The 103,330-nt window shown below is 37.9% G+C and overlaps 3 protein-coding genes across 5 annotated transcripts in view; 1 reads left to right on the plus strand and 2 right to left on the minus strand.

Moving 5' to 3' along the window:
- The window catches only part of pstpip1a (proline-serine-threonine phosphatase interacting protein 1a), a 29,535-nt gene extending 6,922 nt beyond the window's left edge, over positions 1–22,613 (minus strand). Inside the window, exons 1-13 of the mRNA XM_079825023.1 lie at positions 22,436–22,613; positions 19,188–19,288; positions 19,007–19,081; positions 18,837–18,871; positions 14,456–14,562; positions 14,218–14,280; positions 10,062–10,166; positions 7,598–7,643; positions 7,322–7,401; positions 6,685–6,783; positions 1,092–1,188; positions 839–926; positions 277–359 (exon numbers count right to left, since the gene is read on the minus strand). Coding sequence (XP_079681149.1) covers positions 277–359; positions 839–926; positions 1,092–1,188; positions 6,685–6,783; positions 7,322–7,401; positions 7,598–7,643; positions 10,062–10,166; positions 14,218–14,280; positions 14,456–14,562; positions 18,837–18,871; positions 19,007–19,081; positions 19,188–19,288; positions 22,436–22,468 — 1,012 coding nt within the window. The 5' untranslated portion in view covers positions 22,469–22,613. The remainder of the gene's footprint in view (positions 1–276; positions 360–838; positions 927–1,091; positions 1,189–6,684; positions 6,784–7,321; positions 7,402–7,597; positions 7,644–10,061; positions 10,167–14,217; positions 14,281–14,455; positions 14,563–18,836; positions 18,872–19,006; positions 19,082–19,187; positions 19,289–22,435) is intronic.
- rcn2 (reticulocalbin 2) lies at positions 22,258–35,703 on the minus strand. The gene is made up of 8 exons (XM_079825025.1): positions 35,590–35,703; positions 33,274–33,404; positions 33,086–33,188; positions 29,185–29,381; positions 28,980–29,093; positions 28,792–28,885; positions 23,315–23,457; positions 22,258–23,198 (listed from the first exon to the last, which is right to left on the minus strand). Exons 1-8 carry the CDS (start codon positions 35,633–35,635, stop codon positions 23,055–23,057), a joined length of 972 nt encoding a protein of 323 aa, XP_079681151.1. The 5' UTR covers positions 35,636–35,703; the 3' UTR covers positions 22,258–23,054.
- A 4,586-nt stretch (positions 35,704–40,289) lies between these two features.
- Positions 40,290–100,853, plus strand: pik3c2a (phosphatidylinositol-4-phosphate 3-kinase, catalytic subunit type 2 alpha). Of its 3 annotated transcripts, none has more exons than XM_079824999.1 (33): positions 40,290–40,358; positions 48,870–50,010; positions 60,115–60,215; positions 60,651–60,811; positions 64,809–64,929; positions 69,711–69,822; positions 69,935–70,014; positions 70,134–70,197; positions 70,293–70,439; positions 71,394–71,433; positions 72,058–72,277; positions 74,915–75,037; positions 75,161–75,328; positions 78,294–78,402; positions 78,485–78,627; positions 79,776–79,964; positions 80,201–80,294; positions 81,729–81,823; positions 83,080–83,260; positions 87,358–87,462; positions 87,876–87,968; positions 88,335–88,464; positions 89,758–89,894; positions 89,976–90,145; positions 90,235–90,391; positions 90,541–90,650; positions 95,553–95,760; positions 95,900–96,024; positions 96,105–96,222; positions 99,938–100,019; positions 100,122–100,231; positions 100,319–100,444; positions 100,528–100,853. In XM_079824999.1, the coding sequence occupies exons 2-33, from the start codon at positions 48,934–48,936 to the stop codon at positions 100,708–100,710; spliced, it is 5,079 nt and encodes a 1,692-aa protein (XP_079681125.1). In that variant the 5' UTR covers positions 40,290–40,358; positions 48,870–48,933; the 3' UTR covers positions 100,711–100,853. The 3 variants fall into 3 exon arrangements, with proteins under 3 accessions (XP_079681125.1, XP_079681126.1, XP_079681127.1); XM_079825000.1 differs by having other exon boundaries at positions 40,329–40,444; XM_079825001.1 differs by lacking the exon at positions 40,290–40,358 and adding an exon at positions 40,395–40,439.
- Positions 100,854–103,330: the final 2,477 nt, after the last annotated feature.

Genomic DNA, 103,330 nt, shown 5'->3' on the forward strand with positions numbered 1-103,330 from the left:
AGAAGATATTTTGAAGAATGTTGGTAACCAGACAGTTGACGGTAGCCATTGACTTCCATAGTATGGAAAAAATGTTTGGTTCCCCATATTCTTTAAAATATCTTCTTTTGTGTTCAGCAGAAGAAAAAAACTCATACAGGTTTGGAACAACATGAGGAACATCAACAGAATGTTCTTTTTTGGGGTGAACTATCCCTTTTACTAAAGTGAAGATGGCTAGAATTTTAAAAACATGTAATGTGCATTTGAAGTTGTAATAATAATTGTAATATGTACCTGATGGAGGTGCTGATGGCTGAATACAGTCATTACTAGTCTTTGAGCCAACGGCGCAGTTGCCTTGCAAGAGATTTGAAAACCTTTCAAAAAGAAAATGGTCACAGCGTAAAAATGTGTAAACAGGACATTAACATTTGATGCAAGATAATCCAGATAAGAATCATTGGCAACACTTTATTTTACAGTGTGTTTGTTACATGTTACATGTAGTAATAACTATAAATTATGTATAATTACATGCAACTAAACCAAACCCTAATCCTCCTAACCCTATAGTAAGTACATGTAGTTCCTTAAATGTATAACTACAGTGTAACAAAGACAAGGGCAGATTTAGATCATGTATTCACTGATAACCACAAACACATTAAACAATTAGTTTGTGCACTTTTATCTGTTATTGCACAGAGCTCAGCCTTGTGTGACACATCTGCTAGCAGCTTTACGTCTTATTTATCTCTAAAAATAGTAGTTTCCATTGATTTCCTCTTTGTCAGCATGGCAAATACACGTGTAGTTTTTACACATTGACATACGGACCCAGCAGTGGAAAACACACCTCTTTATCACACCTCCTCCGAAGCGCGCGATGCCATTGCTGTCCATTGTTTGTTCTCTGTCATAATAGTTCTCAAACACAATGGGCGCTACGGACACAGATGGCAAGTTTCATTAAGCAAACCCTCCTCAGAATTTCTTCCGAACTATATCATCAAAACATACGGTTACTGGACTGCACCGCGTCATGATGACTGATGATTTGGGAAGTTTAACACAATAACCCGGTGGAAACAATAGAGAAAAGCACTGACCTGAAGGAGTGGTGCCGGTACTTTTCGTCTTGATGAAACTGTTTATGTCTTCCGTGATGTCACACATTTCTAGAGCGGTCCTCACCTCCTCATAACACTGAATACAAATTACCAATAATTATTACAGACATTTCATGGTTGATGATGGTGAAAAAAATATATTTGTGTGACAGTATTTCTGATTTATGGAGTAATTTCTTACTGATTTATACCCCTCTGTATAACCTTTAACACTTATATACAGTATGTCAACAAAAAATTTGAACCTGGCTTTATCCAATGTTCCGATTTCTGCTCTGGAAATTTATGCAAATTCATGCATATTTAATCCGTGATGTCACACATTTCTAGAACGGTCCTCACCTCCTCATAACACTTGAATAAAAATGACCAATAATTTAACAATATGGCCAGCACTTTATTTTACAATTACAGAGAGGTCTAAAAATCTGAGACCGCAGGTGAAATGCTTCTAATTAGCATTTTTATTATTTAATGCCACATTTTTATTACGAAATATTGCCCTTTTGCTTTAATGACAGCAACCTAATGATGTCATCCAGCATGATTTGTTTACATTTAACTAATATAAAGAATAATACATATTTCCTACTCATTTTACATCAGAGCATTTCGTTATTTTAAGGCAAGAATCACAGGTAAATAAGGTCATTTTTTTAGATATATATCACTATAAACCGTATGTAGCCCCGCCCCTTTTCAGCACTGCTCGTTGTGTTCTGTCTTCCGGTTTGTATTTCCACAGAATGAAGGTAAGATCTTACGGATTTATGAATGAACCGCTCGTTTTAAAATCTTCCTGGGTCTACAGACATTCATTATGACATCTGCTTTAAACATTACAATGCTCATGTCACCCCCTTTTTTGAGAATACAGATGAAAATGCACTATCCAAACTTAAAGGTGAACTATGTAGGATTTTTGCAGTAAAATATCCAGAAACTACTAGGCCAGTGTTATATATTTTGTTCAGTTGAGTACTTAGAATATCCCAAATGTTTTCAACTATTTGTAAATCGTGAGAAAATTGCTATTTTAACCAAGGAACCGGGACGTGTGAGCTATGCGTTTGAGGGAGTCGCCTGTCGATTGCGTCATATCTGCGTCACCCTCGGTTTCCGGTTTTATTCAGTGAAACACTTTACTCTCACTGCATTGTGAACAAGTGTCATAGCAGCCGCCGAGCGAACGTCATAACTTCCTTTTCAACACACTCAGATATATCTAATACGATAAATAGAGCTGCGTTACCTCATATACTCATGACTGGAAAAGAGGAAGTGGCGCCAGCAACCGTGTCATAATAAAAGTCCCGCCGGCGACTATGCCATAATAACAGTCCCGCTCTTCAATCGCTCCTGCGGCCTTGCTCAGCTCCACAACACTCGCTCCTGCTCTGCTTCACTACAGTAATGTTAATAATCGCATCCATCAACATGATTTCTGCCCGAGTCCTATCCTGACTGTTTTCCACCGGCTGTGAGGTGAAGATCACATGTCCCAAGATTCTGCGCTCAAACGTGGCGTCATCAAACTACGCCTTTGTTTTGAACAGGCGACCTCTAGTGGACGGAAAAGTTACATAGTGTAGCTTTAAAGGGGTGTAATTCAAGAATGCTTTGGAATATAGACCAAAGTTTGGTCTCGTTTTAAAGCAGACACTGCAGATTATTGCAATTCAAAATATGAAAGTATTGAAAAGTTATGGAAGTTTAAATTTACTGTAAATGAAAAATACTGTGCTAAATATTTTTTGTTTCATATAAAATATGTATTTTACAAAAAAAAATTTACTCTAAAATTACTCTAAAATCAAAGCCATATGTCTGTGGGATTACAAATTTAAGAAAGTACATTGTATTTAGCATTTAAGGCATAGATAATAATTCTGGTGTTTTTCCAGCAGGAGATTCCTGCCGGACCTGTTTTCAGACTCTCACCGTCGTTGCCTCTATGCGTTTGAATAGTTATGCTGATTAGGAGTAGGATTGGTGATACTCTGTCTGGGTGGGTTTTCCCAAAACCTTTAAATTTAATTTACATGCTTTGTTCAACCTCAATGTAAATCCCTCCCCCTTTGGAATGTATATAACCTATCAGGTATGCTGTTTGAGTTGGACTGTTTTCGGACGACCTGCAGCACAGAGAGTTCTCATTAAAAGAATAACTTCGGTTTGATCCCGAAGTCTCCTGGTCTTCATCTTCTGAGTTTCCTACACTTTAGAAGATAAAAGTTCACAACATGTCTAACCAAGTTGTGTTCCAAATTTGAAGTTGATATCACAAAAATTTAAGTTTAGGCGCTATACCAAAAATAGCCAGTGGGTGTCATTCAAATTCCATTTATTGTTTTTTTAATGCATTTTCCTGTAAATTTCTGTCCAAATATCACTTCCATCACAAAACAGTCACCAAATATGGACCCTTGAGACTCAGACCTTTCTGACAATATGTGTTTTGTCAAGATTAGAAAAGATTTTGATTATAAAGTAGTTAAAATAATTGTTGTAATATGAAACATGACACCGCCCACTAGGGGAGGAGCTCGCTAGAATGATTTAGAGTAACGTTTCCATGGTAGCACAATGACGATTTCAAAACGGTTTTCACAGGATTCACTTTGAGTTTGTAAGCTTTCAAATGATACCTAATTTATGATAATTACTTACATATATGATACGAAAAAAAGGCAATCAAAAAAAGAGCACCAGGCGTGCCACCTATGGGACGCTGACAGTTAAGGGGTAGGGTTACTTCAGTGATTTAGCATTAAGCTTTGTATCAGTAGAAACCTCGTAGTATATTCAAATTATGGTACTTTCCCCCCTCATGTCCCCCTGAGACGAGATAATTTTGCATTTTATTTCTGGAAAAAATCCTCTGATGATGCAAATATCGTCATTTTGCGTCATCTGAGGATTTTTGGCCTGATGCTAGAGACTACAGCCAGTAGTAGGCGCTAGTTCTGCATGTTTTCAATCCGCCCACAGGGGAGGGATCTCACTCACAGAATGTAAATGCGCTCATCAGGGTATCTGCAGGTTTCACCAAGTCAAATTTAAGACTTTTTAAGACCTTTTTAAGACCATTATGAATTAAATTTAAGACCTATATACCATTTATCTGAAATAGAAATAAAAAAAAGATTTTTGAAGGATTATGTGACTCTAAAGTCTGGAGTAATGATGCTGAAAATTCAGCTTTGAATCACAGAAATAAATTGCATTTTAAAATATATTCAAATATAAAAAAAGTTATTTTAAATTGTAAAAACAATCACAATAGTGTTTTTGGTGTATGTTGGATCAAATAAATGTAGCCTTGGTGAGCAGAAGAGACTTCTTTAAAAACATTTGAAAAATCTTACCGTTCACAAACTTTTGACTGGTAGGGAGTGTGTGTGTGTGTGTGTGTGTGTGTGTGTGTGTGTGTGTGTGTGTGTGTGTGTGTGTGTGTGTGTGTGTGTGTGTGTGTGTGTGTGTGTGTGTGTGTGTGTGTGTGTGTGTGTGTGTGTGTGTGTGTGTGTGTGTGTGTGTGTGTGTGTGTGTGTGTGTGTGTGTGTGTGTGTGTGTGTGTGTGTGTGTATATGTATGTATATATGCATGTATGTATGTATATATGTATATATAATTTTTTGTGAGATCAAAATTACTGATTTTGTGGTGGTCATTTTCAGAAATTTGCATGTTTTTTTTTCTTTCATAATTAGGATGCCACATTTACCATATTATGTTAGATGCACAATAGTCACACATGGCAATAAAACAAACAAAATGTTTGACAATAGGACAATTAAATACAACTTAAATATACAGATACAAACAGTGCTTTAAGTTTAGGTAGGCTACTGTTTGTTTTTCCCTGTTGTTGTTGTTTGATTATTATTAACGACACAGACAGGAGTGGGTATATTGGGTTGCTTTCACTTTAAGACCTACAGAAATGCGCCTAGAAATAGAACACATTCAGTGCACTGCACAGAATCCGCAGCCAGTCTGACATCTGTCCGTGTGTCAGTAGCGAATCAGTTCGGGGTTTACACCGCTTTTTTTAGTGCTATCGGGCATATCATACTTTTATTTGGTCATTATGCAAGATCGCAGGAGAGAAAGATTTGCCTTCGCTTTCACAATCACGCGAACTGGAAGAACTGAAGATGAAGAATAAAATATGTTTGATGTGTCTGTGGTACAATCCGAAAGAGCCTCGCGCCAATAACACGAAAGCTGATTGGCTGCAATATAAGATGCATGTTGGTCTCATTTGTAGTTGTAATACAGCAAACTATAGTTGGACTAGCGAAAGAACGAACTACAACACACACACACACACACACACACACTAAAGCGCTGCATGAGCATTTCATTGAGCAAGAGGTAGCGTTACATGGACGTAGGAAAAATTAAGACCCGTTTAAAATTATTTACCTAGAACTCAATACTTCAGCGAATTTAAGACTTTTTAAGGCCTAAAATTTTGATTTTTAAATTTAAAGATATTTAAGACTTTTTAAGATCCCCCGGGTACCCTGGCTCATAACGGAGCGGTACGGAGCAAAGTGAGTGTTTCAACTTTTCAATGAATTCCTATGAAAGTTACGCTTCCATAGGCATGAACTGATAACGCGCCAGACTGGACACGCGTCGAGAATGATGACGCGCTTACCTCAGCTCTTCTCGTGATGAATGAAATCTGACTCCTGCTGCGTCTGTGCCGTGACTTTCGTTCGGCTCACTCACACTTTATTGAAAAGACACGTTCTGTTTTTAATTGTAGTGTCTGTTCTCTAACTGAACTAAATTATTTTATTACTATGAAAATCAAAACGACGGTGGGGCGGTGCCGCGGTGGGCAAGTGATAACCAGTGGCTTTGGGAGTGGCCTCGTAGGGCAGCAAAGCAAGTGCATTCTGGGAGTTGTTGTCTTTCATCCACATGAGACAAGAATACATTTTCTGTCTTTTCTCAGTCTAGAAGGCACCAAATTCAAAAATAATTTCACATTTCTACTACATAAATGACCCATTTTAAATACACATTCATCTTCCCAGCGCTGAAGTGCCCCTTTAACTCTACAATAAGTAAATCCACTTCACCAGCTAAATACTCTTCGACAGCGATGCCATAGAAATATACAGAGCTACCGCAAAAACAGAAGTTCAAACACACAAAAAAAGAAGTTGAAGTGTGCGTGCTTGTTTATCTGACACATAAGGTCTACACTTCCCCACTTGATTAATCACAGTACATTTATAAAATAATTGTGTATTACAGGTTATCAGAAATGGTATGTTTAAATATGCAAATGAGGCATTATCTAATTAAATGTGCACTCATTTGCATATATTTCCAGAGCGGAAATCTGAACATTTGATAAAGCCAGGTTACATTTTTTGTTGACATTGTATATAAGTGTTAAAGGTTATATATAGGGGTATAAAGCCAAAATCTCAAAACTGACCAGTGAATTAAAAAAAAGTCGAAAATCTATATTTTGAATTCGCCTGTATGTAATCATGTCTGTAATTATTATCAGTGTTATCTTTGAAAAGCTTCATTAAGTAATACTGACCTCATCATCTTTGACACATTGCATGGAAAAATGGTTACAGTGGACCCAAATAGCATTTCTCAAAATATTAATACGATCATCTTCCTGCTGCTGGAAGACCTGGAGAAACACACAGAATTCAGCTTAACATCATGATGTAAATACGTCTGTGTGCTCAGAAGGAAAATGACACAGACTGAGCCAACCTACCATACAAGGCATTAAAGGGACAGTTCACCCAAAAATGAACATTTTCTCATAAGTTGTTCCAAACTTGTATGCGTTGGGGTCAATGAGGTAAATCAACTGTCTGGTTACAGACATTCTTCAAAATATCTTCTTTTTGTGTTCAACGGAAGAAACTCATACAGGTTTAGAACAACTATTGCTTTAAGTAGTAAATGTTGATTTAGCCTTTTCCAAACTGTCAGTGGGACACATGATGATCAGAATTGGTGTTATATATATACTTATTTTCTCTTATATGTCTCTTTTGCAGTTTAGTTTAGTATTTGTGGTTTGTGGTACATAGTTGGTAAAACACAGAGAAAAGGGAAGTTCATTTTTAGTATCTGATGTCCTATGTGGTTCACAGCTTAAGCAGAAAGATATTTCTGAAGGACAGCAAACAGATAGACGAGAGAATGTTTCTCTTTACCTCACATGTGCATTCATGCGTGGTTTCCCATTCCTGACGAATCTTATCCATCTGCTCTATGTTTGACATGTACTGTTTCTCTGTCAATCGGGAACAAGCATCAGCCTCGTTGCATTTCCAGCAATTGAAATCTTGTTTGAAATTATTTGAATTGTGCATCTTAGACGTTACCAGCGTCACTGAATGTGTTTCCGGTTCAGATGTACTAATTGATCATTTTTGTATTGCATGCAGATGTTGCGATGTGTGAAAGCAAAAGTGAATTTCCATTCTCACCTGCATCCGCGGCTGCATCCCTGCACTGTTTTGCTTTGTTTTGCGTCTGTTATGGCATAGAGCACAACATTGGTTCAAATATATCTACACTCTACAAATGTACTCAGTGTAATAAAAAAAATGGCATCAAACAATATCACTAGCCTTTTTAGCAAAATGTAAAATGTTTACAATTATAAGAATTTGGGGTCATTAATGTTTTTCAAATAAGTTTTTTTGTTTAGTAACATTATGGGCCCTATCATACACCCGGTGCAATGCAACGCCAGGCGCATCGCAGTTGTTCTTTGATAGTTTCAGCGCAATGCAGTTATCATTTTCACATCCAGCGTCACGTTGTTTAAAAAGCAAATGCACTCGTGCCCATCTGTTTCGGCCATGGGCATGCTGGTCTGAAAACATCAGGCGCATAGTTGGCGCGTAGCTATTTTGAGGCAACTGAAAACGACTGAATTTGCAGTATTTTTAGTGTTATTTAAAGGGCACGTTAGTAATATGCGCCTATAACGCGCGTACACTCTGTTTATTACACACACAGGGATGCGCAGCAGCACACATACATTTTTAAATGTTAAAAATAAAAGGATTCCAGAAGCGTTCAGTTTTTCCGCTCGCAAATTCCGGCATGTAAATAGCAAATCCGCCATGGTGCAAGTGCAACTGGGCCCGTATTCATAAAGATTCTAAGAGTCCTCTCAGAAAACTCCTAACTTAGCTTAAAAACTTTTACGTAGGAGTCTTAACTTAAGAGCTATTCGGGACCGATCTGAGAGCAACTCTGAGCAAGGAAAATACAAAAACTTTTATCTTAGTGAAGAGGCGGGGCTGACCCCGTTGCTACTTATTACACAGTCTTTTGAAGACTGTGATTGGTTGGTTGTCCAAAAAGGGGAAAAAAGGAGTGCTTTTAAGTATAGGGTCTATTCTAAGCCTTCACTTTGAAATTACAAGCGCAAATTGTTCTATTTTACCGTTCTCTCTTACTCTCTCTCTCACACACACACACACACACACATGTTGGGTTTTCATGTTTTATGGGGACTTTCCATAGGCGTAATGGTTTTTATACCGTACATACTGTATATTCTATCCCCCTACATTGCCCCTGCCCCTAAACCTACCCATCACAGGAGACATTCTGCATTTTTACATTTTCAAAAAACATCACTTAGTCTGATTTATAAGATGTTTTCCTCATGGGGACCTAAAAATGTCCCCACAAGGACGAGGATTTCGGATATTGCCATCTTTGTGGGGGCATTTTACCATAACGTAGGGATTACCAGTCCACACATACACACACACACACACACACACACACACACACACACACACACACACACACACACACACACACACACACACACACACACACACACACACACACACACACACACACACACACACATTATATATGTATATAAATCCTTTTATTATTTACCATGCTGTTAATTTCCTATAAGGTATTTGATTGGCTTAAAATTATAAACATTGTTCCACTCTTTCCAATTACACTGATTGCTGGCATGTCTATTTAATTGGTGGATTGAAAATTGGGTTTAATGCAACAAACATGATCCCTGCACAATCTAATCTATAGCGTCTTATTAAGTCACTGTCATCCATTGTCTGCAACACATTTCTTCTCCCTCTTCGTCTTTCTGCCATATTCTCCGCTGCTAAAGAAACTCTTAAGCCTCTTAAAAGTACTCGTCCGTGCTCCTAACAAATTTGACCTTAAGACCTCTTTTAAGGGTTAAGACGCTTTCTGAATAACTTGTTTCTTTACTAGGATTTTTTAGTTAATTTTAAGAGTAAACGCCCACATTTCTGAGAAATTTCTTAGAATTTTGTCACTAGGAGCTACTCTTTGCATTAAGATTCTTTATGAATACGGGCCCTGGTCTTTAAAGGGAATGGGAGATGAGACTCTGATTGGTTTATTGCATGTTACACCCAAAACACACCAATTACTCATTAAAGGGGTGATGAATTGAGAAATCAACTTTCCTTTGAGCCTTTGGTATATAAAAGTTCATCGTGATATAAGAATATTCTGTAAGTTTCAGAGCTTAAAATGTCCCTGTTAGTCAAAGAAAAGCTTTTATAGACACCAGGTCCAGAAAACGAGAGCTCTCAGAATATGTCGACCACTGACATAGTAGGACACAGAAGCACCGCCTCAAGCCCGCCCACCGACTCGTGAAGCTAAATGGGTCGAGCAATAAACAGGCGTTTACTTCCAAGTCTTCAGTGCGTTTTCAGAGAGTCTCAAAACCAGTGCAGAAAATAGCCTATTACCTATGTAAGAATGCAAAAACCACGCAAACGTCATTAGTTGACCTCAGACAACAGTATAAAAAAAAAAAAAAAAAGCCAGTTCATGACACTTTCTCTTGTCTAAGTTGTAATATTTGAAGACGCCACAGAAATTCTGGCCATAATAATCTCATAATAATTTTACCTTTTCAGATTGTTTAGGGGTGACAGTGGGTGTACTGTTGAGCTTCTCGGCAGCCTGTTCAGCTTCATCAGCCTCTTTACACCTCTGTTCATACGTCCTTTTAGACTGGGAGAAGCAGAGAGGTACACGGTTATTATGGCACTGCTCACCTAGACTTAAATCTTGACTCTAAGCTGATGATTCTCACTCTATGTCATGAAAAGTCACATAAAATGTGAGTATAAACGACTTAAAAATGGCTATTTTCATGTAATCTGACTCAACTGCTTTCACTGACATGTACAATCTGTTTCAAATTAATGGACTGATAAATTATGAATTAATTCAATGTACAACCACCATGAAGCAACAGGAGGACAAGACACAGGAAACTAATGGAAAACTAAACTTCCTTTTATATAATTAATTTTGCTGAGATCACATCACATATTTATACTTCCTCCAAATACTGATTCTTCTGGCTATTTAAAAAAACACTATAATATCATAATCTCCATCATTTTTATGTGATCAGACATGACATCAGATTCCCAGTATTGCTAAATAGAAGAATGCAGAATTTCAGTTGATTTTGTCTTTAAGATGGTATGATAGTTCTGAATTGATCTCATATTTATTGAAGCTTGTTTCCACCACTGAATACAAAATATAAGAGGTAATTGATACTTTTCTCAGAATTGCGTGATGTAAGCTCGCAATTCCGAGTTACAAAGCCAGAATTGCGAAATTCAGAAAAATCTTGTTTTTCTCAGAATTGGACTTTTAACATGCAATTGAAAATGTATATCTCATTATATGCAAGTTTACATCTATAAACTTGCAATTGTGAGAAAAAAAGTCAGAACTGCAATTGCAACTTACAATTACCTTTTCCTTTTTTTTATTCCGTGGAGGAAACAGGCTTCCATACATATTTAATATACAAGTAACATATCAGAAAATCAGCTTCCCAATCTTATTAAAGGGATAGTTCACCCAAAAAGAAATGTACTGATTGACTCACCCTCGAGCCATCCTAGGTGTATAAGACTTTCTTCTTTCAGCCAAACACAAACAGTTATATTAAAAAATGTCCCAGCTCTTCCAAGCTTTATAATGGGAATGAATGGCTGTCCTGATTTTGAAGTCCAAAAAAGTGCATCCATCCATCATAAAAGTAATTCACATGGCTCCAGGGGGTTAATAAAGGCCTTCTGAAGCGAAACGATGCGTTTGGGTAAAAAAAATATCCATATTTAAAACTTCATACACTAAAATATCTAGCTTCCGGCAGACGGCCTACGTAAGTTGACTTGCGTACAATTAATCCGACATATGACGACGTAGGATGTGGGAGTAGCGTAAGATTTGACGCCTCTAGCGGGTCAAACAAATAGGCCTGGGCAACAAACTTTTCTCAGACATTTCTCTTTAAAAATTCTCATTTAAGACTTCTAATTCATGATTGGTGTTTTGTTTTGCTCTATCCTCTGCTCTTCTGCATTTGTATATATACGTCATACATCGCTTCAGGGGTTACTCTTTCGCTGTAAATAGATGCGTACGGCCATCTGTCGGAAGCTAGATATTTTAGTTTATAAAGTTTCAAATATATTTAGCTTCAGAAGGTGCACTGTGTAAGTTTTAGCGGCATCTAGTGGTGAGGTTGTGAATTGCATCACCCACCGCTCACCCCTCCCTTTCGAAGCACATAGAAAAGCTACGGTGGCCGACACAGGACAAAGATGTCATCGTCGGAGACAGCAGAGAGTAGCTAGCGCAATGTAGAGCAGTTTGTCCGTTTAGGGCTACTGTAGAAACATGGCGGCGCAAAATGGTGACTTCGTTGTAAGGGGACCCGCGGTGAATGTAGATAGAAATGGCTCATTCTAAGTTATTAAAAACATAACGGTTCATTATGTAAGGTCTTTATACACCACTGAAAACATAGTGATGTATATTATATTGCATTTCTGTCAATAGATCCTCATAAATATTACATACTGCACCGTTAACCCCCTGGAGTCGTATGGATTACTTTTATGATGCACTTTTTTGGACTTCAAAATCGGGACCGCCATTCACTCCCATTATAAAGCTTGGAAGAACAATTATATTTTTTAACTCCAATTGTGTTAGTCTGAAAGAAGATAGTCATATACACCTATGATGGCTTGAGGTTAGTAAAGGTCCTTTCACACTGGACGCGATTTAGATGCGCAAATAATTTGCGCGATGGTTTAAATTTTTTATCAGCTGTTTGTGTAATGAAAGCTTCCACACCGAACGCGAATGTGCTGCGGCGAAAAAACAATGTTTTTTTTTTTCCCGTTTCGATGCCGATTTTTTAACACTCGCAGCGACAGAAAAGGCTTAAACCAATCACATACAAGGAAACAAAGGTAACGAAATGTCCAGTTGATGTCATTAGCTACTCAATCAACATTAACCTTTGCCAGGTATCACATTTCTCACGAGATTACAGCTGTACAGCTGCAGCTGTGTTTGCCCACTGTAGGCTACAGACAACGATATCATAGCCTTTTTTTTTTTTTTGCTTTTATTTTGTTCAGTTTAGGATTAACAAATAATAGTTACAATGGAAAAATAATATATACACACATATATAGTAATATATACACATACATATGCATACATACACACAATGATATTTACCAATAAAATAAAATATATATAAAAAAATATCAGGCATACATAAAAAATACACTAGATGCACTAAAGAAGGATAAACAAAACAGAAAGAAGGGAAAATAATAATAATAATAAATAATAATAAAAAATAAAAAAAAAGGCAAAGATATCATCAAAGATATGTTTTCTCAGCTGTCGCCGCAAATGTTTTGGAATGTTTGAGCTCTGAAACGTCACAGACGTCACAAACTCGCGTCGCGGCTGATGTGAATGGTTTTGACACAAACTATTCGCACACGAAATATTTGTTTTTCCGCTTCGCTTTTTCGTTACGCATCTGGTGTGAAAGGGCCTTAAACCGTGCAATAATTTTGGGTGAACTATCCCTTTAAGAAAATTAGGACATGAACCGGTGCCTTAAAAAAACCTTGTTGGAAAAATTATAATAATAATAATAATTTAGCTGGTTCTATATATGAAGCACTGGCAGAAGGTTCTATATAGGACCTTTTTTCCCCTAAGAGTGCAGGGACAGTCAACCTTGTGCTTTTGTTATGCTTTTGAACAATGGTGGAAACTCATGAACCAAAGTAACTACCTTTAATTTAGTGGTAATAATAACCCTCATGTTTAACCACTAAGTCAGACAACCACCTTGACAGTTCCTGAATGAAACAGATCCCCTTTCACTCGTTTGTTTATCAAATCAAACTGGTTTTTACAATGCAATATGTTAAAGGGTAACTTCAGTGTTTTAGCATTAGGCTTTGTATCAGTAGAAACCCGGTAGTATATTCAAATTATGGTACTTTCCCCCCTCATATCCCGAGAGAATTATGAATTAGAATTATTTTATTTCTGGAAAAAATCCTCTGATGACACAAATATTGTCATTTTGCTTAAATGACCCAGTTTAAATACAAAGCTTAATGAACTGACAAAATGTAAAATGTGTACCTTGAATGCAATGTAAGTCGCTTTGGATAAAAGCGTCTGCCAAATGTATAAAAATGTAAATGTAAATGTAATGCTAAATCACTGAAGTAACCCTTTAATACTGAGTAACTTCACCCTTCAATGTCTTCTCAGTGCTAACATACGCCTTTGCTTTCTGCATTTGTCTGATGCACCAAGACAAACGGAAATGCATCTTTTTGTCTTGACAACAGCAGTCTGTTTCAGGAAATTGCAAATATATGAGGAACAGAGAAACCCAACATTGATTAAACAGAGCCTGTGTTGATTGGAGTGAACAGAAGTGCGCAAGTGAGAAAGAAGACACTTCTAGTAGAGAAGTGAGACTTCCTGAGGTGACAGTTACAACATTTTGAAGGCCCATCCCCCTCCCTGCCCTGCACACTAGCTGCAAAGAAGTTAGCACAAGCACTAATGATTTAAATCACTCTCATTTCTCCCTTCCTCTTCCTGATATTCTGCTTTCAGCCTTTATTAGGCAAATATAGAATTCACTGAGTAGCCAATAAAACTGAAGTCACTTCAATGACTTAAAGCAAGTTAGACTCACCTCCATGGTTTTCTTATATAATGATACTTTGATCTTCTGAACCTTTTCCATGACCCCTTCAAACTGCAAAAAGAGGAAGAAATCATCCAAATTCTGCTTGTGCTTTATAGGTAGCACCTATTTTAATCAAGCAAGTGCGTCAAGAAGCATCTTGGTTTAAGCACAAATACCGTTACTATTTATTTGCCGCTGTTAGAAAGTAGTTTGCGGTTCTGCAAATTCAGATTAATTATAGCACCTTTTTTCGCTGCTCCTTCTGTCGCTCTCTGAACTGCTCCATTCGTTTCACCTCTTCTCGTAACATCCCAGAAAGCTGAACGTGCAAATTTCCAATGTTCTCCATTTCTAGCAGAGAAAACAGCATATTAATCAGTGATGTTGAAGGTATGGGTTTAGTAATATTTACTAGTATAAACTAGTAGCTGATTAAATTTAATCTGGATTATGTAATCAGATTTCAAAAATTATATACTTGTAACTAGATTATATTATACTTTAAAATACTCATACTCAGACTACAGTTACATTTTTATTGATAACATAACTACTTAATATTCACAAAATGGCAGTAAATTATTCATCATTTATTGATTCTCACTAATCCTTTAAACTGTCCTCTCTAAAACAGCATATTGCTTATTTATGTTAAGTAAGTCAGAGGCCACACAGCATACTAAATAAAATATTCAAATAATCAATAAAAAGTTTTATTTTGATTGTTTTTATTTACAAAATGTAACATTCATATGGTTTAATTTGTTAATACCATTTCATAAACGTTCAAACCTTCTGCAGTTCCTTCACAAACCCTTTTAACAATCTAAGTTCATGGTCTGAAGCTCATGGTGCAGGTGCACTTAGGGCGTGTCTGAATCCACTTTTGCTAGTTTAACGACGAAAAAAAACGGTCCTACAGGGTTGTACCTAGTCTCTTAATGAGTCATGGGTGTGTTTTGGGTGTAACGTGCAATAAACCAATCAGAGTCTCATCTCCAGTTCCCTTTGAAAGCCAGTTGCGCTTAGCCTGACAAGCCAGACCCACAACAAGATGTTGGGTCTGGGAACACACCAGTGGCAGGGCTCAATCCGAGGGGCGGAATAAACGCTTGTCTTTCAAATTCCCTCTGCACGCAATAGGATAGCGCCACAACCAACCAGAGCAACAAAGAAGGTGAAGCGGAGCTAGTTGATAGATTAAACTTTCGCCGTATCCGGTCGGCATAACTCTGAACACATCTTCCTTTCTTAAAGGGTTAGTTCACCCAAAAATGAAAATTCTGTCATTAATTACTTACCCTCATGTCGTTCGACACCCGTCAGACCTCCGTTCATCTTCGGAACACAAATGAAGATATTTTAGTTGGCTCTGAAAGGCCTACATTGGCACAATTGGCACGTTATGAATCAGTGAGTCGAATCATGATTCGGATCGCGTGTCAAACCGCCAAACTGCTGACTTTGGCGATCCAAACCGCTGAATCGACTCACTGATTCATAACGCTTCGAAGCTTCATGATGCCGTGTTTTGAAATCGTCATCACTATATAAGTCGTTATAAGACGTCTTTAGTACCTTTTAAGGGTCTTGAGAGTGTAAAGTGCATTGTGCCAATGGAGGCGTTTCAGTGCCATCAGATTTCAACTAAAGATCTTCATTTGTGTTCCGAAGATGAACAGAGGTCTTACGGGTGTCGAACGACATGAGGGTAAGTAATTAATGACAGAATTTAAATTTTTGGGTGAACTAACCCTTTAAGAATGACTTCAGTGCCGTTATTTGTTCTTTTCTCAAAGAAAAGCTTAACTCCAAGTCTTCCAGAGTCACGGCCTAAGCCGATTGGAAAGACCGCTGTTCGCCAGCTTCTTTGTTTTCAAGGAGCACGCGGAACCGCCACAACTCTGCCGTCATTATGTTAAGCCCGCCCACCGACTCTATACACGATGTGATTGGCATGACTAGAGTTTGGTTTTTCCAGCTCGCAAGCCAACGGAGAGTTGCTAGACGACCTGGCTGCAAATTAGATTTGCTGCCGCTAGGGTGCGTCTAGAGTGTATGCGCGTTGTGCACCCGTCTATAGGCACATATTACTAACGCGCCCTTTAAATAACACAAAAAATACTGCACTATTGACTTTAGACCAGGTTTTTTGTTGGTCAATGGTGCAGTCGTTTTCATTTGCCTCAAAATAGCAGCATGCCAACAATGCACCTGAACACACCTTGTTTTCAGACCAGCACACCCATGGGCGAACAGATGGGCGCGAGTGCATTTGCTATTTAAACAACGTGAAGCTGGACGTGAAAATGTTAAACTGCATTGGGCTGAAACTGGCAAAAAACACCTGCGTCACATTGAGCCGGGTGTATGATAGGGCCCGTGATGTTTAATGCACTTCATGTTGTTGATGACTAATTTTCAAAAAAAATGTATCTTTGTATTTTATATCACTATAGTATGGTGGCCCAGTAGTACAAAAAACAACGAAATATAAAAAGCAAACATAAGTTCACAACACAACGAAAACAAGCCACAACACAACGGAAAAGCCACAACACATAAATCAAGCCACAACACAACGGAAACAAACCACAACACAATGGAAACCAGTGTTTCCCACAGATTAGAAACCAATTTGTGGTGGCGGGCGGGTGGGCGGGGGCATGGGGCGGGTGGAGAGGATGGGTTCAGTGATTGCCACAAATATTGATTTCGATCTTGATTCAGTCTCAATTCATATTTATATAGCCTACTGTACATATAAGGAAAAATAAGTTTAACTATTTTAAACTTTTTTTAAATTATATTTGCTCACATTCAAATAATATTCACTGTTGTGTGCTTATATAAGTATTATTCAAAATATTAGGATGTAAGTTATTAACTTTTTAAAATTTCACATTTAAAGAAATCTAGTGTTTGATAATGTATAAAAATGTATTCAAATGCAACACCTAAAAATAAGTAAGAAGATATGATCTGCAATACTTTGAGCAATTAGATACATATTATTTATTAGTACTGTATATTTATTAAAGAGCCATACAGGCCTCTTTGCATTGGAATTCTTTATTTTAACCTTAATTACTACACTAATTGTAATATAAATAATACAAAATATTTTAAGTGGTCATTAATGAACCACAATTATTGCACAAAATAGTAGGCCTATTTAGTACCAAAAGATATCCTCAAAATATAAATGATCCTGTAAATGTGGTTGACGTAGTAATCAATGCACACTATGCTGTACTGTACCAAAACCTGCTGCAAACACCTGTACAGTAAAACTGTTGTGTATCCGCGGCTTAAGCTATTCAAATGTATTGACAGCGCGGGTTTGTTTATACTATATATTTATCTATATTGAACCACGTGACAGCGCGCGTGCCGGGAGATGAGAGCAGGTCGTAACCTATTTTTTTACAGTCTATGGTCGTAACTCTGTTTTTCAACGCCTCTGGCTTTAACTGTTACACATTAGCACCAAAACGCTAAATGCGCGGTAAAGTTGCCCCTGTTCTATAGAAACGGTAATCTTACAAAGATATCAATACCACTATTAGTTTTAACAGTATGTAGGCTAACCATTGTTCATCGATATGAAATATTATTTTAAAATCACCTACATGCATTATAGCTGCATATTTATGCTCGAGTAATGGAACGTCTGCCAATTCCACCAATTGGTTGAAACGTATAATTTGTATGAATTAAAATAGCTTTTAACATTTAAAAACAGACATGTTAAAATTCCACAGCATAATTGTATTGGTAAAACTGACTTAATAATGCACAACACAACATTGGTTAATTTAATTCATACAAATTATATGTTTCAACTTGGTGGAATTTTCAGACGCTCCCTTAGCGCAGTGGCAGCGGGTCAAAGCGTTCTCGAGTATAAATATGCAGCTATTATGTACGTAGGTGATTTTGATTTGATATTTCATGTCGATATACAACTGCACACTTAAAACTGATCGTAGTGTTTAAATATTTGTAAGATTGGCGAATCTATAGAACAATGCAAGGAAAACTAACTTTACAGCACGCAGAGAGTCCCCTAGTGGTCGGGAGCATTTCCGTTGTGTTGTGGCTATTTTGTTGTGTTGTGGCTTGATTTCGTTGTGTTGTGGCTTGATTTTGTTGTGTTGTGGCTTTATTTTGTTGTGTTGTGGATTTATTTCGTTGTGTTGTGAACTTATGTATGCTTTTTAAATTTCGTTGTGTTGTGCACTACTGGGCCACCGTACTATAGTACAGGATTAACCTATTCAAATCTATGTGAACTAGTTAAGGCTAAAAGTTTAGTTAAAAGTAATCAAGTAGTCAGATTATATTACTTAAAATGTGTAATGTAATAATTTATATTACTAACTTCCTTTTTGATTGTGTAACTTGTATTCGGTAATGGACAACAATTTGTTGTAATCTACCCAGCACTGTAGTATATTTAGTATGTTTTATAAATGTATATTCTATGTGTGTTGTTGTTTAAACTTGTTTGACTAAACTTAAAATTTTAAGTTGTGTGTGTGTGTGTGTGAACACTTGGCGAATAAGGCTCATTGTGATTTTTAAAGCTAACTAAGCAAATTATCATTGGGGGTGGTACTTACGGACTTTTAGTTGGTCAAATGATGCCTTCAAAGTGCTGCAAGACCAAATCAACAAAATTAAGATAAGATTGATAGATTTATGCTCAAAAATATTGATTAGTATGCAACATATTAAATCCAGATGACAATGTATATATAAATAAATATTAAACAATACAATCTTTGCTTACCCAATTTCACTTTGCCCCCCTGTCTTGCGTGCAATAGTAATCAATTCCTTGCCGTATCTTTCCTCTGCCATCGCCCTATGAGCAGAGGGATGTATTACGTTAACTAATACAGCTTTACCAGACCAATGCTAATCAGCATACCTTGTAGAAAAGAATTGAAATATGCAGTTTCTAGTGTTACCTCATTTTTAAGAGCTCTTCCATATCTTTGCAAGCACGTCGCCCATCACATAGCCTCTGGATAAGAACATCATATCCAGTGTTGCTGGTGAATTCTGGGCCCTGGAACCAAGATGATTAGATTTATCCAGTAGCATAAAACAGCAACAAGATTTAGGTTATGTGGGACTGTGCATTCATTAATCCTGAATCCCGGGAAAGTTTCTGGCCTCTACTTGTAGTTCATAAAAATGAGACCTTATTAGCAGTGGTGGACGAAGTACACAAATTAAGTACTTGAGTAAAAGTACAGAAACCCTAAAAAGTACTCCTTAGTATTAAAAGTAAAAAGTACTGTACTAGACACACAGATAGAGTTTAAATAGGATACATAATGTGGATTACATGCGTACCAGATGTGGGCCGGATCTGGGCCGACACTATGTTGCTGTCTGGGTTATTAGTATGGTTGAAGTAGATCATCGAAGATCAGCAGCGAAGAAATTGGTGAAAACAGTGTGATTACATACATAAAGTATATTTGTGTAAATCATTTTTTTTTTTTTGCATTTTACTGTGTTTATTAATTTTGAGTAATAATGAATAAGTTTTTTTTTTGCAAGTGACGAGTAAAGGCCTGCTCACAGTTAGTAAAACTAAAGTAACCATCATGTTCACACATCGCACACACTTAACACATCTGTTCACATGTGTGCACTTACTGTATGATATCTCTCAACATGGGGACAGGAGAGCTGTCAGTCAATGATTAGAAAAAGTAACATGCATTACTTATTTGAAAAAGTAATCTGATTATGTAACTCACATTACTTGTAAAGTGTTACTCCCAACAGTTTATTAAGATTATGCAGACAATTAGATCAAGTATCTTGATCATTTTTATTACCAAAACTTGTCTTTACAACTAGCTACTACTCATAATTACTGATAATTCAATTGTGGAATTTTTTTTATTTATATATATATATATATATATATATATATATATATATATATATATATATATATATATATATATATATATATATATATATATATATATATATATATATATATATAAACCAGGAAAAACAACACATGTGCTTGTGTTGACAATAAACACAGCCTACAATAAAACGTCACATAGAGCAAAATGTGCAAACGGGAGTAAACATATAGTTTTATATTATTTGAAATTGCTACGGCAGTGGGGCATTAATTTGCATTATTTTAACGTTATGTTTAGTTTTACATAATACCTACCCAATTCAGACGGTGATACACGAATGCGGACATGTTCACACATTCAAGCATTTCGTATTTGACAGTCATGACCTGAATGTGATCCTCAATTACAATAATAAATCCTAAAATTTGGCATTAGTAACTTCCTTTTTGTGCGTCTCCCGGATCTTTACTCATATTGAGTCAGTCAATTCAGTAAATCGCTAACTGGAGACTCGCTCTGACCGGATCATTTGAATCAGTGAGTTGTTGACTCGAGAACAGATGCAATAGAACTGGTCCAATTCATGACGAATCGTTCAGTGTGATTTTGCGAACCGATTCAGAAAAGAATCAGCTCGTTCACGAATCGGACACCGCTATCGAGTCTCGGAGCGATTTCTTCAGTTCAAATTCAAAACAATGAAAAAAAAAAAAAGTATGGAATGTAGTTAAGTAAAAGTTTCCCCAAAATAAAAAATACTCGATAAAGTACATCAAATACTTCGTGTCTTCCAATGCTTATTTGAAGAGTTGGTATCTATGCAAAACAATAATATGTGAGAGCCTGTCTGAGATGGTTAAACAGTTTAATAATTGACTCTGTGATAATATTATCAGGGAATGCTAATAAAAATGAACCCTATTTTCTTATATTTGCAACTAAAAGTAAACGACAGTAGAATTTTGACTCAAGCTGGATGCACCCCTAACACTGAATAGCACTCGCGTGGCTTTACATGCAAATCAACCCAGAAGTTGCCTTGTAGATAGATCCTCTGACAACAAAGATCAAAGCTAAAAAAAAAAGGGTAGAGTGGGCACACAGTCAGTCGTTCAACAGGAAGCACACAGATGATCATATCCATGACACGACGACAGAATGTCTATATATAAACACTACACCTCAGGATGTAGAAAATCATTTTGAGAAAGGCCTTTCTTAAAAAAAATGTTTGTATCCAAATCTTACAAAACATTCTTCATTGTAGAGAACATTTAAGTACTGTCAGTACAAATCTAACTTAAACATGTTAAGAAATGGAAACAAGTACAGATTATTAGGGGTGTATATCGTGTCACAATATATCGAAATACAAAAATGCAACAGTATGTATCGTGGATAGTGAGTGACGATGTGTTGTGCATAGTTCACACAAAAATGAAAATTCAAGTTTACAGAGTTTGTGTCAGTACTACATTACACTTCTCCATAATGTTGAATATAATGTATAATAATGCAATGAGGTAATATTTGTAGGTCCTGAAAATGCCAAATGTCTAATGTTACCACCAGTAAAAAGTGGCCTGAATTATTTTAAATAGTGACAGAGTGCAAGCATATTCGTCTAAATTAATTATGTATTTTCAGTTTCAGAATCATGCATATTTTTATTCTTATGTCACTGTTGCCCTGTGCATTGTGTTGCCAGCACCAAGTCCAAGCCTATTAATTTCCACCCCCAATGTAATTCCAAACCTAGCATGTTAATCAACAGTACATTTTTTGTGGTGTTGTAGATTTTACCAAAAGGTTGTCACCTTTTACCAAATGTCTTGGAGTATCACAATAATATCGAATCTTGATATGTAGCGAATCGTGACATGAGGGTATCATTACACCCCTACAGATTAATAGTAAACATTTTCTAATATACAGATGCAATAATTCCAGTAGCACTTTATTTAACAGTCCTGTTTCGCATACTGTGACACTAACTAGGTACTACTAACCCTGAACCTTAACGTAACCCATGTAGTTACTTTACACTACTCAGTACTTTAGTGGGTAAGTACATTGAAAGTGCATGTGCTGTAAAATAAAGTGCAACCCTAATTCCTGATACAAATGAATAGAAATGAGAGTTCACCAAAAATACTTTGATTTAATAAGTGGTCCAATGCATTCATTAGGCGAGGTTTATACACATTATTATTCCACGCTGTCAATCATCATATGCAATATGGTTAACATCAAGCATGTCAGCCCTAACGGACAACATCATTCAATGTAATCTGTCAAAATATCTCAACTCGTTTACTTACCCAAAAAGAATCTTTGAATTGTAACGGTGTCATTCTGAAGACAGCTTACAACGGTAAGAACGATACAAAGCACACAAAAGGAAACAAAGACGGAATTAAGAAAAATGAAAGAAAGAGTTGACAATGCCACACGCAGGAAACCACCGTTTCTCAGCACTCGCTTGTGTTCAGGTTTGACTCAGATAAGGAAGTTCACTCCTGTAATGTCAATGACCACAGAGAGCCTGCCCAACAGATAATATGCATGCATTCAGCCGCCATTTGAATACTAGATGGATGACGCGTCTGAAACAGTGGGCTTTTGGAAAATGTAGAGTCAGTCTTCTAGGTGTTGAAGAGGAGCCATCTAAATCATCTTCAGTTAAGTAGTTTTAGTAAATCAAGTTAAATAAAGAAAGACGTTTGAATATCTTTTGACTCCAAGCAACAGTAACTGAGTTTCATAACTACCGATTTGCTAAAAGAAAAGTGCATGTTACACAGCTTAGTTCAAATAAAAGGCAATATCACAGGTCAAAACAGATAATGGCATTGATCAAAGTACCAGTCGCATGTCATCTAATAAAATGAACGTAGTCTTTCTTTGTGGCACCATACGAAGTATTAATAAAAGGCTCCATTACAACTCATCATGTGGCACATGGAGCTGTCTGCCGTAATCTGTCACTTCACTGTTCATGAAAGTGTCTTGGTTTTTTAAAATCTCTGCCTCTGAGAGCCTTTCATCCCCATCTTGATCCATTTCCTTGATTAGATGAATAGCCTGTATTACAATCAAGAAACAAAATATATAGAATATCTTGTTAGATGTAAAAAAATAAAATAAAATAAAAAACAGTGTATGATGCAGCTGGATGACACATTGACACACTGACTCACTTCTTCTCGTGCCGACCCATAGCTGTTCGGAGCAACCCAGCGGAGCTGTTCATCCCGGTTGAGTTTTCCGTCCTTATCCTGGTCATAGAGATCTTTAAAGCGCACTGTTTCCTCAATCTCCCACTGCGAGGGCTCGTCCTGCTCTTAAACACAGACAAGCAAACGTATGTTTCTGATATTTATCTACCACAATCCTGGACAATATCTAGTAAGTTCCCATGAATCTGATTTCAAATGATGCCAAATGTGTATGATGTACAGAAGCACAATATATCAGTTAAAGGCTGATATTCGATTTTTTTTTATGTATTAGTATTGGTCCATATTTAATTGTGCATGCTTATTTTACATATTCTAATCTTTAAAAAAAAGAAGAAGAATTTAATAACACTGTCAAATGTAAATAGAGCTGCACGATTCTGGATAAAATGAAATGTTATAGAGATCACGATACTCCAACAATTTTGAACTGACAATTAAACAAAATAACGTGATTTACTAGAGATTCTGACAAAATGTTAATTGCTGCCATCTATTTAAAAAAATAATGATGTTGGTTGTGCTCGCCGTCGGTGGGGCAGTGGCTCCAAGACCCAGAGAGTGATATATGTCCAAAAACTATAAAATTGATTAATCATTATTATTATTATTATTATTATTATTATTATTATTATTAATAATAATATTGTTATTTTTATTGCTGTTATTGTTATTATTACTACTAATACTGCTGCTGCAACTACCATTGCTACTATTATTATTACTATTATTATAACTACTTTTACTACAATTATTATTATTTGGAATGTTTTAAATTGTTTCGAAAGTGATTTCTCAGTCAGTGACCCCGTATTCATAAAAATTATTAAATAAATAAATAGTGAAGTCACTGTTTATTTTATTTTTTATATATATATTTATTTTTTCTCCCCCAAACTGTGTGTATATGTTTGTGCCTTGTCTCTCACTTTGTATAAGCAGCTGTGGTGTTAAAAAAAAATATATATAAAAAAAACGTTTGAATGAACAATTCACTTGTTTCATTAATAGATGAATCAGCTTTTTTGAACAAATCTCTTAAAGGGATAGTTCACCCAAAAATGATGTCATTAATATCATTAATAAAAGCCTAAATTGAATCTGTTGATCATATAAAGTGATCGAGTCTCTTCAGAAAATGTGGACTAAACTGTCAAACACGAGAATGAACCTCATTGGTTCTTGCTAAAGCTCAAACGTGCTGCGTAACACAAGAATGAACCTCATAGAGACAGAGCGTATTTAGGCCACGCCCACACCGGGGGGGGGAAACAATCCAACGCTCTCCATTGACTTTGCATTGCGTGAGGCTGCCTCATTGTAATTTCGGACTTATAACAAAAAACAGAACAATGTCTAAAAGCTGATATGTGACAAGGTGTACAGCAAACAAGCTAAAAAACACAGAAATAAGTTTTTATAAGCTGTCGAACCAAAAAAACGAACGTTTAAGAAGATAAAAGTGGATACAGGCAATACGAAGTGAAGCTTCAGCAGGAAGAATGGGGAAATTTTGGGATCCTGACACTCAGTATGCCTTAATATGTCGATGTGTGAAGTAAACATTTTGTCACTGTTAAGTCAAATATCCAAATGTCCGTTTTATATATTATATTTACTGTCGCTGATTACGTTCCCCTCTCGTCGTCGTAGTTCTCAGTGTAATATAACCCGCGCGCTCTGTCTCAATGGCCTGAATCCACTTTTTTGTACTTAAACGCTCGTTTTTTGGGTCAACAGCTTATAAAAACGTCTGGGTTTTTGCTTCTGGGTTTTGTTTAGCTTGTTTGCTGTACACCTTGTCACATATCAGCTTTTATACATGGTTCAGTTTTTTGTTATAAGTCCGAAATGACAAAAAGGTCGCTTCACGCAATGCAAAGTCAATGGAGACGGTTTGATTGTTCCCCCCCCCGGTGGGCGTGGTCTTCAGATTATGACGCGTGTCGCTCTGTCTCTATTGGTTATTACACGTCAAGCAAACATGATTGAGCTTCCGTTTACCACAACTGGGCTGCGTTCATCCCCGACAAAACATTGCAAAGTGTTTTTTTAGATGGAAACGGTGGAGCGTTGAACACCCTGTTCTGATGAAGCAAGAGTTGAAACTATGGCCATTGTGTTCTTTTTGAAGAATTTTCTGAGCCTGATGAAATCGATTTAAATATGTGTTTAATACTGCAAAACGCGCTCTCTGCAGTCACTGCCCTTGCCGTCCAGAATAAAAGAGAACATCCCCATCCCATTTAATTAACTTTTTTATTTCCTGGTAATCAATTCTAATTTAAATCATTTTATTTCTAGTTGTTACTTTTTAATACCATGTATTTTCTTTTTCATTTTTATGTAAAGCACTTAATTACCATTGTGTATGAAATTTGGTATATAAATAAACTTGCCTTGCAATGAAGCTAAAAATATAAACAACTACATCATCATGTTTATATGCTATATTTTTACTATAAAACTCTTACGACAATCACGTCTTTTAATATCTTCAATTGTTGCGTATACTGAGCTGCAGCGGACACAGTTTGAGCTTTGAACGTGCCCGTCTTGATAAATGTTCATTTAATATCTGTTCATCATATAAAGCGATCGTGTTTCTTCAGAAAATTTGGACTAAACCACTCCACTCATATGGATTAGTTTTATGATCTCTTTATGAACTTTTTGAAGCGTCAAAATGTCAGTTGTGTAGCTGTCAATGGAGGGACAGAAAGCTCTCAGATTTCATCAAAAACATCTTCATTTGTGTTCCGAAGATGAACGAAAGTCTTACGGGTTTGGAACGACATGAGGGTGAGTAATTAAGGACAGAATGTTCATTTTGGGGTGAACTATCCCTTTAAATTAATGATTCAATGACAAATTCATATTTTTAACAGTCACCGGTCGCCACCTGGTGGCGTGACAATGCAATTGAAGCAATCATTGAAGCGCCAAGTTACTTTCAAAAGGTGATTTGCTTTATTTTAATTTGTAGACATCAGTGTTTATATCCGAACTGTAAATTTTGATAATCGTATTATTTGTAACTCAGAAATAATGATACTGTGTGGTTAAAAAGACTGTTTGTGTCAAAGGTTTAATAGACACAGGAATCGTATAATTTAGGAATAAGGAATAAGATCACACGGGGTGTTTGAATCAAGATTGTGATCTTTTAACGATTAATCGTGCAGCTCTAAATGTAATGTTTAGAAAAATAATTTTCATATTGTACATCAAAATGTTGTGATGGCAAAGTTCACTATTAATTCACTATAAATGATTTAGACCCGGGGTTTTAATTTCTCATCCCTGTGTGAGGGACCCCTATCCTAAAATGTATAATGCATCTGTATTTATAAACACCCAATTTATACACAGAAAAAAATATTATTATAAATCTAAAATTATTTTCAGTTACATTATTATATATTTTCTTCTACCAGTGTGTACTGTTATATGTATTATTTAATTTTTGTTTATAGTTGTATTATTTAATTGTAATAATTTTTTTTATTTATTTATATTAATACATGTTTTATATTTTATTTATGTTAATCTATGTAATGTAATCTATGCAACAGATTAATAACTATTAACTACATTTATTATTTAAATCACATTATTTATTTATTTAGATATAATTTATTGCTTTACTAATTTATTTTAATCTTTTTTTCTTTTCTTTTTACAGTTTTCTCTAGTCTTTTCCTTGCAGCCCCTGGTTTGAAAAACCCATTTGAAAACCCATTATTAATATAATGTAGAAATTGGATGATTTTTCATTTGTATTACAACCCCAAATCAGAAAAAGTTGGGACAGTATGGAAAACGCAAAAAAAAGAAAAAAATAAGTGATTTCTAAATTGACTTTGACTTGTATTTCATTGCAGACAATATGAACACAAAATATTTCATGTTTTGTCTGGTCAACTTCATGTCATTTGTAAATATGCATCCTTTCCTGTCATTCAGACCTGCAACACATTTCAAAAAAAGTTGGGAGAGGAGCAATTTAGGGCTAGTAATGAGGTAAAATGGTTAAATAATGATGTGATTTGAAACAGGTGATGTCAACAGGTGATTGTAATTATGATTTGGTACAAAAGCAGCATCCAAGAAAGGTCTAATCCTTTAGGAGCAAAGATGGGCCGAGGATCGCCAGTTTGCCAACAAATACGTGAGAAAATTATTGAAATGTTTAAAAACAATGTTCCTCAAAGAAAGATAGGAAGAGATTTGGATATTTCACATTCAACAGTGCATAACATAATTAAAAGATTCAAGGAATCTGGAGGAATTTCAGTACGTAAAGGACAAGGGCACAAGCCTAAGCTGAACAACCGTGATCTCCGATCCCTCAGGCGGCACTGCATCAAGAATCGTCATTCATCTATAAGCGATATCACCACATGGGCTCAGGACTACTTTGGCAAACCTGTGTCAAGTACCACAATACGTAGTTACATCCACAAAGACAGTTAAAACTGTACTGTGCCAAAAGGAAGCCCTATGTTAACAGTGTCCAGAAGCGCCGTCGACTTCTCTGGGCTCGGAGGCATCTGGGATGGACCATCACACAGTGGAAACGTGTACTGTGGTCAGATGAATCAGTATTTCAGGTATTTTTTGGGAGGAATGGATGCCGTGTGCTCCGGACCAAAGAAGAAAAGGATCATCCAGACTGTTACCAGCAACAAGTCCAAAAGCCAGGGTCTGTCATGGTATGGGGTTGTGTCAGTGCCCTTGGCAAAGGTAACTTGCACTTCTGTGAAGGCACCATTAATGCTGAAAAGTACATAGAGATTTTGGAGCATAATATGCTGCCTTCAAGAAGACATCTTTTCCAGGGACGTCCATGCATATTTCAACAAGACAATGCAAAACCACATTCTGCACACATTACAAAGTCCTGGCTGCGGAGGAAGAGGGTACAGGTACTTGACTGGCCTGCCTGCAGTCCCGACCTGTCTCCAATAGAGAATGTGTGGCGCATTTTGAAGGGCAAAATGCAACAACGAAGACCCCGTACTGTTGCCCACCTTAAGACTTGTTTGCAGGAAGAATGGGACAAAATTACACCTGAAACACTTCATCACTTGGTGTCTTCAGTCCCTAAACGTCTTTTAAGTGTTGTGAAAAGGAATGGCAACATTACAAAGTGGTAAATGCTTTACTGTCCCAACTTTTTTTGAAATGTGTTGCAGGTCTGAATGACAGGAAATGATGCATATTTACAAATGACATGAAGTTGACCAGACAAAACATGAAATATTTTGTGTTCATATTGTCTGCAATGAAATACAAGTCAAAGTAAATGTAGAAATCACTTTTTTTTTTTTTTTTTTTTGCATTTTCCATACTGTCCCAACTTTTTCTGATTTGGGGTTGTAGTACAACATCAGTATAATTACAATATACAGTTATTTATCCCAACATAATCATACCATTTGCCTGGAGATCTCCAATGAATTCACTCATGCTGATGAATCCATCTTTATCCAAGTCATATTCAGTCAGCACATCTTCAATAGCAAAATCCTGCGGAAAATGCAATCACACAGCACATAGTCATGCATGGACGTTTAATATCGAATCATATTTCTGATTTATTGCAGCTTCATTTTACACTTACAGCCATGTGGTCCACCTCAGATGGATGAGTAAATGCAAGGAACTCTGTTAAGTTCAGGCCAGCTGTGCCATCCATATCAGCAAAATCGAAACGTCTTTTTTCCTTTGCATGGAGCTGCGAGTGGATGAAACCATTTTTAATCAATCACGCAACAGTTTCCATTGCCGTTTCATAACATGAAATGTTAATGAACCATGCAACATACAAATCTAAGAGACTCCTCCTCTGGGTCCTCAAGTACAGCACCTTCATCCACTTCCACAGTATGACCATGCATGACCGTGTTGTATTCGTCCCAAGATACCAGGCCATCATTGTTGGAGTCAAACTCAGGGAAGCGTTCCTCAGCATCATCCAGCGCATATCTCCTGTACACCCTCTGTATCCATAATGTGATTTCCTCTAGAGAAGCAACAGAGGATGCTTTTTAATTCTAACATGCACTATTGTTTAAGAGTTTGGGGTCACAAATGAATCCTTTTATTCAGCAAGGACACTTTGAGTTGATCGAAAGCGACAGTAAAGACTTTCACAATAGACCCTTTTCACAGACTGTGATGACGCATTTTAACAGTCATCAATATCGTAAATCCTGCAACGTTTTTTTGTATTTTCATTTTTTTTAAATGTATGTACATTTATAACACTAATTAGGGGCCAAGCACCGAAGGTGAAATCGTTAGCGTTCTTATTATTCTTCTTCCACTCTTGAGTCTATGGCAGCCCATAGAACCGCTTGCGGGAAAGTTATGACACAGATAGAGAATAGTCCCAACTGTCACTATATAAAATTTTGAGTCTCTAACTTAATCCCTCTAGTGCCACCACCTGTCCAAAGTTGCACTCATGTTTATGCTAATAACTTTTGAACCATACGGGCTAGAAACAAAAATTTTCCCTCAGATTCCTTAGCTCAAGACGATTCGATTTCACCCTTTTCCGTCATGAAAATGTTCCCGCCATTTTGAATTTTCCGAAAAAACCTACTTTTGCGAACTCGTCCTAGGCGGTTCGTCCGATTTGTCCACGAAAATTTAATCAGATCATCTTCAGACCATTTTGACAAAAAGTTATGGAATTCAAGTTGATTTCCTCAAACAGTTTTTCTGCAATCTCTGCAATGCTTTACTCTGCAATGCTTTACCGTATTCAAACCAAACTTGGTACATGTCATCACAAGTAACATGCCGCGTTTCGGCGCAGCGCCACCTACTGGTCCGGATATACACATTTTTTTAATATTTGCTTATAACTTCTGAACCGTTTGTCCAAAAATCAGAAAAGTGGTCTCGTTAGATTCAGGATGGCATGCCAAGTCGTCTGATATCCAATTTTACCATATCGGCCATTTTGGCTGTCAGACATTTTGAATTATGTGCTAAAATGCTGTTTTTTATGAACACATGAACGGAATGTTACGAAACTCGGAATGGGTCATCAGCACGATGCCCTGAAGGAGCCTGAGAAGTTTCAAAACAACACCACCTAGTGGAGAATTTCAATTTTCTGAATTTCAGAATTCTCAAATGTTTATAACTTTGGGTGTGGTTGACTTATTTTCACGGTAACTTTTTTCGTCTCCTGAATTCTTGCCAAGTCCAACGATACCAGACTTGCCAAGTTTCGACCTATGGTTTGTGCAGCATGGAAATTTAGCGCTTAAAAAACGTTAGCTGATATCTTCGAAACCGCTAGTCCGATCAAGACGAAACCAGCGTCAGAAGTTCGGAAACATAGGTCGATAGCTAAAAAAGCTTTTCTCCGGGGAAAAAAAGCATTTGGGGGGTAAAATATGTGTTATTTTGGCAGGGCTGGCAGCTAAGAATCGCATTCCTGGGTCTGTATATCACATAATTGGGGTCGCTTCAACCCGCAGACATGGCAACACAGTGCAGTTGAGTTCTGTTGACATTTGACAACTAAACGTTATACGTCGCTCCGTTGCTCTGATTGGTTGTAGGTCTATCCAATTGAGGTCTTTCCTGGTTCGGTTGAAACACGCCCCATAATCACAGCCCAACGGAGCAGTATCGGACTCATATTCTGACTAGAATTGAGTATGACGACGTCAGGCTAGTGTCAGTCATTTTTATGTGTTTTTTTTCTTATAAATGTCTATAACTCCAAAATGAAATTAGATATTTTCACCAAAATTGACACACACATGTATGGGCTCACTCCGAGGACAAAAAAAAAATGGTGGGATTGTGGCTCTTGGTGGCGCTATAATTAAACAAAATATGACATTGGCTCTATACAACTCAATGTTTTAATGTGGGGTTTTAACAATTTTGCTTAAAATTGTCTTCAAATATCTTCACTCATTTTTTCAGTTTGTCTGCTGCTAGCTTCCTTGTTTGCTTCTGTTGCGCTTGGCCCCGTTATTGCTGCTTGCAGCTATATTACTTTGTATTAGGGATGAAACGGTATGGAAATTTCACATCACGATTATAGTGACCCAAATTATCACGGTTATCAATATTATCACAGTTTTCTTCAAATGAGATGAGTGTTCAAAAAGAACAGATGCACACACTTAAAACATTTCAACAAGTTTTATATTTGAAAATCAAAAAACAACAAATAAATAAAGCAGCTCTAAGCACTTTTTAAAGCTAGATTGTGTGGGATTTACTTATAATGGCCGTCGTCAATAGCAACGCATAAATATAATCTCTAATATTATCTCTGTAAATATATTCTCAATTTTCTCATCAGTGTTCTATCAGTCACATTTAAATCTAGCATGTTTTGTGTAAGAGCCCAAACAATATCCTAGTGAAATAATGCATATCCATATTTCCATATGATTTGACAGTTTATTTTATTAAATATCAAAATGTGTGCATCATACCTGACACCTAGATGAACACTTTACAGTCAGTTTGATGACAAAGTCATTCTCTTCAAATGCTGAAGTTTGAAACGTGTAACGTTACCAATGTTGTGTGTAACTTTAGAGACGGTCCCTAAATTCGCCAGCGTTATGCCAGTCATATCAGATGCGCTCATGGATGCGCTGTGGTTCTGCTGTGTTTGTTTGAAATTATTCTCGCTGCTGAAATAGAACAAAAACAGTCAATCACTGTATGATGAGTGAATCTCCTGCATACATCGCACGTTCATCTCCGCTTTGGAAGCAGATTGCAGAGTGAGAGCGGCGCGCGCTCTGAACAAAACTCTAATCTGAACGCCTCTGATTATGAGACATTGCATTCATAAACTCAATAGAAACATGTGTGATTGGTTATAATGCGCAACGCGATTATAACAGATGGCTTTTGAGAGAAGACTATAATAAGTCCAACCGCCAGAGTGGCTAGTGTGCAGCCGAAATAACGTTACACCCGCAAATGGCAATTGTTAATGTCAAGCCCTGATTATTATCCCTTAATGTCGCCCTAGTCTTGTCTGAACTTGTTCGTTCGCTTCACGTTATTATTTCTCAGACGTATTTTTGGTATTGAGGTCACTTGCCTTGCATTTGCAGATTTGAAGTGTTCCCCCTATTACAGCGACTTTCTTCAAGCATGTTCTGCAGACAGGGTGACCATCTTCGATTAAGTTTCCCTCAGGACTTTTGTAAAAGCCAAAATATGACCACACCTCAGATTTGATCCTTTTAGAAGTCTGAAAAATCTCCCGAGAGCTGTCACTGCCTTCTGCCATTTCTTCTCATTCAAAAACAGCGGTGCGGTGCGCCTGAGCCAGACTGACGCTGACTGGACAGGATTTACCGCGAGGTTTCAAAATCGTGATAATCACACGCGGTTTTGATGATAATTAAATTTTAAACGATATTACTAACCGTCACTAAATTTTATCGTGGTTTATCGTGAAACCGGTAATCGTTTCATCCCTACTTTGTATTATATTACTTTTGCATCAAATTACAAAAAAACACGTTACCGCTGTTGTGAGGGTGTTTCTAATACAGCGTCTATGGGAGTGATGGTAAAAATCTTTCTATTTTTTCACTGCCGTTATCAATCTCACTATCACTATTGTGGAGTTTTTCTTTTGCTATTCAGTGTGTGTAGTGTGTAGATCAAAAACTCATGTCTCGTGTTCATGCTAATATAAATGTCAACCAAACCAGAACTAACCTGTGGTCAGATATTTATCAGAGTTGGTGTCAATCTTTTTCACTATCTCCACCAGTCGCTTCCGCTGCTCAGATGGACTTAGTTTCTGTATTTCATCCTTGTCCTGAAAAACAGTGATAGTTGGTAGAACGAAGCCGGATCACTTTAAAGACATGAAGAACTGTTATAAAGAACCACGGAGATGATACCTCAGAGCCAAGGAACATATTTGCATTATGTTCATGGTTATGTTTGACTACATGATCCTCTTGGACAATTTGGCTTCCAATAGCTCCTGATGCACAACAGGCCACCAGTAATAATAGTCTAATCTTTAAACCTGATAAACACACAAGTACAAACAAATTAGACCCCATCATTAAAGGGTCAGTTCACCCAAAAATTTTAATCATCATTAATTACATCATCATTAATTACATCTTCATTAATTACATCTTCATTAATTACTCACCCTCATGTCGCTCCAAACCTGTAAGACTCTCGTTCATATTCGGAACACAAATGAAGATGAACAGATGTAATTTAGGCTTTTATTCACATATAAACATTGATCAGCAAACATAAACAGAAGCTCAACAGAACCTGCGTTACTCGCGAAAATTAACCTCATTGGTTCTTGAGGAAGCTCAAATGTGCTGCGTAACACGAGAATGAACCTCATTGGTTCTTGAGGAAGCTCAAACGTGCTGCGTAACACAAGAATGAACCTCATTGGTTCTTGAGGAAGCTCAAACGTGCTGCGTAACACGAGAATGAACCTCATTGGTTCTTGAGGAAGCTCAAACGTGCTGCGTAACACAAGAATGAACCTCATTGGTTCTTGAGGAAGCTCAAATGTGCTGCGTAACACAAGAATGAACCTCATTGGTTCTTGCTGAAGCTCAAACGTGCTGCGTAACACGAGAATGAACCTCATTGGTTCTTGAGGAAGCTCAAACGTGATGCGTAACACGAGAATGAACCTCATTGGTTCTTGCTGAAGCTCAAACGTGCTGCGTAACACAAGAATGAACCTCATTGGTTCTTGAGGAAGCTCAAATGTGCTGCATAACACAAAAATGAACCTCATTGGTTCTTGAGGAAGCTCAAATGTGCTGCGTAACACAAGAATGAACCTCATTGGTTCTTGAGGAAGCTCAAACGTGCTGCGTAACACAAGAATGAACCTCATTGGTTCTTGCTAAAGCTCAAATGTGCTGCGTAACACAAGAATGAACCTCATTGGTTCTTGCTAAAGCTCAAATGTGCTGCGTAACAAGAATGAACCTCATTGGTTCTTGAGGAAGCTCAAATGTGCTGCGTAACACAAGAATGAACCTCATTGGTTCATGAGGAAGCTCAAATGTGCTGCGTAACACAAGAAAGAACCTCATTGGTTCTTGAGGAAGCTCAAATGTGCTGCGTAACAAGAATGAACCTCATTGGTTCTTGAGGAAGCTCAAATGTGCTGCGTAACACAAGAATGAACCTCATTGGTTCTTGCTAAAGCTCAAATGTGCTGCGTAACACAAGAATGAACCTCATTGGTTCTTGCTAAAGCTCAAATGTGCTGCGTAACACGAGAATGAACCTCATTGGTTCTTGCTAAAGCTCAAATGTGCTGCGTAACACAAGAATGAACCTCATTGGTTCTTGCTAAAGCTCAAATGTGCTGCGTAACACGAGAATGAACCTCATTGGTTCTTGCTGAAGCTCAAATGTGCTGCGTAACACAAGAATGAACCTCATTGGTTCTTGCTGAAGCTCAAATGTGCTGCGTAACACAAGAATGAACCTCATTGGTTCTTGCTAAAGCTCAAATGTGCTGCGTAACATTGGTTATTACACGTCACACAAACATGCTTGGGCTTCCGTTTACCACAACTAATGTGTGAGTTGATGAATGTTTAAATCTGAATAAAAGCCTAAATTCAATCTGTTCATCATATAAAGCGATTGTGTTTCTTCAGAAAATTTGGACTAAACCGCTCAATTCATATGGATTAGTTTTATGATCTCTTTATGAACATTTTGAAGCGTCAAAGTGTCAGTTGTGTAGCTGTCAATGGAGGAACAGAAAGCTCTCAGATTTCCATCAAAAACATCTTAATTTGTGTTCGGAAGATGAACGAAAGTTTATGAGTTTGGAACGACATGAGGGCGAGTAATTAATGACAGAATTGTTGTGTGAAATATCTCTTTAACATGATCTCGAGTGCCCTCTTGTGATGGGCTACACATTCCCATGTCAGGTAAGGAAGGAGAATAAATCGGCAAATAATAGCAGTCTGTAGCCAGAATTTAAATAAAACTATACATAATATGTATCTCCTTTTATGGTATGATGACTTTCTGATATTGAAGGCTTTTTGGTGTTCGTGTGTCGCTAACTGCGAAGAATTTTTAATGTATAAAGCAACTAGAAAACGTACAAATTCATGCCACGGCTAACACTCCGCTGTCTATTTATTTAAGGCAACCACAAGAAGAATTCACCATACATGTTTAAGAAACAAAACACTTACTTTCGAAAGGCTGGTTGCTAAAGTTTTCAGCTGAGCTTGTTGCCATGGTGCGCTCCGGTCTTCTGTACTCTCACTCGCCGTTTCCTGCATGTTCAACTCATTTGTTACAGCCACCTGCAGGGCAGGAGGACGAGCAGAGAAAGACTTTAAAGTCCCCATGAAATCAAAATGTGAAGTTTTTTTGGCTTTTAGTATGGAACTTTTAGCCTTAAGGTTATATATAAGCTGGTGTGCTCCGAAACAATGGCACAATTTAAAAGATATAAGCTTTCAAAACTTACACACTGCGTCTGAAAACCTAGGCAGCTGACTCGTTGCTGCCTTATCAAACAATGGCTTGTAAGGCAGCGTTTGTGCATGAAGGCACCTCACGAAACTCATTTCGGACAGACTTCTTAGGCAGTGTAACCGTTTAATGATCTACAGCAAAATAGAGAGAGCTTTGGTGAGAACTAAACAAATATTTAATTACTACATTAGTAATTTCTCGCTAGAAATGATATCAGAAGTAGAAAACGTTGGTAAAAAACGTACATTTACACACAAACTGACCAGCAAACGCAACTTTCGGATGCCATCTTTTTTTCCCAGCTTAAGTGTCACAGAATAGAAAGCACAGGATTGTGGGAAATCAAAGGCAGCGAAGGATACATATATGCTGCATTCAAAAATCGATCAGATGAAGGTCTCAGGAGACAGGAAGTGAAGCTAACATTAGATTCGGACATGCCTTGGTGCCTTCCTGCCTTAAAATGTGTCCTCCGAAGGCAGCATTTTCCAAGTTTCCTCCAATATGGATCAATGATTTTGATGACATCACTCCGGACCAGCTTCTCATCAGACTTTTTGTCCAATCAAATGCTCTCTAGAATCTGAAGCGTCCCGCCTCCTAAATTATAAATAGACGCTGAAGCTGCGGCTAAAATCAGTCAATCTTCACATATTCACTATTTACAATATGGTGAATGGCACATAGTGCAGGGAACAATTCAGACAGTGTAAATATGCTTTCCATTGGGGCGAATAAAGTCTGTTTTCAGGTAGGGGTGTGCACGAATAGTCGAATATTCGATCTGTAATTAATATTCGAAAAATAAAAATACCATTTGAATTTTACTATGTTGCTTTGCTGGCCGTAAATGCAGTGAATCCATGATAAATCCCACTAAAACTCGCAGTTATAACTAAATACTGTGTGGCGCTGTGGAGTGTGTTAATAAGTTAAGTGTATTTGATCACATTGAAAGGTTGCGTCCTCCAGAGGTCGCATTCGAAGGCTGCTTGCGTCATCAAGGCTGTATCATTTCAGAAAAGTAAGTAGGACACTGCGAATGCGACCTTAAAAGGTGCCCTTCTTTCACAGGAACTCGGAGTGTGCATGAGGTGTATCCTTTGCTGCTGCAGATAACCCACAATTCTTTGTGTCACCATTAACAACCGTCATGTTTTTTAAATATTATTTGAAAAAATGGCAACGCCGGCAGATATATAGGCAAGCGAAGATGTGGTGTTTAAACTTAAGTAGTTTCAAGCTTGTTTTTGTTTTTAAGCTGTATTACCTCAAATAGATAGTTGTGGTAAAGAGGATTACATGTGTTTAGTGATTTTTAAACGTTTAGAACAGTACTTTGCTGTCAAGGCAAGAAACATTTCATAGTCATTTTCAAGTTACAAATAATTTTCATTCATATAACTGGTGTGACCGACGCTCTCCATTGACTTTGCATTGCGTGAGGCTTGTCATTTCGGACTTATAACAAAAAACAGAACAATGTATAAAAGCTGCTATGTGATAAGGTGTACAGCAAACAAGCTAAAAAACACAGAAATACGTTTTTATAAGCTGTCGACCCAAAAAAGACGAGTGTGAGAGACAAAAAGTGGAGACAGGCAATAAGACGTCCCAGCTAACAATTTTAGGTTATAAGAACATTTCCCTAACGTTCCCATTAAGTTATAAAAACGCTATTTCTGAATGTTCTAGGAACGTTAAAAGCGTCCAGTTTTTTAAACGTTGTATTAACGTTCTTCTTAGGGTATTATGTATCTGAAGTTGATTTGCAGAAGAAAAACGCTGTGTAACTAATTTGTAATGACTAATAATAGTTTTAATGTAATAACGTTTTAAAACGTTCCTCTAACAATGTAAGAATAACGTTTTAAAGCTAACATTTTTAGAACGTTTATCAATAGTATATAATGTTTACACAACGTTCTAATAACGTTACTGCAAGAATGTTTTTTTGATAACTTTGAGAGAACTATCAGAGAATGTTAGCCAATGTTCTGAGAATGTTAGCTGGGGTTAAGCTTCAGCAGGAAGAATGGGTACATTTTGGGATCCTGACACTCAGTGTGTCTATGTGTGCAGTAACCATTTTGTCACTGTTAAGTCAAATATCCAAATGTCAGTTTTATATATTTTATTTCCTGTCGCTGGTTACGTTCCCCTCCAGTGGGTGCGTTCTCAGTGTAATATGTCGCGCTCATGTCTAAATTGCCTGTATCCACTTTTTTGTCCTTAAACGCTTGTTTTTTTGGGTCAACAGCTTATAAAAACATCTGGGTTTTTCGTTCTGGGTTGTTTAGCTTGTTTGTTGTACACCTTGTCAGCTTTTATACATTGTTCTGTTTTTTGTTATAAGTCAAAAATGACAAGGAGGCCGCTTCACGCAATACAAAGTCAATGGAGACGGTTTGATCCCCCCCCCCTCCTCGGTGGGCGTGGTCTTCAGATTATGACGTGTGTGTCGCTCTGTCTCTATATTACCTAATCATACACTCTAAAAAAAAAAAGGTTCTATATTGCACCAAAAATGGTTCTTGGCTCGTAATCATAGGGGAACCTTTTTTAGTGCTATATAGCACCAATTTTGGTGCTTCAGTGGTTCTTCAGCGGTTCTTCAGAGGTTCTTCAGCGGTTCTTCAGAGGTTCTTCACCGGTTCTTTGACTAAGGTGCTATATAGCACCTCTGAAGAACCGCTGAAGAACCACTGAAGCACCAAAATTGGTGCTATATAGCACTAAAAAAGGTTCCCCTATGATTACGAGCCTTTTTTTTTAGAGTGTAATTTTGTTCAGAAATGATAACAAAAACTTGATGAATAAAAAAAAAAAAGTTTTTCTCATTTTCTCAAAATAACGTCATATTCATATTCATATGAATTAATATTCGAATATTAGTTTTTTTTATGAGCCCAAATATTTGAATACAATATTTTGGAAAAATGCCCATCCCCAGTTTCAGGCTAGCCGCCACAGCGTACACATAGTCTGCTCCGGTCCAGAGACACGATAGCACAGTGCGGATCACATGCGCGAGTCGGCGCAAAACTTATCAGACCCATTTGAATTTTTTATTTTATTTTTAGAGATATGGAGAAGATTAGGAGGAAACTGCGGCTTTACTGAGCTCAACCAAAGACTTTATATATAGGCTACAGGAAGACGGTGCACTCCTATTACTCATGAATGGGAGAAAGTCCAATGCCCAATATAGCGAATAAGCCCCGCCTTTCAAATGAAAGAGCCAATCGTTGATTAGTAAAGTCATTGCGTCACTGCAGCTGCCATTAGAAGCTCCGGTTGCTATAGAAACAGACAGGCAGTGTTCTGAGTCACGTGTTTAGGATTTCAGATTAGCTTTGTCCAGGCTGAAAATTATTATTTTTTTTGTCCTATTTGAGCGTTTAGAAACAACATTTATGAGACAGCTGTTGTCAGATTTCATTGATGATTTCAATTATGAACAGTTTTGGAGAATTTGATGTTTCCCTAAAAGAGATAAGAGCTGCACTTGCTTGCCCGAGAGGCGTTTCAAAGATGGCCGCCGAGTGAAATGACTTGTGGCTGAGCTGTGATATAAACAAATCACTATTGGCTATTCTGTTTGTCTTCCTGTTTCAGTGGAAATAGCTACATCAACACATTGAATAATGCTGTGTGTTTCAAATGGCCTTGACAATAGACTTTGATACACAGTCTCTTTTGTAGAATCTTACTTCAAGTTCATTGAATATTTAATTCATTTATATAAAAATCAACTATACGAACAAATCAAAGTTTAAATGTAAAATGCAAAAATAAGTATTTTACATCAAGATAATGGAGAGACGATTTGTGGTATTCTGATTCGTAAAAACAAAACAAAGAAATAATAAACAAGCCCCATTTACAATACAATAATAATAATGCAAATTATATACATAATTGATATACATTTTTGAAATCATTTATAAAGTAGGTTAGTTTGGGGTCAGACCATTTCATTTTATGAATGTGAGACTTTCCCATTCAAATTTAAAATGAATATTTTAAAAAAATATCCTTTATCTTGATCAATTTCATGGTCAAGCAAGTTATGGAAATGAACGAAGTTGATATGCAAATATGGCATAGCATTTGAAAGACATTATTTTACATGGACAATCAAAACAAACAATAAAATACTTAAAATGGCGGCATTGTTTGGGATACAGAAGCAGGGCAGACATTTATATTCAACCCGAAACCCCGGCTTTCTGTGATAATACATGTAATGTAAAATAAATACTTAATACATTAACAGCAGGTGGCATCGATGCACTATGTTAGTTTGCTAGACAACCAAAAGAAGCGTGATGTGTTTTCTGACCTCCAGGTGTCGCTGTTTCCCCGCGATCTTTACTCTCCGATCTCCAGCAGGAACTGACGTTTGTGTCTACGACTACATGAGCAAATTTTCCAGCTGGAGGAAAATGTCCAGCGTCAAAGATCCGAGAGTCTGAAGGTGGGAATCGTCCTTTATTCACACAAATTCTTGCTATGCCGTTAAGTTTACCCGTCAGCTCTGTTCTTCTGCCTACCGGAAGTACGGTGTGTTCTGCTAGTCTGAGTATTTGTGTTGTTTGTTTTTCTTCTGCTTGTGTTTTCACTTTTGTTGGCGCGTTGAGTGCGCCGAAATTCCGAAACATTTGCACAAACATTGCGTAAAGTTTCTCAAACTACTTTCTACGAGAGATATATTGTTTAAGTGTTTAGACATGGTCTTTTGAGATGTTTTACAACATCGAGCTGTTCGTGGCAGGTCATTTACTATGCTGACAGCTATATTTGATTAGAAATATTAATCTGTATTTATTGGCAATCTAGAGACTGTTGTTATGCTAATGTGCCTATTTTTGGCGCATACTTTGCAACCTTTATCAACTTTTATTTAGTTTCTGAAATGTCTTTCAAACTGTATTAATCCTTTGTTCATTAAGGTAAGATTTCTATTTATATCACTTCTATTTGACACTTAAATTGAGCAACATTTCATCTAATATTCGTAATAAAAACCAGAACAGGTTCATGAAGTTTAGTGATGAAGCTCTAGTATCTGCTGCACCATCACTAAGTTTTTGCAACACTGGGTGAAGCCTATAGCACTTTAAAAATTTAACGTTAATTCTAATATAATAACTAATATTTAGTTACTTATTCTTTCATCTGTGTTTAAAGTTAAAATCTTGCTGACCATTTTTGTATGCAAGACAATATAATGCACTCATTTGCATATTTACTTGCATATTCCTGTGCCTTTTCTCATTTTAAACAAGCTGAAATTGAACAGTCGATATTGTGTGTAATGATTATAATATTATAATGTTTCCAATAGGAATAAATGCTCTTTTGTCTGCCGCTTTGAGTGAGTATTGTTGAGATAACTAACTGGAGAAGCAGGTTTTGTCTTGTTTTTTTTTGTGCCTTTTGCCAGGCATAACTAAAATAGGCTTGTAAAAATGTGTGGATTCAGCACGTATGGGCTTTTTAAAACTTAAACTGTAACGGTGGCATGTAAAAAGTGTTGCGTCATTGTAGTTATATGCATGAATCATGTGCCTTGGCTGTGCTAGTTGAATATGCATGCATATGCAACAAATTTAATTCAGTCGTGCAATTGTTGTCTGTCACGTAAACCGACTATATTGTGTTTACTGTAAACGGGACAGATATAATGACAGGTTTCCCACATTTATGAGTGCTGTAATGTGTCATCTATCATTCATGTACCCTTCTGAACTTTCTCACTGTCTTGGGAACTATCTGTCTTCTCTTGACTTGTTTTGCAAGTGCTTAGAAAAGCATCTGAAACCAAACTCTGTATTTCACAGTCATGCTTTGTGTCTAAAAAGTTTTAAAAGTGAGCCGATGTTTATAAACTGACGCTTTTAAAAGCCATGTGCATTATCTAGTTATTCATTTTTGTACTTTGAACTGGTGCATTGAAGCTTGATAAATCATTTTATTGTTAAGTACAAAAACATCTTTTGCTGACTTCCGTTATGATTTGACACCGTCTTTGAATCTGGGGGTTTTCAAATGTATAAATAAGTGATATTTTGCATTGTTAATACAGTGCAGTCAAGCATGGACCCACCATTCCCACAAGCTTTTGGCTGCGATGATTTGATGAAACTGAGAGCGCAGAGTATGTCACTTGCTTTTCTTTCTGACATGAAAAAAGAGGACGTTGCACACCATTGCCTGTTTTTACAGACAAGGCTTAAGCCTAGTCCCAGACTAAAATGTATGTTTTTGAGTTGCATTGCATTTACTTGCATTGACCTGCAAACTTGCATTGACATATCTTAAAGGAACACTCCGACTTTTTGGGACTTCAGCTTATTCACTGTATCCCCCAGAGTTAGAATCCATACATGCATGAAAAATAATACATAGGCTAACTTTTCGTCAACATAACCAACGTGACAACCTGCTTGCACAGAGAGCGTGCTGGGGACTATTGTCAGGCGCTGCGTAATATCATTTCGCCGCTGCACCCATGGTACAGCAGCAAAGTTCCTTGATTATTACGCAGGAATGAGAGAATAGTTCCTAGTCATATCGGCCTAGAAAATCACAACTTTTCATTTTCCGTCGGTCTTAGTACACGGTGTAAATATACACATCACAACATGTAAATCGTAAAATGTTGGCATTATTTTGTTACTTATTGAGCAGTCGGCTAGATGGAGCCATTTACCTCCAGTCTTTGTGCTAAGCTAGGCTAGCGGTGGGTGCGTCACACAGAGTTATGGCACGCACAGAGATGAGAATTGTATGTATGGACTTATCTAACTCTGGGGGATACGGTGAATAAGTTAAAGTCGTTGTGTTCCTTTAAAATATGTCATTGCCATTGTTTTGTTTCAAGATGTACACCAGTAATGTTTTTTTCTAAGGCACGTTTATAAAAGCTACTTAAATGTCCTAAGCCCTATTTGGACAGGATTAGTTTTACAAGGGTAGATGGAGTAATGTAATTTTACCACAGGACGTCTGTAATAGAGGTCGACCGATTCATCGGTTTTGCCGATTAATTGGCACCGATAGCTGATTGGTGGAACAATCGGTTATCGGCAAAAATCCACACCGATAGTTTTTTCGTGTTGCGTCCGTTGCCAGAGCGGCTGAGACGGCTGTCATTACACAGTACAAGAGCTCTGAGAAGGGTCTGCTGCCATTATATAGCATGAGAGTGGCCTCTAGAGGCCAAATAAAAACTCACTGATGCCTTGTGTTTACATTCACACGTGAGGCTGCACGGAGAGAGCTGACACATTAGATGAGCGTTTAAAACACTACAGTGAAACGGTATCAATACAGAGCACTACAGTACTTTTTTCCAAATCATTATAAAGTAATTAATTTCTTGACTAGATGCTGCATTAACAAATAAATAACAGCAGTGTGTGTGTTTGTCAGCGAGGCTGAGAGGACGCTAACATTAGCAGTACGTTACCTCAAGTAGTTAAAACAATGTGATAAAAACACACGCAAGTCCGACCCAAATGTTGCATATATAAAACTAGTGACATGAGAACACAAACTGTATCATCATGCTGCCGACAGAAACAGAAACAAAGCTGAAGCGCATTCATTTTTTATTAGATAATCTCTTTCTAAAAAAGCAGACTGGATTTGTATGAAATGGTAATGCTACAATAAGATTCCATTTGTAACATTAACTACGGTTAATAAATGCTATGGAAGTATTGTTCATTGTTAGTATGTTAATTTCAACATTAAATTGGGTTTGAATTTTTATTTGTATCTGTTAACCTTGGTTAATGCACTATGAACTAACATGAATGATCAAGGTACAATTGTATTGCTCGTATTAATACATGCTGTAAAAATGTATGCATAATGCATATAGTTCATGTAAGCTAATACATCCTTGTTGCATAGGGACTTGCATAGTGTTGCCTATGAAATGTACATGCATGTTTCTAGGTTATAGGTAAAGAAACACATTTGACCTGTAATATTTTAATGTTTAAATTATTTTCTGAAGAATTTGTTCTGTTAGAACTTCTCATTTTAATATTTCATATTTATATGTTTTTAATTTAGCACATTTTCATGGATCAGTACTGTTTTTTTATTTCTTGTTATAAAGTTCAGCACTGTTTTACTTGTTTTTTTTAAAATCCAGTATCCATTTAAAAAACTATCGGTCGATTAATCGGTTATCGGCAAGTGTGGTCCAACATAGTTATCGGTATCGGTAAAATCCACTATCGGTCGACCTCTAGTCTGTAATATTAATGGGCAATTCGCACGGGATAAGAAATCTCAGTAAAACTAACAGAAGTGGTGGAGGTAACTCGATTTAAGGACCGCCTTCACCCCCCGTCGTCATGTGTGTATTAAGTTGCTTCCTGATAGCATGTGTGCAAAACACACATAATCTAAACATAACAGTTAGGTCCGGTCGAACAATTTATTAAAATTAATAAATTCTGATTGGATTCTGTTGAGAATGGACACTTAGAAAGCTAAAAGAAATTTCGTGCCTCTGACACTTTTTTTATCTGAATGGTAAGCAGAAAACACTTGAGGGGTTGCCACAGACTTGTCCCACCGCCTATAACGCAACTGAATGTTTTTTCAAGCGCCTCAATATTTGAAAAACCGGGGAAAACAACTTTTAAACTGACGGAATATTTACATACATATTTACAGCGTGTCTATTTGCACATGATTAGTATTACCTGAGGTAATTTTTCCAAAAGGTAAAAGTCGACGTAATCTTTTCTGACATTGTCCGTAATGATGACTGAGATGGCGCATTCGGACGGGACTAAAATCACATGAGAAGCTCTGGTAATAATTACTTTACCCCACCTCTCCATGTTAAACTAATCCTGTCTCAATAGGGCTCTAATTGAACTAAATCCTGGCCTAATCTAAGCCTGGTCTGTGAAACCATCCTCCAATGTTTTAACCATTTGACCTGTTATAATGATCCTAAATATTATGTTTTGAACCAGAAAACGTATATTCAAGAACAACAAATTGCTATTTGGGTTGTCAGGCAACAAGGTTTTGCAGCACTATAAAAAGACTTATTATATATTATATAGTTGTTGTTGTTGTTGTTTTTTTTATAAGAAGTACAAAGTGTCATTGGATTTGAGCTAGGGCTGGGCGATATTTAAAAAAAATTCTATATCGATATTGTCAATTTTTACGATATTCGATATATATCTCTAAATGTTTGCAGTTCAATCAAAACAAATGGATGGTAACATTGACTTCTATGATGCTCAACACTCATAACTTAAAATCTCTGAAAATTTGGTTTAGGTTTTCATGACCCTTTAAATAATAAAAGACCATGATTTTCTTTTGCCCCCATTAAAAACAACAAAAACTATTTAGAACTAAATTAAATACAAAATATTTACGTTTAGTGCAAATTTAAGCAGCAAAATCTAGACCAAGTGATCACTTACTGCTTTTTATTAAATGAACACATGTAAATGTACCTGAAGTAGTGCACGTAGTCCATCTGCGATGATCATGTGTTCAGTCGGAAAGTAACTGGATTGCAGACAAGCGGATTTCAGCTCCCAGCCATCAATAAAATTAATGGTAAGACTGATATTGGGTTCGCAGGTTTGGCTCGTCCATAGATCGGAAGTGCATTATCTGAGAACGCTTCTGTGACAGGTGTTCGCGAACTTTAAAAAAAAAACAGTTTTGGGAGTTTCGGCACACGGCAAGAGAATGAATCGACCCGCTTTATTTGTTTAGGGACGACAGGCCTACCAGATTTTTCGTCAGATGAAGAGGTCGAGGCTAGTGATGGCTCACAGAGTTTCATGCATGGCTCGTACTGCACAGGATGCTGCTTGAGGTGATGAAAGAGATTAGTGGTGCTACCACCCCTCGTAGCTATTATCTTCTTGCACACATTGCAAATGGCAGTATTTTGATTGGTATCCGTTATCTGAAAACCAAACCACCCCCATATTGCAAGTTGTGCGTTCCTTTTGGAGACCATTTCATCATCCCCTCCCGTGTCTCTTTCCACACCTGTGTTGTTCGTCGTCTGCATTTTGCTAATGTGAAAAAAAGACCACCCCCCAACTCGGGTCTCGTGCGGGGTAATGCGTGACAAGACGAAAAGGGGGGTAATATTGGACGTTCGCCGTATTCTATGGGAAAGTATGCTTGAATTTGAAATATTCGATATTCACGATATTTTCTAATTTTACATCTTCGTCAAAATTATTGCGGTATTATCGCTAATATTCGATATATCGCCCAGCCCTAATTTGAGTTCTTAATGATTTAATAATGCAGCATACTAAATATTTGAGCATTATCATTTTGCATAATTGGATGTCTTACTGATAAGACATGCTTGGTCTCTTCTGTGGACAATGGATTGTTCCTGTCCTTGACTGTGATTGGCTGAGCCATGTTCGAAGCTGTTGTAAAACGCTCTATAAAGCATACCTCTGACCTCATTACATCAGTGGGCTTTACATCAGGACATCAGATGCAGGTCATTTAAAAAAAAAAGTTATTTTAACTTGAGCACAGCATTTTTACAATGCAGTTTCATGTGCACAATGGTCAAACAATGGAATTGTAGCGCAATGGATTGTACATTTTTTTTTTTTGCTGAAGTACTGCTTTGCTTGGCAGAAGAATTATTCATTTTCAGTAAATTATTTAAAAACTGACTGCACATCAGTTAAATTCTTTTATTAAAGCATAACGTTTTTTTAGCAACCGTAATCAACTAAACTCAGCGTTCCATTGTGCACAACACTCCTAAAATGACACATTCTTCCTTGCCTTGACTTGTTAGAGATGTATGTCTGGGTTCATTACTCCATGTTTCGTCATCACTGTCACCCTTAAATAACATAAATCAGCCCTGCTCTATTTTTGTGGGGTTTTGCACACAATCAGTGAAGTTGTGAATGAGGAGCTGAAACCCAGTTCTGTCTTGAGTTTGTACCTATTTGGTTCTGTTTCAATTGCAAGCTGGCATGTCTCAGGCCTGTAAGGCACAGGGAAATGTCTGGTATGTGCTTGTAACCGCCTGCCATTCACCCATTAAATCCGGAGTTTGACACGCCCTCAATGACCACTCACATGAACTGTATTTTCCTGCTGACGTTTTGCACATTTCGTAATCTTAAGATTTGTGAAATATATTATATATTTTTTTTCCAGATGATAAATAAATATATTTATTTATTATATATATATATATAATGATGAACTTGTTCAAAAATTTATTAAAACTATAAATGCAATTCGAATAAGATGCAATCAGGCAGAATAAGTTACCAATCAAATAAAATAGCCATATTTGAGGGCAGTGGATGATAGGGGAAAGTTTTTTATTCCTGTCCGATATACTGTAATTTCCACAAGGACCCACAAGTAACGATCTGTCCCTCACTTACTGCGTGGCTTTGCAACTTCCTGTAGAGTTTTTTTTTTTTGTAATAAGACTAATAAAATCTTGGTCGACTACACCTCTTCTCGTCAACTAACATTTAGTCGACTATTAGGGGTAGCGCTATTGTAAATAGAATCCATTGACGTAGGGATGCAACGAAATGAAAATTCTTGGCCGAAGCTGAATAATAAAACACTTGGCTGAAGGCCGAAGCCGAATACAAAACGTGTTTTTTCAATTTTTTCCCCATTTATTTTGCCAATTTTTCACCATTGCATAAATGTGCTTTTTTTTTACTATTTTGTCTTGCTTTAAAAATAAATTACAAAAAAAATGTTTTACAATACTACAATTTAAAAATATTTATTTAACACTGAACATTTTTAGCATTCCAGCAGACATTATACAAACAAAGCACTATAAAAAAAAATAAAAAAATAAAAATAAATACATATATATATATATATATATAAACTGGCGGTTTGAGCAATGAGTGGAGTCTTAAAACATATTGGCTATTGCATACAAGAGATCAACAACTATGTCAAGTTGTAAATGGATACATTTGACGTTCTACAGACACAAATATGCACTGGAGTATTTGCCAATATACAGTATCAACTGAGGGTGCTCTTGCTTGCATTTGAGGGTGCTTAGACAATTCAGCAGAGTAGTGTCTGCAAACGGCCATTTCTGCATCTTTCTCGGACACTTTAAAGCCTTCTTTAAGCCTTATGTATAGTCGATGGAGTCCGCGCGGCAAAAATGGCGTCATGGCAGAGTGCCAAGCGGTCGAGGCCTCTCTCACACACGCTGGTTGCTATACTTGATTGCGTCATCAAAAACCTCATTGTTCTATAAAATTGAGCTTATCTTTCACTTATTTGGCCAAACACCGAAAGTGCAATTTTTTCAAACACAAATATGCACTGAATCGTTTGCCCAATCTGTTTCTCTAATTTGCTATTATATTGATATATAGACAGCTGAGGGTGCACCCACTAGTACCCCCATAGATCCGGTCCTGATGGGTTCTGGGGTAAATATTTTTTCACAGTCGCACCCAGTAATTTTCAGTTGCAAATGCGACTGAAATGGTCGCACTATAGAGTCCTTTCATATGTAACAGCCTTGTGCATCTTTTTCAAGCTTCAGTTGCTGCTGAGTCAATTCCCTTTTTCCTGGTGTAAGGTGCAGGGTTGTGTTCATCCATCTTTTCATGTTTTACAAGGGCTCACATACCAAACATTTTAACAAAAGGGATCCATTTGTTTGATTCGGGACAAAATGTCATGCTGGTGTTTGTGCATAATGGATTAGCTCCATTACTGTGAGTGATAGAAGCTCATATTTGTAACCACACCATTGTGAACAGGATATTTGATTGTTAAAAATGACCCAGAGCGACTCTGTATATTAACCACTGCCTTTAAAAATAGCACTACTAGAGTGCATCATAGTTTGCACTGAACATACAATACATGTTTTGAAAGCATTGATGTACCCGACATTGAAATGTAATTTTCTCTCAATTTCCTCCCGTAGGTGCCTAAGTTCCCGTCTGAACCCAGTGGTCTCCCCATGTACAGAGCAAGGCAAAGCTGACACCATGGCCCACTTATCCAGTGGCAATGGGTTTAAGTTTGACAGGCCAGCCTCTCCGGGGGTGGTCCGGCCCAAAGGGATTGTGGGAAAGGAGGAGGCTTTACGCATGGAGGTAGAGGCCTTGGATAAAATAAAGCGTGAGAAAGGGCACACACTCCCAGTCACAGCGTCTTCTGTTAATCTCCTTCCCAAACCAACGGCGCAAACATCCACTAGCCGACAAGAGAAAGACCTCATTGTGTTCTGTGAATCAGAAACACAGAAGAAAGAACAAAAAGACACATTTAAGGACATCGATTTGGACAAGCTGACCAAGGAGGAGCTGGAAAAGCTGCTTCTGGATGACAGTTTTGGCGCAAACAAAATAACAAGACCTTCCTCTTTGCTAGGTTGCAATCTCAGTGCTTCGTTTCCTGGAGGACATGCGTTCAGCCCTTCTTCATTTCACTGGACACCCACGCCAACACATGCACAGACTCCCATTTTCCCCTCTGCTCCTTTCCTGAAGCATCCATGCTCTTTCCAGAATGGCTTTGGTCCAGCTATGTCTCCCTTTATTAGTCTGCCTGCCCAAACGACCCCCTTCCTCTCATTTACACCCATACAGCCACCTGCTGCTCTGGCCTACTCGCAGCCTGCCGTCACCCCAGAGATGGCCAAGCTGTTCGACAAAATTGCCAGCACTTCGGAATACTTGAAGAACGGCAGGTCCTCCAGCATGGAAACGGAATCGGGAAGCGCCAAGTCCTTGGAGCCAATGCCTCAGACCTCAGAACCTCCCAACATCAGCCAATTTGAGTGGCTGGACCTGGACCCGCTCAACAAGGAGGTGGAGGTCGAGGAGACTCCCACTGTATCAAGTGGTCCTTTCACGGAGAAGTCTGGGAATGCTAAAGACCCATGGGATGCGGTTCTTCAGGATGAGCCTGAAGTTGTGGATAATAGCAGTCCCTCGACACAGGTGAATAGCAAGGTGACTTTGGCAAACCAGCCGAGAAGAGCATCAACAGGGGCGGCCGTAACAAGAAGCCAGTCCCTCAATATACCGGCAACCTCAAGGGATCACAGCCCAGGCAAACAGGTAAGGGAACATGTTGGCACAGCCTTATTACCACATCCTCTTATGCAGAGTTAGGAGAACCTGCACTGGGCACCTGCAGGAGGAAGTAGAAATGATCCCAGTCAGGTGTCCTCAAATTCAAACCAGTTGTCTAATGTACATACAGTAGACAACTTAATATTACAAACAACTTACTTAACTATGAAGCAATGGAAAATAAATACAGTGGAATGTAAACCTGTTCTGTGTGAACTGCCCCTATGGCTGTAGCTGTCACGCTTTAAAAGAGATATATTTAAAGATTTTTGGGGGGGGTTTTATCAGTCAAGAAGCTAAAGCACAACATGCTAATTAAATAGCTAAAATATCAAAACAAAGCAAAATTTCCTAATTGACAAGTTAGATGATTAGTTGACCTTTGTGATCCATCCCGAATCGACAACATAGTATTTTTTTATGAGTGTCTCTCAGCATGGATGCTAGTTCTCAAAGTCCCCCTGTGGTGAAAATCACGTTTTAATTTTGTTTGCTTGCCTATGTGGTGTTTTTAATATGCTTTAAGACAAAACATGTGCAAATTCATCAGTCAACACCATTGCTGAGTATTTTCTCCTTAAATCTTCAGTGAACGCGGTTTTGAAATCGCTGGTGTTTCTTACATAACACACTACCTTGTAACAATCATGTCACCATGGGGCGGGCTTTAGCATATCATTAACTGCTCGGAAGCAGTGGAGTCTCAAGAGAAGCCAGGTTATCCCAATATGTTTTTCTGTTGATTATGAAAAATCGGGTAGATTTAGCAATATAGCGGGTGAATTATGTAGTACAATGAACTATATACCTCTCTCCACTGACATTCTAAGTTGTTCAAAGCATTTCTAAGGAGACTGGATGTTAGAAGGCAGCTGTCTGACTTTGAGGGTGCGAATGGAAACATTCTTTGTCTAACATTAGCAACACAATATTAGCTGTTTGATAAGCCAAAGGCTAATCATATTGATTACCGTTATGTATACAATGTTGTAAAGAGCGTTACCATTGTGTAGTGTTTACTTCAGTAAATTGACAGATTGGATTTCTGAGCTGGGCTGCGTTCAGCCTAGGGTGACCACCCGTCCCGCTTTGCGTTGTACCGCACAGCATTTTCACCCCTTGTCCCGCACGTCGCACATTGAGAAAATGTCCCGCATTTTCATCAGTCTGTTGGTTTTTAATTATCATATTAAGAAAACATGCAAGCGTTATTTTGCCTTTTTAAGAAAGCATTTCATTTATTCTTTTTGCGGCATCGTTTTTCACCTAGACATATTTAACAGCGCTTCGTCAGACGTAACATCCCGCCTTTCACAAATACAACAACAGCCATTTTTAAAATCCTATCCAATGGTTGAAAAGAAAAGAGTAAACACGGTCACTAGTAGGTTGTGATGGCTGTCAATCAAAATGTGGAGCGGATTCGTTCCATGTAGAAAACGAATGGATAATTCGGTAAATTGGTTATATTCTTAATATATAATATAATATATAAGACTGTCAATGAACTATTTTCATGTTGCTTTATATTTTATTCGTTCATTATTGGACTTGGTCAGATCTGATGCCTGCTGCCTTTGGGCTCAGTGATGTTGAATTTAAATGACATGTACAATGTTACATTGTGATGTAATGGTGTTTTCTGGAAGGGACTAAAGAACAAAGTATTTTTGTCATCTGAAAGGAAGAATACATATGTTTTTATTAAGTTAGATAGACATTGTGTATCAGTTTCAGGTTATGTTTTAGTGTCGGTAACATGTCCGACATTGTCCCACACAAACTTAGTAATTGTCCCACATTTGGTTTGTTTGATGGTGGTCACCCTAGTTCATCCCCGACAAAACATTGCAAAGCGTTTTTTAAACTGAAACGGTGCTGCGTTGAACACCCTGTTCTGATGACACAGGAGTTGAAACTATGGCCATTGTGTTCTTTTTGAAGAATTTTTGGAGCCTGCATGAATTTGGTATAAATACGTGTTTATTACTGCAAAACGCGCTCTCTGCAGTCACTGCCCTTGCCGTCCAGAATAAAAGAGAAAATCCCCATCCCATTTAATTAACTTTTTTTTTTTATCTCCTGGTAATCAATTCTAATTTAAATAATTTTATTTCTAGTTCTTACTTTTTTAATACCTTTATATTTTCTTTCAAAATTTATGTAAAGCACTTAATTACCATTGTGAATGAAATTTGGGATATAAATAAACTTGCCTTGCAATGAACCTAAAAATATAAACAACTACATCATCATGTTTATATGCTATATTTTTACTATAAAACTCTTACGACAATCACGTCTTCTAATATCTTCAATTGTTGCGTATACTGAGCTGCAGCGAACACATTTGTAAACAACTTTACTTGGACCCATTGTGCGAACTGTCTTTTTAATACCGTATGGTTTATTTACATGTTGCTGCTGATTGGGCTAACATATTTGACACACCCACCAAACGAGAGAAAACATATCTCAAACCCCGTTGCACACCGTTTCCAGGAAACATGTCGTTCAACCCGGAAACCGTAGCAAAGCGTTGCGCACCGGTTTGAACTTAAACGTGCCCCTGGTGTGAGTGAGTGGAGGCGGGGCTAATTTGCATATTCATGACTCGCGTATACTAAATGAAGCTAATTGTAGAGATGCATTCAAGCTTTTTTAAGGCATGAATAATTTTTTATGTCATTTTGTTCATTAAAGATGAGTTTTAAGTAGGGCTGCGCAATATATATAGAAATTATCGCAAATGTTCATATCGCAATATGCATATCATAACGGCACGCAATATCGGAATGATTTTAATAAGCTACTTCAACATTGTGAAAAGTGTACGTTTTAGGTTGACGCATATAGCAGAGAATAGACTGGACACACGACTGCTATTTATGTGACTTGCTTGACGTTAAAGAGTTATTAAACGCAATAACTTGCGAAAAACAACTCCTTGTAGTCTCGCGCTGTCTGCTCTCTGACACACACTGGAACGTGCGCACAAGCCGTTCTTTTTTTCGTGTCTTGTTACACACTCGAACTGTCAATTACACACACAGTTATGTCAAAATGGCTTGATGAGTATATAAACACAGTCGGTTATGCTTTAAGTGAACAATATCAGTTGGGGAAAGAAACCGAATGCGCGTCAATAGTATCCGTGCATTAGGTTTTAACAGCCTGCTAATACAGTAAACCTGCTAATAATACAGCAAACCTGCTAATAATACAGCAAACCTGCTAATACAGCAAACCTGCTAATAATACAGCAAACCTGCTAATAATACAGCAAACCTGCTAATACAGCAAACCTGCTAATAATACAGCAAACCTGCTAATAATACAGCAAACCTGCTAATAATACAGCAAACCTGCTAATAATACAGCAAACCTGCTAATACAGTAAACCTGCTAATAATACAGCAAACCTGCTAATAATACAGCAAACCTGCAAATACAGCAAACCTGCTAATACAGCAAACCTGCTAATAATACAGCAAACCTGCTAATACAGTAAACCTGCTAATAATACAGCAAACCTGCTAATAATACAGCAAACCTGCTAATACAGCAAACCTGCTAATACAGCAAACCTGCTAATAATACAGCAAACCTGCTAATAATACAGCAAACCTGCTAATAATACAGCAAACCTGCAAATACAGCAAACCTGCTAATACAGCAAACCTGCTAATAATACAGCAAACCTGCTAATACAGTAAACCTGCTAATAATACAGCAAACCTGCTAATAATACAGCAAACCTGCTAATAATACAGCAAACCTGCTAATACAGCAAACATGCTAATAATACAGCAAACCTGCTAATAATACAGCAAACCTGCTAATAATACAGCAAACCTGCTAATACAGCAAACCTGCAAATACAGCAAACCTGCAAATACAGCAAACCTGCTAATACAGCAAACCTGCTAATAATACAGCAAACCTGCTAATACAGTAAACCTGCTAATAATACAGCAAACCTGCTAATAATACAGCAAACCTGCTAATAATACAGCAAACCTGCTAATACAGTAAACCTGCTAATAATACAGCAAACCTGCTAATAATACAGCAAACCTGCTAATAATACAGCAAACCTGTTAATACAGTAAACCTGCTAATAATACAGCAAACCTGCTAATAATACAGCAAACCTGCTAATAATACAGCAAACCTGCTAATACAGCAAACCTGCTAATACAGCAAACCTGCTAATAATACAGCAAACCTGCTAATAATACAGCAAACCTGCTAATACAGTAAACCTGCTAATACAGCAAACCTGCTAATAATACAGCAAACCTGCTAATACAGCAAACCTGCTAATAATACAGCAAACCTGCTAATAATACAGCAAACCTGCTAATAATACAGCAAACCTGCTAATAATACAGCAAACCTGCTAATACAGTAAACCTGCTAATAATACAGCAAACCTGCTAATAATACAGCAAACCTGCTAATACAGTAAACTTGCTAATAATACAGCAAACCTGCTGCTAATAATACAGCAAACCTGCTAATACAGTAAACCTGCTAATAATACAGCAAACCTGCTAATAATACAGCAAACGTGCTAATACAGCAAACCTGCTAATACAGCAAACCTTCTAATACAGTAAACCTGCTAATAATACAGCAAACCTGCTAATACAGCAAACCTGCTAATACAGCAAACCTGCTAATAATACAGCAAACCTGCTAATACAGTAAACCTGCTAATAATACAGCAAACCTGCTAATACAGCAAACCTGCTAATACAGTAAACCTGCTAATAATACAGTAAACCTGCTAATACAGTAAACCTGCCGCTGTCTGTCAAACAACAAAAGAAAGAGAAAATCACTCAGTGCTCTTCTTGGCTGAATAACTTTTGTAGCTTTATTATGTATCAGTGTATATTTAATTCATATGAAGACTACTGTTTTTAGTTCTTATTTTTAATAACAAATATAAATTAAAATAACAAAAATAATCGTCCACCCCTAGACAGCAAACCTGCTAATACAGTAAACCTGCTAATAATACAGCAAACCTGCTAATAATACAGCAAACCTGCTAATACAGTAAACCTGCTAATAATACAGCAAACCTGCTAATACAGTAAACCTGCTAATAATACAGCAAACCTGCTAATAATACAGCAAACCTGCTAATACAGCAAACCTGCTAATACAGCAAACCTTCTAATACAGTAAACCTGCTAATAATACAGCAAACCTGCTAATACAGCAAACCTGCTAATACAGTAAACCTGCTAATAATACAGCAAACCTGCTAATAATACAGCAAACCTGCTAATACAGTAAACCTGCTAATAATACAGCAAACCTGCTGCTAATAATACAGCAAACCTGCTAATACAGTAAACCTGCTAATAATACAGCAAACCTGCTAATAATACAGCAAACCTGCTAATACAGTAAACCTGCTAATAATACAGCAAACCTGCTAATAATACAGCAAACCTGCTAATAATACAGCAAACCTGCTAATACAGTAAACCTGCTAATAATACAGCAAACCTGCTAATAATACAGCAAACCTGCTAATAATACAGCAAACCTGCTAATACAGTAAACCTGCTAATAATACAGCAAACCTGCTAATAATACAGCAAACCTGCTAATAATACAGCAAACCTGCTAATAATACAGCAAACCTGCTAATAATACAGCAAACCTGCTAATACAGCAAACCTGCTAATACAGCAAACCTGCTAATAATACAGCAAACCTGCTAATAATACAGCAAACCTGCTAATACAGTAAACCTGCTAATACAGCAAACCTGCTAATAATACAGCAAACCTGCTAATACAGCAAACCTGCTAATAATACAGCAAACCTGCTAATAATACAGCAAACCTGCTAATAATACAGCAAACCTGCTAATAATACAGCAAACCTGCTAATACAGTAAACCTGCTAATAATACAGCAAACCTGCTAATAATACAGCAAACCTGCTAATACAGTAAACCTGCTAATAATACAGCAAACCTGCTGCTAATAATACAGCAAACCTGCTAATAATACAGCAAACCTGCTGCTAATAATACAGCAAACCTGCTAATACAGTAAACCTGCTAATAATACAGCAAACCTGCTAATAATACAGCAAACCTGCTAATACAGCAAACCTTCTAATACAGTAAACCTGCTAATAATACAGCAAACCTGCTAATACAGCAAACCTGCTAATACAGCAAACCTGCTAATACAGCAAACCTGCTAATACAGCAAACCTGCTAATACAGCAAACCTGCAAATACAGCAAACCTGCTAATACAGTAAACCTGCCGCTGTCTGTCAAACAACAAAAGAAAGAGAAAATTACTGTGCTCTTCTTGGCTGAATAACTTTTGTAGCTTTATTATGTATCAGTGTATATTTAATTCATATGAAGACTACTGTTTTTAGTTCTTATTTTTAATAACAAATATAAATTAAAATAACAAAAATAATCGTCCACCCCTAGATCAGGTGTCTTGATGTTAAGTTTTAGGTTGATATTACCGGGTCAAGTCAAGAGTTTTTGGTATTTAAATATTGGCATTACATTTTTTTGTTTGTTTACACTGATGTTAAAATTATATTATTGTCAGATTTGTGACATTCATTTTTGCGATAACACTGCTGGTCAACTTTCAGAAGTTGTAGCAAGGCTTTCTTTTCCCAGAAAGAATGTGAAACACATAAATGGTATTATTCTCATTTCTTAGAGCAGCAGTGCTCTGTGATGTGACAGGATGTAGCAGTTAAAAATGTGTGTGTATGGTTTTCTAATTATTGCACCATGCATGTACGGTGAACGTCTCTGCAACATTTTAAGCTCGGTGCGATTTGCCTCTTTTATTTTGGTTTTGTTACTCATGGTTGATTTCTTATCAAACTAGGGAAGTTCAGCTAGAGCTGATTCTTTCATTTTATCACGTTTTATCTGTCTCTTTTGCTTTATCATTGGTCTTTCCTTAAAAATGTTGTCACTGATTGCCAAAATAAAGAATGACTTCCTGAGAGGAATGTGTATCGAGTGAGACTTTGATTCCTTATGGAGAGGGTGTGTAAATGTGCGTTCCCCCCCCCCCCCCCCCCCCCAAGAAATCCCACTTCCCGTTTCTTTATGTTTGCTTCTGACTAGGACAATTGGCTGTTGTCACACATTTCCCACAGAGCTTGAAGAATTTGTGTCCATAACTTCTACAACAGGATCAGCTTTTACTTAAGGATAAAATGAAGCGGTCACAGGGTCTTTACACTTCCTCATTTCAAATATTAGGAATGAATCATTACATTTCTGAATCACACATCAGGTCTAGTTCACACTTACTAGTATGCACTATGCTGCCTAGTATACTGGAGTAAATGGGTTGTTGTCTTTGTATAGTGTGGACTTCTGCTGGTCTCATTAGCACAGACAAGCCTCAGCTAGCTGTCTTTGCCCCATGGGTTCTTCCCTGACTTGCCTGCAGCGGGGCCGCTCAGCTCCCTGTTGTCATGGTAGCCCTCTTTCGGAGTGTGCGAAAGAGCGGCGAAACTAATCTGAGCTTTGGCTTTGGTGTACAGTTACTCTGCTTCACCGCACACAACACCAGATACTCTTATCACAAGCCCTGGATATTTCAGCCCTTATCAGAACACATGTCCCAAAAGACCTGTTGTTTGTTGTGTGGATGAACAGGCTTGCTGTAAGTGTAAATTCACTGTTGCCAATATTTAATGCTTGTGGTTTGTGTTACAACACATTATCAAAAGTAGTTTCTATTTTGTGTATCAACTATGGTTAAGTATTTGGGATTAGTTCAGGATTAGTGGAGTGAGTTGTTTTTAGTATATTTTTATGCTACAGCATTCATAAAGGCAAACTCAGATGAATCTATCTATATGCATTATCTAGCGGTGTAAACAAATTAAGTGCTGGTGTCAAAGGTTTGTGTTATTGAGTTGGTCTGGTTCACTGGTCCATACAAATGCAAGTGTAATGTCAAAATGACTATGCTATTTAATGTACTACTCCTTCATTTAAAGTTAATTATTAATATAAATATTAACACAATACAATTAAAAATAGCATGAAGGAAGGAAAAAGAATACAAAAATAATCATATATTTATATTATTAATACAATATATAAGTATAATATATACTTTTATATACTAGATTTTTTAAATGTTTTTTACAGAAGTATCTTATGGTCAACAAGACTACAGTAAAATTGTGAAATATAACTTTAAAAATAGTTTATATTTAATTCCTGTGTAGGCGACGGTTTCAGAAATCATTCTAATATGCTGATTTGGTGCTCGTGAAACATTTCATATTATTATCAATGTCATAAAAAAATTTGCTTATTTTGATACACATTTACCAAAACATTTCAAAAAAGGACATTTTTTCAGGACTCTTTGTTGAATAGAAAGTTCAAAAGAACAGCATTTATTTGAAAAAGAAATATTTTGTAATATACATTTCTTTGGAGTCTCTTTTAATCAATTTAATGCATCTTTGCTGAATAAAAGTATTAATTCCTTTAAAAAAAAAACAATCTTTTAAACCGTAGTGTAAATAAATAATACTGATATTATACATTAAAACTGGCTTTTCTGTTAGAGTGTATTGTAGGACCTAATGCACAGATCCAATACTTTTGACCTGTTTGAGACACATTATGTGTGCTAAATATGCCTGTGAGCATTCAGAAGCAGCCACATGTAGGTCAGACATCACTCAGGTGCTGAATTGAGTTGTTACCGATATTGTAGACTGGTATCATTTGGTGCTTTGACATCCCTAATGTATTACATCAGTCACTTAGCCTCTTCGTCCACACAGTAGCTCTTGTATTCGGACAATGAAGTTAACATTCCAACCATGTGGAGTTTTTTTGTTTTGTATTGTACGTTTGTAAATGTGTTCTGAACATCCCATCCATGTGAACCTTGAAGTTTGTTTAATGTAACTGTGAATAATTAGATCTATAAACAAATCTCTTATTCACTGTTTACTGTCAAGCACTCTGTCAACAGGGAATGAATGATAAATCATCTGACGGAAGTACGGTCATTATTTATTTAGTGGAAGTATAATCAGGTCAGTTAGAGAGTGAAGTTCCAGTTAATCCATATACCCATTCTTAGCAGCAATAATGGAGAGGAAGTTGCGGTTGCTGTAAATTCTATGATGCTTGAATTATACTTAAATCCAACCAAACACTAAGCTCATGTAAACCAACTTCCTCCATCCTCTCATTCCAGAGTGTTTTTTGAATTGTTTCTTGGCAGTTCTCTCATAAGCGTTTAACCTGAGGAAAAGGTTAGTTTAGACTGGGAGAGATTGCATATAGGGCAGCCAGAACTGTAAAACTGTAGCTCTAAGCAAAAGCGGATGAATAATTTGTGAATGTGTGTCACATGGCTTCTCATTTTTCTCTAAGGTTAGGCCTAGAGCTCTGGCCTAGTAAAAAGCTAAAGACGCCATCATCTCATCCGATTCTTGTATGTCTTACCTGCAATAAAACACATGACCTGTGTTTTTGTCCAATTTGACACACTCTTGATGTTTTATTACTTTAATTTTACTTACGATAAATGTGAGAAGCAGATTTTCTTAGCAGATGCTAAGAAAATGTCCCAAAAATGCCTAATACTCAGAATGAATTTATATAGGATGCATAATAAATGTAAACAAACAGAAAACAAATCTTCCTAGCGTTCAATTTCCTCGCATGTGAACCATTATTGAGCTGAAAGTACCTTTTATTCCTAGTTGTACTTCCATGTTGATGTGCCTTTTTGACCTATTTCCTTCCTGAAGGAAGTCTTTTTTAGCATTCCAGACATTCTTCTCATTCTCAGTATCCTCTCACCAAACAGAGAGACTGTCTTGTTCCACATTTGAACTGGGATGTTAATGTCATCAATCACTAGTGTTGGATAGCACTGTTCATAATACAGACTGTTTACAAAACACATTTAACAAATGATTTCCTATGTGATGGGCACCATTAGTGAAAGTGAATGTACAGGTCACTAGGCCAAATGTCTCCACACATCAGTATAACCATGGCATCTTGTCTGTCTCTTTACAGGTCAGTAAGGGAAGTGCAAATGTACTCTCAAAGTACTCTGTCTTACAGCAAAAGGAAGCCCAGAATCTAGAAGTCGTAGCGTTCTGTGAAGACATTTCAATGTGAGTTATGATTTTTTTTGTTTAAGGCATATTTTGTGTTGATTTGCTGTTGAAAGGAATAACCTCAGCAAAAAAGCAAGTCCTGCTACTACAGATGTGTTGTAAATCTGATATCAGATGGTCCCAGGATACCTGAATCAGCACTGTAATTATAGATTATATAGGGGAAGCAAGGCTAATATTGCCTTGAGGGACTAATTTGGGAAATGTCTCAACCTCATTGTTTTCAACAAGCTGAACAAAGCTAAAATTAGACAAGTGAAATGCAGGAAGCCTACAACAAATGAAATCTAATGACATGTTTCATAATTATATCACACAAAGAGAGCACATACAAGATGATTAGCAAAGGACCTAAGACTGAGCCTTGAGGTACACCATATTTACCTGTGTTTGGTCTTTATTTACACACAATTTTGCCCTTCCTTTTTGCAGACTGAGGTCTAAGTTCCCGCATAACGACCTGTCTTCCAATCCTGGCTATGTTCTCAGCCCTGTGATCACTCAGAGGGATGCAGGAGGAGACAATGGGGGCAGTGTGAAAGTATCCATTGAGATCTCTGATTCTCAACAGCCTGTAACTTTCACTTGTGATGGTAAGCGTTTCTTTGACTTTAGTACAATGTTTGGTTTTGACAGAGGATAACTTGCTTTTATATGAAAATTGTTATGCTAAGAGTTAAGGTAATATAAGGGATAGGTTACCCAAACATTTAAATTCAAAATCCACAGAAGAAAGCAAGTCATGGTTTTTGGAACATCGTGAGAATGTTCGTACATGGAAAGTATAGCACTAGCTTAAGCAAATGATGACATAAATGAAAATTATTTAAACTAATAATGTGAACTATTTGTCTATAATGTCACTATTTGACAATAGTAAGCTGCTCTGAATGTCTGCTATGAAGGAAGCTGACAAATGAAGAAGTCATGACATAGCGCCAGAGAGCATTTCTTGGCTGCTGCGACACATTCCCTTTTTACATAACTGTCATGGTGCGTCTGCTCAACAGATTGATACTTCAACCAGGGTTCCTGTGTTTTTAATTTTTCTGCTTGCATGTCACTAGCCAAGGTTTTACTGGGTAACCTTTCTGTGGTCCAAGCACAAAGTCTTTTTCATTGAGCTGTAGTGGCCTTGGCTCAGTTCCCTGTGAAGCGGCTGTGTTCTGAAGACGGGCCTCGTTTTTTTGTGCTGAGTCTCTGGCCACCTCACTCCTGGCAGCAAATCAAGACTGGCCTTTTGTGTTGAAGAATTTTTCTGTGTTGTTACTGCCTGAACCCCATAGCTCTTTTTGTCCAGGATAAATCCAGCATAGACTGCGGTCTTAGAAAAGGAAAAGGGGACACAGTGTCTATCAGAACCTGAAGTTGCCTCACAGACAGCTAATGTTTGAGGAGTGGCATGGTTATAACTGACTGGATGCTTATACTGTTCTAGCTAGCTTCTCCTCAAGTTAGCACTGTTTTTGCTTGTTTTTCCTCTGACCCAGTTTGTTGTATTAGATCAAGAGATTTCAGATTTTACAAAAAGCTGAGTTTGTAACAATATTCCTTCATTCTATGAACAGTTGGCAAATAGAGGTCATGTTTCACTTTCCTAATCCATAAAGAGAAACCCATACAGCTAAATGATGTGCATACCATCTCTTTGCATGTCAAGGCTGACTGTCTGAAACTTCAAAGTGGATAGAGGTTTTTGAGGTTTTCCTGGGTTTGGTTAAGTGGAGGAAAATGCTTAGCTGCGTGTAAGGTTAGTAAAGTTAGCAATTCCAGACATACTTGGCATAAAAGGCAAGGCAAATGAAACCGAGGAGGTGACTAGGGTTTGAATGTGTGGAATATGAAGGCTTTTCCAGGATAAACTCCGATTAAGTGTCTCAGTTTTCTGATCCCTAGATCAGACCTTCTCCCCTCTCTTCTTCAACTGTAGATACATACCATTTGATAAAGCTTTTAAGTAGAGAAGTCTTTTTTTAAATGTACAAATTCAGGTAATTCAGAAAAAAAGTATTCAGTATTTTCTTCAGAATTGTACGTATATGGATCTGTTCTGATTTTCTACTTTCTGCCTCTCAGCTTTTTTCCATGGCTTCCTTATGGCCTTAGAGTTCCCACCATTCCTGCCAACCGCACTCTCCTGAAATTCCAGCACCATGTGTGTTGCTGTAGTACCACGAAAAGAGGATGGCAGAGGAGAAATTTTACTGGCATCCCACAACCCTTGAAAGCAACCCCAAATCCACCACCAATTAGGCATGACCATCAGACCTTTAGGCTTGGAAAATCAGGGCAGACGTAAAGAGATCAGGCCAGGCAAGGCTGACTTACTGTAATCCAGCCCTAGGCTTGAGCTTGAAGAGAGGATCATTCCAAGAAGGGGTGTGGGGCCTGTTATTGCTGCTGCCTGGGGTGACCATGAACAATATGTTGGGTGTCAGATTTTTGCTCTGATTTAGTGAAACTTCTCATGCCAAAACCATTTCGCACCAATCTCTTAGTTTGGATTTCCATCATCCAAATAAACCTGAAGAGGTTCACATTTAGTTCTTGGGTCCTGGTCCAAATGGCACCCTCAGCCCTGTCCTCAGTCAACACTGCTGCATGAACTGTTGGGTAATAGTCCGCTGAGAAGTTCACACAGGTTGCAAGCTTGGCAAAAGAATGCATCAAATTGGCCATGTAATTTTACATTTTTGTGCAAGACGACACCTGCAGGATGGTCTTCAATGTATTTTAAATTGACAGTTTACTCACCCTCACTTTATTCCAAACCTTATGACTTCTTCTGTGCAAAATAAAAAGATATTTTGAAGAATGTTTTGTCCGTACAATGAAAGTCAGTGGAGTTCAAAACTTTAGACACCACTGACTTCTATTGCAGTGTTTCCCAACCACTGTGCCTAGGGTTTTCAGATATGCTATGGAAAATGATCAAATTCCAAAAAATAAGTCAAAATAAATGCTACAAATAAGAATATATCATCGTGCTGTCGGGCCAAAACCTTGTATATCTATATTTTGTCATTGTTTTATAAAATTAATGCTATTGGTCATCCTTTACGTCTGTATGTGGGTTTTACTAATATTTAAAGGGTTAGTTCACCCAAAAATGAAAATTCTGTCATTAATTACTTGCCCTCATGTCGTTCGACAACCGTCAGACCTCCATTCATCTTCGGAACAGAAATTAAGATATTTTAGTTGAAATCTGATGGCTCTGAAAGTCCTCCATTGGCTCAATGGCACCGTTCACTCTCAAGACCCTTAAAAGGTACTAAAGACGTCGTTACAAAGTCCATCTCACTACAGTGGTTCTAAAATAACTTTATGAATCGGCGACAATAGTTTTTGTGCGCAAAAAAACCCTAAATAACGACTTGCATAGTGATGACGATTTCAAAACAAAGCATCATGAAGCTTCGAAGCCATCAGATTTCCACTAAAATATCTTAATTTCTGTTCCGAAGATGAACGGAGGTCTGACGGGTGTCGAACGACATGAGGGTAAGTAATTAATGACAGAATTTTCATTTTTGGGTAAACTAACCCTTTAACTAATAAAAAGCATTTAAAAGAGGTTGTGACTAAACCATTGGCTCCTTAAACTGTCAGTCAAACCTCATAACTCCACCCACCTCCATTTGGAGATCTCAGCTTGTTTGTTTGCAATGCAAGGGTAAATAAAGCACTTATGTTTGAGTGAGTACAGTGTTTTCTTTACTCAAGAAACACTATGTCCATAAAGGCCAACATTTTTTGTATTTGAAGAGCAGAGAGTAGTCTTAGGTGTCTGGCATTTGCTGTCAAGTTGAAGCAAATGTACCGTTTTAAATATCATGTGCATAGCTTCATCTTTTATATCATGAGATTTTGATCATGAGATTTCAACAAGAAGAACTGAGCGCCCATATAGCTATAATAAACTTTATATCCTGTAGTTAAAATGTAATGCGATGCACTGACTGCCTCAGATGCGGCTGTTCCAGTGACAAACTATATCTGTTATTCACTGGTCAAAAACCTTGTACCTCAATTTGAGCTTGATTTTCATAAAATGTTAATATTATAATGACATGTGCAAGTGTCTGACCATAGCTATATAAAAAAAGAAGAAGCGTGAAGTCCGCACACTGAAAATAGCAGCTCCAAACTAATTTTATTGATAGTGTAACATTTCGACCATGGTCTCCATCTGGCACAAAAATACACAATGTATTTTTAATAGCTATATAAAGCCACCGTACAAATAAAATACAAGGTTTCCGCCCCAACACCGACGATAGGCCTATGTAAATTTGTTGTTTTATCAACACCAACAACATCATACCATTGTGTTCCTACCTGACTTAAGCTCAAGTTTCACATTCAATGTGAGTACTACTTTTTATATAACATCTAGTTTTTATATACCATTTGAAGCAATGCATGTTAGTGCAACTTTGTTATAGTGGTGTGCTGGAGGATTTTTTACTTTTCAAAACCGTGCCATGGCAAACAAATGTTGGGAAACACTGCATGAACAAACCCATTTCTTCATCTTCTCTATCCATGGGTGGCTTTCTCCTTAATTTGTTCTGTTTCTTTCCCCAGTGAGTTCTCCAGTGGAGCTGCTCATAATGCAGGCTTTGTGTTGGGTCCATGATGACCTGAACCAAGTGGACATAAGCAGCTACGTTCTCAAGGTCTGCGGACAGGAGGAGGTTCTACAGAAGTGAGTCCTCCCTTTATCGTTTTTCTTTCCTTGTTGCAGGCATTCTATCATTTTGCATACACAAGTCCCCTGCCAACATTCCTTGAGAACGGGGCTATTTTGCTTTTACTGTGCTAGAGAAATGTTTTCTTTTTACCCACACCATCGGAAGAGCAGACCCAACAGTGCTAGGGAGGGTTTGCCTGTCCTAATAAGGAACAGAGGGAATGGGCAAAAACAAATCCCTTCCAAGCTCTGGGAATAATTGACTCTTTAATACAAGGCATCCTCCCCCTAGTTACTGCTGGTGTCCCATTTTATTCCTGGGTTCATTGCAGAGCTTTGAAAGCCTTTAGTTAGTTTCTTGTTATGTTATAGTTCCCCAGTGTCTGATTCAATGCTGGCTGTCTTATCCTCATTTGACCTTGGCAGGTTGATATGAGTGATTTTATAAAAAAATTACCTTGTCTTCCAAAACAGTCATCCAGGACACATTTTTATTCTTTATTTTTGCTTTTCATTATGGTTATATACAGTGCATCCAGAACGTATTCACATATTATGTTACAGCCTTATTCCAAAATGGATTAAATTAATTATTTTTCCTCAAAATTCTACAAACAATACCCCATAATGACAACGTGAAATAAGTTAGTTTGAAATCTTTGCATATTTATTCAAACTAAAAAATCACATGTACATAAATATTCACAGCCTTTGCCATGACACTCAAAATTGAGCTCAGGTGCTCCTGTTTCCACTGATCATCCTTGAGATGTTTCTACAACTTGATTGGATTCCACCTGTGGTAAATTCAGTTGATTGGACATTATTTGGAAAGGCACACACCTGTCTATATAAGGTCCCACAACAGAGCACAAACCAAGCCATGAAGTCCAAGGAATTGTCTGTAGACCGGATTGACAGGATTGTAATGAGGCACAGATCTGGGGAAAGGGACAGAAAAATAGCAGCATTGTAGGTCCAAATGAGCACAGTGGCCTTCATCATCCATAAATGGAAGAAGTTTGGAACCACCAGGACTCTTCCTAGAGCTGGCTGCCCGGCCAAACTGAGCGATCGGGGGAGAAGGGCCTTAGTCAGGGTGGTGACCAAGAACCCGATGGTCACTCTAACAAAGTTCCAGCGTTTCTCTGTGGAGAGAGGAGAAACTTCCAGAAGAAGAACCATCTCTGTAGCTCTCCACCTTTCAGGCCTGTATGGTGGAGTGGCCAGACAGAAGCCACTATAGGGCTGTCACGATTATGAAATTTGGCTGACGATTAATTGTCCAATAAATAATTGTGATTATGACGATTAATTGTCTGTTTTAGGGCTTTGGCGATTAATTGTCTGTTTTAGGGCTTTGTCGATTAATTGTCATACAAATTGTTGTGATTATTTAATTGAATCCCTTGTAAGTTGTCACTTGCAATAACACATTAATACACTTAAAGCCTTTAAATATTAAAGTAATTTATTCAATGAAAAATATGTATCTTTCAGAAATGTGTACATTTAAAGAAAATGTAAATGTATATGAAAGTATAAATAATAGAAACAATCACCATAAAGTTACCATAACACAAAAAGGACTGTCAATATCTCATTCCAAACTAAAGTAAAATCTAAATATATTTTACAAATTTGAAAATTCTGTAAAAAACAGAAACAATGAATCACAAATATAAACTATGACCATAACAGAACAGGCCATAAAAGCCAAATTCTGAAATAAAAACAATCATGCTCCTTAATGGCTTGGTAGATTACGGGAAAGAAACACTAGCATGTTGACTTTTTCTGACTTAAGACCGCATCTAACTGGGGTGACAATGTTGCCAGCTGTACTGAACATTCTTTCAGAAGCAGTACTTGTTGCACATATGCACATGTACTTTCTCGCCAACTTGGAAATTAAAGGAAACCTGGATTCATTGTCTCTCCACCACATCACAGGGTCTACCGAGTTATTTAGTGCTTCTTCCAGTAGGTACTGCGTTATTGTCACCTGACTGGAAGTATGAGCGGCTGTGGATGAGTTCAAAACTTCGGCGAACTCTGTTGGGTGATGTGCTTTCAGGTGATTCCTAAGATTTGTGGTGTCGGCTTTCGCTGGTATTTCTCTCCTACAAATTCGACACACTGCCATGTCAACGTCTTTTGGCCGTCCTATATCATCGGGTGTAAAACCAAAATGTGCCCAGATTGGCGTTGTCGTTTTCGGCTTCGAAACTAAATCCATCTTTGTTGAATAACTGGGCTGCTCTAACTCAAAAGGATGGAGAAATCAACAGGGCAATATCATTTTAACGTAATGCTCATCGTAATGAATTCAGAGGGAGACCGGTAGAAGTAGAGTGCAGCAGGTACGTCGTTCATGAACGAATGATTCTTTAATATGACTCGGGACTAAGTTACCGAGTTGTCTCAGAGAGTGATCCGTTAATTTTGTTGGCTGCGCATGCGCGCAAAATCCCATAGGTTCTGTTCATGAAACAGAAAAGATTAGTTCATCCCTCGAGTCTTGAGTTCGGGTTCGAGTCTTTCGTTCTTCCTGTCAGTCTGTCTGTCAGTAGACTATGCTGTCAGTACCGGAAAGAGAAATGATTTGTTCATCTTTCCCGCTCTAGTTCGGGTTCGGCCGGGTCCTAGTCTTTCGTTCTTTCTGTTATGTTGAAATGAACGAAATTACTAAATTTTTTTATTTTATTTTGCTGAACGAGATTCAATGATCCGAGTCTGTAAAATGATCCGAACTTCCCGCTACTAACTACAGGGCCCCCTTGTGTCTTCTAATAGTGGGCAAAAATAACAATCATCTGTAATGACCGCGATTAGACCAATTAATCACGATCAAACGATTATTTAATAATCGTGACAGGTCTACTAATCAGTAAAAGGCACATGACAGCCCGCCTGGAGTTTGCCAAAAGGCCCCTGAAAGACTCTCAGACTATGAGAAACAAAATGCTCTGTTCTGATGAAACAAAGATTGAACTCTTTGGCCTGAATGGCAAGCGTCATGTCTGGAGGAAACCAGGCACTGCTCATCACCTGCCCAATACCATCCCTACAGTGAAGCATGGTGGTGGCAGCATCATGCTGTGGGGATGTTTTTCAGCGGCAGGAACTGGGAGACTAGATGGATGCAGCAATGTACAGAGTCATTCTTGATGAAAACCTGCTCCAGAGCGTTCTGGACCTCAGACTGGGGTGAAGGTTAATCTTCCAACAGGACAACGATCCTAAGCACACAGCCAAGATAACAAAGGAGTGGCTACGGCACAACTCTGTGAATGTCCTTGAGTGGCCCATCCAGAGCCCAGACTTGAACCCGATTGAACATCTCTGGAGAGATCTGAAAATGGCTGTGCACCGACGCTCCCCATCCAACCTGATGGAGCTTGAGAGGTCCTGCAAAGAAGAATGTGAGAAACTGCCCAAAAATAGGTGTGCCAAGCCTGTAGGATCATACTCAAAAAGACTTGAGGCTGTAATTGGTGCCAACAAAGTTCAACAAAGTATTGAGCAAAGGCTGTGAATACTCATGTATATCCGTTTTTGTTATTTTTTATAAATTTGCTAATATTTCAAACAAACCTCTTTCATTTTGCCATAATGAATGAATTAAAATGAATTTAATCCATTTTGGAATAAGGCTGTAAATGTGGAAAAAGTGAAGCGCTGTGAATACTTTCCGGATGCACTGTATTTGGGCTATGTATGATTGATAAATGTTTTTGTAAAGTCTCGTATGCTCACGAAGGCTGCATTTATTTGAAATGCAGTAAGTGCAATTTATTACTGTGATGACAGCTGAATTTTCAGCATCATTATTCCAGTCTTCATTGTCACATGATCCTTTAGAAATTATTCTAATGTGTTGGTTTATTTTACATCATCTAGTTCCCTGATTTATTATTCTGATTTACTACTGGTAAAACAAGAATCTTCTCTCAAAAATTAAGTGTAATTTCTAGTAATCCAATAATTTCGAGTTGCATTAATATTTTTTGAAACAACAGCAGAAAATACTTTGTATTGTCACAGAGGTTGCGTAAGTGCATTTATTCAGCAACCACAATCGCAAATATAGTCGGGAGATCCGAGTTTAGATTTATTACAATTCATCACTGAGAAGGTTTAATTGCAGATTTAGTCGCAACAAACAGCCAGAGCGGATCGTGACAGAACACAGACTGACTGAATATCTCAAATGGAGTCTGCTAAACTCCAGCTTACTTGTTTGTCTGTGTTTTCAGATCATCCGTGCTTCTTTTACAGTGTAGAGAGAGCGTGTGCACATGGTTACCAGATTGCAAATATTAAGGTAGAAATCCGGATGGAAACCATGTTCTTTCAACAGAAGAAATCTCCTCTTTTATTTCGATAAAAACAAAGACTGATTTTGGTCACGTTTTTATCTTTTTGTTTGAACTATTTTTCGTCAATGATATTGCATGTTCATATAGTCACCGTTATTGTTTGACGACGTCTCCTCTTAGAAAAAAAGTAATCAACGAATGTTCCTTCATAGAATTCGTTAATGAAATTAATTATTTGGGACTCAAGTAACATTTCTTATAATTAATGGGGAAAGCAGTTTTGCTGCTTAAAAGAAAAGCATTGATTTGAAATGTAATTATTTTTGTAACATTTTAAATGTCTGACGCTTTTGATCAATTTTATTATACATGCGTATATAAAGTTGAGATTATGCCGTTATTCATTGATTCATTTGGTTATTGATACTTTTGGCCCTGGCCCATGGCTAAAGCATCTTTAACATTATCTTCCAGTAAACACAGTCTGGGCAGTCATGAGTACGTGCAGAACTGCAGGAAGTGGGAAACGGAGATCAAACTACAGCTCCTTTTTCTTAACACAATGAGACGAGATCTGGCCCGAACGGTAAGACACTTACAAAGGCTATGATAAATAAATAAACTAGCAGTTCACTGCTCTACTTTCTTCACAAGCTACATTTAATGAATAAATATGTTTTTTCTGTGTATGCTTACAGGCAGAAGATGACATCTCCTCCATTGACTTGGAGAAATACCTTGGCCTGGTGGAGAGGCCGTGTAAAGAGGCAGTCACACGGTAGGAATGTGCTGCATCTTATCTGCTGCCCCTACTAAAGGCCGGGAAAGCCACGGGTGGCCTTTGAAGTTCCTGATTGTTGAATTCTCTCATTCCTTTGCATGTTTTTTCTTCTGTAGAAAAGGTCTTGCTGAATACCTAGAAGGCTATCATAAGCAAGTCAATGTCTGCCTTCAAAATGAGGTAACTTGTTTCTTTTTAAACACAGCAAGCTAACAATGTATGGAAATAGTGTTTGAATTATATCAGTTTCTTTCTTTTGATCTCTCACTCACTAGAGCACCCAGTATAAAACCGTGGACAATGTGGTTCAGTCAGTTAAGAATCTGTGCTGTGCTCTGGATGAAGTTGAAACGCCAGCCATCACTGATGCCATCAAGAGGCTCAAACGCTCTGTCAACCTTCCTAGAACACGTTCTCCAGAGGTCAGAGAAGCTCCAGTCTAAAGGAGCGATGCACAACATTACAATAGTAGCTAATAGATAAGCCAGTAACTATTTTCCTTTCATGACAAATGGCTGAATACATACAATTCTGTACTCATTTGTAAAAAAGTAAAATAAAAACACACTAAATAAATGGTAAAGGTCAATAATGGATATTAATTTTGAGATATCGCATCAAATTAATATTGCATAAAATGCATGATATTGGAAAAAACTTACATTGCGATATTTTGTTTTTCTGCGGTATATTGCGATATATAAAAGCAATTTCACCCAATGATTTGAATAGCATTTTTGAACGGAATTAATCATTCTAGAATAATTGGGGTGATTTTGTAGGGGAGTGAATCTGCATAGAAAATTATAAACAAATTACAAGCATAGATAAATACAATATAAGAAAGATAATATTGAAATAAACAGTGCTTTATGTTTTTCAGGTAAATCTAACAGTATTCAGGTACAGAAATTGAATAATCAAATGTAAAATAACAGTCTCTCACAAATGAAATATAACTAATATAATTTATTAATACATTTTATCTTTGCTAAAGCTACAAAGATCATTTTCTCATTCTGTTTTGTTGTTTGAACACCATTGGTGACACAAACAGCTGTGGGTACATAAGGCTGCTGTCTCTTTAAGACGAATGCACATACTTAATATAAATTACACGCTTCCGTTTACTTTCTCAACTGTTTACAACACATAACCGACTGTGTTTACAAGGATACTCCCCGATATGGCGTTTTTACTGAATTTCGCGGTCATGTGTCCATTTAAGCTTATTAGTGTGTTGATTTATTTATTTATTCATTTGATTTTCCCCAAAACCGACTAATACTGTTATTTAAAAAAAATCAATCAATAGCTGATATTGTGTTGTTGTTTTCTGTTTGCATTTACATGTTTCAAATATCACTCTTTTGCAGGCTGGTGCCACAGGTTCAGCTTCTGCAGGTTCAGCTAATGGTAAGCCCTGCTCCTAAAAACATCTCAATATCCTTCTCTTAAAAGGTGTAAAAAGTGTGTAAAATGTTCAGTATTAAAATACAGTCTTAATACCTGATATGTAGTTATCTACATGTAAGCACTTTTGGTTATTAATTTCCAACATCAAGTGTAAACACTATCACTCTGAGGTGCTATCAGAACCAAATTCAACCATCTTACATCTTAATATATTTATATTAATACATATATAATATTATTAGTATAAAACTTTGCTCTGTTTATTTTAAAACCGTATTCTGACCAGCTTGTTTCCCCAACATTGACTCTACCAATAACGTACATTTGAGAAGAGATCTTTTTATTTGGCTAATGATACACAGGGAGAGAAACCCAGTTGAAAAGAGTCATTATTTTTGTACTTCAATGTGGTGACACAAGTGTTGCTGAAATGACATGCTTCACCTTTAAGGCTGTGCCTGCTATTTCTGCAAAACCTTTTTTTCTGAACTTTTAGACTTCCTTTTGGGAGCAAAACAATGCTTTTCCTCTTTTACAAACTGTGAATGTGGATTTCCTAAAGAAATTAGGATGTGCTGTTTTTTGTTCACATATGCTATACTGCGCTTCTTGTGATTCCTCCAGGTTGCGTAAGCCCATTGGAGGAGAGTTTAACGTCGCTCACAGATGCCGTGTATGAGCTCACTAAGCTCTACTTGCAGTCTTTCTGCCCAACTACTCCTGGTTGCACAATGGAAGAGCACATGGAGGACGGCCGGGACAGCAGAGAGGCCTCGGGCACCACAGAGCACCTGCAGTTCACTCTGTTTGCAGTTCATGGCATTCCTGCTTCCTGGGTTAGCAGGTGAGCACACTGTCCCCTTTAGTGCATGTTAGAGGAGTGTTTTTGTACCTGGTCTGAATATTAGCATGATGCTTGGTTTCTGTTTTGGCGCATTCAGGCTCAAATGATAAATAACTACTAAACGCTGTTTAATTCACTTCAGACTGATAATGACTCTTTATAACAAACTCGCAGCCAAGGTAAACTTCTCTACTACTTTCAAAGCACTGCCTTAGTCCATATTCATTACACTGTTATTTCCTCCTAGATAATTTGAGTAATTCTGGCTCTGTGTTCTCTTGGAGCAATCAACCTCAGTGAATTATATCTAGACCATTTTAACATTTAACCCAACTTCTCAGAATCACATTATTCATATCCACTACGAATAACTATTCACATTTTTTTGAAACGCTTAAAGGGATAGTTCACCCTGAAATGAAAATAAAGACATCTTTTACTCACGCTGCTGTTGTTCCAGTGCCCTATGTCCTTTTATCTTTTTCGGACCTCAAAAGCAGACATTTTAAAAATAGTCCCGCACGCGCTCCTTCCTAAAATGGCAGTGAATAGCGACCAGGCTAAAACATTACAAATATTATACAAAAGTATCACGTAATGATACAGTGAGAAGCGTGCCATATATGGAAAGTGTTCAGGAGGCACACTATAAGGTTTTGTGAGAAAGAAAGCCTATTATTCAGCCAAAATACTGAGCTTGACCGTTACTCTCTCACAGGAGCGCGCTCAGAGTAACGGCTGAGCTCAGTATTTTGATTGAATAATACGGTTTCTTTCTCACAAAACCTTATAGTGTGCCACCTTAACACTTTCCATATATGGCGCGCGTCTCACTGTCTCATTACGTGATACTTTTGTATATTTTTTGTACTGTTTTAGCCTGGTCGCTATTCACTGGCATAGGAAGGAGTGTGTGCAGGACTATTTTTTTAAATGTCTGCTTTTGAGGTCCGAAAAAGATAGAAAGACATAGGGCACTGGAACAACAGCAGGGTGAGTAGAAGATGGCTTTATTTTCATTTCAGGGTGAACTATCCCTTTAAGGCCACATATAAAAAACGCTGAAAGAAATGATGGTTGTGTCCCCTGATAATGAGTATTTTGAGGGCCATGATGATCTCCTATTACTGGGGCTGTGCAGTACAGCTAAATAATTGTCCTCCTTTTGACATTCAGTATGTTTTGATGCTTATGCATTTTTTCTTAAATGGCTTAATTTAGATTTTTAATTTTGTTGATTCACAAATATTTATCAAAAGGACCAGCAACATAAAAAAAAGAATTAATACTTCTATTCAGCAATGAAGCATTAAATTAATCAAAATTGATTGTAAAGATTCTATTTCAAAGAAATGTCCGGAAATGCATCACAGTTTCTGCAAAATATTAATCACCACAACTGTTTTCTAGATTGAAACAATAAAAAAGATGCATTAAATTGATCAAAAGTGACAGTAAAGACATTTAGAATATAATGTTACAAATCATTTCTATTTCAAATAATACTGCTCTTTATATTCATTATCAAGGAATCCTGAAAAAAATTATAAAAAAATTAAGCAAATATTAAGCAGCACAGCTATTTTTCACATTGATGATAATAAGAAATGTAATAATAATAAAAACAAATTTCACCCATTTTTTATTTTATTTTTTATAATAAGAATCTTTCTGAAGAATCATGTGACTGAAGACTGGAGTAATGATACTGAAAATTCAGCTTTGCCATAACATAACAATAAATAACATTTTAAAATATATTAAACAGTATTTTAAATTCTAAGTGTTTTTCTGTATTTTTTTTTAATCCAAAAAATACAGCCTTTGTGAGTATAAGAGACTTCTTTAAAAAAACATTTTTAAAAATCTTACAGACCCCATCAGTGTGTTTGCGTGTGTACATACTGTATGCATAATATATTAAAATATTTGAAATAACACCAAGGCAATTTCTTGATGACTAGTTGAATACTAGTCTTTGGAGGTGGAAGAAGTGAATTACAATGTTTTAGGCCTTACTGGCGCAGCTTGCTTTATCTCTAGCTGGTTTATTTATCTCCTCTCCACTCCAACAGCAGCACTTATCTGCCGTGGCCGAAATAGACTTGACTAGTGGTTTCCATACAGAACAGGGTGAGCAGGCAGAGCTGGACAGAGCGACAGGGGTGTGGTGTGTTTGGAGGCAGAAGAGGGTCAGAGTTCTGCATTTTGATCCTGTTCGCTTGAGGGAGAATTTTATTTGTTACTGATTTTCCCCTAGAGGATACTCTCTAGCACAGTGCTTCATCATGGAGACTATTTTTAGCAGTTTGAAATATTTCTCCTGACCTCACCAAAAGAGATTCAAAATATGCATCGATGTGCCATCTATAATCCTAAAAATATTTGAACTGAGGCACTGTGAAAGATATTTCAACCAAGTATTTGAATTAATATATACAAACCATGTGTGTATCAATTGCAAACCAAAGATAATCAAAAAACGGTTATAAATTAGATTTCAAACAATAATAGTGTGCACAATTTGATTATTTATATCATATTCAGTCAAATTATGCGGTCGGCAATTGATGAATACAGGCCAGTGTTTTCTTCCCTTTCCGTGCCGTAGAGTAATTTGTCCTTCCTGTTTTCCAGTTTTGAAAAATACTACCTGATGTGTGCACTGACCCACAACAACAGGAATCTCTTCAAGCCCGTCCAGTCCAAAAAAGTGGGAACATACAAGAGTTTCTTCTACCACATCAAATGGGACGAATTGTAAGTGTTAATGCCCCTTAAACATGCTGGCACGCTACTTCCTGCAATTTCTAGAATTAGAGGGAAATCAGCAGGATTGCTGCCAGTTTCTGCTGTTGGTGACGACTTCCCCTGTTTCTTTAGGATAAACTTCCCTATTTCAGTGGCGCTGTTACCACTGGAGGCCATGTTGAGTCTTTCTCTCTTTGGGGTCCTCAATCAGAACGCAAACAACTCGCCGGATTCCAACAAGCAACGGAAGGGTCCAGAGCTTTTGGGAAAAGTGTCCATGCCTCTGTTTGATTTCAGGAGGCAAGTCATAAACAGTACCTCATATAAATTAGATTGACCTTTTGAGAGTATGTTGCAGTTTCAGGACTGATTCATATTTGTTTCAGTGCAAATGCCATTTTCTTTGTATTTCTTTTTCCAGCAAGTAATAAATAAACAACAACAAAAAATTATTTTAGTTATTCAATGCTCGTAATGCTAAAATTGATCCATAACGGCTTCATTGTTGATGACAGCAAAGTACTTTAGCACTAGATTTACCTTTTGTAAAATCTTGAAGATCAAAGAAAACACATCAGGTAACACTGGCTATGATCATTTTACTTTAAATAGTTGAGGCCCTGGGCCCGGTTGCATGAAACCTCTTAAGTGGTTGTGTCCCTAAGGGGGGAAAATGCCTGAGGCAAGGGATTTCTTTAAGAGCGTTGCAACAAACGCCTTAACCGTCACCCTTACCTAAGTGTGTCAATCTTTCGAATATTCCGATCTATTATGACCTCTGACCTGTAAAGTTTCCAGAATAATAATCATACGCTGTTTGTTAATTGGCCAGAGGAGAACTGGCACCCCGACTGAGCCTGGTTTCTCCCAAGGTTTATTTTTCTCCATTAGGTCACCTGATGGGGTTTTGGTTTCCTTGCCACTGTTGCCTCTGGCTTGGCGTGCTCAGTTGGGGACACTATATTTTTCAACTAAATATCCAAATAAATCTAATTATTAAACTAAGTTAACCATATAAACTAAATTACTGATCTAATTACTGAACTAAAGCCCACATTGTCACTGTATGATAATTGAAATGAACTGATGACATCACCGTTTTCTCCAGAACGTCTATAAGGCTGGATACAATTCTGTTGCATTATTTTCCTGTTTAACACTGTAAAGCTGCTTTGAAACAATCTGCATTGTTAAAAGCGGTATATAAATAAAGTTGACTTGACTTGACTTGTTTATACTTAGCATTTTGTGATAGTTTCTGGTAAAACACGGCAATGGAGAAGTGGTTGCTATAGTTATGAAATCTCACGCAATAAACAGAATATAACGGACCACTGACTTTTAAACAAGTTTGACATTCACTAAAGTATACAGCTGTACTACAATGTTTGAGTTATGGAGAACATTAAAGGCGGTCTGATGGATGACACAGAGCCTCCTCGAGCACATTGTTTTTATGAGTCCAGCTTTGACACCTGACCGGAGGATGTTCAAAATCCTGCCGCGCCACTCACATCGTTTTCCATTAAATGACATTATATATGTCCAACTCGTTGTTATTGTATTGTACTCAAGAGTCACGCATCAGCGCCACTTTGTTCACAACTTCAGCTAGGTGATTTTTCGCTGAATGGCGCGTTCATTGTCCTAGATGCAACGTGTGCTATCCGGCTTTACAGTAATAGAAACAAAAAATGTCTAAAACAAACTGGACCAAGGACAAACAGCATTTAAAAAAAAAAAAAGACAGGGGAAAAACACCCAAGCCTGCCATTATAATCAGTCACTCTTGCACACAAGATGAAAGCCTGCCATGAAATAATTAATTCAAGTGCACAGTGGAAGTAATGGAAAAAAATATGAAAACGTTGATGTTTAATGTTTATTTAATCAATATACACTGTGTCACGTCATACTTTCAACAGGCTTATTTGAATTGATTGGTAAAAAATGCACATCGGTACATTCTTTCTCAATTAACATGAAATCATCCATCGCGTGAGTTTAGCAGATGACTTAAGGGACCTATTTTGATCCCTTAATTTACGGGCTAAATGGTTACTAGGGACTTTGTTGCAACACATAACATAACTTAAGGGAAAACTTAAGCATTTAAGGTAAATACTTTGTGACAGCCTTAAGATTCCTTAAGTGGACCCTTAGGGTTTTTTCTTGCAATCTATGTTTCACAAAGGGTACCCTTAACCTTATAACTAAGGGTTTTCTTGCAACTGGGCCCGGATATTTTTTACATGTCGCAACTTCTCCCACTCACAAAGTGGGAGAAACTGAAGCTTTCATAAAATTACAACCATCTACGGACACACTGAAGCTCGAGTCACAATTGCCTAGTAAATTTTGAATTTTATCTGCCAGATTTTTACATTGCAAATGAAAAAAGTCGACATAAATATAAAATAAATATAAAATAGTCAAGTAAACCGTCTGTAATAAAATAAGAACAAATAATGAACTACAAGCTATAGCACAAACACAATAGAACACATTTTTAGGTAGTAGACAGATTAGGTACAGAAATGTAATAAGCAAATGTTAAATAACACTGCATAGTCTTCACTGTATACATTAAATATAGATGAATCCTTATTATTCAGTCAAAAGCATGAGTGATTCTTTGCAGTGAGTCTGTTGTTTAATTTACATTAAAAACACAGGCAGCAGCAGGAATATTAGGTTGCTGTCATGTTAAGATAAAATGCATGGATCCAATATACTGATGCTGTTACACATGGGTTTTATCTCTCGGCTATTTACATTCAATTAAAACACAACCGACTATGGGGCAGATTTACTAAACGGGGCAAATTAGCGTGAGCGCACAATTCCAAAAAATAAAAGATGAGTGCACGTGTGAGGGAAAGTGGCAGAGGGCGCTCTCAGCCAACCGACAGTGCGTAAAGCTCAGCAGGCTAAACGTATTTTTTTGCCTCCAACTCAATTACAGGTGACTAATCATACAATTTACTAGCCACTGGATAATTAAAGACCGCCTCTTGTGAAATTCGGTTGCATATGCAAGGGATTAACTTGCATTGTAGTCAGTTGAATTAAGACTTTTCACATTTTTAAGTAAGAGTTTGACCCCCCCAAAAAATTCTTGTAAATATGGCAATTTGCATATGACAGACAGCACATGAAAACTGTATATTGGGATGTCTATGCTGGGTTGCAATGAAAGTCATGTAAAATTAAAACTTTTGGAGTGTTGGCTTTGAGAGTATGACTTAGTTGTATTGTGTTTCAGGGTGCTGTCAAGAGGTAGTAAGCTTCTGAGTTTGTGGACATCTCCTCAAGCCCTTCAGCCAGGAGCTGTTGGCAAGGGGAAGAATTCTGCTGAGAGGATCATACTGCAGGTTCTTTCATTTGCTCTCTCGAGTCAATTGCTCTTCACTGACATTGATTGACACTTAAATATCATTGTCTGACCATGCACAGGTTGACTTCCCCAGTCCAGCGGTGGACGTGCTCTATGTTGGTCCTCAGGAGAACGGCTGCCCGGACCCTCAGTCCCGAGAGCCACTTGATCCAGGCGATCGAAGTGAGATAGAAAAGCGCTGCGCACAAGCATCTGCTTTTGGGTACGTTTGCATCCAAGAAACGACCTCATGGAGTAGATTTGCAGTAGATTTGCATTTCATGAAGGAAATACCAGTGCTACAAAAGAGTAATGGTAAGGTTTTAGGTAGGGTTAGGTTGCATGCTTTGATTTTGGCTTTCGGTAAATCCCGCATCAGAACGTTTGATACAGTCACATTGGCACATGTTTCTGGTCTTGTTTGAGCATCAGAAGCTTCGTAATAAGCCTAAGTAGATGGACTTAATATGATTTCTGATATGCAGGATAAAAGAGTCTTTGAGAGCATAATGTAATTGAATCTGTTCCGGGTAGTTACTCCAATTATATGGATCCCCTTCAGCTTGTTTATCTTATTTAAGGGTTTTAATTTAATTGAGAATTAAGTGTATAATAAAAACTTCTGTTTAAGTGGAAATTGACATCATTAAATGCAGCCTTGGTCAGCGTTTCAAAACATAAAAAAATCTTAACAAACACAAATGTTTGAACAGTAGTGTATGGCTTGTTGTGCCACACTGAAAAAAGCAGAAACATTCAAATAAAATAAAATATTTTTAATTAAGCGCAAATCACAACTGAATTCTGTATGGTTTGTATGCCATAGAATGGACACATAGAAAACCCTTCAGTTTTTCAAATGAATCACTTTATAGAGATTAGGTTTTAAGGCTGGCAAAATAATCGGCGAATGTAATCCCCTGCAGTAAAAGCAGACTTGTACTGCCCGTGACTTGAGATTAACTCTCCATTGATGAGGAGACGTTGCAGCTGAAAAGCTGACAGTTGTTTAGTATGGTCCGCTGAAAATGCATGTCTCAGATGTGGAACAGAAAGCTCAGTCAGCTTTAAGACAGCCACACAACGCTCAGCCTCAGATGGTGGGCAGCTCTCCATGCCAAATTTGTAAGTGTGTCTCTCCGAATGCCCACCAAATGCCAACAGCTGCAGGGCTCCCAGCTTGACTGCACATTTGCAGTCGCATTTAAAAGGTGTGACTTGTTTCCTGTGCCTCTTATCTCTGGATCAGGACTAACTCTTACTTTATGATTTGTGGATTAACTGGGTTGAGTGTCTGCTTCTTGACTTGGTTTGAAGCCCACGGGAAGTACTTTTTCTGCCTTGAGATTACCCAGTATTTTTTTCCACCAGGCTGACGAGAGCAGACAAGCAGCTGCTCTGGGACCAGAGGTACTATTGTCGGGACTATGAATACAGCCTGCCCAAAATCTTGGTTAGTGCACCCAGCTGGGACTGGGGCAGCTTGGGTGAGATCCACTCGCTTCTGCACCACTGGCCCCCTCTGTCGCCTGTTTCGGCCCTGGAGCTCCTTGAATCAAAGTATGTATCTGTCTCGCTCTCATTTCATTTTATTGTGCACTTTCCCTCTCTTTCTTTATTGCACAAGCTCATTTTAAGCATATGACACATTTAATATGTCACTTTTGTCATATGATCTTGTTCGATCATTTTTGAGCTCTTTATTGGTCTTATGACTTGCTTTATTACTCTTCTATTATGGAGAGGGAGCTGAGCGTGTAGTTAATGTTGTGCCTGGTTGTGCTTGTTATATTCAGGTTTGCTGACACAGAGGTGAGAAAAGTGGCTGTGAGCTGGATCGAGAGCAGCAGTGATGATGAACTGGCTGACTATCTCCCTCAGCTGGTGCAGGTGCGCACACGCACACACACATGTCTGGTTCCCTATCTTTGTGGGGACTCTCCATAGGCGTAATGGTTTTTATACCGTACAAACTGTACATTCTATCCCCCTACACTGCCCCTGCCCCTAAACCTACCCATCACAGGAGACATTCTGCATTTTTACTTTCTCCAAAAAAACTCATCCTGTGTGATTTATAAGCCTTTTGAAAAGTGGGGACCGCTGGCTGGTAGGTGATCTCAGGTTTTACTATCCTTATGGGGACATTTAGTCCCCACAATCTAATATAAACAAGGACACGCTTATGCATGTATCTTTTCTTCTATAAACAGCTCGTAATGTGCTTTCTGTTGCTTTTGTTTGATTACATTGTAAAAGATTTACAAGAATATTGCATACTTTAATAGAGAATACTAATAACACTATTTCAATGTGTCCTTGTTACACATTACATATATTTACTAAAGTACTATAAATTAGGCATAATTACATTCAAATAACCCTAACTCTATTGTTAGTACATGTAGTTAATTAATATTACTCAGTACTTAAATGTATAATAACACTGTTACAGGGATACATTCAAATAAAGGGTAACACTTTATTTTTACGGTGTCATTGTTACAGTGTAATTATACATTTGAGTTATATGTAACAAGGACACTGTAAAATAATGTGTTACCAAATAAAGTGTAACCTACTAGAGTACTTAAGGAAATAATATACTTAAGTGCGAATTGAATATAATGTTTTCAGACACTTGATTGCATGTTATTTACAGTTGAATGAAAATTTATTATAGTTGAAATTTATATTAAATGCAATTAGTTTTAACTTAAGAGTGCTTTGACCCACTTAAGTAGAAGTTAAGTACATCTGTATATGTTATTTACTTTCTTGTGCTGACAAGAATATACTTTCATGTAAAATATACTTTAAAGGGATAGTTCACCAAAAATGAACATTTCCCCCGTGATTTACTCACCCTCAAGTAATCCTAGGTGTATACGACGTTCTTCTTTCAGACGAATACAACCGTAGTTATATTAAAAATGTCCTGGCTCTTCCAAGCTTTATAATGGCAGTGAATGGCAGCCCAAAACAAGTGGATCCATCCATTATAAAAGTACTCCACACGGCTCCGGGGGGGTAATAAAGGCCTTCTGAAGCGAATCGATGGATGTTTTTCTTACACAAACCCATATTTAACACATTATAAAGTAAAATATCTAGCTTCCGGTGGACAGCCTTCCATATTCAACTTACAGAAAAAGCAGAACTGCCGCGACGATTACTTCAGACGTAGCATAAACATTTTGAATTGTGAGAGGCGCTACACTTTCTTTTGTACTTTAAAAATTCAGCATGTTTCTTTTTTTTTTTTTTACAAGGTTAGATCAGTAAGTAAGATTTGGTTTCACTGATTTCTGTTTCTGTTTGCAGGCAGTGAAGTTCGAGTGTCACCTCAACAATGCCTTGGTGATATTTTTGCTGTCTCGGGCTCTGGGAAATATCAACATTGCCCATTATCTATACTGGTAAAGTTCTTTATGAAAGGGATCATATACGTTAACCCTCTGAAGTCTGAGCTGTTTTGGGGCCTGTTAGAAGTTTTGACATGCTCTGACATTTGTGCTTTTTTTAATTGCTTATAAACATATTAATGGGCTTTCAATTGATTAAAATATTAATCACTATTAACTTTTTCCCCGCCATTGACAAGATTTTTCATTATTTATGAGACAACGCTTTCCTGCCATTGACAGAATTTTCCGGCAATCCATATTACATAGGGCAGCTTTAGTCTCAACATTTTTAAAAATAACTTTTCAGTTCCTTTGGGAATAAAGTTTTGAGGTCTGACATGCTCTTTATTTCTTAATGGGCCAATTCATCCATAACTGAAAATTGTCATTATTTACACACCCTCATGTTGTTCCAAACACAAAACAATTTCGGTACACAAATTAAGATATTTTTAACATTCTCTTTTTTTTGCCTCTCTATTGAAATTCCATGAAACCAAAACTTTCACACATCAAAAAGTATAAAAAGAGATTGTAGAAATAATCCATATGAATCAATCTGTTTAATACAGGGATTTATTCAAATATAGACATTGATTAAATCGCTTGATTCATCTGAATGTACTTTGTGATGTGTGAAAGTTATTGTTGCATTGATGGACAAAATCCTTCTGATGAGACGTTAAACCGAGGTCCTGACTCTCTGTGGTCATTAAAAATCCCAGGATGTCCTTCGATAAAGAGTAGGGGTGTAACCCCGGCATCCTGGCCAAATTTGCCCATTGGCCCCTCTCCATCATGGCCTCCTAATAATCCCCATATACAGATTGGCTTCATCACTCTGTCTCCTCTCCACCAATCAGCTGGTGTGTGGTGGCCGTTCTGGCGCAATATGGCTGCCGTCGCATCATCCAGGTGGTGCTGCACATTGGTGGTGGTTGAGGAGATTCCCCCTTCTATATGTAAAGCGCTTTGAGTGCCTAGAAAAGCGCTATATAAATATAACAAATTATTATTATTATTATTATTATAAAACGATGAGAGGATATTAAAAATAGCTTTGTGTTCTTATGAAAGTCTTGTGTGTTTGGAAGGAATTATCCCTTTAATATTACAATGATCTCACACTGATCTGATCACAATGATTCCTCATTATATGACCCCTTTAAGAATATGTTCCTTTGTTGATGTTGAGATGTAGAGCGTTCTGTGAAACGTAAGTGAACTGAAGGCTTAGATAACATCATCTGAGGTCTGTTTGGCTTTAGGCTGCTGAGGGATGCCGTGCAGGACCCAGCGTTTGGTCAGCGTTATGACCGCATCCTTGGTGTGCTGCTGTGTCTGTGTGGGGCTGGACTGAGGGCGGAGCTTGAGAAGCAGACCAGGCTTGTGCAGCTGCTGGGTTCTCTGGCTGAAAAGGTGCGGCAGGCGAGCAGCTCCACCCGACAGGTGAGCCATGGCTGCCATAGGAGCCCCCCGCATAATGTTTAGTGTTTTTAACCTGTATAAAATGCATCCCAAAAATGATGTAACATCCTTTGTATTATACTGATTTTATTTAGATTTCTTGCACATACATTACATTCTCCGTAGATGTTCAAAAGTTCGGGGTCGGTATACGCTTATACGATATATCACAATAATGAACATGCACGATATTGTTATCGTGGGCACTTCAAAATACCGTGAATAATTATTTATTACGAATTATTCCGATTTTTAGAATGCATTTTAAGAATACTTTACCCATCAACCGTTTAAAATAAAAACACGTCAAAGAGGAACGCGCACTGATGAAAACACCCAAAGTGCATGAGCAGCGCATGGCGGAACGAGTGAAGACTCGCTGAATGAAAATACACATTCACACTCTGACAGCAGAGGGTGCTGATGGAACCGCAGAAATGCAGCCGTTTCCCCGGAGACCCTCATAAACAAAACACATTCATGCTACTAAACAGTATTTAAATGTTTCATACAGCCATTCAGATTTCTGTATTCGATACGGTGCTCAGCACATAAACTTTTCAAACTTAAACATTTTATATTTTAATCTGGACTACATGCTCTAGATATTGTTTGAATATTCTGATTCTTTGATGTTCAGTCACACACTTTACAATAAGGCCTGACAATGAAAAATACTTCTAAAGCATGTATTAATCTTAGTTAAATGTAAATTTCAGCATTTAATAACACATTATTAAAATCAAAAGTTGTAACTATTATTTAATGGACCTGGGCTAACACTAACTAACAGTTGCTTTTTTTAACTAACATTATCAAAGAATAATAACTTCTGTAAAATCGTAGCTATTGAGACCTTATTGTAAAGTTACCTATTGTTCTTTATAATTATTTTGCACTTTAATCTGTTTTAATTATTTGTTTACTTTATAGGCCTACATTTTTGTGTATTGCTTTATTGTATTTAAATGTGTGGTTCTTTTTATTATAAGAAAGCTATTAAACCTGTTATAGTATGACAACACTTTTTTTGCAACTTATTTCAATATCGTGATATCATATACCGTGATAAAAGCTTCAGCAATTGATCACAACATGAAAATTTGATACCTGCACAAGCCTAGGTCGGAAGGAGTCTTGTGCTCACCAAGGCTGCATTTATTTGATCAAAAATATAAGGAAAAACTGAAATATTATTACAATTTAAAATAACTACTCTATTTTAGATGTTTTAAAATGTAATGTATTTCTGTGAAGTCATATGATCCTTCAGAAATCATTCTAATGTACTGATTTGGTGCTCACGAAACATTGTGTATTTGAAAGAATTATTATGAATGCTGGAAATGGTTGCTTAATATTTTTGTATAAACCGTGATACATTTTTTTCAGGATTATTTGATGATGAATAGAAAGAACACGCATTTATTTTAAATAGTTTTTTTTTTTTTTTTGCAAACTTTCGATCAATGCACCCTTTTTTATTTTAAAATGTTGAACGTTGGTGGTGGACGTCTGTGCCAGCAGCAGAATCTTCTGCTCTTTTATTTTAGTTGCAGATTTATTGTCTTATAACCCATAGGAACAAACCAAAGAAACAAGTGCAAGAAGTTTCTAAATTGCTCAACAACTAGTTCCAAAATCTAATTTAATAGCTCTTCAAAACATGAAATGGCTACATAACTATACCAGGAATCTTTTGTTTTGTTTTTGAACAAAAGCCTGTTTGACTTTGTCCTAGCAAAACATTTTATGAGGGAAAAAAAGTATTTTTCTCGTAAGTAAAATGGCTTGTGACAGAATATTGGATCGTTGGATGATTTGTTTTTGGATGAAACCTTGGTTTTTATTATTTTTTTCCTCATCCAGCCAATATTGATATCATCTTACATTGTCTTATACTGATATACTATATGGAACAAATAAATGTAAACCCAAACACCACACCTATATGTGCGTGTTAAGCATTTCATAAAAAAAATGTACACCATTCAGACACAAGAGCATCAGTGAGATCAGGTACTGATATGTCTGGCTCACATTTGTGTTTAAAGTTCATTCCAAATGTGTTCAGGAGGGTTCAGATCTGGGTTTTGCACAGGCCAGTCAAGTTCTAATCAGTGACTAAATCATTTTTAATGGGTCTTGCTTTGCTCTGGAGTATTGTCATGTTGGAACAGAAAAGGGTCCTGCCCAAAGCGTTGCCACAAAGTGGGAAACGCGCAATTCTCAAGAGCGTCATTGAATGCTGCAGCATTAAGATTAGTCTTCGCTGGAATTAAAGGGCCTTGCCAAACCGTTAATTAGAAGGGGGTGTCCACATACTTTTGGTCCTATAGTGCCTCATCTTATATCTCCCATGTGAACAAGTGATTTACATACAGATGGAAAGCTTGTAATAAGGCTCTTTATAACAAGACTTTTATCATTATTTTTTTTGTCTGTCTTTGCTCAATAGAGGGCTGCAGGTTTTAGGAATCGTTCCTAAAACCCAGAAAAGACAACATTTTTGTACTTAGTTTGTCCCAAAGTCAATTTTTTTTTTTATTGCAATGAAATCAGGTCTGTGGTTAACGAGCTCAAAAACATCAATAATTCTCCACTCGTGATATATTTTAAGCTTTTACGCTGGCTAAATGGCACTACTGAGATTGTTGGGGCCCTTAAACATCATTTCGAACAGGAAAACTCATCTACTCACTAGTTTTACAACCTCATTGTGTTTTATATAGCACTCATGCAAACTACTCTAACTCAAACTTTCCAACTTGTACCTCTTAAATAAAGATTGAAAGAGGTTTTGGGAACCTAAAAGGGTTAGTTCACCCAAAAAAGGAAAATTCTGTCATCATTTACTCACCATCATGTCGTTCAAACCCGTAAGACTTGCGTTCATCTTCGGGACACAAATTAAGATAAATTTTTTTTTTATGTAATCTTTTCTGAGATTCAGAGATTTCTGTCCCTCCATTGGCCGCTACGCAACTTGCTGATTTGATGCTTCAAAAAGTTCATAAAGAGATCGTAAAACTAATCCATATGAATTTAGCAGTTTAGTCAAATTTTCTGAAGAGACTCGGTCGATTTATTTCATAAACAGATTTAATTTAGGCCTTTATTCACATATAAACATTCAACAGCGCTCACATCAGTTGTGGTAAACATAAGCAATGAGGTTCATTCTTGTGTTACGCAGCACGTTTGAGCTTCAGCAAGAACCAATGAGGTTCATTCTTGTGTTACGCAGCACATTTGAGCTTCAGCAAGAACCAATGAGGGTCATTCTCGTGTTACGCTGCACGTTTGAGCTTCAGCAAGAACCAATGAGGTTCATTCTCGTGTTACACAGCACGTTTGAGCTTCAGCAAGAACCAATGAGGTTCATTCTCGTGTTACACAGCACGTTTGAGCTTCAGCAAGAACCAATGAGGTTCATTCTCGTGTTACACAGCACGTTTGAGCTTCAGCAAGAATCAATGAGGTTCATTCTCGTGTTATGCAGCACGTTTGAGCTTCAGCAAGAACCAATGAGGTTTGTTCTGTGTCAAAGCAAGTTTGGTTGAGCTTTCGGTTTATGTTCGCTGATCAATATTTTTATGTGAATAAAAGCCTATATTTGATAATTTAAAGTGATCAAGACTTTTCAGAAAATTTGGGCTAAACCGCTCTATTAATTAGAATTACGATCTCTGAACATTTTGAAGCGGTAGAGTGGTAGTTGCATGGACTGTCAATGGAGGGACAAAAAGCTCTCAGATTTCTTTAAAAATATCTTCATTTGTGTTTCGAAGATGAAACCTGTAAAGTTTTATGGCTTTGGAACAACATGAGGGTGAGTAATTGATGACCATTTTTTCATTTTTGGGTAACCCTTTGACATTGAAGTCACGCGACTGGTTGTAGTCGTACCTTTTTACTTTTGGCAATTAGTATTTAGCCTTTAAAATTCATAAACATTTTGTTAATTTGCGAAGATTATTTTGTTGAACAAAATGTGTAGGAATTATACATTTTTGTTGGTCACAGAGCTGTCAGAAGAATCCATATACTTCATTTTTTGATCTCAATGTTCTTCATAGGTGGTGCTCCTGGAGGGTCTAGAGAGGGCACAGTCTTTCTTCCAAAAGAACAGTTGTCGACTCCCTATTAGTCCCAGTCTGGTGGCAAAAGAACTCAATATCAAGGTAAGCGCTTAAGGCATGACAACAAAATTGACCCTGTTGAACCTACAGTCTCAGTCTGATTAATAATGTTGATAAGCTCAGGCCTCAAAAAACACACATCCAAGGTCAACAGATCTCTTCAGTTCTCATGTCATGCCAGGTTTTGTTCCGTTTTGCTGGGAAGCGTTCACATGTGATTCACTTCCTTATCATCCTTACTCAATCCCCCTCTCTTCCTGTTTCAGATCTAGAGATTTGCACAGTCAGCAAAGCCTAAACAGTGTCACTGAACTGTTTCTCCATCTTTTCTCCTGCTCCCATTTCAATGCAGACCCTTGTTGCCATGTTGAAGCAGTAAATCTAACTAAAACCCTGAGGCTGATGTTGTGCTTTTGTAACATGGTGCTGCTTTTATTTCCTTCCCTTAAATGTAGGCCTGCTCCTTCTTCAATTCCAACGCTGTACCTCTGAAGATTGCACTGGTTAACGCAGACCCGCTGGGGGACGAGATTAATGTCATGTTTAAGGTGTGTATGGTGAAGGGGCCTCCATAGTGAGAATGCATAGCTGCTAAGGTTTGTTATAGTTTTACATTACATTAGTTTGACAGTAGTTACAGAGCAGTCGGTTTCTTTTTATATTAATTGCAATGGTAAGATCATCTATTGAACTCGAACTTTAAAAATGTATGATTGATGGAAATTGGTCTTGCCGTTAAAAGCGGGCTGCAGCCGCCTCACACAAAAACCAGTATTAAAACCCTTGTCTCAGTCATGAATGTGCCCTCTAGTGGTCGAATCAGTAGTACAACAAATATATTTAAGCACAAAGTTATAGAAACTCTTGGTTTTTAGGTATGTCCAAATAGTTTATCTGTCTTAACTGTAATTTAGGTTGGAGAAGACCTGAGGCAGGACATGTTGGCACTGCAGATGATTCGGATTATGGATCGGATCTGGCTGCAGGAGGGATTGGACCTGCGCATTGTCAACTTTAAATGCATCTCAACTAGTAAAGATAAAGGTATGTTCCATCTATTGTGCTGTTTTACAACTAGAATACACACGATCAGGCATAACATTGACCACTGACAGGTGAATAACACTGATTATATCTTCATCACGGCACCTGTTAGTGGGTGGGATATATAAGGGAGCAACAGAACATTTTTTGTCCTCAAAGTTGAAGTGTTAGAAGCAGGAAAAATGGGCAAGCGTAAGGATTTGAGCGACTTTTACAAGGGCCAAATTGTGATAGCTAGACGACTGGGTCAGAGCATCTCCAAAACTGCAACTCTTGTGGGGTGTTCCCGGTCTGCAGTGGTCAGTATCTATCAAAAGTGCTCCAAGGAAGGAACAGTGGAGAACCGGCGACAGGGTCAAGGCTCATTGATGCACGTGGGGAGTGAAGGCTGGCCCGTGTGGTCCAATCAAACAGACGAGCTACTGTAGCTCAAATTGCTCAAGAAGTTAATGCTGGTTCTGATAAAAAGGTGTCAGAATACACAGTGCATCGCAGTTTGTTGCGTATGGGGCTGCATAGCTGCAGACTAGTCAGGGTGCCCATACTGACCCCTGTCCACCGCCGAAACAAAATTGGTTCAGGAATGGTTTGAGGAGCACAACAATGAATTTGAGGTGTTGACTTAGCCTCCAAATTCCCCAGATCTCCCCAGATCTCAATCCAATCGAGGATCTGTGGGATGTGCTGAACAAACAAGTCCGATCCATGGAGGCTCCACCTCACCACTTACAGGACTTAAAGGATCTGCTGCTAACATCTTGGTGCCAGATATCATAACACGCCTTCAGGGGTCTAGTGGAGTCCATGCCTCATTGGGTCAGGGCTGTTTTGGCAGCAAAAAGGGGACCAACACAATATTAGGAATTTTCAGCATCATTACTCCAGTCTTCAGTGTCACATGATCTTTCAGAAATTATTCTAATTTGCTGATTTGCTGCTCAAGAAACATTTCTTATTATAAATGTTGGAAACAGTTGTGCTGCTTATATTCTTGTGGATTTTTTTTCTTTCTTTTTTTCTTTGATGATGTATTTACCATCACATTTAGCAAAGTATTAATTTATTGGAAAAAATATATAAAATCATACTCACCCCAAATGTTTAAATGCTAGTGTATAAGTGCACTGTAGGTCCAGCAAAATGGCCTATTAAGTTCTACAGATCAGAGAGACTAGAAAATTTGGTGCAATAGTTTGGTGCAATAAAAACATGAAATGACTCTTTACAGTATTTCACTGTCACTGTGTATCTTCTGCTTACGTTTTAACTTCACATTTGTTTTTGGTTTTACAGGAATGGTGGAGTTGGTACCATCTTCTGAAACGCTGAGGAAGATTCAGGTGGAGTACGGAGTGACAGGCTCCTTCAAGGACAAACCTCTTGCAGAGTGGCTTCGCAAGTATAACCCTGCCGAGGATGAGTATGAAAAGGTACATTTAAAACATTTTCTAAACTGGATAATTATCCATGACAGCTTTAGTTGAACCAGTTCCATGTGTGTCTCTTATCAGGCCTCAGAGAATTTCATCTACACCTGCGCAGGATGCTGTGTGGCCACTTACATCCTAGGCATTTGTGACCGTCACAACGACAACATCATGTTGCGCTCCACTGGCCACATGTTCCACATAGACTTTGGGAAGTTCCTGGGTCACGCACAAATGATTGGGAGTTTTAAAAGGTGAATGAGGAGTTACACTGAGTAAGACTGCACAAGTTGTGATTTTGTTTGGTTTTATTAATCGGATCATGATGCTTTCCCCTCTGCAGGGACCGTGCACCGTTCGTCTTAACCTCTGATATGGCTTACGTCATCAATGGAGGCGAGAGACCCACGAGTCGCTTCCAGCTTTTTGTTGACCTTTGCTCACAAGCCTACAACTTGATACGCAAACACTCCAACCTCTTTCTCAACCTGCTATCTCTGGTAATATTCAGCACTGTGGACAAAACAGTCATATGTGTGTCATCTGTAGTGTATTTTGTCAACAGGAAGGGCTAGTCTTCATCTGGGACTTTTTTGCTTTACGGTTTACTTGTTTATTGATCAGTTTTGTATTTTTGTGTTTTACACAGATGACACAATCGGGTTTACCAGAGCTGACTGGAGTCCAAGATCTCAAATACGTGTGTGATGCTCTTCAACCTCAGACTACAGATGCAGAGGCTACCATTTTCTTCACAAGGTAGATCTCTATTAAACAACTACATTTTTATTATTATTGATGATAATAATTAATAATAACATTATTATCAACTGTTTTATTCTTTTGGACTCTAAATGACTTTTTTTATTTATTATAAAGTGCTATCGTAAGGTTTCTAAGTTTTGTTTTGGAAGTTGTCTTCAATAGGTTTACATTCATCCAAAGTCAAAAAAGTCTTTAATTTTCTCATAACACACGATGCCGCATCCCGTTTTTTGTTCACAGTGTCTAAAACTGTTCAATAAAGGATTTAGTTTCTAAACCCACTAGATGGTGGTCTATTGGGTTAAACCACTGAACTGATAAGCAGAAGGTTGCTGGTTTGAATCCAGCAGTCGCCATCACCAGTGTGGGGATTATCCCTGTAATATGCACTGTAAAGCCCAATTTATACTTCTACGCCGTAGGCTGTGTTGCACGCTAGCCTATGACGTACCCTGACATGCATCTCTCCATAAATGCAACAACACGTCAATTCTACGTGGACCGCAAGCGCTGTGATTGGTCTGCGAGAACCCCTCCCTCAGGTCAATAAATAAATAAAAAAAATCTGTGATAGGAGTGTATGTATGTCCAGAAATGGGATGATAGTGTCATCCTTACATCTGCTAAATAACACAATATTTTGTAGTCCAGAGATTCTTTATGTTAGTGAATAAATGCATAGATCCGCTGTGAGTGTGTGTGAGCTCTTGATGGACTAGTGGTAGAATGTTAAGCATGCCAGAGGTTCTGGGTTCTAATGTTGTATAGTTTATTTATTTATTTTCAGAACAGGGACACATTTGGGTGCATTTCGTTTTGTGATTTCAATGGAACGAATAAAGTCTCCGCAACAGCAATCGATTGAAGAGCTTGTCTGTGCACGAGCCACCGATACTGAAAACAGCGGCCGCGAGCACTCAGCATGATTTTAAAAACGCATTCCAGCGCTAGATCACCTCTTATTTAACTGTACTAATCAACTAGAGATGCCTAATTTGTGTTAGATACAGCAACTCAAGCTGCAAGAAAAGTCGCTATCTATCTGCCGCCTTCACTGCTGCTGCTACCCCGACAATGTACACAAGCTGCTTCTTCTTCAGCTTTTGCATTGATACTGTGGGTTACACCATCAACATGCCTGTGGACACTGTCTACTAGCGGTCTGCATGTGGAATTGCACATTTACGCAGACAACAACGCAGAAGTATAAATGAAAACCGACGCGTAACTTGCGGCGTAGAGGATACGGTGTAGGTCTGATGCAGAAGTATAAATCAGACTTAAATGGTAAATGGACTGCATTTATAAATCAGACTTAAGTGCCAAATGCATAAATGTAACTGTAAACCTTGCCTTTCTGGGAGATTACTCTGCTCTTATTGGTCAGATAGCCCGGTCTGTTGTGATTGGTCTACCACTTACAGCGCATATATGGCTACAGCGCTGAAACAAAACGGCCTTTATCATATTTGAATTTCTGCTCCGGAACCTTCCTCAGCACTTGATACACAGTGATACGAACCATTAGGATGGCATTGGTTTACCGTATCAATTCGAGTCCTCATCCTTTGGAAGTGCACACAAAGTGGATTTGCTGCAGAAAAAAAATCTACTCGACATGTCAACTAGGGCTGGGCATTATGGCTGAAAACTGTATCACGATATAAGTGTTTCATATCAGTCGATATCGATAATTATTGATATTTTTTTATGACCTGTTTAAAATAAGGACAAGGAGACAAATATATTACATTTAAAAAAATGTCATCTTAATTTTAAATTTAACCTTCCTCTGATTATAATCCCCTCAGTTATAAAGGCAGAAATGTCAACACAACCATGGAAAACAATCAAATAATTAAAATGTTAACATGTTTATACTCAACGCGTCCACACAAGTGAGCTGCCCGTGACATATGACGTCAACTCGGAGTGGGTGGTCGTGCGCTTTGAGAGTGCGAGACCCCGGCTGAATCCGAAATCGCCCCCTAAACCCTCATTCACGATTCCCTACGTTAGTCCACTAATGCAGTTCCCTTGAAGGAGTGAATGAAAACGAGTGCGTGAAGTCAGACAGCCGTTGTGTGTTCATAGGCTGTACACTCGTTATTGCGGTGCAATGTGGGATTGAATGAGTGCACTCAGTAACATCCACAATGGTTTCGGACACCACTACAAATGGCTGTCCCTTCAAATAGTGCCCTATTTGAGGGTATAGGGGGACGATTTCCGATTCAGCCCCCATTTCGCTTGGCCGGGAATTTTCTGCGCGGCTCCGCAACCGAAGAGTTCGAGGCAAATCTGGCAGAGCATGACGTCTCATCGCACCGACACCCAGTTCATGCATCTAAATCAGTTGCTTATATTTACAAAATGAGCCAACAGAAGAAATAAGTGCAGAAATAAGCCCTTTTAATGAAAATAAAGATCCATGTTTAATAAAAATGTTTAGAGAAATTAGAAAATGTTTAAGAAATTGTTAATTTCGTTGTATAGATGTTCACCGATGTTTCCTGATGGTTTATAGAACAATTACTCTGTCATTTCAAAGAATATTACAACGGCGAGTATAAACACGTCCCCAAGCGGACGAGGTGCGCGCGCAGTCAGTGAAGGCTCGCGCTGCGGAGGCAGACGAAAGTATAAACAAGGCTTAAAACTAGGGTTGGGCATCGTTTTGATTTGAACGATTCTGATTCCGATTCTTAGTTTCGATTACGGTTCTTTTCGATTCTCGATTCCGATTCTTTGAGGGGTGGAGTCACAACATGTCACAGGCTCATTTCACAGAGGAAAATTGTATTTTGATTCAATAATGAGTTTTAGTTTTGGGACTTTCTCCGCTGGCATTTTCACTTGCTTTGCTGCAAAGGTGAATGGAGTTTCACACCGAGTCCCGGTTTAACAATAGCATTAACAGCAGTCATATTAGGACTGCTACTAGCGTGGGCAATTTGCGTATAGCTACATTTATCTACGAGGGGGAAAAATAATTTAGTTTAATTAGTTGTTGTTCACCACAATTCGCCATTTGGTCAAGGGCTTTGTTATTACACTACAATCACTTACCTGATTATGACGAGGTGGGATAATGTTAGTTCACCCTGAAATAAAAATAAAGCCATCTTTTACTCACCCAGCTGTTGTTCAAATGCGCGTGTTCCTGTGTGTGCGCACTCCAAGCCGCAGTAGCCTCGTGCAATATTGTCATGACAACCGGTACACAATATTCACTTAAGGAGGTTACATTATTAGTATTATTTCTTATCATATGCGTTATAGAAAATACGAGAATCGCGTTTTTTTCTATTGAGATTGATTTCTCAAAATGGTGATGTGTGTGTGTGCTTATCCTAGGTGCAATTACAACAGTGCGAGTTATTATAGTAGGCATGAGCGCCGGCGGCTGCTGACGGCTCATAGTGTACACAGAGGAGCGCGCTCAGAATAAGGCCGAGCTCAGTGTTTTGATTGAATAATACGGTTTCTTTCTCGCAAAACCTTATAGTGTGCCCCCTGAACACTTTCCATATGGCGCGTGTCTCCCTGTATCGTTGCGTGATACATTTGTTTATTTTTTGTAATGTTTTAGCTGATCGCCATTCACTGCCATAATAGGAAGGAGCGCGTGCAGGAACAGTATTTTAAATGTCATAGGACATAGGGCACTGGGACAACATCAGGGTAAGTAAAAGAAGGCTTTATTTTCATTTCAGGGTGAACTATCCCTTTAATAACGTTGGTTAGCGCAGGGTTGCCCGAGGAGGACAGACCTGCGCAGCATTTCAAACACGCTACACTCGTTAATTTATACACCACATATTTGTAGTGCATCCTCCCGTGCAAGAAATAAGTTTGTCATATGTGTTGCACTGTGCCGACCCAGGCTTTTTTTTTTAAAGTGAAATAAAGCCACACTTTTGAGCGCCGCTTACCGTGCTCCATGGCTGCAACAGAACAAACGGGCGCGGCAAGCACTTCCGAAAACTTGCGCGTTTGGAACCGATGATCGGAATCGAAAACAAAATTTCTAAACGATTCCAATGGCATCGTTATTTTTTAAACGGTTCCAAGTTGGAACCGGTTCTCGATGCCCAACCCTACTTAAAACAAGTTTGTGGTATTACCAGTCTTGATGGGGACAACGGTCTTGCATAATTTGCTGATGACATTGGTCTGACTACGGTCAGACTTATAAAATCCAAAAAACTGCCATACTGGCGAGCTGAGTTGTTTTCCTGATTGATCAACAATTTCCTCGCTCGCTGCGGTACTCATTTTCCACTTATCAGACCACACCGGTTCTGTTACTGAACAATCCAAAACGAGACAACGATATAGCCTGTCACTCCCTACATTGCTAGGTTACCAGAGAGTGAGTGCCTTTGTTCATGCAACCAAACTTGCTTCACAACCTCTGGTTTCTTCCGACGAAGAAAAAAAATGATTGAACGTTTTATCGAACAAATTTTTTATTGATATCGATTACGTGTCTATCGCGATGCATATCGTTATCGTTTTATCGCCCAGCCCTAATGTCAACAGCACACACCAAACACTTCCAGTCTCAGCTACACTACATTGTTTGAGGGCGGGTCAAAATAGATGTTGTTCACAGGCAGCCAATGAAGATCATAGGCTGGCATAATGTAAATGTGTTACAAATCTATGTAGATTCGAGCAGGAAATAAGGCTGGAATTACTAACGACTCATTTCTGGCAGTTCAGAATGGGATCTTATGGAGACAGTAACTCAATTTATTGTGTGGCTTTTATCTTTAAATCTCTTACATTCACAAGCAGCTCTATTACAAACTACATGAAAGGTAATATCTGTACAAGCATAATAGGGTCACTTTAAAATATGTCTCTTTTCTTCCACCATTTTTCTTGTAGGTTGATCGAATCCAGTCTGGGCAGTGTGGCCACAAAGTTTAATTTCTTCATCCACAATCTGGCCCAGTTGCGTTTCTCTGGCCTTCCCTCCAATGACGAGCCCATCCTCTCATTCGCTCCCCGCACATACACTATAAAGCAGGACGGCAAGATCCGGGATGCATCCGTATTTTCATTTCAGAAGAGATACAATCCGGACAAGCACTATGTGAGTGGTTTTAAAGAGGATTAGTTATCGGTTTATTAGCCTTGATTACCTCTTTGTATGTTAGTAATGAGAAAATCATATTTTTACCATATCAATGAATCGTAAAGAACACCTGATTTTATAAACCTCTTTCTTTCAGACGTATGCTATACGGCTCCTTAGGGAAGGTCAGAATGAGCCTCAGTTTGTCTTCCGCACTTTTGATGAGTTCCAGGAACTGCACAACAAGTTGACCATCCTTTTCCCTCTCTGGAAGCTGCCAGGGTATATGACTCTACCTTTTGTACTGTGGTTCCTCAAATCCTGCATTTCATTGTTCCTAAGAATCTTTTTCCTGTTTAAAGATTTCCTAATAAAATGGTGCTGGGACGCACACACATCAAGGATGTGGCATCCAAGAGGAAGGTGGAATTGAGCAGCTATGTGCACAATCTGATGAGGAGTTCAACAGAAGTCACCCAGGTGGGTACAGTTTTACTTCAAAAGTTTTTGCTTTAAAATATTATCAAATATAATTTAAGGGTTTTGTTTGTTCATCTGTGGGAGTGATGTGGAGTCACTGTGGATGTCACTCAAAAAATATACATTGCTCTTCAATAACATGATCTGAATCGGGCAATAAATACACTGCCACTAAAAAAAACAGTAATAATGTGAAATATTAAATACATTTGAATATATTTTAAAATATTATTTATTCCTGTGATGTCAGCTGAATTTTCAGCATCATTACTCCAGTCTTCGGTGTCACATGATACTTCAGAAATCATTCTAATATGCTGATTTGTTGCTTAAAATCATTTATTCTTATCAATGTTGGAAACAGTTGTGCTGCTTAATATTATTGTGGTAACCGTGATCCTTTTTTTCCAGGATTATTTTATGAATAGTAACAAAATGAACATCTTAATGGTCACTTTTTATCAAATTAGAAGTAATAATTAGAAGTCCCCTGCAGTCAAAATAGTTTCTTCATGCCTTTAAAATAGCTGGAATGTAACTACACCCTTGCTTCATTTAGTATATGTGGATTCATGAATATGCAAATTAGTCTCCACCTCCACTCACTCACAGCAGCTCAGACTTCCTGATGGAAATATTGGTTTAATTCAGCCACATATTTGAATCAGAAACTGATTCAGAAGAAGAGGAAGAGTGAGTTATACAGGCTCGTCTACAAGTCTGTATCAGAATGGTAATGTGTTTTATGTATCACTCTCTACAACGTTGCACACAAAGTAATAGATATGATTAGCTTTTGGCTTGACTACATTATCAAACCGCTAATAAGGTGTTGCAAATCTTACACAAACCATGTTCCCATTTACCATTTCAGAGTCAGACAGCTTCAAACAATCATCATCCTTACAAACACTTTGAGCAACATAGAACGTCAGTGGAGAAAAGTCCCGCCCACACATTTTTTGTGACGTGGGAAACGGGGGCGGTTTCAAACTGCGTTTTCAAGACTCTTGCAGTTTTAAGGAGAAAATACTCAGCAATAGGGTTGACTGATGAATTTGCATTCCGTTGTCAACTGACAACTTTTCATGGGCTTTGGCCATTCATTTACACACGACAACGGCGTTTTGCTTTCTGAAAACGCAAGCTTTTGAAAACGGGTTTTAAAGTGCTAGGTTTTAAACCATGTTCCGTCTTCATGTAAACAACAAAAACGTAAATTTATGAAAAAGGTGACGTCATGCGTATGCATATTACATGTTCGCAGGGTGTTTCTTGACAAAGTGACATCGCCAACTACTGGCCTAGCATGCATAATACAGCCTTTTTAGTCATTTTCGCAGATCCGTGTGAACGGGGATCGTTTTGATAACGCTGTCGTCTGTTTTTAGTACATCGTTGTCGTGTAAACACACCCTTAAAGCATAAAGCATAAAAACACCACATAGACATATAAACAACATCTTAAAATAAAAGAAATCTTACTGACACCAAACTTTTAAACAGTTGTTTAAAGGAACACACCTTTTGGGACTTTTAGCTTATTCACCGTATCCCCCAGAGTTAGATAAGTCCATACATACCATGGTTCACATCATGGTTCACCGACGGAAAATGAAAGTTTTCTAGGCCGATATGGCTAGGAACTTTACTCTCATTCCTGCGTAATAATCAAGGAACTTTGTTGCTGTACTATGGGTGCACAGGCGCAATGATATTACACAGTGCCTGAAAATAGGCTAACTTTCGTCAACATAACCAACGTGACAACCAACTTGCACAGAGACTGTGCTGGGGACTATTTTCAGGTGCTGTGTAATATCATTGCACTGCTGCACCCATGGCAGAGTCCTGCACGGGTCCGATTTTGAAAACCCGCACCCGCCCGTACCCGCAGTGCTTAAACCCGCATCCGAACCGTTTTCCGACAACACCACTAATTAAAATCTGCACCCGACCCAACCCGACCCGCTTAAAATAGAACCGACACCCGACCCGCACCTGCAATAAAATCAGTTTAGCATATCACATTATTGACACACTTACAAAAATGTTTATTGCCAGCATACAGAAGTTATTACACAACCATTAACACAAGGACAACTTCTGCCGGGAGCTTAACGTGGCTTAATGTACTGTTATTAAGAGACCAAACTCCATCCATCCATCCATCCATCTTCTTCCGCTTATCCGGGGCCGGGTCGCGGGGGCAGCAGTCTAAGCAGAGATGCCCAGACTTCCCTCTCCCTAGACACTTCCTCTAGCTCTTCCGGGGGGACACCGAGGCGTTCCAAGGCCAGCCGGGAGACATAGTCCCTCCAGCGTGTCCTTGGTCTTCCCCGGGGCCTCCTCCCGGTTGGACATGCCCGAAACACCTTCCCGGGAAGGCGTTCAGGAGGCATCCGGAACAGATGCCCGAGCCACCTCAGCTGTCCCCTCTCGATGTGGAGGAGCAGCGGCTCTACTCCGAGTTCCTCCCGAGTGACTGAGCTTCTCACCCTATCTCTAAGGGAGCGCCCAGCCACCCTGCGGAGAAAGCTCATTTCGGCCGCCTGTATCCGGGATCTTGTCCTTTCGGTCATGACCCAAAGCTCATGACCATAGGTGAGAGTAGGAACGTAGATTGACCGGTAAATCGAGAGCTTCGCCTTACGGCTTAGCTCTTTCTTCACCACGGGAGACCAAACTCAGTAAACATAATACTAATAACGTATACTATGTACAAATAATCAGATGAGCCCAGAATATGAACGCAACGCGTATAATTACACGTTAAACGTTTTCCTACCATAGAAAACCATTATAAAAAAAACACTTAACGTGGCTTAATGTAGGCCTACTAAGACTACTAAGTGTTATTAAGAGACCAAACTCAGGAAATATAACACAAATACTGTTCGATAGAACTGCTTGTGCTTGGTTTGTTACCACAGTTATCTGCGTGCTTCCTCAGCGATGAAGTTCCACATTTGCGGCTATCTTTTCTTCAACTCCTCATGATCCATCTTGACAGCTGCAGTGCAGGCAGAGCGCGCGCGCGGTTGTGATTATTCTGTGAGGGCACGCGCGCGCCGCGCGGCCACAGATGAACTGATATGTATTTGAAATTATTTTATCAACTTGGAATACAGGCAAGGCATATGTGAACACATCTACAATATACATGCATATATTGTTTATATATAGGCCTATATTCGTTTGCACGTGACTGTTTAAAAACCGTGTTTAGACCCGTGTTTCTCCCTTGTCCGACCCGACCCGCACCCGCATCCGACACAGTAGGATGTTTTTCACACGTTTCAGCAATATTCGCGGGTCACCCATGCAGGACTCTGACCCATGGTACGGCACAAAGTTCCTCGATTATTACGCAGGAATGAGAGAATAGTTCCAAGCAATATCGGCCTTTTCATTTTCCGTTGGTCTTAGTACACAATGTAACTATACACATCACAACATGTAAATACGAAAATGTTGCCGTTATTTTGTCACTTATTGAGCAGTAGGCTAGCTGGAGCCATTTACCTCCAGTCTTTGTGCTAAGCTAGGCTAGCGGTGGGTGCGTCAGACAGAGTTATGGCACGCACAGAGATGAGAATAGTATGTATGGACTTATCTAACTCTGGGGGATACGGTGAATAAGCCAAAGACCCAAAAAGTCGGCGTGTTCCTTTAAGTAAATGTGACTGAGTTGATTTTCTTTTTTGTTTCTTAGTGTGATCTTATCTACACCTTCTTCCACCCGATTGCAAGAGATGACAAGATCGAGGGGGTTGACGTACTCTCAAAAACTCCAGGTATGTGTGTGCATGCTTATTTTTTAAAGTTACTTTCACTTGTTTTCATATATTTGGTACAACATAATTAGTTAGTTCATGTATTTGATGTTCTTTTTGCAGACATGCCTCCAGTGAGTCCCACCACTGGCCGGGTGGAGGGTGAGGTGAAGCTGTCAGTGTCCTACCGAAACAGTACGCTCTTCATCATGGTCATGCACATTAAAGACCTGGTAAGAAATAACAATAGCGTCCGTCTTCCAACCGATCCCAGTTTCTGTGCATTCTGAAATCTCATCTGTCCTTCTCCCAAAACACAGATGTCAAATGACGGAGCAGACCCAAACCCATATGTGAAAACGTACCTTCTCCCAGACCCCCACAAAACCTCCAAACGCAAAACGAAGATCGCGAGGAAGACTAGGAACCCGACGTTTAATGAAATGGTAACTTGGGCCTTACCGGTCTAACCATGCATGATTCATTCGGCTTTATTCTAAAGCTAATTTGCTTCTCTCTTTGTTTGTAGCTGGTGTACAGTGGCTACAGTAAGGAAACCCTGAAGCAAAGGGAACTTCAGCTGAGCGTGCTCAGTGCAGAGTCTCTGCGAGAGAACTGCTATTTGGGTGGCATAACCCTCAGCCTTAAGGACTTTGACCTGAGCGGAGAGACCGTCAAGTGGTACAAGCTCACCATGGTGCCCTACTTCTAGATCCAACCATCCCTCCCCACCAGTCTTCCACAAAAGGTGATGTGACTGCAGCAAGTGCCCTTACAGGACAACTCGCATTCCCCCAGCATCCCCCTCTTTCTCTCTCTCTCTCTCTCTCTCTCTCTCTCTCTCTCTCTCTCTCTCTCTCTGACACTAATCAAGGTTGAGTCCTTGTTAAATACGTGTTCTGTACATTTGGAACTTAAGAGGACCAAACGGCTCACTGAAAGAAGAGTTTATATTATTATTTCTATTATTATTATTATTATATATATGAAATATATATAGAGAGATTGACACTTGTATTTTTAAAACTGCTTATTTTACACTTTCCTTTTCTACATATACAAATAAGAAACATTAAAAGGTTGTAAGGTTTTGACTGAGCTATCAAAACGAGCACACGAGAGTTCACTGTGCTTTTGATAACGTGCCAAATGAACTGAACAAACTCCAGACCACTTCCCTTCAGGGAACAATAACAGGGTGCCTTCACATGCTCTCCTTTCATTTTCGCCTTTCTCAGTACTTTTGATTAAAAAAAAAAAAAAAAAAAAATGCCCTGTTTTGTAACATAATGCACCAATGAAATTGTATAATGAACCCTGTTTGAAAAGGGAACGGCAACCGTGGCTTAAAGCTACTGCCAGAGCTCAGCTGAATTGTGATCTATGAGTTTACCAGGAGGCATTTTTAAAATGACCAAGATTGTCATCACTCACTCCGCAAATAATGACTTGATTCGCTGTTTTATGATTGTTAAAAAAACATTTCGAATGGATATTAACATGGCCAGTTATTTATTGGTTAACTTTAACCTGACCGAATCAATGTTTGCTGTAATTCTCTCTCTCTCTCTCTCTCTCTCTCTCTCTCTCTCTCTCTCTCTCTCTCTCTCTCTCTCTCTCTCTCTCTCTCTCTCTCTCTCTCTCTCTCTCTCTCTCTCTCTCTCTCTCTCTCTCTCTCTCTCTCTCTCTCTCTCTCTCTCTCTCTCTCTCTCTCTTTCTCTTTCTCTCTTAAGAAAAATTAAATGTTTTTGAACACCTCTCTGGATGATTTATTTGTTCTCAAGTTTCTTTAATGGATTAAAATATACTTAACCAGTAGGGGGCAGTCAAGAAACACAAAACTGTTGAATATTATATCATTTAATATTATATAATTATATATAATCTCTTATGAGTGTTCATGTTCAAAAAACTTCCAGTTCCACTTACCTTTTACAGAAACTTGTAGAGTTATATCCAGTTTTCCTCTTGCATGTTTATATTTTCATAATTACTTGTACTTTCTGTATTATATTATATTAGATTATATTATAGAAAGACAAAAGAAGATATTTTGAAGAAACTGTTTTTTTCTTGTACTTTCATATTTTCATAATTAGTTGAAACAATTTGCATTGTGTTATACTGTAAGTTTTATTTTATATTATTATATTATAGGAAGACAAAAAGATATTTTGAAGAAACTTTTTGCTGACCACTGTATGCTTTTGTCATTTTTGTTAGTTTATTATTTATAGTTAGCTCTATTTTTTATTTATTTTAGTTTTAGTATTTCAGCTTTTTTTTTTTTTTTTTGTAGAATGCCTTAACATTTCTAATTGGCTTTGTTTTTATTATTTTGTTTTATTTCAGCTTTATTTCAATTAACGATTAAAAGAATTTTTAATAGTTTTAATTTTAGTTAAAAATAACAACACTGGTGATTTGTGCTCAAGCTGCAGTTTAAGATCACATCTTAAAGGGACAGTTCGCCCAAAAATGAAAGTCCCATCATTTACTCACCCTCGTGTTGTTCTAAACCTGTATGACTTTCTTTCTTCTGTGGAACATAAAAGAAGATATTTTAACATGTCTCTGTGTTTTTGTCCATACAATGGACATCAATGATCACCAGAACTGTTTCTTCAAAAGATCTTTTGTCTTCCAAAGTCATACACAGGTCAACACTGATGATAACGACTACATGATGACAAGGTGAACTCACACACTATTGATTTCTGCTGAGGTGTAGGTCTGATCTTTAGGGACTCTAAATGGTGTGACCCAGGTGCACTTCGTAATTGGCCGTACAATTCTAAAGGTCTAAAATGCCAGACTTCGGATCTGTCAGCATTTATGCACCGCCTCTTTAAATGGGCTGTTGCTGTGAGAAAGCATCTGGAGAGGATCAGAAAAGCAGTCAGGCCAGTGCACACACATTTGCATTGTCTCTGGGGTGAGGGCTTAATGATAAGGAAGTATGCATAAACTGACACTTGCTCCTTGACAGCACACAATGTGCTCGCTGTACTTTTTGTATTTTTAAGGATAGAAAAACAGTGGTAAAAAATACATATGCTAATGAATTCCATCTGCTTGTATTCACATGATTTCTGGACACTTTGTAGGGTTGCTAATCCTATAATATAACTCTTGCACAGTAAAAACAGTACATTTAGTTTAAATTATGAACTTTTAGCAATCTGTGCAATAGTTTTTATTTAGTGGTTGCTCTTTATTCTTAAGGCCAGTTACTGGTACTGATAGGTCTGCTACAGATTAAATCAATATATTATATAACCATTTGACATAGTATACATGACATTATCTTTTGTAATTTTCAACAGTGTTTT

This window comes from Gobio gobio (genome assembly GCF_949357685.1).
Source record: "Gobio gobio genome assembly, chromosome: 9".
Lineage (NCBI taxonomy): Eukaryota > Metazoa > Chordata > Actinopteri > Cypriniformes > Gobionidae > Gobio > Gobio gobio.

Coding starts and splice junctions, on each gene's coding strand:
- rcn2 (XM_079825025.1), bottom strand. CDS start 35,635: ATGGCAACAAGCTCAGCTGAAAACTTTAGCAACCAGCCTTTCGAAA. Junction 33,189..33,273: donor ATATGTTCCTTGGCTCTGAG/GTATCATCTCCG, acceptor ACTGTTTTTCAG/GACAAGGATGAAATACAGAA. Junction 23,199..23,314: donor ATGGGTCGGCACGAGAAGAA/GTGAGTCAGTGT, acceptor ATTGTAATACAG/GCTATTCATCTAATCAAGGA.
- pik3c2a (XM_079824999.1), top strand. CDS start 48,934: ATGGCCCACTTATCCAGTGGCAATGGGTTTAAGTTTGACAGGCCAGCC. Junction 50,011..60,114: donor ATCACAGCCCAGGCAAACAG/GTAAGGGAACAT, acceptor GTCTCTTTACAG/GTCAGTAAGGGAAGTGCAAA. Junction 60,812..64,808: donor TGTAACTTTCACTTGTGATG/GTAAGCGTTTCT, acceptor TTCTTTCCCCAG/TGAGTTCTCCAGTGGAGCTG.